Here is a 143,646-nt window from a genome sequence, read left to right on the forward strand (position 1 = left end):
GCAGAGATGGCTAGGTTATCTGACGGCTACAGGCTGGTGAGAGGAGAGGTACCAAGAATGATTCTAAGGTTTTTGTCTCAAGGGTAGAAAAGGAAGCTGCCTGTTTCCTGAACCAGAAGACCTGGGTCTGGTGTGTTCGGATCCCAAGGAAGGTATTCTTGTCCAGGTCTGGCTGGAGGATACATGGAGGCCCCTCAAGACACGGCATTTAAAGCAGGAAGCCTTTGTTGGCTATCCCTTGTGCAAGGCCTGAGAGCAGCCAAGAGCCACAAGGCTGAGCCCTATGCTTCCTTAGGAGGAGACCTGGCAGATGTCAGTCTAGACCAAGGAGGAGACTCAGCAGGGAAAGAGAAGGGGGATGCCCAGGCTAGACAATGACAGTCACTGATCCTTTTCTCCTCCAGGCTTTCCTTCCACACTCTCTTGCACCAGTTCATTCCATTTTTGTTTCGTCTTGTTTGCTTGTTTTGGGGAAGGGTCTCACTATGTACTTTGGCTGTTCTGGAACTCACTATGTAAAACAGATTGGCCTCAAATTTACAGAGATCCATCTGTCTCTGCCTCCCTAGTGCTGAGATTAAAGGCATGCACCATTAAGCCTGGCTCATTCTGTATTTTTTTCTTCTTATCTCTTCTTGCTTTTCTCCCTTGGTCTCACTCTCCATCTCTGCTTAGCCCCTAGCTGTAGATCTCAGGCTTCTGGGGTCTCAGATTTCCAGGTATCCCTGGCAGTCGCAGGCCTGTGCCAGTCTCCAGAGGTGGAGGCGTCACCACCGGCCTGCAGGTCCCCTTGCCTCGCCGCGCCTCCTGCCCGCATAATGCGCTCTAATATTTATTTACATGCCTTTCTGACTATTATTTATTAAGGTATCGCTGCCAACTGTGCGCGGGCTAATTACTTTTAATGTGCCCCCTTCTGGTTCCCACGGCGACATCTTCCTGGCTGCTGAGCTAGTGTTGCTCTAAGCGGGGAAGCCAAGGACTTTGAGGCATAGGAGTGCAGGGGTGCTCAGAGTCTGGGTGGAGAGGGTGCAGCCTATATGGTGGGGACTGGGGCAGCGCTGGGTGGGAGTCTCGAAGCTAGTGCTCATGTCTAGGGCACAGCTTGCAGTCTTGAGAGAGTGGCTTGGGGTGGGGTCTAGATCCCATAGGCGACTTGGGGATTAGGAGTGGCATGAGGAGTCAGGTTGGGGTCCAGTAAGGGCGGAGGACCTAAGGGTCAAGAAGTGGATCAAAGAATCAGATTGGTGCCCTGTAGGGCTGGGAGAGTTAGGGAGTCAGGAAGAAATGTCAGGGAACCAGGGCTGGGGACCTCAGGACTTTGGGGGTGACATTGGGAGGTCTTGTGGGGTGTGGAGTACTCCTCCTTCATCAGCACAAAGCTGGAGGGAATAAGGTTCAGACCAGCAGTATTTGGATCTTAGCAGGGTCCGATGTGGGCGGACAGAGGGATCGCAACACATCCGAAATTCCATTCCGAGGAGCAGGCAGGCGGCTGCCTCTCCCTGCTCCACCCGCGTAGGCGGCGGCCTCTGCGTTCATTTTTCCCCCGACGTCAGCAGCCACCACTGGAGCCGGAAGGAACTATTTAATTGGCAGGATTTTGGGTTAAAGACAGCTGTGGATTCTCTGGGTTCCAAAGGGAGTGTGCGCACCCGAGTGGGGACAGGAAGAGGAGGAGAGTGAGATTGAAAAAGGAAACCCTAGCTTACAGAGGCTCTAGATCAGTGGTTCTCAACCTTCCTAATGCTGCCATCCATTAATTCAGTTCCTCATATTGTAGTGACCCCCCCCCACCCCATAAAATTATTTTCGTTACTACTTCATAACTGTAATTTTGTCACTGGTAAGTATCTATGTTTTCCAATGGTATTGGGTGACTCAAGGTATGGAGACCCTCAGATTGAGAACCACTGACAGAGAGAGAGAGAGAGAGAGAGAGAGAGAGAGAGAGAGAGAGAGAGAGAGAGAGAGAGGTGACAGAGAAGTGGGTGACCAACTGAGAGAGAGAGCAGAAGATGCAGAGAGACATATCAATGGACAAATGGTCAGTGGAGCCTGGAGTGAGTGGACTGTGCAGGCTGGTTCCTGTCAAGATCTTGTTCACTCCCAGTGGAGGCCCTCACGTGTCCCAGGGCCACCTGTCTCCTGGCATTTGTGTACCTTGGTTGAAAGAGGTCCTAATTTAGGACTATCTATCCATTTAACTGTATTACTGGGTCTGTGGGTTAAGGCATCTCTTGGTTTCCAGGCCTTGTCAGTTTTACCCCAATGTCCCTCCCTGAACTGGGAACAATATATATTAATAGCACACAGAGAACCATGCCCCCATGCCACTCTATATAGATTGATTGAAGAACAGCTGCGCAGGGCTTCTGGGACACCCTCCCAGCCATCCCAGGCCAAGTTCTGGCCAAAGATGAGATTTTTAGGGCGGGCCAACTGAAGCCCTGTAAAGGACCTGTTGGGCTAGAGAGTCAGATGCTGGCTGGTGGGCTGGCCCAGAAGTCCTTGTGTTCCTCTGTCCCAGGGCCAAGCCTCTGATGGGTGGCGGTTGAATTTTATTCAGTCCTTTGCCTAGAGTGATGACCTCAAAAAACCATGGAGCTTTCTTGGATGGAACCTGCTTGGCTTCCATGACCTGGCTCCTCAGAGCTCAGTTCTTCATCCCTGGTCCAGATGCATCCAGGCTGGACTCTGGATTCTTAAAGCTGGGACTTTGGTCCACAGGGAGAGGCCTGTCTTCAGGAAAGGTGACACAACCTAGGAAAGGCTGAGGTGAGGTGGAGACTGGACTCATCACCCTTTCATTGAAAGTCCGAGAGTCTGGAATTAAGGTATTTTGAACTTAGAGCCTTGAGTTGGATGAAGGGCTCAAGTCCATCTTCTTTAAAAAAAAAATGGGGAAACTGAGGCTCAGAGAGAGGCATACAGTCTGTGTACCTGAAATGCCTCACACTTTTGTCCAATGATCATTGACATGTAAGGACGGCACTGCTCACATCTTACTGCAGTATTGTCAGTAGAATTTCAGTAGCTCCAACAGCCACAGCACACTACAAAGAAACAAGGTGAGAAGCAGAGAGATTTAATCAATGTGTATGGAGAAGAGGGACAGGTAAAAGAAGAGGTATCCAGTGCCCCCAAGTTCCCCATCAGGGCACTGATGAGAACTCTAGGTTTAAACAGAGGAAGAGTTGGGGCAGGGGTAAGAGGTATGCATAATTAAGTGGACATGGTCAAGGCATGGTCTTACCCATACTCTTTCAGTTCCAGACCTATGAGGGGGTCTGATGAGAAGTTGTTGCATGGCTGTCGTTGAGAGGCCGTGTGTTTAGTTTACAAGGTGATCTGCTCCAGGGTGCAGCCTCTCCATCACAGATGATCATTCTCATCTTAGGGGTGGGCTGTCCCCGCTTGGAAGACATTGCTATTTCTAGTGGGCCCATTGTGGGCTCCTCAATGCTTTTTACTAAACCAGTTTCTAAGTGTCTGTTACAGTACCAGGGGAAGGCTTTCCACAAAATGGTTGGGGGGGGGGGGACCTGGTGAGATATGTCTGTGTGACCCAGCCTTTCTTTCACTGATTTCCAGCTCTTGATTCCCCCTGAATCTTTTTACCTGAGCATCTAGCTCCTTGGAAACACCCCACTTCTAACCCTCATGTGTGTGTATGCATATCCTTCATGACTATCTAATAGCATCACCATAGGGTATCTTTGGTTCTTGAACTTAATGAGAACAGTTGTTTGGGGGACCCGAGTAGCTTTGGTCCAGGCCCCATGCTTCCTGGGGCTGCAGTGTCTCCAGCTTTAAATTGCAGTGGGATGGGCACCTGGAAGTTTCTACACACTATCTCCATTTCTGATAGCTTAAGGCTGTCCACAGCGGGAGCAGCTAGGTTCTGAGTTCCCCAAGCCAGGACCTATCTGCTGCTTCCTTTGCTTGGGACAGCAGTGGGAGTGAGCATTGAGCTCCAGGGAGCAGTGTGTGATGACTAGGGCAAAGAGGAAGGGAGACCTGCCACTGTCTCTCCTGTGTTCTGAACCTCCTGGTCCCCTCCCTGTGGGGGAAGAGGAAGGGATGGGTTTTGTTTGTCTTCTGGGGACAGTGTAGGGAACAGAACTCAGGCCACTTGAGACTGAGCCTGCAGTCCTGGTGGCTGACCAGGAATAGATTTCCTTTAATTAAACTTGGGAGAAAGCAAAAAGCTTAGTCAAAAGGCCTCGTTCCTAAAAAGCCAGCCACCTTGGCCCATTTAGCTGAGCATAGGAGGTGTGGAGCACATGCTTTGGAGTACATGGACCCAGTGATGGGCAGACCCAGGTTCGAATCCTTCCCACCTAGATTTCTAGTTGGATGACCCTGGACAAAATACACGACGTCTTTGAACTTCAGTGTCCTTGTGTATAAAACCAAATGATGCTTCCTGGAGTCCTGAGGAGCAAAGGCGAGGAGTGTGAGGCCACACCTGCCCTCCTGACACTTACGGCCCCTCCAATGATAGCTTGATTACTGCCTTTTTAATTTTTACTGAAGAAAAGATGACTGGGTTGCCCTTGGCTTTGGTCATCAAGCAGCTCTGCCTCATTAGCTTTCTGCCACCCTGTTGCTGTCTAATGGTGCATCACCGAGCTGCCCTCCAGCCTTTGCTCCGTGTTCTAGTTAACTTTCTGTTGCTGGGACAAGCACCATGACCAAAAGCAACTAGGGGAGGGAAGGGTTTATTTGGCTTATAGGTTACAGTCTGTCATAAGGGGAAGCCAGAGCAGGAACTCAAGGCAGAGATCTGAAGTCAAACACTGAAGCAGAGATCATGGCAGAACTCCATGGTCTTGCCTCCATGGCTTGCTTGATTTGCTTTCTTATACTATCCAAGGGCCATTTGCTTGGGGTGGCCTTTCCCACGGTGGCCTGGGTCCTTCTGCAGCTGTCAGTAATGAAAAAAGTGACCTACAGGGTTGCCTACAGGCCAGTCTGATGGGGGCATTTCCTCTTTTCAAGGACACTTGCTTGTGTCAACTTGATGAAAACAAACAAACAAACAAACAAACAAACAAATAAACACAAAAACCCAAACAGCAACAACAAAACCCAGAACCTCACCAGGACATGTCCGTATATATTTATTTGGTTTGTGTTACTCATCTGTCTCTGTTTCCTAGAACATCAGCCCCATGGAGACAGTGGCTCTCAATTCCTACACTGAAATTCTAACTTCCAGAATGAGACCTGATATGGAGATAGGATCTTGTTTTCATTCCATTTTTTTTTTTCAGCGTATGTATGTGGTATTAAAGTGATAATTTAGGGCAAGCAAGAGAACTCAGTGGGTAAAGGTTCTTGGTGTGCATGCTGGACAATCTAAATTTTATCCCTGGAACCCGTGCGATGGTATGTGCATGTTCTCTTATCATGTGTGCACACAAGCATGTGCACACACACACACTAATGTTTTATAAATAATAATCATGATAATAATAATAGTAAATTTTAGAAAAGAGGCAATGTAGCTAGTTGAGGTAATCTAGGTGGGTGTCAACTCAGTGTCTTTATAAAAAGGGAGTAGTGGAGACAGGACTATTGTGGAGAATGCAGTGTGAAGAATGGAGCTGTGACCTTGGACTTAGGGGCCTCCAGAGCTGTGGGACGGTAACTGCCTTATTAAACTCTCATGTGGGGTGCTTTGCTGTGGCAGTTCAGCATGGCAATGCAGGCAGGGATTTCCTTTTGCTTCTAGCTGTATCTCCAAGGCTACCATGGACCTTGTGCCTTAGAAGGCAATGTGGCTTGTAGATGAAGGGAATGACTCTGGTATGTCACGTAGGAAGTGGCAAAAATAAAAGTGAGACCTCCTCCCCTAGTCTATGTGAGGGATCTTGTATGTCAGACTGAGTTCCGATTTTCCCTCCAGAGGCTGTGGGAGCCATGGAGGGTGTTTGAGGTTTCCCTGGTGGCAGTGTGGAGGCTGGGTGCAAAGTCATCATCTGCAGGCAGGGAGGATAGGTGGCATAGGAGCACAGGGATGTGAGCAGAGTGTGAGGTGACAGCATGGATGGAGGAGATACGTCAGGGAAGAGTAAGGCTGGCACCGATAAGACAGCCAGGGTCTCCACTCTTAAAATTCCATCTGTTCCTGCCTTTTCTCCCGACATTGGTAATGTTTATATGTCTACATCCTTATACTCAGCATGCAAAGCTCATGGGACTTGGGTCATTTCAGATCCCTTCTTGAGTGAATGACCAAGAGACTGTCCTCAAACTGATCACTGCTTGGAGGCAGTGCTTGAACAGGTACTGTGGGAGCTACAGAAGCTCTACCTTGAAGGATGTACAGTCTGATGGAGACCTCTGTTTGAGAACCCCCCGTCTGAGGGAGGACATAAAAGCCCTGCTCTTGGAAGACCCCTAATCTGATGAGAGCAGGCTGGTACACAGCACTGAGCAGGTACACTGGTCCTGAAGGATTTCCCTGAATGTAATCAGCTGGGAGCTTCCAGTGCAGTGGAGGAGACAGACCCTCCCCATCCCAGCCTCAGTAAAATATGAAGTTGCTATTGAGAGGAGATCTGGGAAGCTTGTCTGAAAGAAAGCAGGCATTGCATGAGGTTGTGGGGAGTGGTATAAATATGGTGGAGGAGGGAAGGAAGATTAGGTCAATCAGGCAAGGACCACATGGCCACCTTGTCCTTTCTAGGCAGGGGGCTTCTGGGCTGCAGAAGTGCTTGTTTTTAGCAGGAGCAGCTTGGGTTGCAGGCCTCCACCCCTATGCTTGCTCCTCAATTACCACATCCAGGCCAGTACATAGCCCTGGTCTGGGAAGGCAGTGTACACCCACAGCGCTCTCTGCTGGATGTCAGGACTACATTGCCAACTTGAACATAGCAAGGCCTGCAAAACAGCTCCTGGTTTCCTGCTGTGGAGCCCCAGGTTCCAAGGGCACTGGTGCTCGGTACACAGGGAATGGGCCAACACCTGCACAGTTGCGTATCTGCTCTCTGGAAGCTCTGCGGTCTTCCTGGGGCCAGTTTGTCTTAGGACAGCTGAGAAAGCCACAGTAAATACTGTCCTCTGAGCTGGCTTTAAGAGTGAGGCCTGGCCAACATCGTAGGTATCTGGGAGAGGCAAGGACCCCTTTCCATCATGTGTCTCTAAGATGACTCAGGGTTCATTGTGCAATAGAGGATGCGTGGTCCTTTCTTCCAAGGACCTAGACCTGGGCCAGCTGAACTTTGGGTGTGGGTGGGCTGTGTACTCCCAGAAGAGGGTCACAGTCGGGGAGCGAGTTCATCGGGGCTTCCAGCAGAATGGTGGAGGTTGAAAACGTGGAGCTGGAGTCCACCTGGAAGACCAGGGGGAGGGTGAACTGAGAGCCCAGGGCAGCTCAGGCTGTAAAGAGACAGTACTCTGCAGGGGACAGACTGTCTCAGGAGAGGGAATACAGTAGGCCCAGAACCTGGGGTGCCATCACTTCCTGTCTTACAGAGTTCCTGGAGATAGCCCAGGAGTCCCGATTATCCATCAGCACATCTTTCCAGTGCGAGGGCCTGGGGGATCCTTACCACCATCCAGGAGGGTCAGAGGATGAAGTACCAAGTTCCTCCCAACGGCAGAGGTGGTGTCACAGGGGCCTCAAGTGGAGGTGGGACAGTGACAGGGCTTGTTGGTCGCACTGAAAGCTAGCTCTCTGCTGCAGGCCAGCAGGGTATTGGTAACTGTTTTAGCTCAGCCCGCTGGCATCCCGCACTATCTGCAGGGACGGGTAGTGCCTTATAGTGATGCTTTGGGGACTGATGGAAACTCCTATTTTAGGCAACCATTTCCCCTGTAACCGCAAAGGGCTTGTGTTAATCACGTTTCCTGTTGCTGTGACCAAAATACCTGACAAGAAGCAATGTAAGGGGGAGTGGGTAGGTTCTTTCTGGCTTACAGTTCAAGGGCATACAGTTGGTCATGGCAAATGAGGTTTTCGTCACTCTGGCTCCCAGAATTCCTGCTTAGGATGAGGGTCCACAGCCATGGTAGAAACCTGAGCAGCAACATCCCCTCTCTCAGTGACTCTTCACATTTATCTGTTCGGTGGCTGTTTCCTCTGGGTTGGATGTGGCTGGAGTCTTTGGGTGGCCCTAGGTGATCTGGTGGGTTAATACTCCCTCCAGAGGGAAGATGTGAGGCTTGGGAGCTCTTCCTAAGACCTTTCCTTCCCCGAGGTTATGTAAAAGGAAAATAATTGCCCGGGAAGCATTCAGAAGTTCAGCTTTTCTGTGAGTTTTCCTGGTGCAGGTGGCACTCTCTGGTGGCACTCTTCGGTGGCACTCTTCAGTGGCACTCCTTGGTGGCACTCTTCAGTGGCACTCCTCAGTGGCACACCTCAGTGGCACTCTGGTGGCACTCTTCAGTGGCATAGCTTCCCCTTTGTCATCCTTGCCTCTGTTAAGTAATCCCAATAAACTCATTGGCTCACTGAGCTGGACTTAGAATCTCCCCCCTACTTCTTCCCCTTTCTGAGGTGAATAGACATTTCTGTACGTCTCTCCAGAAAATATGCCATGGTATCCATTCCTCTTCTTACCTCTCCCAAGGTATTTCCTGGGATCCCCAATTAAGCCATGTATGTGCATACAATTTATCCATATCTCCGGTTCTACTTCTCAGGGATCCATTTCTATATGACCACGACTGTCCCAGTTTTAAAATATCCTGGTTACCTTTCAGTCCCAGGCAAACCTAGATGATTCACTGGTCACCATAGGAGGCATCCTTGCTAAGACAGATGCAGCTCACTAAGGAAGGTGAACAGGCCGGGTGGTGGTGGCTTACAGCTTTAATCCCAGCACTTGGGAGGCAGAGGCAGGTGGGTCTCTGTGATTTCGAGGCCAGCCTGGGCTACAAAGTGAGTTCCAGGAAAGGCGCAAAGCTACACGGAGAAACCCTGTCTTGAAAAACCAAAAAAAACCAAAAAAAAAAAAAAAACCAAAAAAACAAAAAACCAAAAACTAAAAAACAAAAACAAAAACAACCCCCCCCCCCAAAAAAAAAAACAAACAAACAAGAGGAAGGTGAACAGTCCTGTCTTGGTAGTTTGGTCTCTGAGAACAAAAGCAGCAGACACAAACATAATCTTGTCACATTGACACTTTTTATGAGACAACAGCCTGCAGGAGGACAGGAAACACCGTGGCAAAGCAGCCATTCCTTTGAAAACACACACACATCATCCCAGGGTAGGCATGGCTAAGTGTTAGTGGGATTAGACAGCTGGCATCTAGGACCTTGACAAACATCAACACAACTGGCTACCCTAGGCAAGATGGTAATGTATTTTCCAAGAAGTGGGAAGTGTCCCAGGCACTGTGGGGTCACGGGGTTGAGCAGACAAAAATACGGGGCAGCGTGTGAGAGGCACTTGAGGCTTGGACAGGGACAAACACCAGCCATGCCACTTGAGCCAAAGCCACCTGAGCAAATAGTTGAAAATTACCACATTACCACATGAATGCATGGAGACCAGCACTTTGCCTTAGAAGCGGCTGTAAGCCCAGGACAACTGGACCAAGAAGTCTGGGAGAATTGCCGCATCAACAGGAGACATCTCACACAGGCATTGTCAGGTCATGGGGGCAGGGGGGGGGGGGGGCGGTGCTGGTGTGAGGTTAGAGTCACCAGGTCAGGGCAGAGGTGGACACAGGGGTCAGAACACTTCCCCAGCAGGGAACTGGAGTATTGGCTGGGCAAGGTTACCAAGTCCACGGCCTGGGGGCAGACCTCTGTGGATCAGGTTACTCAGCTGCACAATGCCACACATGTTAATTTTGGTAGCACTGTAGAGAGAGCCACGTTACAATGGAGGGGTGTGCCTCTTTGTTTCATCTGCTGTCCTTAGTTCCTGCTATGGGAAAAAAAAAGACATCCTCAAGTGCCAAGGCAATGGATACATGCCTCATACCTTCCCTCCCCACCAGAGGCACTAAGGATGGAGAATACATTTCTGCCTGGGGTTACTCCGAGATGTTACAATGTGTCAGAAGTGAGCAGGGGGAACTCCAAATGTCGAGTGCTGGGGTGTCAGACTGATTCCAGCCAGGCAGGGGGATGGGGTATCCAGTCTCTGGGGAGGAGGCCACTGTGCCCAGGTGGAACAGACCCTTTTCTATGCTCTCTCCTTTAAGAGTCCCTGCCGAGGGAGAAGGTGGAGGCATTTGGCCCTCAAATAAAGATGTCAGTGGGGGGTACAGGCAGGATTTAGAGGAAACTTCTAGAAATCTTTATTGATGAGTGAACCAGCAAGCAGGGGGATTGGAGTGAGGGCTTGCTTTTTCACCCATCCAAAAGGCAAATGAAAATCACCAGGAGTTGGTGTTGGGAGCGGCTGCTCCACTCATCAGCCACAACCATGCCAGCTCAGGACACCTTGGACACTCGTTTTGCCTCAAGCAGGGGACAGATTGGAAACCGAGGCCATCTATTTACACATGCAGTGAGGACCAAGTTACTGAGTGTGAGGCTGAGCTTCCCCGGGCTCCAGAGTTGGACTCTCCCCTCAGCTGAGGACCCTTAGAGACACGGTCTGCCTATGGCAGGAGGTAGACCTGAAGGGCATCCTCTTTGGCCACGGCCAGCTGTCCTCACACCGTCAAGAATGTCAGAGTGCTCGGAGATGTACAGATTAGCATCAGCAGTGCTCAGACAGCGCTAGGCTGAGGCTATGCTCGTACTCGGCAAGACCATGAGTGTGGGGAGTGGTTGGTCAAGATAAACGCAGCCATGGACCAAGGAGTGCCAGAGGGGGTCGTGAGAGCGCTTCCAATACTCCTTGCCAAACTCCAAAGGACAGGGGTGGCAGCCAGTGTGCTCACAGGGCCACTTCACATACCTTACATAAAGCAAGCACTCTCTAAAGGCAGTTTGGATGTTAGGACTAACCCAGGGAAATGCCCAAAGACCAGCATTTTTTCAACTGGGTACCTTTGAAAGAGCTGCATGCTGGGTAACCTCTTTGGAAAGTAGTGGTGCCATTACCGATGATGATCTTTCTTGCCTGCATAAGTCTGTTTTCTGGGGGTTGCCCCAGTGTGTTTGACACACAGACATTTCTTGTAGGTGGGCAACAAGCTTGGAAGTGTGCATCTAATAGAATCCTACCATTCTACAGAAAATAAAACAGGGCCTTGGAGGAAGACAGCAATGTGTCAGAAGTCACATAGCGCAGTGATAGTTGGATTGGGTCCAACTCGCAGGTTCCTCAATTCTTGGCCCATGTTTTTACTACTAAAGGCAGTATAGAGGCTGGCTGGACAGTCTCAGCTGACATTTCTTTACACAGTGAGGACATCAGTGTCCCTTTGACATGACCTTGAAAGTAAAGCTGGTTCAACAGACTAAATGAGATGAATTCAAGTTCACACAGACCACAGGAACCACCGTGCACCCCTTGATCTTCAGCGTCTGTGCTCACTACCTGGGGCTCTTACCTTTTCCTTAAGGTCCAACCCATCGGCTATCTGCTCGGTGAGCCAGGCAGTGGGCTGCTGAGGCTGCAACTGGAGTAGTTTTGACAAATACCTCTTGTTCTGACATTCCCTCCCCAAGTCCTTGGGTTACTGGACACCAAGGGATCTGTTCCTTGGTACTATGGGAGGGTGAGGCCAGAGCTGCAGGGATCAGCAATTATGCATCAAACGCACTGCTGAGCTCTGGCAGCTGGTACATGGGCATATCTTTCTAGGCATCTCATAGTGCTGATTCCATGCTGGGTGAGAACTGGACTGCTCCCAGCCATGACCATTGCCCATTGCTAGAGGAAGAGACCATTTTTCCTCTCATGATGACCAGATAAGGGACACTACCCTTGCCTTCCTGGAGAAGCTAGGGCTGTTGGCTGTGTAGTGAAAGTAGTGGGGGTTTTGATGGAGCAAAGGAGTTGACAAGTCTTTCCTCATATCTCCTTGGGACCTCAGGCAAGACAATTTAAATCCCTGTCCCTCTTGGAGACACTGATATTAAGCCAGTGCCCAAGATTTCATTCTGCCCCCTCTGAGGTCAGGAGCTGTTTCTCCCCAGAGGGTGAACTGGAAGCAGAAGCATTCAGTGAAGTAGGGACTTGCCTCCTCAAAAGGGTCGTTCAGACAGCAAGGGGCCCTGTGGGAAGCTGCAGCAGCGTAACCGGAGACAAGGCAGGGGGTTTGAGGGTGGGGAGCAGAGCACCCAAATCCTGTTGGGCCTGTCTCTTGTCCCTTCCCTCAGCTGGTGTTCTGTGGAAGCATCCTTGCCTCTAGCTCTCGATATAGACTGTATATCCCTTAGACTCTTCATGGAGCTGTCACCTGGCTCAGAGCCCATAACCTGTGGGTTGGTTTAATCAAGAGTTGTCTCACCAACAGGGAAACGTTATAGGGTTTCATATTGAAGGTCTTAGGGACTATTTTTGGAGACAAACATGAGCTGTCAATATCTTAGGAAGAGGGGATTTATGGGGTCCATAGATTCTGTCTAGGGTCCCAGGCTAGTGTCCTTGGTGAGATCCAGACACCCTTCTGGGGAAGAGTGAGGGGGGAGGGGTGGTGCCTAGACAGTTGGACACCAGTCCATGGTGCTCCTGGATTGGGGGAGGCCCCACAGCTCCTGCTTGAAAGGTTCGGGAGCCTTCTATTTCTTTCCATCTCCAGACACACTGCAGTCCAACCTGTTCTGCTGCAGTGAAGTTTTCTCTCTGCCTGACAATGTGGTATGGTCACGTTGATAGAGACTCCACTATCCCAGAGTGCAATGCACACAGAGGCACTCTAGCCCCTCTGTGCAAATGGATGGAGTCACTTTGTCCAACAACGGAAAGCATGTAAATTATTTAAGTCTGGTTTCTTCACCAATTCCTGTGGGCTTGCCTATTTTAGACTAGTTCTACAGACCACAGCTACCTACAGTCTACTCTTTTGGCTGGAAGAGAACCTATCCCCCACTGGTCCTGCCCTCATATTCCTAGATAGGAAGCCAAACTTAGTGCCAATCATGCAGTGCTCAACTACTAGGAAGAATCTCTTGCAAAGTCTTGGGAGGGATGCTTCTTTGGTCGGCTTTCTAGTGGGATTTGGAGCCCCTGGACTGTTACCATGGAGACACAAACCTATCCCACAGTGCAATAAACAAGGGAAGGTTTCTTGGTGCCTGGAACAAGCTTGTGGTTCTGGTTGCTTATCTTCGATGGATTTTCTTATCTATCTTTTTACTAGAGGGGGGCATTTCTCTTCCTGGTGCATGCCAACATGGTCTTTCTCCAGGGAAAACTCAACTCTCTCTCTCTCTCTCTCTCTCTCTCTCTCTCTCTCTCTGTGTGTGTGTGTGTGTGTGTGTGTGTGTGTGTGTGTGTGTGTGTGTGTTTCTCTCACCATGAAAATGGCTGAAGATCTGAATGGAAAGGAAGATTGGGTCCATTTAAAGATCTAGTACATGGCCTTATCTCCCTCTCTTGTTTTGTAGATTGGAAACTAAGGCCCTGATGGGGCAGTGACTAGTCTAAAGTTAGCAGGTGGTAGCAAGGTTGGGATTGAATTCAAGCCCACCACTGCCAGTCCAAGGCTCTGTCTAGTAACACTATATTGTCTACAGCTTTCAAAAAGTTCCCCTACCAACCCAAATGGCCCATCCCTCTACCCCTCCCCTACATGTAATTAGGGTTGTAACAGAGCATATTGAATTCCAGGTTCTCATCCCAGTGTCTCAGGAGCACGAACAGCTGGCGAGCAGTGGCCTTGAGTACACCCAGTGTGCGCCCTTCCGGTATCTTCTGCTGCTCCAGCCATGAGCTGGCCTTAGCAGCTACCAGCTCCCACTCAATGAAGTAGGAAGCTGAGTTGTGTTCCAGCCATGCGAGGGCCACCACAGTGGCCCACAGCTTTCCTGTGTACTCCAACAGTGCACTTGGGTCCAGACCTGAGCTGCCTTCAGCTTGGGACTCCAGGGAGGTATCCTCACAGGGTGGGGATGGAGATGACGGCGCAGGGCAGTGCTGTGGACTCTGGTTCTTCTTTGAATCATGCCGGTGGGTGACGAGGGACATTCGGAGGCAGATGAAGGGTGAGGTCCACTTGAGTTTCTCCATGTGGATTTGGATGGCCTCGCAGAAGGCTTGGTTGAGCAGAAAGGCTCCCGAGGCCAGCTGCAGAGACACCTGTGGGCAGGGAAGCCATCAAACCTCTCAGGCCATGGAGCCCCAGGCCACGTGAAATCCAGATCCACATGAAATGTCTGCTTATTCATCTCCTCCTGCCCATTCTGCCTATTTTCAGGATACCCCAAGTCAACTGGGCATGCTCTTAATTAATTTACCCTTCAGTATAGTGGGCTAATCACTCTCCAAGCCAAACTCACTCTCTCTCCCGGCTCCATACCTGCCTCTTACCCTGTGCAGGCTCTGCTTGGCCACTGGGATTGTGCAGACCTGTCCTGCAGACTCTAGCCTGCTCACCCCTCTCCCTGCATGGGGACTTGTCACTCTCTTAGTCCACTGCCTGCCTCCTCACACATTCCCTGCCCCCTCTCTCTTTCCTCCTCCACATCTGTTCATCTGTCTTGCACTCAGAGGGACCTCCCTCCACAAAGCCTAGATTACACGTTCTCTGAAGGCCATGATCAATTTCCCATTTACTCAGTTTTCTGTTAGACTAAGTCCAGCGTGTGATTTATAAAGCCTTGCACCACCTGGCTCCATTTTTTCTGCACTCCCCTTCCCTCAACTTCCTTCTCCAGATGCCAAGCTGTCTCCTTTCTAGGCTTTCAGTCATGACTCCTCAAGACTCAGGTCTTAGCTCAGCCACTACCTTCTTCGGGAAGTCATACTCCATTCTGTTAGTACCCCTGACCCCTGACCTCAGGCCTCAGGGTCATACCTGTATTTCCCACCAAAGAGAACCTCCCACTGCTCTCAAGGGGTGGGATTGCCCAGTTCCTACCCTGCCTTCCACTGGATGCTTCATTCCAGGAACTACACTTATCTAACTGAAGGCCATCTCCTCAAGGTCTGCACTGAGTCTGACTCAGTTAACACTGCAGAGTGATTACATGTGCTTAGTCACCCAATGACACCATGCACACACCTGGGTGTGGAAGGATGGAGACATGAGGTGATGTACCCAAATCATGCCACTCCTTCACCCCACAAACCCCAAGCTCAGGGACACTCAGAGGGGGCAGAACACTGCTTGCCATGTTCCTTGACTCTGAGCAGCAGGCTGCAGATCCAGGCTCCTCTAGCACCATGGCACAGTGGGCCAGCTACAGAGCCACTTTTGGAGCAAGGGTGTGTCCTTAGGATGCGACTTTTACTCACCTGAGAGTCATTTCAAGACTTATTTTTATGTACCGAGAACAGACACGTGGCTGATGTTGTAGGACAGTGTCAAAGTCCCGTGAATTTTTAAGGAGAGGTAGCAGAGCGCAGAAAAGCATCCTGAGGCTGGCACTGACTAATACCAACACCCCACATGGGAATTCCTGACTGTCCCCTCTGCCTTGGTGGCTTCTTGGGTGGGGAGTTCTAGGAAGTTCAGGATTTCTTTGGATAGGGGCATTGAGACAGGAGCTCCTTCCCTTGGGAGAGGGGAAGGCATGGGCAGGGGATAAGCTGGGTGGGAGGGGTCTGAGGTCTAGCACTTACCAGTGGTATGTAGTCGAAGCTCTGTGTGTCCTGAGTTGGCTCTGGAGCCTTGGCCAATGATTTGCTGAGAAAGCCTCTGGCAGCTCGGGTTAGCAGCCTTGGCTTGCTGAGATTCAACCTGCGTAGATAGAAACAGGTTCTCTGGGTCATCCCAGCCCTCTCATGCCTGCCCAGAAGCTGCTGAAAGGCAGAGCCAGAAGGACCCAACAGATGGTGTTCCTCAATCTTCTCATTTGCCAGCCAGAGAAATGGAGGCCTGGAGGAAGGGGCAGTGTCCCTCCCTAACTCATCTGTTAGTGACAACAGGGTAATGGTCAGGTCAGTGGATACTGTCTGTGGATACTGTGTCCACCCAAGGCCAGGGATAGTTGTGACAGTTAATATTGTCAACCTGATGGGATCTAGAGCCAAGGAAGAGGCAACTCTCTGGGCTAATGGAGGAGGGAAGACCCACCCTAAATATGGATTATCCCATGGACTAGAGTCCTGGACTGAATGAGAAGGAGAAAGTGAGCTGAACACCAACATCCATCTCTCTGTATCCTTACTGCAGATACGATGTGAGCAGCCACCTCATACTCCTGCCGCCATGCCTTCCCAACCATGATGGACTGTACCCTCAAACCAAGTAAGCACAAGACAAACCAAACCCTCTGAAAATTGCTTTGCTTAGGTGATTTTTTTCACAGCAAAGAAAAAAGTAACTATTTTTGGCCTTCCCATGGGTGTTCATATTTAAAGAGACCTTGGAAATAGAGGGAATATTTAGGCAGCTTGAGACCCAGCACACTGTGGCATCCTTAGGTGGCAGGGCTTTTTAGCACCATTGAGGTAAGGTTGCCTCTGCCTTTGACAGAAAAAGGAAAGAAAGCACCATGTTCTCAGAGGAAACTCCACTTACTTCGATACAAAGAGAGTCTCGGAGGTCTTCATGGAGGACGGGGCACTGGTGGATGGGTTGTGAGGGGGACCTAGAGAGTCACAGAATGACAGACTGAGATTTGATAGGGGACCTGTCCACTGAATCACTTTCCACCTAGGGAAATAGGTTCTGAGTGGGACAGGAGCTTGCCTATGTATAGATGGTACCAGGATGTGAACTGATTGCTGAGCAGCTACACCCCAGGGGCAGTGGATAAGGGTGACATAGGTAAGGGGCAGGTGAGCCTATAGGGTTCTTGCAGGAAGACCCTGGCATCTTCTGGGAGGTGACTGAAGGAACTGTTACCGTTTCACACCAACCACACCATTTCTGGATTTGACACTGAGTTGGCATCCCTGCTAGAGGATGCCATGATGGGTGCCGTGGGACAATGGCTTCTTAGCTGGAACCAGCGGGGGCCAATACTAGGCCTAGCTCTATAACAAACTTGCTAAGTGATGCTGGGCAAATTACTTCCCCTTTCTAAGCCTCAATGTCTTCATTATTAGATTGGCGATAGTCCTCTCCATCTCTTGCTGACTGTTCTGAGACATCAGTCAAGTTCTGGGCACTCTGTTGGTGACACCTCCCTGCCCCTAGTACTTCTCACATTCCACCAACACAGTAAGAGGGCCAGCCCCAGCTGCCTCCCTACCTTCCTCAGCGGTTTGCTTCTCACAGCCTGGGGACAGGAGTTTATTGAAGGTCGAAGTAGGGCTTTCTTCTAGGGCTGCAACAGAGGAGGCCGGTGGGGCCTGAGCACCCTTCACCCTTCCTTTCTTCCTACCATGCTGGGATCAAAGACTTAACACCCCCACTCACTAAGCAGTGGGCTCTTGGTAATGTTATCAGTTTACATTGTAAGTTGGGGCTAAGGGTACCTGTCTCACAGTGTCAGTGGGAGGAGTCAGTGAGACATCATTCAGAGAATGCTTAGTGCTTTAAGAACTCAGCCATCTACTCAGTGAAATCTTGAACTGCAGAGCCCACAGGGAATCTGAGGCAAGTCTGGGAAGGCTTCAGGATGGGAGTCAGAGTCCAGATGCGGTGGTATTTCCTCCCCAGCTCTGTGCCCACTGAGATGTTCATTCTAGATTTCCAGGAGGCACCAGTACATAGCCTCGACTCAACAGAAGGTTTTGAGCCTCAGTTTCCCAGTCTGTAAAATAGACATGCTAATCATAGTCCACAAACATGCTTGTGGTGGTTTGAATGGGACATGTTCCCCATGGACTCATGGATTTGAATACCAGATCCCCAGTTAGTGGGAAAGTTTGGGGGGCAGTTATGGAACCTTTTGGAGTCAAGTCTAGCTGGAAGATATATGTCACTAGGGTAGGCCCCACTTCCTGTTCTCTCTCTCTCTCTTTTTTTTTTTTTTTGCTTCCTGTGTGTGGATGAAAACGTGATTAGCCACCTTCCTGCTCCCACCACTGTTTTCCTCTTCTCTTTTCCATGCCTTTGTCACCATGAGGGACTCTATCCCTCTGGAACTGCCAACCACGACGAGTCCTTTCTTCCCTCAGTCCCTCTGCTCAGGGTATTTTGTCACAGGAACAGAAGAGTAACCAATTCAGTGCTGAACCAAGTTGATGACTATTGGGATTGTTACTTCTGGAGCCAGAGTGATGGGACAAGCTGACATAAGGGAAGGTCTAAATTATAGAAAAGAGGTTCATGTACAAACACGTCCAGCAAAGCCTCAGTCTCCCCAAATGAGAAGGGGCTCATTGCCACAGCACTCAGCACAAGAGCGAACTAGAGATGGAGTGGCCGAATGACTGAGGCAACCAGGAGGTGAACACAGTGTCACTTAATGTCACAGTTCACTGGCAAACACTGAGTCCAAGCCTTGATTCCATCACATACTGCCACCGTGAGTGAGTTATTAACTTCTCCAAGGCCCAAATTTCTCCTCTCTTGACCAAGGAACAGAAAGTCCCTTGAGATGCTTGCGAGGGGTTCTGAGTAGTGAGGATGGAGCTAAGCACAGGCAACTTCTCAGCGCAGTGCTGATAACCTTTGGTAGGGAACGAAGAGGGGTAGTATAAGAGGTGAGGGGCTGGAGACACGGGGTTTGAACAAAGCATGACAGGAAGGAAGGGGCTTGCGATTTCCATGGAAGCCTCTGCCTGACTAGTGCTGAGATGCAGAGAAGGAACTGTTAAAACAGAAAGTTCCAGAAACTCAGTGCCTGGGCTCAGCTGGTCCCCTGGTGCTTGGGGCACAAAGAGACAAAGACATTGTCCTTAATTCTGAAAAGTGGCTCTGCAATCCAGTACTCTAGTCTTTTACTATCTCTTTCCTCTGAGGAAACATTCTTACAGTGTGGGTGGCTGACTGGGGTCAGGGTTGCCTCTGGTGTCCATCCCATGTTCAGCAGAGGGCAGGATGTCCCCACTGTGTATAGAGGGGTGCAAGGGAGGGGTTAGGAAGAGCACAGGCTATCTGTGGGGAGCCAGAAGACAGGCATAGATGAAAGATGTACAACAGCTAGACTGTCAAGGTCACACAAAGGTCACGCCACAGTTCTCTAAGCACCAGCGATCAGGTGAAGGCCGAAAAGGAGATGCTAGGCACCGAGGAAATAGCAGATGGTGTGACCCAGGCAGACTGAATAGTCTCTATGATCATCACTTGCTCCTGCTCATTAGGTTTCCCAGAACTTGGTGTCGGGAAGGACCCAGGGGCTGGAGAGGGGTAGAGGGGATGCTGTGCAGGAAAGCCTTGCAGAAAGGCCTGCCTGCTGTTTCCTGCTTCTTGCCTCTGTACAAAGCTGTGTCCTGGAGTTATACCAATCCCCTGTGCCTATGGTAGTTCTCCAGAGCCCGAGAGACCTGACCTTGCCCTCTCCTTGCTTAGAGGTCCAGGATTGCCGACTTAGAGAGGGGCCCCGAGGCCTTGGATGTAGGGATGCCTGGACTTCCGAGCACACGAGATGTCATTTACCTAGAGTCTGGAATTTGCTGTCTCCTGCAGCTGAGGCATGTTCTCTGAGCACGGTCTGGGACTTTCCAACACCAGCAGATGAGCTCTTCCACTGTCGGGTCAGGTTCCGGAAGCTGACCATTCGCTGCATGGCACCTTCGTGGAAGACAAGGAAGGAAAAGGGATCTGGCGGGTGTGAGCCTGTTGGTTTCTGCCCTTTTCCCAAGGCTGTCAGCAATGAAGGAATGGCTCTTTCGTCTTTCAATTAACCTAAGGTAGGCAAGGGTGCCATAACACAAGACTTCTGGCTTTGGGGCCAGAAAAATCTGGGTATGAACTCCAGCCCCATCCCTCACTAGCTGGAGAGGATGTGAACTCCAAGCCTCAGTTTCCCTATCTGGAGAATGGGGATAGTCGTCTTACCAGGTAAATATAACTGCTGACATACTGTGAAATGTCCCAGCCCCCTCCTCCTACACAGAGCCTTAATGCCTCAGGCATTGCCATTGGAAGGCAGAAGGGTGAAGCCAACTTCTCAAAGTGTGTTTAGGAGACCTCATTCTCAGAGAACATTAGCCTGGGAGTTGTTCCTTAAAAATAAAAGCTGTGTTTCTGGGAAGATGGCTCGGTCAGGAAAACGTGTAAGGACTTGAGTTTGAGTCCCAGGAACCCACATGAAAAAGCTTGGTGTAGTGGTCCACACTTATAATCCTGGTGCTGGGGAGGCAGAGGCAGGAGGATGCCTGGGACTCACCATCCATCCAGCTAGCCCATGCACTGAGCTTCTAGCCAATGAGGCTGTCTCAGACAAACAGCACTTGAGATTGTCCTCTGGCCTCCACATGTGGGCATGCATGTATGTGCACACACAAATGCACCCACCCATATGGTCCCACATCTACAAATACACAAATAAACACAGAGGAATAGTCTCGTGGGGAATACATTTGGAAAAGCTGTGGCTCCCGTTCCCCCGGCGTCTTGATGTAAACTAACATTTAGGGGCTCTGAGAGCTCTTGCAGCAGAGAAAGCTCCCAGCTTTATTTAACCCAGGGTCCTTGAATGCACTTCCTGACTTGATAGTTTCTATTTTTTGCATTAGACAGCTATTTACAGGCTAAAAAATAGGGGTTTTGGTTTCTTAGCACACATGTGGGGAGGGTTGGGCTAGACTGCAGGGGATTTTGAGTTTGAAGTAAAAAGTGGCCTGGGTCCTTGACCTCTCAGGCTGTACTACACATGCCGGCCACAGGATCAGAGCTGGGAGGGGGGAGAGAGAGAGAGGCTTCCCTGAGACAGGAGTGTCCCTACATCAGGACCACAGCCTCTGGTCCAGCACTGGGGGTCTGAGCTGGAAATGGGAGGCAAGAATGAGGGATGATTTTGGTAACGTGGATAAGGAAATAAAAGGGAAGGAGAGAGGAAGGACACGCTTGGTTTCTAAACATCTTCCTGGAGATCTGGTTAAGGAAAAAAAAAAGAACTGTAGCTCAGGGTTTCAGTGCTTACCCAGCAAGCCAAGGCTCTGGGTTCCTGTGGTGATATATTGTGTACCCTAGTAAAGCTTGCCTGAGGATCAAAGGACAGAGCCAGGCACTAGATTAGATATAGAGGTCAGGCAGTGGTGGCACACACCTTTAATCCTAGCACTTGAGAAGCAGAGATCCATTTGGATCTCTGTGAGTTGAAAGCCACCCTGGACTACATGAGATTGACTCAGTCTAGGAGAGAAACAGGGCCAGGCAGTGGTGACACACACCTTTAATCCCAGCGCTTGAGATCTCATGCCTTTGTTTGGGAAGCACACAGGCCTTTAATCCCAGGAAGTAATATGGCAGGGCGGAGAAAGGTATATGAGGCATGAGGAGACAGGAACTAAAGGCTCTTTTGGGCTGAGGCCTTTTGGGTGAGGACTCACAAGCTTTCAGTCTGAGGATTTGTGGAAACAGGATCGGCTGAGGAGTTGCCTAGGTGAGGTTGGCTGTGGCTTGTTCTGCTTCTCTGATCTTTCAACTTTCACCCCAATAACTGGTGGAGGGTTTTTATTGTAAGATTGTTTAGCATTCGAACAACAGGTTCCATCTCCAGTAAGACTAGCAAACAAAAACAAAACAAAACAAGCCACCAACCAACCCAGGACAAGGCCTTGCAAACGTCAAGAAAGTGGAATTCAGAAAAGAAAAACCCTAGAGTTAAAAAACAACCACCACCACCACAACAAAAAACCATGAAAATTGTCCCCTTACACCAGTGGTTCTCAACCTATGGATCAAGACACTTTCACAGGGTTCGCTTATCAGATATCTACATTACAATTCATATTAAAGTAAAATTATGGTTATGAAGTAGCAACGTAAATAATTTTATGTTTGGGGGTCAACACAATATGAGGAACTGTATTAAAGGGCATTAGGAAGGTTGAGAACCACTGATCTACACAGACATCACAGAAATACACAGACAGACATCACAGATAACACACACACACACACACACACACATGGACACAGACACCACACACACACACACACACACACACACACACACACACACACACAACTTGCCACTGGGCATGTGTGAGGGCCAGAGAACAAACAACTTTCAGGAGTCGGTTCTCTCCTTAAATCATGTGGGATCCAGGGATCACATTTCGCTCCTCAGGTTTGGCAGCAGGTACTTTTGCCCGCTGAGCCACCTCGCCAGTCCCAGGTTGCAATAAATATTAGGAGAAAGTATGGAGGCATGGGAGAACACAGACGGTACCAGGCCACCAGGCTTCAAAGCTTAGCTCTGCCTGTCCTGCTTTGTGACCCAGACCACGTTTCTAAACCTCTTCTGCCTCTGCATCCCGATAATAAGTCACTTTTGACAATAATGGAGTCACTTTGCAGAACCTGTTCTGAAAGTTAGATGATCTAAAATATGCTTTAAAACATGGATTGTGTAAAAACAAAAGAAATCAGTTCTAGAGGGACTCCCACACTAGGCAAGCACTCTGCCATAGAGTTGTATCCCTGGCTCTCTTTTTTACTTTTTATCTTGAGACAGGGTCTTGCTAAGTTGCCCAGGCTAGCCTTGGAAACTGAGTGTATAGCCCAGATAGACCTTGAACTGCAATCCTCCGTGTCAATCTTCTGAGTAGCTAGAATGACAGGCCTGTGTCACCAGGCTGGGCCTGATGGATGATGGGAGCTCCCTGCAGTGGAATATACTACATTATCAAAACAAACATTTCATATCCACGTTTTGAAAAATATAGTATGTACTGGTGTGTTCTAACTCACGTGACCTCATGTGTCACTTGCTTTCCCTCCAAGAATAACCCATCAAGAGAAATGAAGACAGGAACATCAGGGAAGGGCAAGCTTTCCTTCCTGGGTGATTGTCACTCTGACCCATCTGGACCTCGTTTGCATCAATCCAGACACTTTGGGACCCTCTATCATTCATTGTCCCTCCTGAGGAAAACAAAGTACAGTAAAGGCGCCTGCTCTTCTCCCTTTTGGTGGCCAAGCCACCTGCTGGGAGCCTTTTGGCTTTTGCATTGCCTGGCACCCCAGTCTGCAGGCTGTTCTTTCGCGGTATCTCAGCCCTTCCTCAGGCCCATGGCTGAGGTGCTCCACCCTTGCACCGTACACGCCTTACCAGAGTTGGGGTACTTCACTACCGTGGGCAGGTACCGCCTCTTGTTTATGTCCACAGGCACGAAGGCTGTGTACTTGCTGATCACATTGCAAGCCTTGCTGGTGTGCACAGCGTTCACCTGGTATCGGCGATTGGACCCTGGGGGAGGAACAGTGAGGGTCACTGTTGGGGATCAGAAAGTATTTTTGGAGACTCTGGAAGCTAAAAGGAGAGCTTGACCAGCAGTCTCCATCTTTGGGATCAAATAGGTCTGAAAACTCAAGGGTCTGTGAATGTACTAATTAAAGACATTCAGACAAAAAAATTCATCATTTCACAAAGATAAAGGATATTTTAATGTAAAAAATTAAGTCATTATCTTAAAAATAAAAGATAGTGAATTCCCTTAGATAACAGTTATTTAGAAGGTAGTCTACACTGTCCGTGTTTTATATTTGAATTTTACGGATGACTAATGGGAGCCTTGTTACAGGGCTTTGTAGATGTAACCGTCTTGTTAAATAAGAAACACAGAGCCAATTGCAGAGTTAAAAGCCAAGAGGTCAGAACAATAGCAGAGAGCTGAAAACCTTACCCTTCAGGACTTCATAGGTTCCCAGCCTGATAGGCCCTACCACCCTGATGAGAGGATTGAACAGCTGTGGCCAGGGAGATGGCTCCATGGGTAAGTGTGCTTGCCAAGAAAGCATGGAGACCCGAGTTTGTATCTCCAGCATACAACTGAAAAGCTGGGTATGACCATGGCCACCTGTAACCCAGTGCAGGGGATGCAGAGATGGGGAGACAGGAGGACCCATGGGACTTGCTGGCCAGCCAGCCTAGCCAAAAAGTCCCAAGCTCCAAGTTTGGTGAGAGACTCTTGTCTTAAGGGAATAAAGTGGGTCACACTCATCATCATCCTCTGGCCTCCACCCCCACCACTCCCATACAAACACACCGCACCCCCACACACACACAGAGAGAGAGAGAGAGAGAGAGAGAGAGAGAGAGAGAGAGAGAGAGAGAGAGACAGAGAGACAGAGACAGAGACACAGAGAGAGAGAGACAGAGACAGAGACAGAGACAGAGAGAGATTGAAAACCAAAGAATGAATCTATGTAGGGTCATATAGCAAGTTAACAAGGACCTGAGATTAGGATTTAGTATGACCTGACCAGGAAGCTCAGGCCCTTTCTACCAAGTAGTGAGTCCTCTTTGTGAGCTTGTTGCCTTCTGAGACTGTTCAAGAAGCCCAGGGAAGGCCGGGCAGTGGAGGCCCACGCCTTTAATCCCAGCACTCAGGAGGCAGAGGCAGGAGGATCTCTGTGAGTTGGAGGCCAGCCTGGTCTATAGAGCGAGATCCAGGACAGGCACCAAAACTACACAGGGAAACCCTGTCTGGAAAAACCAAAAACCAAAAAGAAGAAGGAGAAGGAGAAGGAGAAGGAGAAGCAGAAGCAGCAGCAGCAGCAGCAGCCGCCACTGCCCAGGGAGTATTCACAGGAAAAAAGAGTATCACTCATTAACCCAAAATACAAATTAAATATAAGCCACATAGTATGTAAATGAAGCATAAACTAGAACAAAGGAATCATGTAACTCATATTGGCTCTTATCTCTGTTCTCCAAGCGTGTTTCATCCAGATCTCAATAGTCATGTTCTAGGGAAAGGCTGCCCCAGTTCCTGAGCTAAATTAGCTCCCGAACCATCCCTGTTATACATGGCTTAGATTCATGTGTTTCTGAGTAGCACTTAATTAATTATCTGTGTAATTGTTTGATTAATGCTGGCCTCTGTTAGCCAGTGCCAGGTGCTCCTGGGAAAGGATGGACTGGCTTTGTTCTATGCCAGCCAAGCTCCTGAGGCATCAACAGGGCCAGACACCTAGCCTGGCCTCCAGCTGGGTCCCCAGCTGACCAGGAAGTCAGTGGGGCTGATGAGAGAGTGCAGGGTCTCAGCTAGGTCTAGGGACTCTGTAGGGAAGGTTGTCTGAGAGGAGCCGCTGTCACTGCTGGGTCTCTAGAACCGGCAAGGGACACTGCAGAAAAGTGCTGGGTATAAGGGAGCATGGGGTGAGGAAGTAAGGAAGAGGAGGAGGCAGGAAGAGAGGAGCATGGGAGCGAGAGATGGAGGAGGCCAGGGCTGGAGAAGGGAGGGCACCTCCGGTTGAGGAGCGAACCCCAGGCACCATTCAATGTGTGTGGGAGAGGTGTGGAGTGCAGAGAGCCTTGGCCACCGCAGGACGGTGGTAAGAGTTGGAGGCAGGGGAGGCAGAATTAGAAGTGGGACCTCGAGCACAATGAGGATCCCTCCTCTCCGCTTCCAAGAGTGGGCAGGGCATGGGGTGTGGCTTCCATGAAGAATGGGTGGATCTAGGAGGTGGGCAAAGCCTGTGTCCAGAGGGCAGACTTCCAGGCTGTGGGAGGGGCTTTTATGAAGGGTAGGGATGAACGTTTTTTGGGGGTATGGGTTTGGCATTGGGAGGTGCTGTGAAGAAGGGTGGGCATACGCAGGCCAATGGGCAGGGCCCTGGGAGGCTAGAGTGGACCATGTGGTAAGGGCAAGCCTTTGGTGACAGGTAGGGTGGACATTCAGGCATGGGAGGGGACACTGGGTGGAGTTGGTTAGTTAGGTGGCTAACCTAGAGAAGCGGTTGGGTTACTGGAACCCCTAGAGCAAAGGCTTTGAGGACTTTTGGGTGTGGACAGGACTTTGAAGATTGGGCAGGAGATCTTGGGCAGTAGGTGGGGCACTGTGCCGTTAAAGGTCTGGCTTCTGGTAGGGGATACCGCCCCTTCCTCAATCCTGGGCGCTCACCCAACTCAATCTCATCCTCACGCTCCGCCAGCTGCTCGAAGTCGCGGATGATGGCTCGCGCTGCCAGGTGGTGGAAGGTCTCGCTCCACATGTCAGCATCCTGCATGTCCCTCCTCTGCAAGGCTGGGGGTTCCAGCTCAAAGCTCACCTCCCACTGCAGACGCTGGTTGTCACACAGGCCTTTGACCAAGGCCTTGCCCAGCACAGGGCCTGGGGTGTCAGGCCTGCAAGGGCTGACTTGCTCCTCCAATTCAGCCATGGGCTCCCAGTCTGAGGATGTCTCCGTCTCGAAGGTGGAGGGGTGGAGTGGCTCTGTGGGTGGAGGGACAAGAGGGCTGAACCTGAGGCCAGAGACAGGCGGCCATCCATAGAGGATGCTACTCCTTCCCCGGGGGCAGTCAAAACTACCCCAACTTAGGGAATAGTGAACAATTTCCCAGTGGGGGATACCTTTCAGGAAGATTGTCCCTGAGGGGCTGGATTGATAGGGTGGGACAGTCAGGTTGAGTGGAGAAGATGGGACTAAAGAGGTTCTCAGAGCAAGAGTTTCACGAAGGCACAGGGGAAGGCTCTGGTCCTCTGTCTCTGTCATCTGAAATTGGGCCTTAGCTTTTCTGCCCCCTCAGATCTTGGACCTTGGGCGCTTACCCAGGTCCTCAGAGCTTCGGCTGTCAGGTGCAGACTTAGGGCTGGAGCCAGGATCCAGCTCCCTCTTAGGGCTCCAGGCCTGGGGCTCCTGGCCAGAGAACAGCGAGGGTTGGCAGCCTTGAGGCAGTAGGGACGGCCTGCGGGCTCCCGGGCCGTGCAGTCTGGGGCCCTGGCTCAGGTCATGGACACTGTTGAGTAAGGGCTAAGGAGGACAGCAGAGAGCAGGGGAAGGGAGGAGATGATGGAAAGGGGATGAGAAGGAAGAGAAAGAGAAGAAGATGGAGAGGAGGAGGAAGGGAAAAGAAGAGAAGTGAAGGAGGAGGTGAAGCCCATGGTGGCTGGTGGCTAGAGCCTCCTTATTCTGACCCCAATGCTTCCCCTCTCTCTCCTCTCCTCTCCTCTCCTCCTCCTCCTCCTCTTCTTCTCCCTTCTTCTTCTTCTTCTTCTTCTTCTTCTTCTTCTTCTTCTTCTTCTTCTTCTTCTTCTTCTTCTTCTTTTCTCTCTCTCTCTCTCTCTCTCTCTCTCTCTCTCTCTCTCTCTCTCTCTCTCTCCTCCACAGCTCTTCCTCTTCTCAGAGCAGGCCCCTCAGGGACCCATGAACTCATGACTTTGTCTCCACCACCCATGAGAAATAGAAACCAGAAAACTCCCAGGCCACGGGTCAACTCCAAGGCACAGAGAACTGTGTGCCACCAAGAATTCCACACCCGCTTTCCTTTTTGGCATAAGGCTTAAAACCTTTTTTGTGTGGAGTTAAAATTACCAACCCTTTCCCGTATGTCTTCCCATATGTTGCACTTAAAAGGTCTTTCCCACCCAAAAAAATCTCCTAGAAGTTTTGTTATTTTTGTTTGTGTGTTTTAAGTCTTTGACTCATATGTAATTTATTTTCCTAGGAACCAGCTTTTACTTTGATTTTCCAAATGGTGTAGATCTCAGCACTGTTTACTGAACACAGTGGGCTCTCTGTGGTTTATCAATTCGCTACACTATCCTTACAAAGCTTACGTGTGTGTTTGGTGTTGTTTACAGGCTTTTCAGTCTGTTTTGATTATTCCATCTATCTCTTCTTAGGCTAGGTATAAACAAACATCTAAAAGCCAAGGGGTAAATGGGAAATGCCCTTGCAACATGTATGATGGAGTTCTTTTTTTTAAAGAAAATGCTCTTGGTATAGCTTGGGTTTCCTGAGAATTCAGGATCCTTTGAGTCCCACCCAACCACCGACTTCTGTTAAAAACATGTGTTTGTTTAAAAATGCATTTTAATTTCCTTACCATGTGTGTTTGTGTGTAAAGCAGTGTGCCACTGAGCATGTGTGGTCAGAGGACACACACGAGAGGAGTTCTTCCACCATATGGGACGCAGGGTCATGAAGGCACTGCTGCGGCCCAGTGCCAGGTGACCTCAGCCTTGGACCAGGGCTGCCCTGATGTGCATGGCAGTGACTGACTACATGACTGCATGGCACATCTATGGTGACTCATTTGAAGATCCTAGGATTATTTACCAACCAACTGGACTGCCCTCTTCCTCATGACACAAGCTATATGCCCAGAAGCTACACACAAGGAAACATCTTCCAAGCACAGGAAGACACACCATCCCCTTGCCTCATGAAGCATTGCCCTAAGGGACAGGTGGCACTGTACCTACTGCCCAGCCTATTTGCCCTCTTCTGGTGTACCAATAAACAATTATTCTTATTCTGGTCTTAAAAAGAAAAGAAAAAATTCTCTCCCATGTAATGAGAGAAAAGACAAAATTAGAATTTTGTGGGGCATTCATCTACAAGTAACTTGCATCAAACATATCAATAAGCTAAGCAGAAATGTTCAGAGCCACTTAAAACAAGTCACGTTTTTACATACTGGAGATTGGTAAATATCTAAATGTTTGGTGATGCTAAATATGTCAGAGTCTCTTATGGATGGTAAATGGGAGTGGTACAAACTGGGACAATGGGCTGTCTATCACCAATTGGAATCCACAGGCTACCCGAGACAGTCATTTCACTTTTACAAATCCAACCCTGTGGGAGCCATAGGGTTCCAAGGTCTATGTGCAAGCCATGTGTATTTGTTGTAGTATTGACAATCTGAGTAAAGATCAGGAAACTAGCTGGGTGAGGTGGCAATGCCTTTAATCCTAGCACTTAGGAGGCAAGGGAAGCAGATCTCTGTGAGTTTGAAGCCAGCTTGGTCTATGCAGTGAGTTCGCAGGTCAGCCATGGCTACACAGTGACACCCTGACTTAAAAAAATCTGGAAACTATATCCCATCAGTAGGGGAGAGTGATTAGGTTATGATATATCTGTGTAATGGAGTATCACATAATACTGAATAGAAGGATTTCTTCATACAGCTGTGAGAAGATAGTTGAGGAAAAATTACCTCAAATATTAAATTATGACAGATTTGCATCTCAATGATGACAAAGTGTAAACTTGGTGATCATCAGCCTAGAGAACTGTTCATCAGGAAGAGTAATTTTACCATATATAAACATGAATTCAAAAGCCAGTAAGAGGGCCAGGGAGATGTCTCAGTTAGTAAAGGTACTTGCTACCAACCCTGACATCCAGAGTTTGATCCCCTGGACCCACACGGTAGAAAGAGAACTTATTTCCAGGAACAGTCCTCTAACCTCCACATGAGAGTAGAAGCATGCACACCCACTCACCCACCCAAATGTGTACACAGAGGAAACAAATGTGATGCAAATTTTTAAAAAGCATTAAGACACTATGCACAATTTACATAAGCAGCTATTAAAATATACATGTGTTCTGTATATACGTGTATGTGCATAGTATTTCTAGAAAGACCTACTTGGAGTCAAGTGTGCATTGGTGTAGGGGAGGGAGACTTTATTTGTACTTTATACCCAACTGAACTGTTTGAAAGATTTGATTCCAAATGCTGAGTAGTATGTATTACTTTTGTGATGGAAGAATATTAAGCTGAAATGAATTTCTAGTTTCTTAGACCATACACATGACCTGGTAAGTAAATAAGATGAGAAGACAAAACCACTTACCAGGTGTAATGGAATTGGGGGGGGATATTGGTAAACCTTGGGGAATCTTGTCACATTATTATGTATTAGTATGTATTGGGGTGTGCCTCCCATAGAAGGGGTGCCTTCCTGTCTCTAGGTCAAGGACCTATATCTCAAGGCATGGAAAGAAAAGGAGACTGGCCACTTTAGGGTACCTCTGGGGAGGCAGGTGCCAAGCCACGATTCTCTGACCCCTCCACTGAGATATTCTTTGCTGACCTCACTACCACCCACAATGGGTCAGAGAGCAATGGACTCTGCTACAGTTTCCATGGTAACAGAGGCATCTACAAGCGAGTTTTTCACCCAGCCAGAGTCTCTGGGGGATCTACACACACACAGTGAAGTGCTGGGGAGAGACAGATTATAGGAGACAGCCAGGCAGGAGAGGAGAAAGAGATGGAGCTAGATGGGAGGAATAAAGGAGCTAGCCTGCCTGAGGCCCTCAGTGAGTGGAGCTGCCTTTGAAGAATACCAGCTACAGCTAGACATTGGGCCAGGACTGCATCCTGTATCCACTAAAGCCTGGGAGCCTCCCCGACCTGGAGTATGCTCCCATTCCATATCTGCTAGTGAATGGTGGCTGATGGTGGCTCACCCAACTATTTACATTCTCTCCATCTTGTAGATGAGGCAGTGGGGTTCAGAGAGGTTCAGAAATATATGAGAAGAGTGCCTGGCTCCGAGTCTAGCTAACATACACCAAGAACATTGAGGGTCCCTGGAGAAGCACAAAGGAGAGTCCCCAGGGTCCAGGTGGCAAGTGGCCTATGCATATGTGTAGATTGGGAGAGGATGTGGTAGGAAAGCGGGAAGGCACACTGGAGATGGTGGGAAGCTGCTTTGGCCCAGACACTTAGAACAAATGGTTTCTGTCTAGAAGAACATGCCTAAGTCATCATGCAGTTTAGCATAGTAGTCTCAACTGGGTTGTTTTATCCCCCTGACCTCAGAGATATTCTATCATGCTTAGGACCAACTCCTATGGCAGAGCCTTGACAGCAGCAATGCTGAGGTTGTTGAGGGCTGACCTAACAGGACACTGGTGACCTTTCCTGTGGTGGCTCTGACTCCTATTCCTTTGCCTTGGGTGACTGTCCAGCCATGGAAAGACCAGCAGTGTGATGGAGGAAAAGCAAGAACCCCGAGGACCAGGGCTTCCTGGGTCAAGTCCACAGGCTGGTGGGTATTCTGGGTAAGTCCGCTTACTTCTCTGACTTTTAGTTGCCACATCTGTATCAGGACAGGATGGATGGTCTCCAAACTCCCTCCCTCTCAGGTACCATAAAACCTAATGACAAGAGTCTAAACAGGTGCCCTGTGCCGGGCAAGCTCACTGACCAGTGAGCATTATGATTAGGAAGTCATTTGGAGTTGGCAGCTAAAGGTCCAGTTAAGGATGGAGGAGTGACTTACTAAGCCAGAGATGACCAGTCTGAGGGGTCATTGATAAATGTTTCAAATAAAAAACAACATCATCAGGAGGCTTGGCATTATCTGGATCTGGACTCTGCTTTCTACCTGATACTCAATGTTCATGTGATAAACACCCCATCTTTGTGGATATATGTGAGCCACAGCCAAGCCAAGCTCCTCCCACCCCCTCCCACACCCTCCCACTCCCTCCCACCCTATGCTGCTTAGGTACCTTCAGATCAATCTGCCATCGTTGGCTCCCTGAGCTGCTATGATTGGCAAGGTCCTGCACCTTGGCTTTTCTAAGTGGGTGTCTCCTGGCAGTCCCAGTGGGGTCACTGGCTGTGGTGGCCCTTGGGCAGGCCTTCTGACTGGAGATCTGGTTGGTACTGTATGCCCTCCGTCGCCTGAAGACATCCAGACCTGGGCAAGGACAGAAAGAGAGGAGCTATCAGGGTGGAGGGCAGTGGGGGAAAGAAAGAGGCTTACATGCTGTTTTCCTGCTTTGAAATGTCTTTAGTTCCTGTTTTCTTACAGAAATATGTGCAGGGGTCTCTCTCAGCAACCAAAGCCTTGCCAGGTCTGACCCTGGTCTATCTTCTCACGACTGTCCCTTCTTCTATCCTCTCCATCACGCGTGTGTGTGTGTGTGTGTGTGTGTGTGTGTGTGTGTGTGTGTGTGTGACCCAAAGTTGATGTCAGGAATCTTCCTCAGTTGTGTTCTGCTCAACTCATTTTGGATGGGTTGTTCTGAGGGTCCAAACTCTGGCCTTCTCACTGGTGTGGTGAGCACTTGATTCACGGAGCCATTTCCCCAGCCCCAATCTTCTTAAGACTTTTACTTTTATAATGCACTTATTTCATGTTGACTTTATTCAACCCTATGGAATGCTTCATGCATTTGCCTGTCATCTTTGTGCAGGGGCCATACCAATCTCCTCCATATCGTTCTAATTTTAGTTGATGTGCTGCCGAGGTGAGCAGCCCACTGTCTTCTTTTGATAGGCTCTCTCACTGACTGGAGCTCATCGATAAGCTAGATTGACCAGCATGCCCCTGGATCCTCCTGAGTCCACCTCTCAGCACTGGCCTTTACACTGGGTCTTGCTTTCTCAACAAGCACTTTACCTACTGAGCCGTCTCCCCAGGCCCCTCCCAGCCCCTTTAGAGATGCTGTGTGCTCAGAGGAAACTAGACCTACCAGATGAGTGGCCAACGCCATGCCTCCATGGCTTTGCTTGAGGCCTTCTGCTGGCAGGCACTTCCTCTCCTTCCCATGACTAAGAGCCAGCCCTCAGCTGTCTATGATCTCTATATATGCCTTTCTTTCCCTGGGGTCCCCACAACTGCAGTCTCCCTTCCTCTACTTTATCAGAGTTAAGGTCAATTGTGCCTTTGTGTCTAAAGGGGGGATCTTGGAGGGCAGGTGCCAGATGAGAACCATTCTACTTCCCACCACACACACTTTGCTCTTTGTCAAATAATCAGTAAATACTCTTTGAAAAGGGCGTCAAACCCTACAAAGGCACACAGGTCTAGGTTGACCCCCTCTTTAGCATCCAAGAACTTATCCAGTTGCGGAGATTCTGCAGTCTCCATCTTCTTGTCTGTACAATGGGTATCACTATATCCACACCCATAGCTGCTAACTGGTCCCAGAGATGTTTTTTTTTGTTGTTGTTGTTTTATCAAATGCTTTATACATGCTAAATGCTCAATATAAGGTAGCAATCATTATGGCATCCATGGAAAAGGGAACAGAACAGAGCAGAAAGCAGAGGACCAACCGTGATGGATAGGGGCGTCTCCGTTGCATGGATGGGCATCTTGGGTCAGCTCCGAGTTAAAGATTTTGGCACAGATCCCGCTGCCTGGGTCAAGTCCCTCATCTTGAGAGTGGTAGAAAACAGAGCTGCTGGACTCCTTAGCGAGCAGCATGCCGTACTTCCGCCTTTTGTCCTGGGGACAGGAGAGGAGAGAAGGGAGGAACATGAAGCTAGATTCAGCGAGGACTTCCATGGGCAGCAAAGGGTGTGTGGTGGGGCTCGGGGAGGAGTCCACCTCTGAGGACCTAGCAGTAAAAGGAAGAGATGCTTGCTTGCTTGTTTGGAGAATTGAGATAAATTTCTGATCAAGAGATGGTGAGCATGGAGCTGGATACTGTGGCTCACATCTGTGATCCTAGAACTTGGGAACTATGGTACAAGGCAAGCCTGAGCTACACAGTGAGTTCTGGGCCAGCCTGGGCTATAAAGTACAATTTTGTCTCAACAACACAACATAAAAATAAAAATGAGAAAGAGAGAGGGGATAGAAACTCTCTCTCTCTCTCTCTCTCTCTCTCTCTCTCTCTCTCTCTCTCTCTTTGAGACAGGGTTTCTCTGTGTTGTTTTGGTGCCTGTCCTGGATCTTGCTCTGTAGACCAGGCTGGCCTCGGAACTCACAAAGATCCGCTTGGCTCTGTCTCCCGAGTGCTGTGAATAAAGGCATATGCCACCACTGCCCGGCTAGAATCTCTTCTTATATTATGGTGATATTTAATCATTGACTTCATTCATGGAAAATTAAAAAAAATATAATTCTAAATTTCATTATTGTCTCCTAATAGATGAACTATGTGTCCTTTCATTCTGTTCTTCATGACATAAACACACACACACACACACACACACACACACACACACACATACACACACACACACACACAGAGCACACTTTCGGAGGTGTGTTTTGTTTTTGTTTTTTTAATAAAAACCAGACCATACACATTTATCAGCATCTTGAATTTTGTACTTAAAACATTCTGCCTGCTAACCATTGTCCTTGGCTCTGTATATATGATATTCCACTACCTTTTGGTGTGAAGCATCTGCTTCCTGGCTGTTTGTCTTTACCATCACATGATCTGTGGTCATAAATACATTCCATGGCTGTTACATCTTTGGGGCAGCATCCTAGGAGTGACATTTCTGGATTGCAAGATTTTATGTATATCTAATTTCACAAGTTATTTCTAGATTGCCTTCCAGGAGGGTAAAGGCAAGTCACACTTAAATCAACAGCATAGGAAGGTGCTGTTTATCCAACATCTGCCAGTAACAGGAGACAACATGGCCAGTCTCATGGGTGAAGAAAACAACTTGGAAAATAGTGGGAGCATGTGTGTGCATGTTTGTATGCCTGTTCATATGCATGAGAATGCACATGTGTGGGTCTGTGTGTGGAAGTCAGAGGACAACCTTGGATGTCAGCATCACTGCCTACCTCCTTGACACTGGGTCTTTCAGTGTTCTAGAGTTTGTCATTAGGCTCAAGACCTGGCCAGAAAGTCTTAGGGGTGGATCCTCCTGTCTCCACCTCCCCAGCTCTGGGATTACAAGCAGCCACAATGCTTCCTGAATATGTGGGCTCTGGGGTGAAATTCAGTTCCTCACACTTGTGAAGCAGGTACTTTACCTTGCCTGAACTATTTCATCAGCCCAAGAGAATGAGTCAATGACTCAGTTGAGTCCCTCTGTGGGAATGTATATTGATAAGCTAGTGTCTTTCAAGGCTCCACATTTAAATAAAATTAAATAAAATGTGGACCATGAAAAAAAACAAACAAACATGGCCAGTGTTTTGTTTAGAATTTTCTCTGCATAGTTGAAGAGCCCACTTTCCATAACACATTCATACTGACCATTAAAAATCTGGACATTTCATATAGCATTCCAATTATTCTTAGAGACACATTCAATCCGTGGCCTGCGTCCCAGTATGGAAACATTTCGATACAGTGAATGGAAGCTTTCCAGTCCAGTCAAGTGAACCCCAGGCACTGGACATGTTCCTCTGCTCCTTTGTTCCTTACTAGGCGTTCAGTCGTGGTTGCTCTCCTTCATGGCTTCCCTCTTTGATTTTTATTATTATCATTTTAATACATATCTGCTTTACAAGCAAGTGAGCATCTGTGTTCCTATGTGCATGTGTGCACATGTGCACACACACATGTGACGTCCAGAAGATAAGTGCCTGGCATTTCTACACAGGGGCTTGAACTCAGGTCCTCTTGCTGGCACAGCAAGCATTCTACTGACTGAGCCACACCCCACCTCCTGTCTTTTAATGTACCAAGTTCATGTTATACTTAGCCACTTTAGGCCCTGAGTTTGTAACTCCTTAAAAACCCACCATGATGAGCAATGGGAGAGTTGCAGGGAGGCAGTTGCTTAGGCCATCTCCCACGGGTCTGGGGTACTTACGTATCTGGAATTGGAAATGTACAAGGAGGCATCGCACACGATGCCATATCCCATCAGCCGGTCCCCAGGGAAAAGGGAGCTGGTGCTGACAGGTGAGATCAAGACCTCTGTGGTCTCAGGGAAGACCCACTCCACAGTCACGTCACTCAGCATCGGGCCCATAGCCTTCTTCAAGGATTTGATCATCTGTTGGGGAGGGTCAGAACACAGAGTAGGCGGCTGTGTGAGGAGGATGCGGAGAGATGAGGAGATAAAAAAGATGGTGAGAATGTGAACTTGAGCGGCGGGAGGCACAGCAGGCTTGGGTAGCTGACCCAGACACAGTAGCAGACACACCTCTGAACAACTGAGACTCTTGGGATGGACCTTTGCCATCATCCCTGAGCTTAGCATTTTAAAAAGGAGAGGATCAGAGGATCAAAGTGTAGCTGTGATTAGTTTAACAGCCCCGCATAGAGATCAGATTTGGGATGACATCTCAACTTCACCCTCCCTGGGCTGTGGATGCTGCAGGACCGGGAGATACTGGAGGCCCCTCGGTGTACCTTTGGTTGCAGCCGCTCCCCCTCCGTCAGGAACTCCGCACTGCCCTTGGATACAGACGCCAGCCCTTTCACCAGTCTGTAGCAGACACTGGGTCCAATTCCAAAACTATAGCACCTGGAGGACAGGCACAGGGAGGAAGCTCTGTATCATTGTCCCCAGTGGGATAAGAAGACAGAGCACGGCCCAGCAGAGTCAGCGTAGAGATGGCTGTGTCTTCAGGCAAAAGCATGGGGAGGAGGAGCTACCATGAAACACACACACACACACACACACACACACACACACACACACACACACACACACACACACGCATGGGCACGTGCACACATAGACACTACAATCAACTCCCAGTCGGCACTGGCAACAGTCTCTCCTTAAGCTGTACTTGGAGTTGCATGCTGAGCCGTGGACAGCCCACCCCTCTTCATCTTATGAAAGGTTAAAAAAAAAAAAAAAAAAAGCAAACATGAAAAGCATCCTGGGAACAAAGCATTCTGGGAAATGTAGGTGCTATCCTCTCCTTTTGGCACAGTGCACACTTTGTTCTGGTTTGGGTTCCCTGGGGCAGCCTGGGGTAATCGGGCTCTAGACCTTCAGGTTGGGCTGACCTGGTAGAAGAGGCATGAATCCGCACCAGCTCCAGAACCTTTCCCGTGTTGTTCACAGCCCCATCCATGAACAGGAAGAGGAGCCTTGGGTGACCCTGGTGCACTGGCTGCCGGAAGATCCACTTGAGAGGAGAGAGGATGTTGGTGCTGCCCATGTCAGCCCGTATTCTTTGGATGCAGTTACATGCCATGGCCAAGTTCTCCTGCAGGGAAGGACCAAGGCAGGGCAGACAGGTCCTAGGTTCACCACATAGCATGGAGTGTCTAAGTGCCTCCTGAGGATGAACTCTGGCTCTGGCTCTTAGTTCAGATACATACACCACTGCCTACCCATGGGGAAATGTCACCATTTGCAAAATAATGAAAATATTGTAGTTTCTAGATTCTGCTTTAGAAATATAAGAAATTTGAGCTCTTAATTCCTCAGCACAAATGAAGCTCCCTGCCTGGTAAGGGAAGCAGATGACCTGGAGGAAAGGACACAGTACTGGGCATCTTCAGACATGAACACTGAATCCGACTCTGGCACCGACTCCCACGACACTTTAATTACTGGCATCAGGTAGATGGTATTACAGTTGGAGTTGATTCCTTCTGGATACTATCTCCTGCCCCTGGCTTAGGAAGATTCTCTTCCTATATCCATGTTTGGAGGGACTTAGGCGGAAGGGTCTACTGAGGTTAGGGATGTGGTTCAGTCGGTAGCTCACCTAGCACTCAGGCAAGCCCTGAGTCCCACTCTCAGTCTCATATAAACAAGGTGTGCTAGGGCATGCCTGTAATCTACTCTGCAGATAGAGGCAGGAGGGCCAGTACATCAAGATTATCCTTAACTACATAGTGAGTTGGAATCAGCCTAGGCTATGCAAAACCCTATCTTAAAAAAATAGTAGTAATGGTCAATATTGTCAATATCAAGTCTTATGATGAATATGTAGCTCTGAATTCATGCCAGGGGACAGGCAAGATGCATGGGAAATCTATAAGCCAAAATGACTAAGTAGAGAAACATGGGGGCCATGGAAAGGCCAGCTTCCAGGCTTCATAAATAAATGCCACGCTGTCTGTGTTCTGGGCCAAGCAGTTGTTAAAATGATGTCATAGATGGACATTTTCTGGTATGAAAATGTGTTCCTGATAGACTAGGAAGTAGGTTGTGTCGCAGTATGGAGGACCTAGTCCCTGTCTTGAAAATGTGCGTAAACTCACAGAAGGTGACCTGGAAATAGCACTTCTTTATCAGTTTTGTTTCTGTCTGACTGATGTCATCAAGGGAGATTTAAACATTTTTTTCCTTTTAATTATCTGGATATAAAAATTAACAATCAACAGGCATTCTTATTCTTGTTTGTTTGGGACAGGGTATCATGTAGCCCAGGCTAGCCTCAAACTCACTATGTAGCTGAGGCTGACCTTGAACTCCTGATCCTTCTGCTTCCACCTTCCCAGTGTTGGGATCACAGACACGAGTGGTGACCCCTGCCTCAACATGTATTTCTCTTTCATTTTTAAAAACTCATCCTTTACTTTGGTAGTAAGTAGCCAATAATGTCCTTCCCCGCTTCCTTCCTCAATTTCGCCTCTCCTTCCCCCTCTTCTCAGCTCTGGGGAGACCCCCCCAGTTCTGCTGCTGGGGCCAGAGTCCTTCTGTTCCAAATAGCAGCTAAGCCTTAGCCTTGTAAGGACCCCCACTGCCACTTCCCCAGCCACTAGGCCATTTAATTGTTCTTCTGTCTGTCACCATTCATTTCTGTAGCTCAGCCTTGGAGGAACTTCAAGAGATAGGGGCTGTGGTGGGTGGCAGGTCATGGGCATGACAGATGTGTCCTCTGTCCTGCTCTCCATGCCCATGTTCTTACAGACATTATTGTAAGGGGCAGATTTCTGAAGGCATCAGCAAGCATCATCTGCTGCCCCAGCTGTGGTCTGGGCTCTCCCTGGGTAGGAAGCATCTGAGGCTGTTCCCAGCATGACCTCTTTGCGGATCCCTTCCCCTTCCCCTGCTCACCACTGCCCATCACCCACCCAGGCCCAGACTTTCCCTCTCCTTACCTCATTGTAGATCTGACTGGAAGTAAAGACTGTCTTAAATGTGGATCCAAAACCAATGATATTGAAGAGACAGGCTGGCCTGAGGCTCTTTAGGGCCACCAACATGGCCTCCTGCTGGGCAAGGAAAAGGATTCTCAGGGTTCAGACAGGGAATACTGCCATTTCCAGAGTGGAGCCACCTCTACAGGTACCAGTCATCCTCTCTGCACCCAGTACTCCTTCTCCATGTATCACAAAATCTGCTGCTCCTGACCAGAGGCTGACCGGTCAAAGCTATCAGCATAGGCCTCCTCATCCATGCAGCAGGCCTGACTCATCAAAGCCACTCTGCAATGATCTTGGAGTTCCCCATCACTTCTTGCTGACTTTGAGAGGTGAGGAGAGCAGGGTCTGCCCATGCCCCTCTGCCAAAGCAAACTTGACATTGAGGGGAGGTCACATGGTTGATCCAATGGTGTTTGGCCCTCGTCCAAGGCCCCTGCATCAACCTCATCCTGTCATTAACCAGTGACAGATCCCCAAGGAGGTCTCTTTAGCTCTCTTTTATTAGATGCAAATGATATACTTCATTTGCTTTGCTAATCAGCCTCAGCAACAGGTCCATTGTTATCCCCATTCTACAGATGAGAAGCCTGATGCCCAGAGGGGGCAAATGTTGGTTGAGAGCATCCAGTTAGTAAACAATGCAGCAAGGATTCAATTATGCCTCTTGGCCTTCTAAGTCTGAACATTAGAGATCCCTATCTTCTGTAGCTATGCACCATCTGGAGACCATGATAAAAGTGCTAAATATAATAGTGTGAGCGTGGAGAGATGAAGAGTATTTTCTCTGCAAACATGAAGCCCAAGTTCAAATCCCTGACACCAAATAATAAGCTGAGCACGGCAGTGGGTACCTGTAACCTTAGCATTGGTGGGTGGAGACAGGAGGATCGTGAGAACCAGCTGGCCAGCCAACCTAGTTGAAAAGGTGAGCTTCAGGTTCAGGGAGAGACCCTGTATTAAAGGCACAAGGTAGAGAATCATAGAGGAAACAACGCACCCAAGTTCTACATGAACTTGCGATCTCACATACATGCAACACACACACACACACACACACACACACACACACACACACACACAAAAGAAGGAAAGAAGGAAGGAGAGAGATGGAGACAGAGAGAGAGAGAGAGAGAGAGAGAGAGAGAGAGAGAGAGAGAGAGAGAGAACATGAGAACATAGGGGGAAATCAATGAGGAACTGGGGATTTGAAGGCAGGGGAGTTACCAGCTCATGGCCTGAGCTAGGTAGGAACTTCCAGGCCAGACTGAGCTATATATCTCAACTCTAAACCAAAATATAGCAAGGAAGCAAAGCAGTGGGTGTGACAGGGAAGAGAAAGTGACAATAATGATGACCAGTGCAGTGATCAATACCTGCTGCTGTGATGGGCTACGATAGTGTTAAGCAGCTTCAATTAACAATCACATTCAATCACTATCACTTGAATTATAGCACAGTGGGGCAGTGACACCTTCCCGTTATTCGCTTGACTTTGGGTCTGCCTGGGCCTTGGCAGGTCACAGGGGAAACAGTAAGTGGAGTCATTACCAAGACAATGAGTTCCGTATTAGTCCTAATGCCCCTATTTTGTAGGAAGGGGATAGAGGCTCAGGAGAGCTGAGGCATTGTTCTGGGTCATAAGACCTGGGAGTCTGACTTTGGTTTTCATAAACCCAGCTCTGGGTCTGCCCAGATGGCACCTACTGCCAATCCCTAGGACCCATCTGGTGGAAGGAGAGAAATGAATCCCACAAGTTGTCCCCTGACATCCACACCCTCCCTAGAATGTCCACAAAATAAATAAAATATAATAAAAAGGAAAAAAATCCCCCACTCCAGCTCTGAAGTCTTCATTTGTGTTGGCTGTGCCTCAGCACAGAGGCAGAAATGAAAGGTCTCCCCTTTACTCCCATAGAGTATATTTATGCTTCCCATTCCCTAGCATCTCAGCATAGTTTCAGGGAAACAGACCATGATACACTAAAATATAGAAGCAAACATTGCCAGATGATTCTGGCAATTGCCACAACATACAGCCTTCTAAGCGTGGCGACCCTGCAGCCCTCCTCTGTCCCTCTCTGCAAACACTCACATTAAATGCTTCCATTAATGTTCCCACTGCCTCTCTGCACTGCCTGTGTCGATACAGTCTGCGTCTCTACAAAAGAAGTCAATATCTGCTTTTTTTCATTAGCCACTAATGCATATTTCTGTTGGCAGGAGACTCTGCTGAGCCGTACAGATGTCTTGACTCACACCTATTAGAATTCTAAAGCTCTGCTCTTGGCAGCAAATGGTGGCTGAAAAATGAGAGCAGCTGCCGGAAATTAAATCGCCTGAACTTTCCCCTCTGGCGTGGGCTGTTTGGATTTCTACCCCTTGCCTCCCCCCTAAGCCTTGCTTACCCTAAAAGTTCTACCCAATGGACCATAATGAGTGACTCTCACACCCCCACCCCCCACCAACCTTTTCCTTGGCAAGGCTTTCCCCGAGTAATTTCTGTGCCTTTCTCTGAAAGGGTCATGCTTAGCTGAGTGGATTGCACCAGCACAGAGCCATTTGTGAAGGGATGACCTTGAGCCCGGAGAGTGGAATTAGGAAAAAGCAAGGGGAGCCTCCACAGGGAAAGGAGACGGAAGGAGGGACCAGAGGATCCCTCACTGTCAGAGATTTCTGGAGTGGTAAAGGTGGAGAGCGCTTCAGCTAATGAAGTGGATTCCTGCTCATAAACAATTTCATTTTAACGATAATAACTTCCTGGAGAGCTTGCGTGAGGAGGACACAGAGACTCAGTCCAGGCTTAGCAGGGGTGGAGGGTGTCGGGGAAGGGTCAGAATCAATCACTGATGTCTACCTCGGCTGAGGAGAAGGAAACAGAGGGCCACATGACATACATTTGCCTCCCTGAATCAATGTTTCCTTCTCATCTCATAGAAAGGATGAATGAAGGCCACAATTGAGAATCAGTTTGTCCAAAGCCACATAGCAATTGTGACAGAATCGATTCTGGGCCCCGGGATTGCTCCTTCAACCATGCCATGCAGCAGAAATGGCATACATAAACAAGAGAGCTTTGTAAAACCAGAGGGCATGGCTCACTTCTCATAAGCAGTGTGTGAGAAACGGGCATAGATCTGGAAGGCCCAGGTCCCTCCTCCAGCCCTGTGATACTCAGAAAAGCATTTCACCCCTTAAGAATTCAGTTTCCTTACCCTAGAAATGAGGGACAGGGTATGAAATATTTTCTAAAGACTGTTTTAGGTTTATAAGGCTAGTCTTAGGTGATCTAGGGGGTGTCTCAATGTGGGTATGGAACGGGATGTAGAGAGCCACACTATTCCGTAAGTACACGTCAGCACTCCAGAACCTTGGACAGCTCCCCGAGATGCCCAGCAGGGGTAGAAGGCCCCCATCAGTTTCACATCCATGTGTCATGATGCTTCCAGAAGGCTCTTGGCTCTCATCTATGATGCTTCTGCCATTACTCAAGACTAAGAAGGACTGAGAGGACTAGGAGATTGCTGGCCTCATGGATTCCACCTAAGTGTACCTCTCCTTGCTGAGTTTGTTGCTCTGGAAACAAGAGCTTGCCTGGGGGCAAGGTAAGGAGGAAGGATGGAATCTCCAGTGGCAGGAGAGCCCACTCTCTCTGGTTCCCCTTCCTCATCTTCCTGAGCTACAATCCATCCCTCAAACCAATAAATAGAATGGGGGGGGGTGTTACGTAGAAGTGCAGAGCTAGGCCACACGGGGACAGACAAGGGTGAGACAGTTCTTTCCCTTAATGAGTTCATAACTCCAAATGGGGAGACAGACACCTGCAGAAGTCACAATAAAAGGGAACACTGGATAATTTCCTAACAAGCTTAATGATTTCCAAGCAGGGAAGAGGGGCTTCGAGGTGCGTGAGGAGGGCGCTATTATTCTTCTGTTTTTTATTTTATTTAATTTATTTTTTGAGCTTCCTAAGCAGGGAGACCAAACCAAACTCTCAGGCCTTCTAACTGCCTATCAAGTCAGCACGCCACACTTGACTGTGAGTTGGGAGGATATTGAGTATGTTAGCATCTTGGGTGTTTTTTGTTTTTTGTTTTTTCCTCTTCTTAAGATGACTTTGCCTGCCATTAGTTATTTGGGAGAAAGAATAACTAAATGTTTTTAGTTTTGTGTGTGTGCACACACGTGTGCATATATATGCCCATGGAAACCAGATGACAACCCTGGGTGCTGTTCTCAAGGCCTGCCACTGAACTGGAACTGGCTTGCTAGGCTAACTGGCCAGTGAACCACACAGGTTCACCCGTCTCTGCTTCCCGGTGCTGAGATTACAAGTGTGCACCACCACATCTGGAAACTTTTCTTTTTTTTGGTTTTTTGAGACAGGGTTTCTCCATGTAGTTTTGGAGCCTGTCCTGGATCTCTCTCTGTAGACCAGGTTGGCCTCGAACTCACTGAGATCCGCCTGGCTCTGCCTCCTGATTGCTGGGATTAAAGGCATGTGCCACTGCTGCCTGGCAAATCCAGTCTTTTCTATTGGGTTCTACAAATAGGTGGCAGGGGCCAGGTCCTGTGTTTCTGTGATGTTGGACAGGGGCAGGGTGGGGTGGTACAGTCAGGCAACCATTGGTTTGATCACAGATTATGTGAGTTGTGTGATCTTGGATAGGTGAATACAACTCTTAAGAACCATTTTCCTCATGTGGAAGTGATGACAAGAGCAGTCTCTTAAGATAACTGGATTAAACACCATGAGGCATTTTGAGGGGGTAGCCCAGTATCCCACACATTCTAGGCTCCCAGCACATGTACAATTCTCCCCCATGCCCTCTTTCTGTGCCCCTTCCCACTCAGGACCTAAGAGGGTGCTTAGCCCAGGTCAGGCTTGTAGAACAAGTTTGCAGAAAGTGAAGGACCTCGCTTGTAAACGGACAGCTTCTCTACTTCTGTTCCCATCATTTCTACAGGTTTATTTTGGGAACAAATTGAGTTTAAGTGTCTCTGCTTAAACTGATTTCGGACAAGTGGCTTTTTGGAACAGAGAGTCCCCTGGGAGCACAGCTATTGAAATTGAGCCCTGGCTCCCGGGGGCAGGGTCCCACACACAGTACCTTGACACACTGGATGCTGGGCCTGCTCACACTGCTGCTCCTGTCGACAAGGAAGATGAACTCCCCATGGGTCTTCCTTAGGTTGGGCTGCACAGACTGGAGGTCAGGACAGAAGTTGAGCATGATGACTGAGTGGTGGGGGATGTCTTTGTGGAGACGCTTCCGGATGACTTCTGTCTGGAGGAGAAGGGGACACTTTCGGATTTGGTAGGGTGTAGCTGTTTCCTCCTAGCTAGAAGATTTTCTCCCAAGGGAGGGAGGCTCCTTAAGACCCAGGAAGAAGATTAAACCTACAAGACATGGGAAGTCAACACAAGTCACAGGTCTCAGTGGGTTCCTGAAACCTATAGGACTCACAGGGCACCTGCCTGGGATTCTAGAAACAATATTAACTGCTGGGAAGAAGAGACTCTTCAATATGCCCAAGTTTTTCAGGGAGCTCCAGGGATGCAGCTTTGTGGAGTCATTACTCATGCTCAGTTGGGCTGTTTATTGAGGTAGCTTTTGAGTCAACCATGCTCCTGTAAGTAACCCCATACTCAGGCTCACTCCTTTAGTCTTGAGGTAGAGTCCTTTCTTTAGTCCATTGTTGGTGGCCTATCTTGGGTGCATAGACACTTGTTCACATTACCCCAGAAGAAGTCATACAACCCTTGAAGAATCCTGGGGATTCTTGTTGGTCCCCCATCACTCACCAAGCATCGGTGAGTTTTTACTCTATGCCGAAAGCTTCCAGGCTGGCTGCCCCTGGCTCCTGTGCTTGCTAGAAGATAACAGGTGGCAGCAGAAGGCACAGCTTTTCATGCTTCTGAGTTTGAACCCCAACTCCAACGCCATCCAACCATGTGGTATCAGGTAAGTCCTTCCTCTGGGTGTCTCCTCACATGGACAGTGGGGTGCAAACATTCACCACTTGTGGTGGTTGTGAGGATGAGTTACCTTAGCACATAGGAGGGGGGAACCCCCTCACTGAATAAAGATCTTTCATGTTCACAGTGGATGTAAGCCCCTCTCTGGCTCACCTTGGTGAAGAGCTTTGTTCCCTCAGCTTATTGGATCCCCCCCCCCCCACCCCAGTGGTAAATTGCCCTTTCTTCACATTTTTCATGTTTGGAAAGCCTTCCCCACCCTTCCCCATGGATATACTTGCTTAGTCTCCTCATGCATGAAGTGAGCACATGTGCATGCCCCGTGGAGTTGTCATGTGGATGGGATGTCACACCTGTGACGATGGCTGCTTATCAGAGTCAATGCCATTATTGTTGCTATGGCTGCTCTTGCCTGTCCTGGAAGATTCAGGCACTTTTCATTCTGAATGCAGTGTCTGCTCTGCTCTCTGCCTCCCCTCTAGCTACTGGGCCTCATCCTGGTCTCTTGTATCGTCAGGGATTCCTGTGGTGTTCAGTTAGGTAATGGATCAGTGACCGTCAGAGGGACAGAGAATTCAGTCTTTCTATTTCTATCTCCTCTCTCTCTCTCTCTCTCTCTCTCTCTCTCTCTCTCTCTCTCTCTCTCTGTATGTGTGCATGTGCATGGAGGCCAGAGGTCAGCTTTGAGTGACTTCCTCAATTGCCCTCCACCTTAGCTTTTGAGACAGGATCTCTCACTGAACTTGGACATCACCCATTCAGGTGGACTGACTGGTCAGAAAACCACAGGGATCCCCCTGTGTGTGCCTCCCCAGGGCTGGGATCACAGGCCTGTGACCTCTGTGTACATGGCTTTTATGTGGGTTCGGGTGAGGGGCTCACTTCATGCTTACATGGCAGGCATTTGACTGCCAACCTTTCAATAGCTCACTTGTAATAAATAGTTAATATTATTGCGTGTGCATGTGCATACAAGGGTGTGCATGTAGAGGTCAGAGGATAACTTGGAGAAATCAGTTTCTCCTTCTGCCATGTTGGTTCTGGGGATTACACTTAGCTTGTCAGGCATGTGTCCCTGTCCCCTGGCCTTTTGTTTTTATTCAGGTTTGGGGCCTGCCCCAGGCTACATACGGCTGCAGAACGCTTCTTCTGGCTCTCCACTCTTCTCTTTCTGAACTGGATCTGTTTCTGCCATCCCTACTCCCTCCACCCCAGGATGTCTGCATCCACCAATCTCTCTGCGTCTGTTTCTCATACCATCCTTGTCCCCCTTGACCTTAACAGTGGGCATCAGCACTCACCCTGTTCTCACAGCAGAGATCTAGCGGTTGTCCCCAGTGTCCTTCTCTTCCCACCCTTCCTAGCAGCTCACGCTCTTTACCTAATGGACTCCTGAACTTGTCCTGTTTGCTGCCTCTGTGGCATTCGGGGCACAAGTTTGGGGCAGGCTTTTCTCTTGCTTCCACAGACACTTCTTACTGTCTCATTTTTCTTTCCTGGGTCCCTGCACACACAGCAGTCAGGAACAGCTTCCCCTAACACTCTAAGGCATAGAGCCTAAGCTATGCTTTTTTGTTTTGTTTTTCTGAGACAGGGTTTCTCTGTGTAGTTTTGGTACCTGTCCTGGATCTCGCTCTGTAGACCAGGCTGGCGTCGAACTCACAGAGATCCACCTGGTGTGCGCCACCTCTGCCTGGCTAAGTATGCTTTAGGAAGGTGTCTGTCCCCTGCTGGGCTCGGAATGCTTCAGCCACACCCTGCTATTCTGTTTGCATTTCTGATACCTGTGCTCCCTGCCAGCTCCTCTCTCCTCAAGGGCCTTCTGCAAGCCAGACCTTTTTCTCAGATAGGTATTTGCTTGGCACTTGGCTAAAGAGCACCTACCATCATTATTACCTCATCCTACTTCTGCCCTGGTCTCAACCCCTCTCCCGATCTTCCTGGTCTTCCTGTTCTAGGATAGAAGCTCCTTGGGGAAAGGAATGTGTCCAGAGCTGCTTCTCTAATACTGAGAAAGAGACTGGCATCGGTTGGGCATTTAGCGCTTGCTGAATGAATAAAAGAGACAATGGATCTTTCTCTCTCTCCAGCCCCTGCCCCGCTCTCTGTGTGCCTTGTCTGTCGCTGACCTCTCTGTGGGTCATTTTGGTTAGCGCATTTCAGTTTCTTTTCTCTTTGGACCTCCATCGCCTCCATTCGGTGTCCTGCCCTTTCTTTGCTAAATCAGCTATGGACAGCTCATCACCCATCCTTCTGGGTGACGCTCGCCTTCTGGGTGCCCCTGACCTGATGACTTCTTTCCCACCTGTGTGGGTCCCTCTCTCCCTCCCACCCAGAGCCCCCTTTGCCAAAGGGCCACTGCCCAGCTTGGCTTTTTGGATGACAGAGCCCAAAGCAGAAACAGCCACCTCTGCCAGCCACAGGACCTCCTTCCAGCAACCTGATTCTGCCTTTCAGGGGGACGAATGGGTGCCTGGCTCCGATTCCCTAATGGCTCCTCAAGCTGCCATTATCCAATTACAATAAACTCATCTCTTCTGAGCAGCTGCTTCTTGATCTGTGAGAATACAGGCTATTTGCATAACTAACCCAAGGTGGTAAATTAATCCTCATTGGCCACTGAGGTCCCAGAGCTAATCGATTCAAGGTCTGGTAGCCAGGACAGCCATTTCCAGGTGTGTGTGTGTGTGTGTGTGTGTGTGAGACCCTCTCCACACCATCATTTCTTCTGGGAGCTTGGTGGCCTCTCTGGCATGCCACGCTTGCCCTCATCTTTGGGACCTAGCTCAGCTTCCCTTTCTAGCAAATTCATCTGCAAGGCAGTCTCCCCCTCTCTCTGTAAGCATGCTGGTGAAACTAAGCCCCCTACATCTCCCCAGCAGGGGTTTCCACTGGGGTCTCCCACAGTGGGGTTGGCGCAAGCAGTTAGGTGACGCACATTTTCCTGTCCATTTCCCTTCTCACTGCCCTGTACCAGCGAGGGCAGTGAGAAGGTGAGGTACAGTTCACCACCGTTGCATGTACCCCACTCCAGGAGCATTACCAGTCCTCTAGCCCCGATACCCCCAGATCTAACTCTAGAGGTAACATTGGACACTAGACCTCAGACTACTTAGCAGCAAATGAGCTGATAGAAAGAGACATGGGTGATCATTCAGGGTACACGCTCTGTGGGGGGACCGTGTGTGGAGGAGAGGTCACTGGGCTCAGCGTGTGGCTGTGGGTTCAGCACCCTCTCCCCTGCCTTCCTACAGTCAGTGCCTCTTGAACCCTTCAGTGTCGGGGCTGGGGAAGGGCAAAGGGAAAGGACCTTTGACCTGCTTTCCTGGCCCTCTTCCATCCATTTTGTAGCAGATCGTGAGGACTCCAGACAGAGGAAGAGCAGGGAGCTTATTTAGCAGACTGAGGCCCAGGAAGTGAAGAGGGAGCTGTAGGGCCAGAGTGGCCTGGAGAAATAAGGCCAAGAGGGCATCTGTAGCTGTGAGTTCTGCTAGGCTTAGGAATGCTGGAAGGTGCTAGAAGAAGCTGACCTGGCTGGAGTGATGGCTGCATTTTTGGGGTCCCTGTAGCATCTGGGACCCAGAAGGAAAGACTTCTCACTTCTTGTCCCGGTCCTACCACCAGCCTAGGAGGTGACCTCAGGGGAGTCATGCCCTCCACTCCAGGCTCAGAGGCCTCTATGGCTCTGTGAGGCCAAGTCCCCAGTGCCACCCAGCACTGCCACCTGGGGCTCACCTTCCGCTCGGCGCTGCTGTCCTTCTTGGTCCCCCTAATGAAATCGGCTTTGCCCTTCAAGTGCTGGTCAAACTCCCCCAGGGTCATGTCCCCTTTCTCCACCAGGACGTGTGGCAGGTGGGGCTCTGCACAAACCAGACGAGATAACACTCAGCATTTGCCTGGGTGTGAGACACAGCAGGGGCTGGAGTCTAGGGAGGATTGCTGCATGGGGGCTGCGGGTGGGTTCTTAATTGGAGAAGAGGGTGACATCCCTGAATGTGTGAAGCAGTAGGGGCCAGGAGAAGACTCTTCAGCAGAGGAAGCCTAGCACCACCTTCTTTCCAGGGGCCTCAGTTACGTAAAATGACGCCTATGGGGTCTTTTTAGAGCCGGGCATGTTATGAGTTTTTAAGGAGGCAAAGAATGACTTGAAGAGGTTATAGAAAGTGCCACAGCACTCTGCTCAACCAGCCTAAGGGTTCAAGGCCTCTCAGGCAGGTGATACCAGGGGCTGGGAATTGGCTGGATAGAGACAGATTTCCCTGGGGGCAAGCAGCTCATCTCTTCCCCATCTCCCACACACCCCAATTCTTGCCCTAACTAGATGTCTTCCACAAGGGAAGCAGAGCCCCTTGTGGGGTACCATACCACTGGGGTGGAGAAGGATCTCCACAGGCCGGTCAAAGGTGTGTTTGTTGGCCAAGGTGATGATGATGCTCTTGGCTGAGTGTGCAGATGGGGCAGCATCTGCACGGATTTCATGTGTGGGACTCTCCACCCCTGAGTGACACAGAAAGACAGGAAAGAGGAAGGACAGGTTTAGGAGCATGAGACAGAGAGAGATAGAGGAGCTCAGAGGGGATGTGAGACCTAGGCTGCAGATGATTGGCAGCCCAGCCCTAACACAGACTCCTGTCTTGGTGTGTGAGCGTGGATACCTTCTTCGGCTTCCCCAAAGTATAGACTATGTTGTAGATGGTGCCCAGTGGTCCTTCCTTTGCTGACCACAGGATCTAGCTTGCTCTTGGGGCACAGGGTGTTCCCCAAATGCTGCTAAGCAACTGGAAAGAGCTCAATGCTCCATGGGTAGAACACTTTTGGTGTTTGCTCTTTGAGTGTATCTTGCATTGCAATAACACTCACTGATAAGAAACCATACTTTGTACCCTTTAAAACCCCAAGCTGGCTGGGAGAAGAACCATCCAATCCAGTTCTTAGTCTTGGTTGCTTGTTGGAATTACATAGAGAATTTTACAATGGTCCATAACTAGGATGCACTCCAGAATCTCTGAGGTGGTGGCTAGGCTGTAGTGGGAGTTTGATTATTCCCTAGGAGGGAACCAGAGCTCAGCTTTACAGCCACAGCCTTCTGGAGAAGGCTGAGCTATCTCCCACTCTTTGAAAGATATTTCCCCCAGGGAAGTCACAGGGTAGGGTTGAGTTAACTTGAAAGCTGTCCTGGGAAAAGGTTTATCTCAGGACAGCTTGCCTATCCCACTCTGAGTGGTTCAGCTTGACTTCTATCTGGGTTAGGTGGTCTCCATGACTTCTACCTTGCCTCCCTCCAATCTCTCTGGAGGCTTTGGGCCTAAAGCCCTATCTCTTCTTAGTCTTCCTGTGCCTGGGTAGCTCCCTCTCACCTGCGAGCAGACATGGCCCACGGATCTCCAGTTGAAAGTTGAATTCATATTCCATTGGGTTGGTCACCTCCGTATCCAGGAGAGTAGCCAAACACAGCCCATCCAAGGAGTCCATATTCTGGATGCCAAAGCAGTGTGGGTCTTTGCTAGAAAGGTGTATGGAGGGGGAGGGAGGAGGAAGAGGGAGATGGAGGAGAGAGGAGGAAGAGGAGGAAGGAGAGAAGAGGGGGAGGCAAGCATAAGACCATGAATCTCAAATAACTCAGCCCCTCCCAGCCCAGGGCACCTGCCATCTCATTCAACCTGACTCCAGCGAGGGCCTGGATACAGAGAGAATCTATAACTACTGCTGGGGAGTACTTGGGATGGGTCAAGATCCAGGCATGGGTTCCCAGCACCTCAGCCCTCATCCTTCTCACCACAAACCCAGGAGGAGGACATCAGCTCCCAACACTTCCCACATGAGGATCTAAGGCCCAGCAAACAGGCCATTCACCCATGGGCCTGTGGTTAGGATTTGGCAGAGCTGGCATCCTGGCTCAGGTTTGCCTGGTTCTGGTATGAAGTGACTTGTCACTTGTCACACTGGCTTGTGTCTATGATCGGTCATGCATCTCAGTGACCCCCTTAATGATTTCACTCATTCTGTTCCTAAGCTCAGTCCACATGGCTGTCCCTCACAGTCACAGGGCCACCATTGCCATGCATTCATTTCTTCCCTAGACTCACAATATCACCACCAGCACTAATATCCTGGCTATGTCTCCTTTGGTCTTATAAAGAACATTTCTTTGGGTCCCCAGGTAAAGGGCATGTGCTGAGCATAGTCAAACTGTTTTCCTGGTTCATAGTCAAATTTCCCATTTTCCTGGTAGTGAATGGGAACACCCTCTTTCCCATGCCCTGCGTGGCAAACACTGTTGTCAGCTGGCTTTATAATTTTCCTTATGTCCGATTTAGGCAGCTGTGAGGTTCATGGGGGGTTGATATGGATGTCTCAAGAGTGTAACTGTCAACTCTGCCACCTGGAATGAGGGGCGAGCTCACCAGGGGTCTCTGGTCTACTTAAGTCTGGAATGCTCCAGTAAGATCCTGCCTTTCAAACCCACACTGTAGTCCCCTGGGCAGTGCTTGTAAAGTGACTCATGGGCTGATGGTACCTGCCCAGGTCAGCTTTGGTCAGCTTTGCCAGCTGCTCCTGGCGTCTTCAAGATCTACATGATCTGTTCCGCCACCCTGTGAGCTCGGCTCCTCCTTTCACTCTGCTATTTTCAGCCTGACAACAGCCAATCAAACCCGCTGCAGCCTCAGGATCTTTGTACGCTCTCTGCCCCAGCACTCCTCTGGAATGTATTTCCATAGCTTCCTGAGCACTAGAGCGTTGATATGGCAAGTGTAAGGGTCTGGGTTCCATCCCCACAGCTCAGGAGGAGTGGGGAGGCAGAGAGGGGAAGTGGGAGGAGAGGGGGAGAGAGGGAAAGGAGGAGAAAGGAGAAGGAGGAGAAAGGAGAAAGGGAGGAAGAGGAGGGAGAAGGAAAAGAGGAGGAAGATCATAGCTGCTGTTTAATCCTGGTCTCTTCTATAAGACAGCAGCCACACCATCCTGTCCTCTTTGCAAGCCTCTCCCCCCCCCCCCCCCCCCCCCCCCGTTAGCCCTTGGCTTTCATAGACAGTGGCCTCAGAGCAGGTATTCACAGACAGTGGCCTCAGAGCAGGTACCTCTCAGGCCATGGCACCCCCTCCCCTCCTACACTGTAGAAGTATGCCCTCTACAGCCCGGGCTATCCTAGTCTTGCAGCTTGTCATCTGTTCCCTGTGTCAGCTCCTGCCTAGGGCCCTGTCCTCACTGTCAGGTTGTCCATGAAGCATGGTCTGATCTCTGGACACCCAGGATCAGATCCCTTCCTCATCTTCTTAGCCCAAAGAACTTCCCTCAAACTACAGTGTTTATGAAATTAGTTATGCATTCAAGCCACGGACAGAAAGACTCCTGTAACTGTTGCATGATAGTAATGATCTCTTTCCCCTCAAATTGTTGTTGTTTAGGGACAGGATCTCACTGTGTAGTTCTGGCTGTTCTGAAACTCACAATGTAGACCAGGCTGACCTTGAACTCACAAAGATTCATCTGCTTGCCTCTGCCTCCTGCATGCTGGGATTAAAGGTACATGCCACCACACCTGGTTTCCCTCCAAGTTTGTTTGTTTATTTTGTTGGTTTGTCTTTGTTTTTCAAGACAGGATTTCTCTGTGTAGCCCTGGCTGTCCTGGAACTCACTCTGTAGACCAGGCTGGCCTCAAACCCACAGAGATACGCCTGCCTCTGTCTCCCAAGTGCTGGGATCAAAGGTGGGTGCCACCACTGCCAGGCCCCTTCATGTCTCTAAACAGCATGAATCATGTTGTTCTATCCCTTCTCTATCCCTAGCACTCAGTTCTAGGGTTTATCATATATTAGGTACTTAGAAAAATCCCATTTAAGTCCATTGAAACAACCCCTGGAAATTCTAAAGCCTTGCACTTCTGCCAGTACCAAAACGGGCATTTCCGGTAGATTGTTCGGGGGAACTCTGAAAGAAAAAGCGCCCAAAAGCCTCCCCCGCCCCTGCCTGTCTCCTTTCTGCTGCCCCTGACCAGGTTCTGGTCTGAGCAGGGCCTCCTTACCTTGGAGCCCGTTGGCTGGAGGAGCCAGGTCTGTATGAGCAGAACTGAGGCACGGTTGGGGCACAGATAGCCGGCAGAACGACGCTCACAGCCCCGCTGGGCAGCGTGGGGAGTTCTGAGGAGGTGCTGATGAAGATGGTGACATTCTCCATGGGAGCAATGGTCCCCAGGTTGACCACGAACAGAATCCGCTCCAGGTCCTCATCCAAGGCCACCTTTCCCGGTGCGCAGGAATGAGGGGCGATGGGAACCCCCTCTTGTGGAATGTTCCCTAAGTGCCAGGTTGGCGTCAGGTGCTGTGCAGACCTTGTCTCTGACCCCCCTCTAGTCTTACTGTGAGGTAGCTTTCAGCAGCCCCCTTTTGCTGATGGGGAAACTGAGGCCCACCACAGAGGATTGGCTTGTCTAAGCTGCTCAGCCAATTATTAGCTCACTGGCTGGATTCTGTGCCCTAATGGGTCTGACTGGAGGCTGTGGATTTCCATTAGAAGACTCAGAACCACAAAGGGCACCCATGGGATCACATGCCCACCCCACAAACTCCACCCAGAATCCAGCTGAAGCCCTCTGGCTTCTGCTCAGGAGCTTTGTTTTCATCTGAAAGGCTTTAAGTCCCACGGGGCTAGTCTTACCCATCCATCACCTGCACACCGCCCCCCATAAGAGCCTTCCTAGTCCCCAGCCAGGACCCCTCCCCCCTCTTCTAACACCATCTTTCCAAGCACAGCCACTTTGATGTCCCCTCATGGCCATCCTGGGAACACTCTAGCAATTTTCCCAGGTCATGAAAGATCACAACACACACACACACCAGAAGGTGCCATCATGAGTGCTAATTTAAAAATCAGTGTACATCTGGATGTTCATGTTAACACCTTCAGTTTCATCTGGATCCACGACAGCCAGTGGTCTGATTGGCTTACATTATGTACTGCTTGGCCTGGGCCAAGCCACTAATGTGCTGTGTGGCCTTGAGTCTGACATTGTCTCTTTCTAAGGCCCAGCTTCCTCACTAGCAGAACTCACTAGCTGTACTGCCAGAGCTCACTGCGGCAGAAGTTCTTAGTACGCATCACTTTAACGCTGAGTGGGTCTGATTATTCCATTTTACAGGGGTGTGCGTGTGCGTGTGCGTGTGCGTGTGCGTGTGCGTGTGTGTGTGTGTGTGTGTATCTGAGCCATCTGTACACAGGTGCATACACCCATGAGTACATCAAGACCAGTGGGGACACTGGGTGTCTTCCTCCATTTTGCTTTTCACTATTCTCTTGAGGCAGGAGGGTCTCTCACTGAACTTGGAGCTTAAAGACTTTTGTCTAAGCTGGCTCATCAGCAAGCCCCAGGGACACTGCCGTCTCTGTCTCTGTCTCCATCCGATGCTGGGGTCCTAAGTGCAGACAGACATACCCAGCTTTTTATTTGGATGCTGGGGATCTGAACTCATGTCTCCATGCCCTCTTACTATGAAGCCATGTCCCCAGCCCTCAGACAAGTCTTGTTTTTTTTGTTTTTTTAATCTAAGCTCACTGGTGAAAACAGGATAGGAGCCAGCCCCTGGTGTGACTCATCCCCCCCACCCCCAGCCTCTGAGCCCGAATGATTTGCAACCTGCCCTTTTTGGATCCTCATCACACCTTGAAAGTGAAAACAAGGACAATGGTCTGTTTTGGAGACAATGAAGCTGAGGTCCATGGGAGTTCATGATTGGCTTGAGGTCATGCAATTCCAGCTCAGGATTCCTGGCTGTAGTTCAGTACCCTCTCCCATGCTGCCTTGCCATGCACCTGAGACTCTAGCTCAGGTGGCCTCCATCCAGGCCAGCCTCACCACGGTCTGTGGGGAACTTCTTACCAGTGACAGTGGCAGATCGGATATCCAAGTGGCTTCTGTCCAGCTTGGCTTTGTCTTTGATCTGTATGGTCACAACACGATCAGCAATGACCGCCTCAAAACCAACCACCGTGGTGTACTCGTCCATCGGGTACACAAAGAGACCTGGCGGAGTGGGGCCCAGCGTCACAGAGTGCTCAACCCCAACCTACATGCCCAGCTCCCAGAAGGGGGTCAGCCTTGGGTCTGCCGGGGTTGTACTTGGATCTGTGGGTTGTACTCACTGCCCCCTGAGGGGACAGAGCAGCCCTGGGCTGAGGCCAGGCAGGTGAGGGCAACAGTGTGAAAAAGTACATCTGTGTCCAACTCCCACCAGCTTTTACTCTTGGATGTGTGAGCTTCTGGGGCCAGAAAGTCCAGTTTTCAAGGAAAAGAACCTGGGCTGTTGTGTAGGCTGTGTCTAGGCCTAACAGTACAGGCCTGGGTGGTGAATTTGGTCCACAGTCACTGACTTGCCACTGGCACCACCAGAAGGTGGGGCTATGAAAGAGCCAGAGAAGGGTTCAAATGCAGGCCTTTCTTGTTTCCTAACCCTGCTACGTTGGACAGGACACTCTAAGTCTAGTGTCTCCATCTACAGCAAGCCTCACGGTACCATTTATTAAGCTGTGCACCACACGGTAGGTGTCACACATTTTTATATCCTTATTTTTCCTAAGGTTCTAGGAATTGAACCCAGGGCCTTTTACAAGCTAAGCAAGTGATCTACCACTGAGTTACATTCCCACCTCTATTGCTACTTTTTATTTTGAGACAGGGTCTCACTAAGTGGCCCAGGCTAGCCTTGAACTTGCTACATAGCCAGCTAAATCTTGAATTTTCAATCCTTTTGTCTTAGTCTTTGGAGTAGCTGGGATTGCCAGCTAGCATCAATATGCCTGGCTACCTTTTTAGATTCTTCAATGTGAAGAATTTGTTAGTCCTGAAGGTCTTGTTGGTGTTTGGATTTGAATTCATTTGGGGTATAGCCTGAGGTTCTGCATTTCTGTTCAACTTCCAAGCGCTACTGAGCTTGAAGCATCGCTTAGAATTCATCTCCTCTCTACCATGGAAACAGCACAGTGCTGGGACCATGGTGAGACCCACACACACCCTGACTTCCTGTCCTCCAGGGCCTCAGTTTCCTTATCTATAAAATGGAACACTTGTCCCTCCCGCAAGAGGAGAGCTGAGAGGGCTGTCTCAAAGCCTTTCAGTATGGTCTCCAAGGCCCCGAGGTAGGTCATTTTCAGCCACCCATCCCAATCTCCCTTGAACAGATGAGCAAGGCCATTTGTTCGGCAGCCCAGGTCCCTGAGAAGAAAGTTCTCATGTGGGTTCCTTTCGGGTAGTGTTGGCCCTCAGGGCAGCACTGAGGAGGTGGCAGAGTGTGGGACAGGGCCTGGGAGAATGGGTTAGTCATTTGGAGGGTCCATCACCCTGAGGATCCAGGTCAGATGTGGTGGCGCATGCCTGTAATCCAGCAATGAGCAGGTGAGGCAGGAGGATGGCTGTGGGTATGTGGCCAGCTGGGACTATGTAGTCTGTACCAGGCTAGCTAGAGCTATACAGTAACACCCTGTCTAAAAAACAGAAAACCCAGCCAACCAGTCAAATAAGGAAGCAAACCAAAAAGGAGTTAGGGAGAGAATCCCGCCCACAGTTAACCCCTGGCTTGGGGGAAGGAGAGGTGTGTGGTGGCCAGCCCCTGTCCTTTACCCAGACTACTCCCCAGTGATGAGTCATATCGACATTTCCACCCACCCATTTCCTCTTCAGGTATTGTTACTTCATCTGCCCCTCCTTACAGAACCCAATCTTGGCTCAAATCTTGACTTTCCCTGCTTTCAACTCTCCTTCAATTTCAAACCTGTGGGGCAGAGCTAGAAATCCCACTTTATAGATAAGGGAGCAGACCAGAAAGGTCCCACACTTGCCCAGTGTCGACCAGCTAGTAAACCACAGGACAAGGGTTCTCTGTGGAGAAGGCCGTTCCAGGAAATCCACATGGGGCTGGTTACCTTGGAAGGGCTGAGCCTCCAGGTTGCCATAGGTGAGGGAGGCCGTCAGGCCCAGGGCATAGCCGCTGACATAGGAGGTGACATCGGATGCAGTGAGAGGCAGGGCCGCCCCCGTGATGCGGTTCAGCAAGCCGGGCATTCTGGTGGCTCCTCAGCTCAGGGCCTGCAGGAGACATGACAGGTGGGTACTGAGGAGAGGCCCACCACCCTCCAAGCCTAATCTCATTTGAGTTCCCTAAAAACTGGAGTCTCATGATCTTCATGTCCCCTGGGGACTTCAGAGTGAGTGAGTGTCCTGAGAGAAGGGGAACACTTGATCACTGGCATCTCATGTCACAGGCAGAAAAGCTATAAGACCTGCTGGTGCTCACCATTGGGGCCAGCCCTGAAATGGCTGACCAAACAATAAGGACTTACTTATTCCTAGGGTCTGTGAGTGGGTGGGAATGAGGGACTCCCTTCTCACCCCACCCCCTGGAAGTCTCCTGATCTCTGGGCATCACATTTTTCTCTGCAAAATGAAGATATTGATTGGGACAGCTCTCTGAGTGCCCTTCCTCGGGCTTCGGAAAAACCAACTCGCTACAGTCAACACTTAGGTTGTTACGGGGTCTAAGTCACCAAAGACACCAAAATCAGGACAGTTGCCATCCTTCCTGGTGGGTCTTTCTTGCTATCCCCCATACCCAACACATGGCTAGGGCTGGGACTTCTCTCAGGGAAAGCTCTTGACTCTATCCATGGTCTTCCTTCTCTGTCACCATCTCACAGGTCCTCAGATGCCACATCTACCTGGACTTTATCTCTTACATGTGTCACTCTTCCTGACTGATGCCAGTGGCCAGCAGGCCCATTCCAGCACTCAAGGTGAGCACTCCCCACCATCCCTGCCACCCTCCTTTACCAACCAATGGCTACCAAGGCCCTTTGAATGCAAACCAAACCCCTCACAGCAATCCAGGGCCCATTCCCCACCTAAGCCCTACCCCTCAGCAGTGCAGTTCAAACAGGCTAGGGTCTCTGTGGCTTCCCCTCCTCACCACACTGTTTGCCGCACTGTCTGGAAGTTTCACTCCCAACTTTTATCTAGGACCTTTCTCCTCCTCATCCTTCAGAATGGTAGAGGCCAAACTATCTGCCTAGCATCCTTCATCCCTCTCTCCATCCCATCTTCTCTCCTGTGTTGTATTTCTATCAGTCCATCAGAGCACCGTTAGTCCTGTGAGGTTATTTCATAACTGTTTTCTGTGCTTGGATGTGGGTAGGATCTAATTTGTTCTCCATTGGCCTCTGGATGCCAGCTGAGTGGAAAGAATAACAAATTGCTTCACCCTTTTAACATATAGACCTTCCGGGTGCTGAGTCTTCAGGGCCATGAATGGAGATCTGATAGGTCTCTGAGGACCTCCCACATAGCCAGATGCTTCTGAATGGGAAGCAAAGGGAGTGGGATCCATGGAGGTGGGGTTCTTTCTGGGTTTTCCTCTCTATGTCTGGGCCAGGCAAAGCTTCCACGGCTGGTGACCTTTTGCCTTCTGATGGCACTATTAGTTAAATGCTGATTTTCTGCCCCTTCTGAGGGAAGGTCATGCTTCCTGTCACAGTCCTGTTGATGTCTCCCCTGAGACTGTCAGGTGCTCCCCCATAGCCCAGCCAGCGTCATCTTTTTAATTATCTTCTCCCTTGTGGCTGGAGCCCAGACAGCTCGGCTGGGCTTATCTGCTGACAGGCTGACTGATAACTGGAGGCAGAGAGCTGGGAGCACACTGCTGGTTCCAGTGTTTTGTTGTCTGTCTTGGTGGCCAGAGCAGAGGCCGACCTCTTGCAGGAGGCAAGCAAAGATGCCAGACTTCATTTCCTGTGTGAGCCAAATCCCCCGCTCCATGTGGCCCTCCCTCCTTCTTCTCTTCCAGTTACGCTACTGTTCAGACTGTCGATGGAGGAAACCAGAGGTGCAGTGAACTTGGACTTAAGCTTTGGTACATTCTGGGTAGAGCAGGACAAGGGCATCTTGTCCAGCCCACTCCTCCCACACTGTGCCTCACACCCAGAGAGTGGGTAGCATGGGAGATTCTGCTAACCAAGACCAGACTGACTGTAAAAAGACCCACTGGATGCTGGCCCACAGTAAGGCCAATGACTGACAAATGGGACCCGTGAGATTAAAAGCTTCTGTACAGCAGAGGAAATAATTACATGAAAGGTTGGCCAACAGTGGGAGAAAAATCTCCATCCATCTGACAGAGAGGGTTAGTGTATAGACTGTACACAGGACTCAAAACTAAACAAGAAATAAAATGAGCCAATTGACAAACGACTTAAGGAAATGAACTGTTCTCAAAGAGTGAATTACAAATGGCTGAAACATTTTAAAAAATGTTCAACTTCGCTAGTCACCAGAGAAATGCAAAACCATGCTGAGAGTCCATCCCACCCATCAGAGTGGCAGTCATGTAGAAAATGTGCTACATGATATGGTGGAAAATTTGAAATTCATCAAGAAGAAGGAAGTCACATCATTTGCAGGAAAATGGATGCAGCCAGGGATAATCACATTACAGAAACTAAGCCAGGCACAGAAAGACAGATACCATGTTTTCTTTCGCTTGTGGGTTCCAGATCTTATGTTTATACACACAATCATACACACATATGTGCGTATGCTCATTCATGTATCATGAAAGTGAAGCAAAATTGTCAATGGAGGGCAAATGGCACCAAGGGAAGGAAAAGAGGAGGAACAGAAGTATGTAGGGTGTTCAACACTGTATATATGTACAAAAGCTTGAAAATAATAGATAAATTTTAAAAAGAACCTCCCGGGAGAGGTAGACTTTAAGCCTCAAGGGCCCTTGCATGTTTTCCAGGGCTGATAAGTTTCTACTGTGTTCCAGATCCTCTATAGCCTCCGAGGAGCCGAAGAAAAGACATGGCTTTATCTCAGAGAGTTTATAATCTTGTAATAGATGAAACCAGGGCGTCAAGAAGGCACAGCAAATGACACTGAGAATGTATTAAGCGGCGACAATGCACCAAGCACCCTTATTGTCTCATCTACTCTTTGAAGAACTGATAGGGTGTTCATCTTTCGCTGACAGGACACTGAGGCCTGGTGAGAGACATGCTTGGCCCTGGGTGTGAGCTGAGTGGTATTTGAAGCACATGCTGCCACAATGGACGCCATGTCTGATGTTCTTTCGGAAGGAGCCCGGGGTCATTGGAAAGCAATTATGTTGGATGTCCTTTCCCAGCCTGGGCCTCCAATGGGCAGCAGGCTCTGGGAAATCCTGAGAGACAGGGCAAACCCACCCACACGTCTCCAGGTCCATGTGTGAGAGACCCTGGTCCGGCCTGAAGATGGGATCCAGTATGGGCTGGATGTTCAGTATGTCAGGGTGTGATAGCCAATTATCTTGATTAAGTTAATTTTAGGTGGGGGAAGACTTACCTTAAAAGTGGACAGCACCATTTCCCAAGTGTGGGTCTCAGAACAAAAGAAAGGGAGAAAGCTGGCGTCACATGAGTACTCATGGCTTCTGTGAGTTCAAGGCCAGCCTGGCCTACACAAACTTCTAGGCCAGTGAGGGCTAGTGAGGCCCTGTGTGGTGGTATTGTGTTCCTCGAAATATGGTGTGTTCCCCGAAATATGGTGTGTTCCCCGAAATAAACTTATCTGGGGTCAGAGAACAGGACAGCCACAATATTAAACATGAGGATAGGCAGTGGTAGCACACGCCTTTAATCCTAGCATTTCAGAGACAGAAATCCCTCTGGATCTCTGAGTTCAAGCCCACATTAGAAACAGCCAGGCATGGTGACACACGCCTTTAATCCCAGGGAGTGACAGCAGAAAGTAGAAAGATATATAAGGCGTGAAGACCAGGCACCAGAGCTAGTTAAGCATTTAGCTAGTTAAGCTTTCAGGCTTTGGAGCAGCAGTTCAGCTGAGAGCCACTGGGATGAGGACTCAGAAGTTTGCAGTCTGAGGAAACAAGACCAGCTGAGGAACTGTCGAGGTGAGGTAGCTGTGACTTATTCTGCTTCTCTGATCTTCCAGCATTCACCCCAATAACTGGCCTCAGGTTTGATTTTATTAATAAGACATTTTAAGATTCATGCTACAGCCCTGTCTCAAAACAAAATTTTTAAGAGAGGCCGAGGAAGGCAGGATGAAGGGTTTTAGAGAAGGGATGTTCTGAGTTATCATTTGTTTGCTAGTTCATGTTCCCTGAGAGGCAGATGGAATGATGGGAATGGCATGGGGTGCTAGACCAGTTTTCTCTGGATCTTATGGTGGATGAGATCTCTGTATGAATGCTGTGTGGCTTTCTACGGCATCAAAAGTGGCCTTTGGTGGTTTAGAAATGCTGTATCTCAAAGGATGGCCTCCTACTTGGCCGGGACATTATTTGTATTTACACCTGGTTCAATAAATATTTATAAAGTTAAAATGAATGACGAGTATCAGCGGCCACAAGGACACTAAAGGACACTCAGTGCTAGGTTCCTGGGAGGACAAGGCAGGAGTGACCATAGACACTAGAGGCAGATGTAAGACTGCACAGCTAGAATCTGGCCTGTTCTAGCCACCACTCCATAGTTCCCTACCGTCTACTCTCAACGGGGAAGTCAGAACAATCCTTTGAAGGTAAGAGCCTGCTCATGTGACTGCCATGGTTCAAATCCCCTGCTGTGCTCCATGGATCTTAAGGCCCCTCGGACTGGTTTTCTGTGTCCACGGTTCCGATCACACATTCCGTGGCCTCACTCAGAGTCTCTCTTTCCAGCTCTACTGACATCCTGGCTCCGTTAGCATCTCAGGCGACAATGCATCTGCTCCTGCATTTTGTCTTGACCCAGCATCCTTTGCTCCTTTTTTGCTTTGTCTTTATCTCCATTCACATACCCTCAGCTTTAGACCCCACTGGTGACAGCTCTGTGGTACTGCTCACAACTTCCTGTGTGGAATTTCTTCCTAAGTGCACACACCTGCTCAAATGTGTATTTTGTTTATCTTGTTGAATGTGCCTCTGCACTCTTCCAGAGTATGATTCTATGAGGGTGGGATTTTGTTTTAGCTTGTTTGCTGTTGTATCTGTTACCTAGAGAACAGTGTCGGCACACAGCAGATGCTTGGTGAATGGAGGAAACCCACTCCGAGTGCCTTGAGCATATAATTTGGCAACATGTATTAGAGGCACCTACTCTTTCCATCATTCCTTAAAATCTCTTATTATGTTTCATTTACTGTGTGTGTACATGACGAAGCACGCCCGTGGAAGTCAGGGAACAACCTGAGGGAGTCGATTCTCTCCTCCCACCACGTGGGTTCCAGGAATCAAACTCAGGTGGTACGGTTTGGTTGTAAACACCTTTTCCCTCTCTGGGACACCTTGATGGCCCCTTTCTATCCCTCCTTTATAGACAAAACACCAAGGTTCAGAGAGGTAAGAGGACTTGTCCGAGCTCCCACAGCTGGGAAGTGATGGGGCTTGGAGCTGAGCCCAAGCAGCCGGACTGTGGAGTCCACATGCTTAACCGTGAGGATACACTGCTCTCTGTAGTGAGCTTTCCTCTAAGCTGTGGTGTGTCTACATGCTTAACTGTGAGGATACACTGCTCTCTGAAGTGAGCTTTCCTCTAAGCCGTGGTATGTCTACATGCTTAACCGTGAGGTTACACTGCTCTCTGTAGTGAGCTTTCCTCTAAGCTGTGGTGTGTCTACATGCTTAACTGTGAGGTTATACTTCTCTCTGCAGTGAGATTTCCTCTAAGCCATGAAGCGTCTACCTGAGTGTTCTCTTGGCTCCTCCTCTACCCAACCCTGTTGCTTTCTTGCTCTCCTCTGGACCACCTCTATAACCTCCTAAGTGGTCCCTCAACCCAGCCATTTTCTTTTGGAACTTCGTTATCACCACACACATGTGTATGTGCTTACACACACGCACACACACCTCCATTTCTCCTGAATCGGCCTCCATTGCCTTTATCTAACCTAGAACATTCTTTAAGGCCTTCCGTCTGGGGCCACCTCTCTGACCAGTGCCACCTCCAACCAAGTCCTGGTATCAGCCTTCCTTCAGACACTCTGACCTCACTGCAGCCCTAACAGGCTGGTTTTTTTGTTTTTGTTTTTTTGGGTTTTATTTTGCCACCCTGGGACAATTCTCTGCCTTTTGAAGTCCCATTCATCATGTTCATCATGCAAGGCCTATTCTCCCATACCCTCCTCCATTGGTGTGTGTGTGTGTGTGTGTGTGTGTGTGTGTGTGTGTGTGTATCTTTATGGAATGTGTGCATGTGTCTGTATATGGAGTATATATGTATTTATATGGAGTGTATGTGTTTCTGTATGAAGTGTGTGTATCTGCATGGGATGTGTGTATGTGTGTGTGAGGGAGAGGTATGTATTTGTTCGGAGTATGTGTGTATGTATTTGTGTATATCTGTATTGAATATGTGTATATGTATCTGTATGGTGTGTGTGTGTGTGTGTGTGTGTGTGTGTGTGTGTGTGTGTGTGTCTGTCTGTCTGTCTGTCTGTCTGTCTGTCTGTGTCTATGTGTAAGTATGTGTGGAGTGTATGTGTGCAGGTCCATGATCACTTGTGTAGAGGCCAGAGTCAACCTCAGGTATTGTTCCCAAGGCCACCTTCTACTTTTTTTTTTTTTTTTTTTTTTGAGACAAGGTCTCTCACTGTTAACTGGAACTTACTGATTTGACTAGATTGGCTGAACCAGCAAGCTCCAGGGACTCATCTGTCTGTACTCCCTCAGCACTGGGACTGTAAATGCTTGGACATTTTCTTACATGGGTTCCAAGAATCAAAATCAGGTCTTCCTAATCAATTGGCAAGCACTCTACTGGCTGAACTGTCTCTCCAGCCCCATGAAGGCCATTCTGGACATGCCTGTCCATCTGATATTATCCCTCCATGGCTTCCATATCCATGGCCCCTTGTCTATCACATTCCATATCAAGGCATGGCAACCATCCATCCATCATGTACAGGCTGATGAGTTCTCTGAGAGCATTGGCTGTGACCTCTTTGCCTCTTGTCCCAGTGTCCTCTGTTAAGCTTGGTTCAAAGAAAGAGCTTCAAGGGTACCTTGAAGGCCCTCTGTCCTGATGGACACTATTAGGGTTCATATCTATGCACCACTTTACAAGTTCAAACCGAGCATGTCACAGCTCTTCAGAGGCCAACCGTGATGGGCACCACCTTGCCCCTCACCCCCACCCCCTTCTACAGCCCATTGTCCCTGTCCTAAGCTGCTTCTCAGTTTGTGCTGAGGATGGGGAAAGCAACAGGGACAGGAAGGAGCAGGTAGAAGATTGCTGGAATCTGAATTTCCAGCTCTCACAGGCAGGATGGGGAGCACCTATATTAGGGTTCCTGGGGCCCAGGGGTGTCCACACTCTCTTGCTAGGGGACTTTGATACTTTAAAAAAGAGATTTAGAAAGGGCTGGGGCTATAGCACTTGTTCAGCATATGCACAGGGCCTTTTGATTCCTGGCACTGCCCAAAAAGAAAAAAGCAAGCAGGAAGGCAGGAACCTGCCTGGTGTGGCTGGGTCTGTGTTCAGAACAGTCCTGGAGCCCTACTGGGCATTAGAGCCCAGGGAGCCGCTCACAAAGTAATAGGCCCAACAGCCCTGCTATTCTGATACTGTGTGTCTTGACTATCTGACTTAACACTCTGAGTCTTTAGCTTTCTCCGTTCATGCAGAGTAGAGAAGTTCCCACAGATCTCTGCTCATCAGAGCTCTGACCGGGGTCTCATGTTGGAAATGAAATGTCTAACTGATAACAGCTCAACCCATTACTGTCTCAGATGTGGCCGTTCGGCTCTATCCTGGCATTCTGGAATCTTCACAACCCCAACCTAACCAGATCCTCCCACCCCAGATCATATACCAAAAGGGTGGAGTCCCCTGACTGAGTGGACTCGGTCGAGCTTGTACTAGACAGAGTACAAATTCATCACTTGAGTCTGGGCTTAATCCCACCCTCTTACCTCAGTTTGGGACCTTATCCTCCTCTAGAAAGCCCTTTCACTTTCTTTAGGGAACTCAGGCCCCAACCTCGGACTGGCAACCCAATCCTTCCATCAAAGTGGACCATAGTCAATGTGTTCCAAGAGTCTGAGTCAATTGTACCAGGCTTCTAGAATTTTAGGGGTCTCACATTCTGGTTTCCAGGCTCTAAGCATCCCTATTCCAGAATCACAATCCATGAGTCAGCTCGATTGCATTTATCTCATCCTGCAGCTCATCAAGACTTCCCATCATTACTCTGAGCTCCATCTTCTGGTGTTACTGGCTTAACCTGGGCCCTGAGGGAATCTTAGTTACTTTCAAAGCCCAGCACCAAGGCTTCCATCTCCATGGAGCCCTCCAAGTCCTTCCTGCAGTGAGAGCCAGCGATTCTCATGTCTTGTATTTCGTTTGGGTGTGCTGTGTTTTGTCAGCAGATGCACATGGCATGCCTACTGAATTCGAGAGTCTGTGCCAGGTCCAGCGGACAGCCAGAGTCAAGACAGACATGGTCCTTGTTCTCATACTTTGTGTCCTCTTCCTCATTCACCCAACCAGGACCCATTCTCCTAGAACTGGAGGCAGGGATTCTGTCTACAGGCACAGGCAGGGATTTTCTGGACAGGATCCCAACAGCATGAGAAATAATTGCCAGCACTGACAAACAGAATCATACAAAACAATCAACAGAGACAACCTACATGAAGGGAACACGTATTTGCCAACTACACACCAGACAGGAAAATTAATATCTAGGATATGTAAAGAACCGAAGAAATAAACGCTAAAAACCAAATGAGACAGTCAGTACACAGGCTAATGAACTGAACAGACAGTTCTCATGAGAAGAAACACAAATGGCCAATAAACAGTTGAAGACATATTCAACACTCTTAGTTACCAGGGAAATGCAAATTAAAACTGTTCTGAGACCGTCTCACTCTAGTCAGGATGGTTGTCATTGAAAGGAAAAATGACAGCCAACAGTGGTGAGGATGTGAAGAGAGAAAAACCCTCATGGCTCCTGGGAATATAAAACCACACAGCCACCATGGAAATCAATACAGAGTGCCCTCGAAAAAGAAAGAAGGGAAAAAAAGAAAAAGAAAAAAGAAAGAAAAGGAAAGGAAAAACAGAATTCTGTATCATACAACCCAGCCATGCTACTCCTGAGTATTCCCCTGAAGGACTCCAGGTTGAAACATCACAGAGACATTCGCACACCCATATTGATCGCTACACTGTTCATACAACTAGGAAATGAACCAGCCTGCACGTCCTTCCATAGATGAATGGATAAAGAAAATATGGTACATAGTCATAGCAGCTGTTATGCAGCTATAAAGAAAAGTGAAATCATGACATTTGTAGGAAAATGGGTGGAGTAGAAAATCATGATGTTAAGTGAAATAAGCCAGACTCAGAAAGACAAACAAACACCTCATTTTCTCACCCGTGCAGAACCTACATTTAAAGTTACATATAGGTGTAGGGTCTGCATGCATGTGTGGAGGTCATGAAACCAGAAAGGGGATTATGAGAGGTGGGAAGAGATCTTAATGGAGGTGGGAAATGGAGAGTAATGGAATATCCATGGAATATGAAAGGACCAAGAAGCTGGATATGGGGAGAGTGCATCAGAGGCAGTGGGAGAGGGGAACTAGTGGGGGGCTAGCCTCAAAGACCTCCTCTCAGGGTCCAAAGGAGAAACTGTAATAAGCGAGGGAAAAACTAATATCTGATGGTGAAGGAATGAATCTGCTCACACAGTGATCCTTCTCTGCATGTCTCTTTATTCTCTCTCTCTCTCTCTCTCTCTCTCTCTCTCTCTCTCTCTCTCTCTCTTCTCTCTCCATTTTATGATGACTGCATTTCTCCCTGTATAATCCTGCACCCATAACAGCTCGTGATAATGGCTCCTGACAGGGACAGTGAGGACAAAGTAATACCAACACATTTGCGTAAAGAAGCCTAGATGCAGCCCATTCCTTTGTATGTGAACCTACCAAATTAAATAGTAAAACGATCCCTGTCTTCCATCTTGGTGTGGACCAGTAGTTGATACTGAATAGTGAGTGGGCAGGATGTGGTATCACATGCCTGTAATCCCAATTCTTTGGAGACAAAGGAGGAAAAACCTTAGTTTGAGGCCAGTCTGAACCATATACCAAGACCCCATAGTGAACAAATAATAAATGGATGTCGTGTACTCTCTTTGTGGATGAGTGGATAGGATAGACTGCATTATCAAGAGGTGAGACTAAGGTGTTGGCTGTGGCTCACAGGACCCCATCACAGAGGCATCTGTATACTTCTTTGGAGAAAGGATCAAGACAGAGAATGCCCAGCCTTTCTGTCCTTGGTGTCCTCCCCCTTGCTTGGGAGCATGGAGTCTGGCCAGTGCTGATGTCTAAGACAGTCAACATCAAGGAGGCAGAGGCCCAGGCTGTCCACACTTCCTGAACTTTCTGGCTAAGAGGGAGTGACCTGCCGGAGAAGGGAGAAACGAGCAGGTGGCTTCTGAAAACTCCAGAAGAAGGAGGGTCTCCATCAACATTTTTAGCTACTTGGAGGTGTGGCTTAAGTGCAGATGTTGCTGGCTGGCAGGTGGCCTGCTCCCTGGGGCCTCAGGGAGGTGGCACTGCTGAAGTCTTCTCAAACAAGACCACATGTTGTTAGGAAAATTGGATTCCGTCTACACAAATCCAGTTTAAGCCACCCTTCTGCGGTGCCTTTAAAGGTGAACTTACCCGCCCCCGCCGAGCTGCCAGCATCCCTGGATCCCTGTGGAAAGGCACTAAATGGATTTTTATGTGGCTTCCAGCCTTGTCCCTGCCTCTAGCCCATGCCTACCTGCCTGCGGAGGAGTGAACAGGATGATGGACAGAGGAAGGGCTCGTCTAAAACTGTCCTTTAGAGGTGGCCTTTTGCACTAGAATGCTAAAGAAAAGAGAGTGATCACTGACCTGTGTCCCTCTCCAAACACCTCTGCATGATGTAAAAAAACAGACAAGAGAGCTGATTTCTGCTCCTGGAATCTTACTTTGTCTCCATGTCTACCATTCCCCAGCTGGGAGTATCTTTGAAATTCAGTATCTCTACTCCATGCAATGGTGAGGTGGCAGGGGCCATGGGGAGGATGCAGGAGAGAGGCTGTGCATAGGATGCTCACTTAGCTTTGGTCCCCAGCCATGGCTGGCTACTGCTTTATCACTTCTTTTCTTAGGATGCTGTCCCACTCATTCACCCCACAACTTAGACTCTATCTGGGCCCTTGAACTTCTGGCATTTTCTATGATGACCCTGATCACCCAAAGCTCCCCACCCCTGATCTGCATCCAGGCATCCCAGGGCTCCTGACTACATGTGTTGGCATCAGAACATGTTCATTGTCTTAGCTTCCCTCTGAGATTTTAGGTAAGTTAGTGACAAGTTGTGAGGCCTCTCTCCACCACAGGCTGCCATCTGCACAGGGAGGCCATCTAGGTGGCAGAGAACACTGGATAGACAGTAAAAGCCACCAGGCCTGAGTACCAGCTATGCCACCCATTCAGTATAGACCCCAGGCTGGGACTCCTGCTATCACACAAACTGCCTTGACCAGGCCTCTTGCGGCCACACACAGAATAGAGGGTGGGCCATGGAGATTGGAGGGTTACAGGTTTAGGGTCTTCTTTCTAATATTTCTAGAAATGTGAGACCTAGGGGTAGGAACCAGAGATGTCATTGTCTGTGTCTTTTCAGCATACAGAAGAGTGCCTGAAAGAGTTAAAAAGAAAGAAAGAAAGAAAGAAAGAAAGAAAGAAAGAAAGAAAGAAAGAAAGAAAGAAAAAGAAAGAAACAATGATACACAGGCACAATGCCAGATATAACCCTGAATACTTTCTATGAGGAGGTGTGGGTAATCCTCAGGCCAGGCCAGGAAAGCAGGCATGGCTACTATCCTACCACCCCCATTTTTCAGGCAAGAAAATTGAGACCTGGAATGGTTCCATCCCCTGCCAAAGGTGACCCATCCTCGGACGGTAGGGCTCTGGCTTGGGTGGTCACTGAACCATATCACCTTTCAATGCTTGTTTACTGAATGAGTGACCTGGACAGGATGACCCCCATCAAGCTGTGCCCAGGCCAGATGACATCTAGTAGAAGAGTGAATGCCATGCTTTCTTTCTTAGTGGGCAGTCCCGGGTCTGAGGGACTTTTTGAGACACAGCACAGGTCAGGCCAGAGGTCATGACTTGTGTTGCATCCTCACCACCCTGACCTTTTGAAGAACTGCTTGTTCACTACTTAGTCTGTCTGTCAGATTTGGGGGAATTTCGGGAGGGCCCTCCATGACCTCATTTGATTTCTATAAGGCAGATCATCTCTTTTCAAGGGAGCAAACTGATACCAGAGTGGTTAAGTAAGCCTCCAGGTCACACAGCCACATGGTGATAGAGGCAGGATTTGAACCTAAGTTTGGGAACCTACTGTTTGGACCATGGCCCCCTGCTGCTCGCTACCTTCAACCAGTTCATGTCTCATGGCTCAGTTAGTGTCCCTGAAGCCAGCTTGCTCTTACTCAGATTTCACTTGATTCTGGGTTTACCCTCAGGATTCCTCATCACCCTGGTTCCCGTCCTTGGGGTGCGGTGAAGGTTTCTAACATGCAGGTCAGCCTCATTGCTCTCCTCCTGCAGTCAGCACTAGGGACGTGACCTCTATGGGAGAGTGACTGAATGAAAGGGAGGGGGAAGTCTCAACATGGCTCTCCCCAGGCGTTGGCACCAAGTTGCAGGAGAACCAACCTGGGACATGGTCTGCTGCCCTCCATGCCACTAGGCTTATGAAAAGGTGATTTGTGGATTCAGAGCCCCTCCCCCCCCAGACTCCAAACAGACTGCTGCTATGGGGTCAGTGTGCCTGGATTATCACCTGGTTCCTTGGGAGTCTCTAAATGTGAGCATCACTTTGTTTTGATTTAGAGATGATTGGAGTAAATACAAGAGGAATTAAGAAACCCACCTGGGGCAGAGGACTAGTAGTAGGTGATGATGTAGGAACAGAACCCTGGCAGTGCCATGTCCCTGTGTTTCCTATGATGTCATAGCAATACCCAGAGATAGGGGATTCCTTAGCCACCTGAGAAAGCCTTCTCTTTCTGAGAGGCCCAGATACCAACTGGAGGTGTTAGCAATGGAGACTAAGCCAAGCAGTGTCCTAGGTGAGAGAGGAGGCAGCGGGCTCAGTCGGCCTGGAAGCCAAAAGCTCTTGCCTTAGATCCCTGAAGGATTTCAGCTTGAAGCTGGGCTCTGGTGTGTGCCATCCAATGATGTGGCACATTACTTTACTTGGCTAAGCCTTTGTTTTCTGACCTGTGGGAAAGGCGCAGTACTCAAGCCCACTGCCCGGTGCCATCAGGAGGAAGTGCAACAGGCCTGGGATGGATGCACTGCACACATGAACCAGCTCACATTTGTTTGGTTTTTTTGTATTTGCTATATAGTGCAGGCTGGCCTCGAACTCATGATCAGCCCTCCTGCCCTATCATTTTGAGTGCACCTCCATACCCAGAGTTTTGGCTGACTTTTGAAGGCATGTTGGTGGCTTCTTCCTGTGTAGAGGTCATAGGAGGACATGGCCAAGGTAGCCAAGCTCAGACCTTTAAAAGGGCTTGTGCGTGATCTCTTCAACACAGACTACCTCAGAAAAATCTCCGGTAGCTTAAAAAAAGTAGAAATGATGTAATTAAAAGTTGTCCAGGGAGCTTTTACCTTGTGACCAATTAACATTTTCAAATTCAGTAGTGAGTCAGCAGAGTACTGCTGTTCATTCATTCATACCTCATGTAATTTGTACTCAAGGCACTTCCTCATCCATAAACGTTAAAGTGCTAAGAGCCAGGAGAGAGAAAAAACGAGACAAAAGCCAGCAGCCCTGTGATCCATCTTAAGGGCCAGGGGACCTGGCCTCAGATGGGATGCAAAGGAGGGCTGAGTCTTCTGTTAAGGCTAATCTGCTGCCCTGCTAAGCTTAGACCTGCAAGGGACTGGAGCTGGACTCCCCTGGAAGTCTCATTTGCTGATTAGAGCTGAGAGCCAGTGGCTGGGGTTGCTATTGGGAGCTAAGATTCCGGAAACGGCTCTTCCAGGTTAATCTCTCCATTCTGCCCTATGTCCTGCGAGCGTTCTGACAGGCTCCCCTGTTCTTGTGGTTAAACCTACAGTGATCTGCATGCTGCTGAGCAGATCTGGGCTCTCCTTGTCATAGAGACAGGGCAGGCTGCACGCCCCTGCCCCCTTGAAAACCTGAGGTGTGTCTCGCTTCAGCCCATGAGCTAAGTGGAAGTGAACTCCTTCCCTTCTGGACTAGAGAGGCTTAGAAAGCCAGTGTGAGCTTCACGGTGTCCTGTTTCCTGCCATCGCCGCCTTGGAAGCATGTGTGAAGGAGTGATGGCATTCCATGATGACATGTGACCTGCTTTGGACATGTGCCATGAACGTGTGCCTATTCTTACTGCAGCGTAATCAAACCTGGTTAGTGAAGCCATGGATGTTCCAGTCTGCAAGCTAAGGTGATGGCCAGGGGCAGAAGCTACAATACCAGGAGGCTAAGGTGTGGTGGAAGAGGGCACTGACCACTGGGCTCACTGTGATATAAACTCCACAAAGACAGAGCTTTTGTTTGCTTTCAACAGTGTTCAGCAGAGTGGCTAGCACCCAGTGGGTGCTCAGTAGATGCTGAATAAATGAACAGAGGATATGAGGTGAGGTGTGGTAGTAGCCCATGAAAGCAATCAGCCCAATAGATGAAAGTGCCTGATTTCGGCAACAGCTCACAGTTCCCTGCTCATCCATTCACTTACTCAACTCACAAGTGCTGAAACACAGACTGCAGAAGGGCTCTGTACCTCCCCCAGCCACGGCCCCAAGTAACCAGATCAGACTTGAATCCACTTAAAACAGTGACCAGGTTTCACGGGAAATGATGAAGAAAGTTTTCAATTGGGATTTTATTTTGAAAAAAAAAAAACAAAAACAAAAACAAAAAACAAAAAAACAAAAAACAAAACTTGAAAACAGAATCCTGGGTCAAAATAAGATTATAACTGAATATTAAAACTTTCAATGAAGCCAGGCAGTGGTGTTGCATGTCTTTAATTCCAGCACTTGGGAGGCAGAGACAAGTGGATCTCTGAGGTCAAGGCCAGCCTGGTCTACAGTGCAAGTTCCAGAATAGCCAGTGCTACACAGAAAAACCCTGTCTCAAAAAAAAAAAAAAAAAAACAACCAACCAACCAAACAAACAAACAACTTTCAATGAGCAAAGAACAAATCAAGTATTGAGTTGGGTAGGCACAAGTTTTCTAGAGAATTCTCTGTTTAGCCCACTGTGACTTTTCATACTTCAATTTTCTCTTTTTCTGTCATTCATTGGCCTAGTGTCCAGGTTCTCCTTTGTCTATGGCATTAAGTGGTATAAAAGACCCAACATCCCCTCTAAATCTCCTCACTGAATCTCATGGCTTCCATGAGATTTTGGTTCCATGGTATAATCCTTTGGCTTTCTATGGCCATCATTTCTCCTACGTAACAGCCTCCAAGATACTGATGGACATAGGTGCCGACTGATGGGCAGGGATTGACCATGGGCTTTGAGCAAAGGCAGGTGCTTATGCTGATCATTTGCATATGTACACAGTTCATTAGTATTCTTCTGTGATGTGGACTTTGTATATGATGTGTGTGTGTGTGTGTGTGTGTGTGTGTGTGTGTGTGTGTGTGTGTGTATGTATGTGTGTATGTGGTGTAGTGTATGTGTTGGTTTTATGTCATGTTGGCATAAGCTACAGTCATTTGGGAAGAAGATCTCTCAATTGGGAAAATGCCTCTGTAAGATTGGCCTGTAGACAAATCTGTTGGGCATTTTCTTATTAATGACTGATGTTGGAGGGCCCAGGCCACTGTGGATGGTTCCACTCCTGAGCTAGGTGCTATAAGAAAGCAGGCTGAGCAAGCCACAAGGAGCAAGCCAGTAAGCAATACTCCTCCATGGCTACTACATCAGCTCCTGCCTCCAGGTTCCTGCTTTGGTTCCTGTCCTGACTTCCATCAGTGACAGAGTGTGACCCGAGAGTCATAAGCTGTAATACACCCTTTCCTCCCCAAATGACTTTTTCTAATGGTGTTTTATCACTGGAATAGAAACTGTAAGACTGTGTGTGTGTGTGTGTGTGTGTGTGTGTGTGTGTGTGTGTGTCTGCCTATGTGTGTGCTATGTGTGTGCATGTGTGAGTATGTATGCATATGTGTATATGTGTGTGTGTGTGTGTGTGCATATGTGTGTTTGAGTGTGAGTGTGTGTATATAGATGACTTTTTAACATCTGCAAAATGGGAATGAAATCTGACACCAGGGTAAGGGTCTGGCACAGTCAAGGAGCACACTAGCCACTGGTCTCCTTTCCAACTGTCCCCTCTTGCTTTTACAAGTTCATTCCCAGGGCCAGGAGACAGTGAGGCAAGGGACTGGAGGTGAGCATCCCTCAAGCTCTTATCTCAAGCTGTTCCCACTTACCAACTCTCTGCTCTCTCTCTAAGTGGCTCACCCTCTCCCCGCTGCAGGGAGTGAGCAGATAATCCATGTGTGCATACCACAGCTTCTGTGCCCCAGCCTGTCACGGCCCCAAGGCACTTGCTTCTTGACCAGCTCACAGAGTTCAAATTCAAGAGCCCTTCTTGTGGACATTGGTTGACATAAGCTCAGGAAATAGATTACCACCCTCTCCAACCTGAGCCCTTATTTCCTCAAGAACAGAAACCCAACACCCAGCCAACCTGGCATCAGGTGGTATCCAATGACTCAGTGGCTTTCATTCCTGTCCCCTTTCCCACCGTGCCCTGCCTGATCTTGCAGACTGACTCAACACTCTTGAAACCAAACATTTCTTCTCCTTCTGTGCCGACGCACACAGCCCAGCCCTAGAAAACACACTTCCCTGCCTCCCTTTCCATGTGGCCATGCTTCTGTTGCTTCCCTCACACCTTTGGAAAGCCTTCTTAGTCCTTCATGAGCACCCTGGACCCCAACCTTAGTCCCTCCCATGAGTACCCTTGGCCCCAATCTTAGTTCCTCATTGATCACCTTTGACCCCAAATCTGCTTTCCATAAAGAATCCAGGCATGCTGAGAGTCCCAAGTGTCAACTCTACTGCTGGGTAAGTGCCCCAGAGGCTAAGGAGAGAAGCAGGGGGAGTTAACAAGATCAAAAGACTTGTGTGCCCCGCACTATGTGCTGGAGTCATGTGTGGTCCACTGACTCAGCTGACCCATTTCTACACACACACACACACACACACACACACACACACACACACACACACACTGCTGCCAGACATTGCTGGCCTTGCCAAGTTTGGCTGAAGGAAGGGAGCCTGTGTGCCAGGAGGGTCGACAGGAGGGTTGACAGGAGTTGACTATTGGGCTCTGAAGCCAAGTCCTTGCAAGGGATCAGTAGGGAGGCCCTGTGAGAAACCACAGCACCCAGCAAAACCTGAAGCAAGTAGAAGCCCAAGACCATGGTCTTTATCCAGGACCCCCAGGTGCCCCTTCCTCTGTCCCTTTTCCTCAGGGTATCTATATAGATGGCCTCTCCAGGGCTACAGTCAACACCACCTGTCTGGCCATGAGAGAACAGCCAGTCAGAGGAGGTGCTCTCTGGGAGAACAGCTCTGAGAGGCAGAGAGCCAAAGCCCAAAGCTGGCCAGGTTAGTTCCAAAAGGTGTCTTAGTGGGCACCCCAATCCTTCCGACCAGGGTATATTGTTGCCATGCAGGTGTGTCTCTCCATAGCCTGGACAACTTGACTCATTGCCAGATGGCCAATGGCTAGGGAACATCCTGAGAGCATCATCTGGCCCAGATTTGGGGATAGTGGTTATGATAGCAGGCCACAGGCCCCTAAGCTTCCCAACTCCTGAGACTATAGTAGAAGGATGTTCCCAGACCAAGCCACTCCCATGCCAGACATCTTGTCCTGTCTCAATCAGTGGGGTCCACAGATCACCCAGGGGGACACAGTTCCCGTACTGCCTTGAGCCATGGGCTATGACCTGAGCTGAGTTAGAAACGGCCCAAGCACTGCTCATGGAGATGAATAAACATCCCAAAGCTGAAGGACATTGCATTCATATGTCAGACCTTGGGGGCCCTGCTCAGTCACCCCATGGTCAGGCTTAACCTAACAATCTTAATTCACATATATGCACGTACACACACTCTTATTCCCTTCACATCACTGGTTAAAGCATATTGCATGTGCACTCCTGAAATGTGAACATGTTTATATACGTGTATGTGACCCTCTTATCTACTCATGTGGCTTGCTTCATACATGTCACATCACTACTTCCAGGGACATATCCCTCCAGAAGTGTGCTTCTATATGTCTCCCCAGGACATAGTGCACATACATCATGTACCCCTGGGTTCAGCCCCCAGTCTGATACTAGTTAACCACAGAGTTCTGTGCCCTTGGTTGCCCCTCCTCCAAGTGAGAGAGCTGCAGGTCACCCCATGCCCTTTGGCTTCTGCCCAGTTTCCATGACTTGCTTAGTTTAGATGGGTGGACACAGAAAACAGGCTTAAGTCTCAGCAGAGAAAGTAAAGAAGAGTGCTGTCTGGAGAGAGAGAGAGAGAGAGAGAGAGAGAGAGAGAGAGAGAGAGAGAGAAGAGATGCCTGTTGCTTTTCACAGTGGAGGAGGGGCTAGAGGGTTCTGGCCCCCAACTCCCAAGCCTCCTGTGCCACTGGCTGGGACAGGAGCATCAGAATAAAATACTAGGACTTCCTAGGACCTCCGGAGCTGCAGCAGGAGATATGAAGGGACTTCCAGCAGGGGCTTGATATGTTAGCAGAAATCACCATTCACAGTGCCAAGTCTCCCGACCCCACCACCTCTCACTACCCAAGGATGACCTTTCTATTCAGAATCTTCTTACCTCCAGGTTCCCAGGACAGGACGTGAGAGCTCAGGGAAGAAGGCACACTCAGCCAGCAGCATTGGAGACAGTCACACGCCAGGCACCCAGAGGGCAGCAGGCGCGAGCCTGGAGCTTGGCAGTGAAGGTGGGCAGCCTGCAGAGCACTGACTGCTCTGGAGCCCTAGAGGACAGATTAGAAATGATGGGGACAGGGAGAGGGTGGAAAGAGGCGGCAGGGATGGGAGGCTGAGACAGAGAGATAAAGAAAGACAGAGACTGAGACATAGAGAGGAGATGATGAGAGAATTATACACAGAAAACAGACACTAAGGAAGAAAAGGGAGAAGGCGTGGAGAAGAGACCGAGGGAGGGAGAGGAGAGAGAGGGAGAGAGAGAGAGCCCGGGAGCCATGGGAGCAACATGTGGTTACATCCTTACTTCTGATGCTGGAACCTCCTGAGCCCCTCCACACAGAGTGAGCACACAGCACACAGTCACTTTCACACAGACTCCCCGTGCATATACACTCATGCACACCCTCTGCACTTAGGATGAGGTCTTTTCTCCTTGCACTGCAGAGCACTGGTTGCACCAACCCTTACCTTGTCCCAGAAGCAACATGTGTAAGGGCGAACACTTCCTCTCCACACAGTCGCTGCAGCTGCCTCCCTGTGCCCAAAGCTACTGGAGAGGGCTCCCAAGCTAGGCTCTGGTACCCAAGCCCAGTGCCTGGCTGCCCTGGCAGCTGGCTTGATCAATGCCAACATTGCGATGGCTGTTTAGGTGGCCTGCAGGAAGCCAGCCATTTGTTTTGTCAGAGCGTAACCATGACAATCACCCCAGGCTCACACGGCAGTGCAGCCTTCCCCCACCCTGCGCCCTCCCTCCCCCCTTCTCCTGAGCACCAGAGGAAGCAGGAGGCCACTGAGCAGCCTTGGCTAACCCCTGCAGGGGCTGATATAGCAAATGTCTGGCTTCCAGGGACATCAGGCTTTTGGGCAGCCCCTCCCGAGGGTGGGGGAATAAGTCACCTCACCTTGAGGCAATTCAGTGCTGGACAGAGAGCCCCCAGGGACCTGACTCTGGACCTAACCTCCCCCACATCCCAACGCTGTTCCTCTGCAAGCCCATTTGTGAGACAGCTAATACAAGCTGTCACTCCATTTCCCCCCAAGAGGCCATGATGCAGGCAAGCAGATGGCCCTGGGTACCGTGGTCCCAGGCAGTAAGCAGATCTGCCAGTGTCTTTGGTGAGTCCCAAGCCATCACTGGCTACCCAGGGCCAGGCCAGTCATGGGGGAAATTTTCTAGGCAGCTCCAGGAAGTGGGGCCTTTTGGGTGACTCAGAGAACCAAGGGCTTATTAAGATCAGACCAGGTAGATCTAGAATCCACATGGCCAGACAGGTAGAAATACCAAATCTAAAATTCAAGCCCCGAAGTAAGGATTCTGAAGATGAGGATACAAAGGGTGGCCGATAATAATAACATAAATTATCCAGGGACACAAGGTGGGGCGAATAATGGCTGTGTGCCTCAACTCATTAATCCATAAGGAAAACTCCAAGAAGGAAGTTTTTCTCCCAGTTTATTGAGAAACTGCTTATAGAGAAGAGTGACTTGCCCAAGGCACACAGCTGAGCAATGGCAGACAGAGCAGGGCTGCATGAGCTCACCCATCAGACTCTGCTGGAAACATCCCATTCTATCCTATTGGCCTTTAACAGACATCACTATGTGCCAGGCACTCTGTGCAGAGCTGGGGAGCCCTGTGTGTGGAGCTGGGGAGCACTGAGTTCTTATCAACATTGGAGGTAGCTGCTACATTTCTTTCACGAATGAATGCAGAGAGGTGAGGCTCTTAGTTGAAGGTGCCAAAAGGGTTGAGAGCCGGGCTTCACACTTAGGTCTGCCTCTCCATTTCTTTACCCTACCTTCCCCATCTGACACTTCATTGGACTTTGCTTAGAGAGGTTGGATTCTGGAAGTCTACTAGGGGTGGGCAGTATACACAGTGGGTGCTTTGGTGTAAGGGAATAGAGATTTTAGAGCTTTCTCCTTGCGGTCATAGATGATCTGGTTTTACCCAGAAGTCCTTGAGCCGGTGATTCCACAATTAGACAGCCACATTAGGATTCTGAGGGACTTTCATTAGACATGCCACTTGGAGTCTCAGGTCTCGTCCATCTTGATAAATATGGGCCAGCTGATAGTGACACCCAGCAGAACTTTGGAGAACAGTCTAGGGAGGGATTTGGAGGACTGCTGGGGAGAGGCGGGGGGGTGGGGGGGTGGGGGGGGGGGGGGGGGAGTATTGCCTGGTGTGGAACACAACCTGTTTAGAATCGGTTATTTCACCTGGATTCTCCTTAGTCCCTGGGGTGGGGTACTGACCTCCACAGAGAAGGAAGCTGCTGTCATGGGCAAGGAAAGTTGGTCTGAGGAATGCCAAGCTTCCCCTAACCTCTGAGGACAGCCTGAGGTACAAGATAAAGTTCCCTTTGGCTTCTTATACTCACCCACCACAAACCAGTCTGGGCTAGTGTTTGGATGATAAACACAGAGACCCCCAGGACCCTGGAAGAGGTAAATGAAGGCACTGACTACCCAGCAGGCTTCTGTGCTACTCTGAAGCTCCCTGTAGCCAACCTGTTGAACCCTCATCCTCATCCAGTGTAGAGCAAGCTTGAGAAAGTGAGAAGAGAAATCTCAGCCATATTCAAACTCAGTCCCCAAGAGTCCCCAAGTCCAGTGTCCTGGCAGCGATGCCATATGGCTTCCAGCAGCCTGGAATGCTCATGAAACCTTTATTAGTACAGAGGATCCTGGTTCCCTAGAACCAGGGCTTAGGGAACATAGTCATCTACAACTCTACCCCACCTCCACCCCCAAAACTCTCCAGTTCTCAGGCCCCATGAAGGTCGAGATGGCTGCTGCAGGACCCTGATTGAGTTCCTGTCCTGACTTCCTTCAATGATGAGCAATGCTGTGGAAGTGTAAGACAGATGAAGCCTTTCCTCCCCAACTTGCTTTTTGGTCATGGTGTTTCGTCACAGCCATAGAAACCCTAACCAAGACACATTGTCTTATTGCAGCATTAGAAGAGAAACCAGGACACTGTGTGAGTATAAGGATGTGAGTTTGGATCTCTAGACCCCATTGGACTCGATAGGGCACTTCTGTAGTTCTGGTGAACCCACAATGAACAAGAGGCTGAGACAGGAAGAACCCCACCAGCTTGCATGCCAGATAACTTGGTGTATGCATTGGTGAACAAGAGAACCTACTTCAAACAAGGAAGAAGAAAAGAACTAGCCCCAGAGGTTGACCTGTGACCTCCACATGTGTGCTGTGGTACTGGTGTATCTTCACTCACAGCCAAGGATGGACATACACAAAGATCGAAAAGAAAAAGAAATATCTGTTTTGCAATGGGCCCTCCATTCAGCATGCACACCCACCATCATCCCACCTAGTCAGCCACGCCAAGCCCAGAGTGCACATCTCAGGATGGTGCTAGGCTGACTGAGTGGCTACAGGTTCATGAAAATGACCTGAAATGTGGCCAGATGCGAGATCAGAGCAGCCAACTGGTGAGGACAGCAAGTGACTACCTTCAAAGTACTTTCCAGAGCCTCCTCCTCTTGAAGGCTGCATGATTTTTTTTTGCCTCTTGTATTCTCTTCCTGGGGTTCCACAGCCCAGCTCAAAACACAGACATTTGTTGTCTAGGAATTCTGGGGACTGGAGGACTGAAATCAAGACGGCAGGCGTGCTCCCTCTGAAGGTTCTAACAAAACCTTCTTCCTGGCTCCCACCCATTGTCTTGTGCTGGTTGGTAATCCAGCTCCTGGTTCAGCACTACACCGCTTCAGTGTCTGCTTGTGTTTTCATATGACCATCTCTTCTTTGTTTCAGCATGTCTGTCTCCTCTCTTTTTAAAGAAAACTTTACAGTTGTTTATTTGTGTGTGTGTGTGTGTGTTGGTGTTGTGCGTGCATTGGGTTCATGTACCATGGTACACAAGTGGAGGTCAGAGGGTACCTTGCTGGAGTCAGTTTTCTCCTTTTTGCTGTGTGGGTCCCAGGGATTGAACTTAGATCATCAGGCTTGGCAGCAAGCGCCTTTACCAACTGAACCATCTCCCCAACCCTCCTTTCTCTGAAAGAGATGCTGATCAGACCCACCCTGATGGTGCAGCTTCATCATATCCGAATGATGTGTGCACAGGAGCAAAGTCATATTTCACACCAGAGATTGGGACTTGAACATCCCTTTCTATGAGGCAGGTGACACAGTTCAACCCACAATATCCATTCAGAGGAATTAAAGAAAGACACAGAGCAGGCAGGGCACCAAGGGGTCTTGTCACTGTACTACAGAAATTCTGAGAAGATGGGAGGCAAGGTGATATCATACACAGCAGGCTAAGTATGGCCTGGTGCTGGACTGCTTGGGTTTAGCTTCTGACACTGACATTTTCTAGCTGTGTGCCTTAGGGAAATGGCCTACCCTCTCTGTACAGCAATCTCCCTGCTGATAATATTTGCAAAGCATTTAAGATAGCAGGACACTTAGTATGCACCATATGAGTGTTTATTACACCAAATGTTCCTTCCACAAATGCTACTGTTTTATAGGTGTGAAAACTGAGATGCCGAATGGAGAGGTAACTTCCCCTGGTCACCTGGGTGGACAGGGAGGGTATGGGGAACTCACACTCCCTTCTTCCCAGTCTCCTTTCCTGACAAACTAAGGTAGGAGCCTGGCAGGGCAGCAAGGGAGGAGGTAAGTGCAGAGAAGTGGTGGGGATCCCCAAGGAGAATTCCTTCTGCCTGGGAACATACACCTCTTTTCCCACCCACCCTCTCCTTTCAGGACTTGAAGCCATGCGCTTGTTTCTGCCCACACAGAGGAAAGGGAGTCTGGGAACGTGTGATCAACAGAGACTTAGTGAGAAAAACTAGTCCCTGGGGAGGCACCTTGGTGGGCCAAGGCAAGGCTGGCAGAGGATTCAGAGCAGGCTTGGCAGGGCACCAGGGTCCATGATGGTGTGTGTGTGTGTGTGTGTGTGTGTGTGTATACAGTCCAGGGTAATGATAGAGGACTCTCCCCACATACTCTGAACATGGAGCCGACAGCACAGTGTCCCTGAGAGGTTCTGTTCTGGTATGGTTACTGAGGATCCACTGAGTGTGACTGTAGGGTCTGCAAGGCTCAAACTTGCAGGCAGTTGGACAGATAAAGTCACTTTTAGGGCACAGAAAGAACTCAGCAAATACTTGATCTGCATGAGGAAATTACATAGAAGACTCTGATTCTTCATCTTTCTCTGTAGTCAGGTTCTTTATCATGTGACTTAGCAGTTCTTCATCTAAAGGTAAAAGGTGCCTCCTACTCCTTTACCTTGAACTCAGTGAAAGTGACAACCAATGGGTTGTGGGCACATATGACATAGCTAATGTGAGTTCTGGTCTTATTGCTGGTTATATGTGGGGACTGCTGACCCATAATGTCACTGCATGTCTCTGGCAAATCGCCTTTCCTCACGGGTGTGTGTCTGGCCATGTGGATGCTTTCTCAAGCTCTGCCTTAGTCACCCTCATTTTCTTTGGAAAAGTTCCTGCAGCCTGCCACCTCCTGTGTTCTCCTGGGGACCTCCAATCGCTACATAGTAGCCAGAGTGAGCCTTGCACAGCACCCCAATGAGACCCGTCCATGGCTTCCTGGGGCTCAGGAGGACACGATGCCCTTGGCCTCAACTAAATAGGGACCCATAGGCCTTACACCACCGACTTCTCCAGTTCCTTTCCCTGTCTAGCTACCTACTCTACAAACTGGGAAACAATGGATTCCCCTGTGGTCCCTGGGCTTATCCTCGACTAGAGGTGTTCCTTGTGCCTAAATGCTCCTTTCTGGATGATCTTCAGTTAGCATTTCTACTTCTTCAGGTGTCAGCTCAACCATCTATTTCCCACGGGGCCTCAAGCTCACATCTTTCATCGCAGATTCCCAGGCCTCTCATTATCCATCATTTGTAGATTTGAAAGCATTAATTGTGACTACAAGTTAACATTTTATTACGAGATCATTTGATTGAAGTCTTTCTCCCTTGCCTCAGTGCAAGCTCACTGGAAGTCAACACCTTACAGTTTGGACTGCTAGGTATCTACCCTGCTTAGCTTAAATCCTGGCAGAGGGTGAGGCACCTGCCGAACAACTGAATGAGTGAAACCAAATGAACCCATGATGAAAGAGACCTTTCTCAAAAATAAAGACAGACACTCATTTATAATTATTATTGTACCCACTTTATAGATGAGGAGAGTGAAGGTCAGAAGAGTTAAGAGACTTGCCCATTTCCTGGTTAATGGCAGAGCCAAGGCTGGAATCAGGTATAGCTCGTTGCACATCAAGGGGCCTGTTCCATACCTACTGAGTGGAACTGGGTTTACTGTTAACTCAGTACCCTATTGATTGCCTACACCTCATTCTCTCTGCAGGAGGCAGGCTGCCTGGGGTTGCAGACAGTGGCTGGCAGGGGTCAGGGCTGGCAGGAGACAGCTGTGTATCTGTCAGGTGCCTGTCCCTTATTCATGACCTGTTACCATGAGTAGTGCCTGGGTACACACAAATGAGCGGCGACAATTCCAGGCTTCAAAGCTGTCCTGGGATCAGTAACACAGCTGGCCTCGTGAGAGGTGGGAGCTGGCAGCTCACTGATGATGAAGGGATGGGGCAGAGGTGGCTGTCTCAGAACAGGTGGTTGCTGGGGAGAAATTGGGGTGAGGCAGGGAGGCTGCTCAGGGAACGAAAAGGGCCGATCTCCAAAGCTGTCACTCTCACGGCACATACCTCCAGCTTTGTGAAAATAGACATGTTGTAAAAAGGCTGAAAAGGAAAAGAGAGAGGAAGAGACTTTCAGATGTGGTGTGGGAGCACTTCCAGCTCCTTGTCTCTTATGTTTCTTCCATGGAGGGAAGGACAATGCATTCTCAGTCCCTGTAGTCTTCAGGCCATCCATGACATGCTGTGCACATGCCGATGACCTGCAGCGTACCCAGCACTGTGTCAGGTTCTGATCCACACCGACTCAGGCCATCTTCAGAACAGACCTGAGAAGCCTTTGCTGTCTGAATTTAATAAACACAGTGTTTCCTTCAGGCTAGACTCTGGGCTCCAGCAAGACACCACTGTTCTTTCCATCAGGAGTCCTGTACCATGAAGAGGTGGATACTATAAAGGAAATCATTGGAGTAAAATGTTATAGTCGCTGGGTCATAGGAAGTTGGGGGCAGCATGGGGGGCGCTGTTCAGGAGGGAATAATATGCATAATTAAATGGGAAGGCCTGGGGTCTTGTTACTTGAGGAACAGGGTAAAGAAGGAATATCAGAACCAGGAGCAGCAGGTGCAGAGGTTGAAAAGGGCTCTTCAGAGCCCAGCAGGGAAGGGAGCTGAAGCAAAATGAGATGGGTCCATAGAGGACAGTGATGGGCAAGAAGTAGCGAGGAAACGTAGCAGTCCCCAAGAGACTTGAAATGTATACTTTTGGAGATATATAGTCACTGGAAAGGTCTAAAAAGTAGAGAAACATGCTTTGGGTTCCATTTTATGAAACCCTCCTGGCTGCTATATAGCATAGGTTAGAGCATGGGAGATCCACAGGGAAGCCACTGGTAAAGAGAGAGGATGGCAGCGTGGCGTGCTGGTGATAGGGATGGTGGCTGATGAGATGAGGGTGGGGGAGGGAAAATAAAAGAATCAAGGATACTTACTAGGCTATGTGCTCTGCACTAAAGTGGTGAGATAGATGAAGAAGGGCCAAGTTGTATAATGATGGTGGGGATCTGTTCTGGACATCATGAGTTATGGCAAAGCATGTGTCCAGGTACTGCCTTGTAGTTGTGAGCTTTTTGATTTTTTACTCTTTGGGAGCCTGCCACCCAGCTCCCAAATACACAGAGACTTATTCTTACTTATGAATGCTCAGCCTTAGCTTGGCTTGTTTCTAGCCAGCTTTTCTAACTTAAATTATCCCATTTCTCTTTAACTACATTTTGCCTCTGGGCTTTTTACTTTTCTTTATTCTATATATCTTTATTTCCTTCTTACTCCATGGCTGGCTGTGTGGCTGGGTAGCTGGCCCCTGGCATCCTCCTCTCCTCCATCTGTTGTTCCTTGCTCCTCCCCTGAGCCTAGATTTCTCCTCCTACTTATTCCTTCTGCCTGGCAGCCCCACCTATTTCTCTCTGCTGCCTAGCTATTTGCTGTTCAGCTCTTTATTAGACCAATCAGGTGTTTTAGACAGGCAAAGTAACACAGCTTTACAGAGTTAAACAAATGCAACATAAAAGAATGCGACACATCTTTGCATCATTAAACACTCCACAGCATAAATGAACATAACACATCTTAAGCTAATATTCCACATCAGAGCCTAAAGTTGTACATGAATTTGGAGTGCAGAGTATACCAAATGGGTTTAGAGGCTTGGTTGAGCACTACTTGCAACCCTGTGAGGGTGGGAAGCTTGGCCTTAGCAGCTCATTGCCCAGCGCCTGCAATCCAGCCCATAACACACATCTGTTCAGTCACTGTAAAACACTAATGGAGGAAGACAAAAGCATCCCAAAGTGTGTTCCCTTCCTTCAGGGATTCCTTATTGGATGAGGCCACATGGAAGCAAAACAGTTACAGGACAAGTTTAGAGTCAGGGTGAGATGGAGATGCCATTGACCTTGACTTCACAGACCCTACCACGGCACATACTCCAAGGCTAAAGAAAAATGTAGTGAGCCCAAGAAATACTATTTTTCAAGCCCTTAGGAAGTATCTATAAATAGGCCCGGTAGTGCATGCCTGCAACCCGAGCATGTGAGAAGGCAAAAAAAAAAAAAAAAAAAAAAAAATGAGTTCAAGGCCATCCTGGACTGCATAGTGAAACCCTGTGGTATGCTGTTAATAGACCTCCTCTGATGAACTGGGGGACAATTTTTGTTTTCCTGGAGTATGCCGTACCTGGATGTTATGTTGCTTCCCCTTGGTTTGGTGATGGTTCTAACTCTCCATCTCCCTGTCCCTTGCTTATCATTATCCAAACTCCCAGCTTTGTGAGGGAGTGGGCTGTGTCCATTCTATGTTCCTGGCTCTAGAATCTAGCCAGTGCTTCACAGGCAACACATATCAGACAGCCAATGCCCATGAACAGACAATAGAGACTTGCTGGGTATATGAAATTAATGAATTATCAGCTATTTATTGAAAAGAATTCTCTCAGGATGCCTCCTAGATAATGCTTCTTGGAAGTGCCCTACATGACCAAGTGGTTCTACATTTGTGGCTTGAAAATTCACTGAATGGGAACTCTGGGACTTGGACTCAGTCTCTGGGCCTCTCAGGGCCTTGACTTCTATCCATGGCCTGGCAGTGGTCCTCCATGTCTGTGTCCTGCTCCCTGTGGCATACATGTCAAGAAGGCAGGCCTAGCCTCTGCTTGGGAAGCCATGGGGGCCAATGTCTGGGTTCAGAGGAGGCTGTAGAGTGCCTGCCCTGAGCATAGACACACGGGCCAGGTCTGCATTGTGTTGAGAAGGGCCTTGAACCAACAGGTGTGTATTATGATAATTGTTGTGTGTGTATGTATGTGTGTGACATGTGCATGCATGCATGCGTGTGTGTGTGTGTGTGTGTGTGTGTGTGTGTGTGTGTGTGTGTGTGTTTGCACATGTACATGTGAAAGCCAAAGTTTGACATGAAGTATCTTTCTCAGTTGGTTAAGGCAGAGTCTCTTGTTGAACAGGGAGTCTCCTGATTCCAAGGATTCCAGTTCACTAGCCCAGGGGCCCTGTCTCTACCTTCTGAGTACTGAGACTGCCATACCTGCGCACACCCACCCACACCCACCCACAACTGCCCAGCTTTTGATATGGGTGCTGAGGATCTGAACTCCAGTCCTCACGTTTCCATGGCAAGTATTTGTCCACTAAGGCATCTCCCTAGTACCTATTTTATAAATAATAATAATATGAAAATAATACAGCAAGTTACCCATGGTTAGTCCATAAACAAGCATGCTTGTTCACTCTCCAAACTCTCTTGGCTCCATGCTCTTCCTATCCTCCCTGCCCTCAGCTAGGCTGAACCTGGTGTCTTCACCTCTTCCCTGGGCCCCTGTGCAGAGATCCCTTGCTGTCCTTCCATTGAGCTTCTCCACACTATGCACTTCTCGCTCAGCAGCTGAGAGACATTTTAACAGCCAAAATTAAATCACTCCTCTGCTCTGTTTAAACACTTTGGGGATTAAACGACACTGAATAAAAGCCCTCTCCATGTTCTTGAAGAAATTAACCCTGTTCCCTCTCCTCTCTTCTCTTCTCCTCGCCTCCCTCCCTCCTTCTCCCTTTCTGACCTGGGGTCCAGCTACATCCTTCTTGGTCCTTCAAGTCCAATGTACAGGGTCTCCCTCTGACCCTGATCCCCTTCCTGGAATGCTCTGCTCCTCACTTTTTATATGGATGGAGGTATGTCTCCATGGTTAAGAGCTAGGAACCCAAGTTTGGTTCCTAGCACTTATACTGGGAAGCTCACAACCACCTGTAACTCCAGTTCCAAGGATCAAATACCCCCTTTTGGCCTCTGCAGGCACTATATGTATGTGGTGCATACAGGCAAGCAAGCACACAAAAATAAATAAAAATTATATATCTGTATCTATATCTTCCTCAGAAAGGCTGTCCCTGACTCAGGGTCTGGCGTGTCACAGACACTTGCAATTAGGAATCACAGGAACAAATTCTTCTACCCCATGCCACTCCAACATGGTGTCACACAGGAAGGACAGAAGGGGGAAAGAGATGATCTCAATGTCTCGAGCCTTTATCTTGGGGAGCCAAGGGCTACAGTACCCCAATGTATTTTTAAGCCTAGTTTGAGCACCCACAAAAACTATACACATCACTCTGTCAGTAGCCCAAGGGTATGCTGCTGATCAGATAGCAGGTTTGTTTGAAAGTGTTTGGGCTAACCCCCACCTACCCACCATGCACTTCCAACTGTGGGCATCAGATGTCCCTACTACCCACTTGTAGGGAGTCCAGGTGACTAGAGCATGTGTATCATGTTCATGACATCTACCAGTGACTGGCCCAGTTGACAATCAAGTTGTTCCTTCATAGTAAACACATCTGTATTCCTTCCATTCTTGCATCCTAAAAAGGGGATTTAGGCTCAGTCTACACTTCTGGAGTTGGCTTAGACAGAGACCAGAAAGCCCTAGAATTCCCTTCTGGGGACTAGTCATGAGCACAGTTAGCACTCACAGCAGCACACACACTGTGGGCTGGAAGCAGGACCATCGGCTGGCTGTAGGGGGCTGTTTCTGGCCTGTGCTGAGTCTTCTTAATCACAGTGAAGACAGGGGGTGCTTAGAGCAAGGGGTGTCTGTTTGCCCAGATGTTGTCCTGGTACATTCTGCCAGCAGCCCTTGTTTGTTCGAGGTTCCTAATCCCTGATGGCGACTTGGGGGAACCATGTGGGCCAGCGATTATAGTTATCCAGGCAAAGGTGAACAAGCCAGAAGCCGTTTAGGCCAAGGGTGACTCACAGTGGTCCTTGGTGGTGGGTAGGTGGGTGGCCAGCTTTAGTGACGCCTTCATGGTTGATTTGGTGAGAATGTCTGACTTCATGGCCTGACAGCCAAGGAAGATATTTGAGCTCTCTGGCCCTCACTATCTTGCTCTGGAAAGTGGTTGTTAGGAAGATCCCCCCCCCCCCCCCCCCCCCCGCCCTCCCCAAGCCTGCCCAAGTCTTAAGAGATTGACTTGGATAGAGTCCCCTCTGCTAGGCCACGTGAGCCACATTCATCAGCATCCAGGACAGCAATGTTTGTAAGCACCAGGCAGCCCACTCTTAGGATGTTGCTGACTCATTGGGAGACTCCACAGAAGATGTCCATCTTCACAGTGTTCTGCTCACCAGCAGCACTCAGGCAGTGAAGACAGTCGAGGGCTCGTGCCTTCCGCGTTCCAGGGTGCTCACCTAAGTAACAGGTCCGGGCCTCACAATGGCTCCCCGAGGGTCTTGCTTTTGATCTTCCCTGTGTAAATGAGGACCCTGGACACAGGCAGGTGGAAGGACACACCCACCTGTCTCCATGACCCCACCTAATCTGTGTGGAGGAGGGGAGCCTTTTTTGACCTACTCTAGGGTGTGGCTCCCTATCTCTGCCTGAGAAACCTCAGGGCCCTGAAGGAATGTCTCTGTGGACAGGTCTCTGGGTCGGGCCGAAACTCCAGTGGCTCCCCTGGGTTCTCCCAGGCAATCAATCAGTGGCAATGATGTTTTCTCAGCAATTTAAAGGTGTATTCACTCCCTCAAAGACTTTCATCATTCTAAACTTGGACCCTCGGCCAATTTCCAGAGAGCAGAGAAATCTGATTGGATATCTCTAGGAGCTGTTCTGGGCCTCTAAGGAGCTGACTGTTGCCATGGTGTCTGCCTTAGCTCCTCTGCAACTGGGCCCAGCCGGTATGTTTCAGATAAGCATCAGGTCATGCCTGGCTGCTGTTGATGTTGCCAGGGGATGCCAGTCCCCAAGAGGCTCTGGAGCTGCTAATGGTGGGGTCCATCATGACATCTTTGTTCTCAAGGCTGATCTCTGGTTCTGAAAGAGTCCCCGCCTGTGTCCTCCACAGTGTTGGACACAGCACCTGGCTTCAGTGCATCCCCATACCTGGTGCTTAGTGTCCAGCACTGTGGCTGTAATGTAAGAGACATCCCAGGGCCAGGTGGTGGTGGCACATGCCTTTAATCCCAGCACTTGGGAGGCAGAGGCAGGTGGAACTCTGTGAATCTGAGGCCAGCCTGGTCTATAGGGTGAGTTCCAGGATAGGATCCAAAACTACACAAAGAAACCCTGTCTAAAAAAAAAAAAAAACAACCCAAAACAAACAAACAAAAAACATCCCAGGGCCCACCATCATGGGGCTTCCATTTTAGTGAAAGAGAGCACTGCTAATTATTGCCTGGAGAGTTACATGGTGCTGGCTGGCCACAGAAGTTGTCCTAACGGAGAAATCTATTGAGTTGAGGTCCCGATGGGTGTGTGTTAACCAGAGGAGGAAGAGCAGCAGCCTCCTAGCAGTGAGGAAAGCGTATGCAAAGGCTCTGTGATGGCATGCATGGATGGACAGTGTGGTTGGAGCAGAGAGAACAAGAAACAGCATGGAACAGGTTGAGGAATTTGACTTTAATCTTAAGGGTCATCAGAAAGCTTTTAAGTAGTCTTTTTAAAAATGGTCACGTGGCCACCAAGGGAAGAGTTGGAGTGATAGAAGGCAGGTGACACCCTGCATCTAAAACCCACCCGCATATCCCTTCACTCGGGCCTCTACATATCGTTCACACAGCTCTGACCAGCCCCCCACTGGACTTGTGACATCCGATCTTGCCTGATTATCTTCTGCTGGGCCTGGGGTGGCAGCATTCCAGTGAGAAGCTTGGCTTTGATCGAACCCTACGAACCCCACGGAGTACAGGCTGTGACCACCTGCTTGCAGCACCATGTACAGACTAAGCAGCCAGAGTTCCCTCTCTGTCTCCCTTCCCTCCAGCTTCCGGAACACATAGTGACTTAACTCCCAAGGCTGCTTTCTGTCTGAAGCCTGTGCCTCATCCTGTAAGATTCACCTGAGAGGACAGTCCTCTCCGGCTGCCCAGCCCTCCCCTGAGGTCTCTCTGCACCTTGGCCCAAATCAGGATTCACTTTCTGTTGCCTCTTTAGGGCAAAGGGCATATTAGCCAGAGCATCTACCCAGACCAGGGTCTTGATTTAATCTTGATGTGATCATTAATACTGATTGCCAACTTGCCAGGATCTTGAATCACTTAGAAGACAAGCCTACGGCATGTCTGTGAATCTCCTAAATTTGGCTAATTGGGTGAATGGACCCACCATAAATGTGGACAGCACCATCATACAGGAGAAAGCGAGCCTAGCACAAGCGTCCATCTCTCTCTGCTTCCTGACTACAGATGTGATGTGACCGGTTGTCTTAAGCATCTGCTCCCTCGCCTTCCCTGCCATGATGGACCGTGCACCCTTGAACTGTGACCCAGAATAGATCCTTCCTTCCTGAAGTTGTACCTGTCAAGTGTTTTGTAGTTGACTCACCTGGTATATTAGTTGAGGTTTTCTGAGTGGGCATGTGGGAGAGACACAGAATCAATAGAATTAACATACATGAAAAGAGGATTTATTAAATTGATTTACACAATACAGAGAGAGAGTAGTCCAACAATGGCTGTCTCACATCTGAGAGCCTGAGGACCTGATGGTTGCTCCGTCTGTGAAGTTGGATGCCTCACCATCCCAATATGGTATCAAAGACCTGAAATGTTGCTGGTCTTCAGTCCATGTTGAAAGCTCTGAGAGGCTGGTTCTGAAATCAGCGAAGGCATCACAATGGCAGCAACGGGGTAGATGCACTCTGCAGCCAGAGTGAAGGCCAAGAGAGCAAAAGGAGAAGCTTTCCTTCTTCGGGGTCCATTTGTCTGGGTGGGACCTGAAGGTGCCATCCACATTCACGGTGGGTCCTCCCACATCAGTTAAAGCAATCAAGACAACCCCACCTCCATGCCTGCCTGATGGAGGCAATCCCTCACTGAGACTGTCCCTAAATAATTCTACAATTGCTGGTTTTTTTTTTTTTTTTTAAAGTCATATACAGGGCACAATGTCATTTCCATTTTATAGATGGGGAAACTGAGGTGTAAGCTGACCCAGCAGGTATGCAGCTGAGCTGGGGTCTCTACCATGCTTTTTACAATATGACCACTGTGTCTTCCCAAGATAGGTGGAATGAGGGTGCTATTTGGTCTCCTGGGGTTCTCAGGGATCATGAAGGGAGGGCATCAGGACACAATGCAAAGAAATAAAGGCAAATGTCTTGTTCTTTCTAGAAGGTTCTCTGCTCCAGATAATGATATTAATAGTAGGTATTTGTGCACTACAAGATGTTTGTATTATAAATGAAAGGGTGTTTTGATTGAGGACGAGTACCCATCAGATTATGCAGACTGCTTTATCTGAAAAATATTCTAAGACCCTACAAGGAGGTGCCGTATCTATACCCTCATTGTGGGAAAGAAACAGAGAGGTTCAAACCCTCACTTACAATGAATCAGATGAGGCTGGGCTGGCCTGCAGTCCCAACCTCTATAATATATGTCTTACATATGTCTGAGCAATGGCTTGATCTGGGTCTAAAGATTATTAGGGGTCCACCCATGTCAAGAGTCCTTATAGGTTTTCCCAGATCCCACATTTCACTGTGCCCTAAGGCCAGGATCTTATGTGCTTTTGGAATTCTTTAGCAGGAAAGAAACAATTTTCACTTATTTCTCAATACTCTGATCATTCATCTGTCCACCTACCCACCTATACATCTACCCATCCACCTACACAACTACCATTCACCTACCCATCCGTTTATCCATCCATCTAGCCATCCATCAACTCACCCTCACATCAACCTACTCTCCATCCATCCACCCATCCATCCATTTACTCATCCTAACACCCACCCACTCAACCATCCATCCATCCATCCATCCATCCATCCATCCATCCATCCACTCACCCTCACACCCAGCCACCCATCAACCTACTCATCCATCTACCCATCCATCATCCATCCATCCATCCATCCATCCATCCATCCATCCATCCATCCACCTATCTACCTACCCATCCATTTATCCATCTATTCAGGCATCCATCCATCCATCAACCTACCCATTCACTCATCCTCTATTCAGGCATCCATCCATCTAGTGCTTATGAATGCTCACTATGTGCCACGCCCTACTATATAGCAATGAAACACAGAACAAAGGGTAGGAACCTTACAGAGCCCGAAGACCAGTGCTGCTCTCTACAAATCCCTCCCCCAAACCAATCAATTAACCAACCAAACAAAAGACACCAAGACCTCTTGGTGCATTGGCAGGAAGCTGTTATTGAATCTGACTTGTAAGAGGCCCCATTAACTTGTCAAGGGTTGGCAGTCTAAAGGCATGCCCCCCGCCAGTGTCCTTACTCTTTCAGTGTCGGTAAGGACTGGGGCAGATGCTGCAAAATGATGGGAAGAAGGGTGAGCTCAGCTGTTGCATGTTCTCAAGAACATCAACAATCAGGAAACATCTTGCAGAGTCTGGGCAGATTGTCAGGCTGGATTTCCCCTGGGCCAGGCAGCTTGCTGAGAGTTTTTTTTTCTAGAGGCAGATGGTTATAGCTCCTGTCAGCATCAGCTCAGCTCAGGAGGCATCTCTCAACACTTCGTTCTTTCTAATGACACTTCAGCCAGCAGGGTGACTGAAAGGCAAGCTCTACCTCCCTCCAGAAGCTACTGGAACAGCTGGCATTTGTTCTGTGTCTTCTGTGGACCGATATCCTTTTATGTGATGGCCCAGTTCCCCACAATGATCCAGGAATGTAGCTAATACCCATTTTACAGATCGAAATACTGAGGCTGATGGAGTGAGCTCTCACACCCAGACAATGGCAGTGCTGGGGTGGGGGTGCCTAGTTAGCACAATACAAGACTGCATCTCGAAGTGCCATAGTTTCACAGTCAGTCTGCCTGGCTTGGGAGTCAATGCTGTATCAAACATCTGAGTCTCCAATCCTTTGACTTCTAGAGTGTAAGACGGACTTAGAGAGAGGCAACAGGAGACCTCCAAGAATAGCTCACAATGTCCAGTGCTTGGATCTGGATTCCACTGGACTTCTGTAAGATGGTGCCTGGATTTTCAGACTGGTCACCAATACTTCTGACTACTAAATACTTGGGGGCCCTAGTAGGGCGTCACCCTCATTCAGTGCCACTTGTGACCCTGCAGCTGCAAGAACTGTATATGGGGGCTTGCTCATGACACCAATGTCCCCAAAACAAAAGTTGCACTTCAGAGCTTCCTCCAGGAGGCAAGAGTAGGAGATGAATTCTTTTCCCTTAGGAACTATGCCCTGTGGTCAACTGAGTTTACCCTCCGAACACCGGTTACCACTCCACATCTACAGCAGATTTTTAATAGATGCTGGCAGAAAGAGAAGGGGCAGGGGAGGAAGGTGGTAAGGTGTGTGGAAGTCCAGGAAGCAGAAGAAATATAAAACTGGAAAGAACAGCTTTGTTCACTGTTCAGGTAACTTGAGGGTAAAGGGAAGCTTTCACCCGAAGCCAAGGCACCAGAGACCCCATGTCTGTCTGTGTACTATATGAGGGTTCCACCAATGTAACTTTGCCTTTTCTTTGTAATTTTGTTTTTTGCAGGCTGATCTGTCCCTAGGATGAGTTCTTCTGGGTCAGAGGAGGTGGTCCTGGCTGCCCCTGGGAGCACAGGTTACGTCAGCAGCAGCTCCCTGGGTCCCAGCTGCAGTGTAGCAGACCTGACGCTCATGCCTTGTACGTGGCTCTTCTCCATCCTCTGAGTCCCTTTGCCCTTTGCCGATGGCAGAGACACCGTCTGGCAGACAGGCATCGCTGGGTGTTGCCATGGTGATGGCTATGATGTCATACAGGAGTAAATCAAATTTCAGATCTCAACGTTGAGCAGCTCTTTTGAGAAATGCCAAGAGTCGATTCAGGTTCTGCCTGGCGCCAGCATCCCCTATCCTCTTTGCTTCATCTAGATGAGACTCATTCGTTCATTCATTCATTCATTCATTCACACTCATTTCAATGATTTTTGGGGAACTCCTACTATGTGCTGCATGCTATGCGAGGTAAACAGATATATGATTCCAGAGCAGCTGTGTAGACATTTTAGTCTTACAGGAGAGACAGGAACACACAATTGCACAGCCCCTGTGATCTGGGCTCTGACAGAAACTACAAGAAATGTGTTAGACTGATAGGGTTGCTGCCCCAAAATGTCACAGACTGGAAGGGGTTAACAGAAATCTATGTTCTTACGATTCTAGAGGCTGGAAGTCTGAGATCAAGGAGTAGCAGGGCTGGCTTCTCCTGCTTGGCTTGCAGATGGCCTCCTTCTCCTCATGTCTTCATTTGGTGCTCACTGCTCACTCTCCTCTTCCCCCCTTCTCCTCCTCTTTCCCCCCACCCCGCCCCATGTATATCCTAATCACCAGTCTTCCTGGATCTGAACTCTCCCTCATGACCTCATTTAAACTGAATACTTCTTTAAGACCCTTTCCTCCACATAGAGTTCATTGCGAGACCCTGAGAATTTGTGGGCAGCATAGTCTGGCCCACAACGGAGAAGAGGGATGCAAGGTTGTGGGTGAGAAAGGGCTGGGCAGTCCTCCCTGAAGGAATGGCGCCCTGGTGGAGTCTTGAAGGACTAGAAGAGGTTTCCAGGGAGGAAGGGGCAGGGATGGAGACAGACACGAATGGAGAGAAACGGGAATGCAAGGGTCCAGAGCAAGGCAGCCCGCTGAGCTCAGGTTATCACAAGGGGATGCCATGACTCCAGTAAGCAGTGCACATGCTCAGACTATGCAGAACCCTGAAGGTGCCACTGGGAATCTGGACTGTCCCCAAACAGTTTAAGCAGAAGACCAACTTGATCAAAACTCTCCTTTGAAACATAGCTATTCTAGTACTCCTGGGAAGGATGTCCTTTGCCCAATGGGCTACTATGGCAGCCCAGGTGTTGGGAGTGGTATTTTTAACCTTAGGTTCTCCCCTCTTCCTGGCCCTTGCTATGGCTTCCTTTACATAAAATACATTTTCCAGACTTGCTTTACTGCTGCAATGTCAGCAGATGTGATACAAGAGGAGACTTCAGAAGCACTGTGGATGGGGGAGAAGGCTCTGTGGTTAGTTTTGCTGGGTGGGAGTTCAGATGCCCAGAACCCACATAAATGCTGGATAGGCATGGTGGTTTGCCTGCTACTCCAGCCTCCAAAGGTAGAGTTAGGGGAATCCCTGAGCAAGCTGGCCAGTGAGACCAACAGACTTGGTGAGCTCTGAGTTTGACTGAGAGGTCAGGTCCCACCTTAAAGGACAAGGTGAAGGAGTTGTTCAGGAAGACTCCTGAGATCAAGGTTAAGTCTCCATTTGTGCACACACATTCACCCGTGCACCCCAGAACAAAAATGTTTGCATAGTCTGGTTGACATTTAAAGTGATCAGAACTCTCTCTGCAGCCTGAAGTTCTGACCCAGACAAATCACAAACCCATCAGCAAGAAAAACACATGCTTATTATGGCAACTCAGCTGGATTGAGCTGAAGCATTGCTTGTTATGTAGCATTATCATAGCCATAGCTGACTCATACAGTAAGCAGGAGTTGGGAATGGCTTTAATTAAGGTGATGGTGAGACTGGGCAGACTCAAGGTAGATAGACCCAGCTGTCAACATCTGGGTGCTATTTAAGAACTGGAGCAGTTCCACCAGTAACAGAGCATAGTGTGATGGGGGAAAGAGGGTAGCCCATCAACTAAGGGATTTATCATCAGATGAGAGACCCCATCAAAGATGGGGTTGTGTATGTGACTGTTGGAGCTCTCTCAAAGACTCTACCATAGCCCTGGTTGTTCAAGTAGCAGAAATTTATCTCTCCACAGTTTGGGGCTGGATGTCCAAGATCAAGGAGCTATCAAAGTTAGCTTCTAGCAGGACTGGTCTTCTGGCCCTCTCTTGGTCTCTGGCCCTGTGTACACTCTCCCTGCACCTTCCTTCTTTTTGTTAGGACAGTCCTATGGGATTAGGACCTGAACTTCAGTGTGACTCCACTGTCTTCCCACACTGTCCCACTAGGAGTTTGTGGGGACACAGTCTGTAGCTGGTGGCACCTCCTAGGTGCCAGGTGCTGAATGTCAGAACAAACACTGCAAGGTTTCTTAGGACAGAGAAAAAGGAAGTCACATGTCATTCATGACCTTCATCAGTCAAAGCAAGTGGGGGGAGGGCAATTTCATCTCTTGATAGTAGAGGGTTATGGAGGATGGGAGGGACTGAGTACCCACCTTTGGAAGCAACCACCACAGGAACTCTGAGCACCTTCCAAATTCTTTCTGTCCTCTATCACCACCAAGAAATGTGGCAATTATTTGGGGGACAGAACCCCTTACAGACCAAGGCATCCTTGGAGAGCTTCCTCTCGCTTGTATTCCTGTTGTCTGGAAAGAACAGCTTTGTTCACTGTTCAGGTAACTTGAGGGTAAAGGGAAGCGTTCACCCGAAGCCAAGGCTGTCTATGTACTATATGAGGGTTCCACCAACGTAACTTTGCCTTTTCTTTGTAATTTTGTTTTTTGCAGGCTGATCTGTCCCTAGGATGAGTTCTTCTGAGTCAGAGGAGGTGGTCCTGGCTTCCTTGTCATCTGGATATTAAAATTGTCATTGTCCTTCAAGAGAAAATGAAGGACTTCATGGCATATCTTTTTGTCTTCTAAGGCTGATGAGGTTGGTGACTTAAGAATCTTACGTTCTGTCTCCCCATTCTGTCCTCTCCTAGTGATGATAACACAGTCCCAGTGTGTCTTATTGGACCCTCCTTCTGTGCTGGGGGCAGTTGTTGGTTTAGAACTGTCAATCAAGGCATCCTGGTCATGTGCAGGCAATGGGTGGGCACAGTACCTGAGATGTGCCTGGAGTGACTGGACAGCACCTGTCTTAGTTTGGGTTTCCATTGCTGTGAAGAGACAGTGTGACCATGGCAACTCTTATAAAGAAAACATTTCATTGGAGTGGCTTGCTTACAGTTTCAGGGGTTCAGTCCATAATCATCATGGCGGGGTGCATGGTGGTGTGCAGGCAGACATGGTGCTGGCTACATCTTGACTTGTAGGAAACAGGAAGTCAAGTGAGACACTGGGCAGTATCCTGAGCATAGGAAACCTCAAACCCCACAGTGACACACTTCCTCCAACAAGGTCACACCCACTCCAACAAAGCCCCACCTTCTAATAGTGCCACTCCCTATGAGGTTATGGGGGCCAATTACATTCAAACTAATATAGTCCCTGGAATGTACCTAAAGTTTAAAGGGAAGTCCCAGGAAGGCAGCGACTGGGTGAGCATTATTCATCCACAGGCCTGGATGCTTCCTGTCTGTTCTACTTCCTGGATTCTTGATTCTTGTTTTTTTTCTAAAGTCTGGTTGGTTCGTTCCACTTTTTCCTTTGCCCTGAAAGTTTCCTCACACCCTCCCAGTAAATTCCTTTCCTTTTGTTCTTTCCTTATGTCACAAGCTCTAATTTGTATGACTAGCATATACCCACTGCACAGAGTGATAGGTTACACTGTGACATATCCATACAGGGAAGCCGCATACACTGGTCACGCTCACCATCCCCACCCCTTGTCATCTTTATTGTCCCCTTGGTCTTTCTCTTCATCTTCTTCCTCTATCTAAATGGTCCAACTTTGACTTCCATGCCATATGTAAAGACCAGAGTCCACGTGGGAAAGAAAACATTTGCCTTTCTGAGCCCGGCTTATTTAACATGATAGTCACCAGTCCTGTCTGTTTTCCACAGATGACATAATCTCCCTATGGCTGACTCAGGTCCCTTTGGATATATATTCAGGAACTGTACAGCTGGACCATGTGATGGTCCCATTTTTGCTGTTTCTCATATTCATGCTGATTTCCGCAGTGGCCGGAATGAGCCACCTTCCTGCATCAGTGTATCAGGATTCCTCCCCATGACCCTGGCACCTTCACCAGCATCTGTCATTTGTCTCCTGGATACTAGCCCATCTGACTGGGCTCAGGTGGAATCTCACTGTGGTTTTGGTTTGCGTTTCCATCACGGCTGAGGATGTGACCTTTTAGTCTGTAGGTACTGGCCACAAGTATCTATTTTTTTTTTATATTGCTGTTTGTTTAAAAGACCCAGTGTGGATTCTGCTCTGTGCAACTGATGGTCTCTACCACTGTCTTAGCTGCAGGGATTTGATGCAGCATGTTTATGTAGAGCCAAGAAGAGAGGCTCTGTCTTGGGAAAAACCTCTCCACACAACGTCCTTTCTGGGAAGCATTCAGAATGTTCGGAGAGGGTGTCTGAGTAAATGGGTAGTGTGCCAGGTGAGCACGAGGACCTGAGTCACAAAAGGCCAGGTGTGGTGGTGTCTGCAGTCCCAGTGCTGGGGATGGGGGTGAAGACAACTGTAGCTCACTGGCCCCAGGTGTCAGAGAGAGAACGTGTTTCAGCTGAACAGGGTGGATGGTTCCTGAGGAAGAACATGGGAGGTTGACCTCTGGCTTTCACATGTTTGCATACACATACACACACACCACATGCATGCATGCAAACACACACACACACACACACACACACACACACACACACACACAAAGGAGAAGTCATGCTCCTTGGAGACATGTGACAAGCACCACATGGCTTTCTCCCCTGTAGCATCTTGACTATCTAGACAGAAGACAGATTGTCCTGTCTTCTCCCAGGTGAGCTGGAGAAGGAGGCACAGGGTCAGTCTTAGGGGTCTTATGTCTCCACTTTCCTCTTACCTGCTTTTACAAAGAGCAGAGACATCCATGTTGAATCCTGGCTGCCAGTAGCTAGCCTGGCTGGCTCACACAGGCACGTTGATCTCTGTGGATCTTGGTTTCCTTATCTACCAAGTGCAACTAAAAATACTGACTCTTTTGAGCCAGGTATGGCAGCTAGCCTGGGCTACATAAGGAAGAGTCTCAAAACAAAATGCACACCTCCCCCAGCAAAGAATGAATGAAAACAAAACGAAAGCAAACACCAAGCACCCTCAACAATAAACTCCGCAAACTATGGCTTCTTTTCTTTCCTTTTTATTATTATTTTTTCTTATTGTAAATAGTATTTTTCTTATAATGTATCTTAATTACGGATTCTCCTCCCTACTCCTCCCCACATGTCCTCCCATCCTAATTGGCCCCCTTTCTGTCTCTCTTTAGAAAATGAACAGGCTTCTAAGGGATAATAATAAAACAAGTTAAAACAAAAAGCAACACATCAGAATTGGACAAAAAACAAACAAACAAACAAACCCACAACCAACCAAACAAAAAAATCTCAAAAAACATCAACAAAAACTGAAGGAAAAGAGCCCGTGAGAAGACACACGAAACAGAAACCCACTCTTTCACACCCTCAGGAATCCCCTAAAAAAAAAAACGCTAAACCAGAAGTCATAATACATATGCAAATGACCTAGAGGATAAATAAATAAATGTGTGTGTGTGTGTGTGTGTGTGTGTGTGTGTGTGTGTGTGTGTGTAATAAAATAATCCTTAGAGGATGGATGGGGTTTTGATAGAGAAGGAAAGGAAAGGGTGCCCCAGGTTAAGGGACCCATGAGCAAGAACACAGAAGTAGCAAGGAATGAGGTATTTGTCAGACAGTATAATTGCAAGACAGTGCAAGCATGGCCTGGATTGTGTTCCCCACATTCACAAATTGAAGCCCTGCTCCTAGTACCTCAGAGTGTGGCCTTGTTTAGAAAGTGTCCTTGCAGATGTAATTAGAACTGAGACCCCACTGGGGTTGGGGAGCCCCTAGGCCAACACGACAGGTTTCCTATGGAAAGGAGGAATTAGGGTGCAGAAGCACTCGAGTGGGGAGATGGTCGGTCAGTGGTGCTTCTCTGTGACCGCCCTGGTGAGCCCAGGCAGGGACTCTGTGAGTCTGTACTGGCAGGTGGCCCCAGAGAGAAGTGTTGCTGTGTGCCTAGGGACAGATTAGTCATTTTAGCCACAAGTCACAAAAGGGTGTGAGTAAGAGGTGACCACCTGGATCCAGAGGAATGGGTTGCCATGGAGACCTAGCACCAGGTTAAAGCACTCTTTGCCAGGTGTGGTGGTACACACCTGCACTCTTGTACTGAGGAGGCTGAGGCAGGAGGGTCAGAAGATTTAAGGCCCAACAGGGTTAGATAGCAAAACCCTGTCTCAAAGAAAGAAAGAAAAGAAAAATGTGACTGGGGTAAGAGGCTTCCATTTGCTTAGAACAACACCCACATGAAGCTAAGGCGTAAACTGAGCACTTCTGAGTACTAATGTTGGCACTGCGAGCGTCCCTCCCCGACTGAGGAGATGTGGGAGGGAAAGTAGGCCACGAACTACAGGTGCTGAGTCCTGCAGTGCAGGACTGTTCCAGGCCCTCGGGTTTATTCTGGACCCTCTGCACTCTTAGGAGGAAAGTGGGGGTCAGAGAGTTTAGTGCACTTGGCCAAGGACCCCCAGAGGGGAGCTGACACAGCACACAATGGGACGCAGTGATCTGACTTCTGTCCCTCCACCCACGGAGTATGTATGGAGATGGGACAAGTGACCCGGGGCTGGGCCAGGAGTCTAGCATGGGCACGAGCCCAGGATGAGAAGGCTGGAGAACAAATCCACCCACAGAATTCTTACCACTTGAGCTAACAGCCCCCTTATTGTTCCAGCTACTTTTAGATTGGCCTTCTGTTGTTTGTGAGCGAGAACAACTTAGTTGGATCACAGTTTAAATTGAGCCGGGCCTTTGGGCGTGAGCTCTACCTCTACGCTGTATGCCACCACCCCAGGCACATTGTGAACCAGTTGAGAAGCAAGGCCAGGAAGAAAGCAGATGGAGCCCTGAATATCACCTCCACTAAGACAAAGCTGCTGGTGGACAGAGCGGCTCTCTGTGCAGGGAAGTGGGCTGCCTTCTGTTGGACTCAGAATAGACAGACTCGCCCACCGTGTGTGGGCAGCGTTGGGCCATGGCAGGGACCGGAGGAGCCAAACAGAACTCGGTTCCCCGTGGGCAGCTCATTCCCGAGAGAGACTGGAGAGCAAGGGCTACGGAGGCCCACTTCCTTATCGCAGGCTTCCCCAGGATGGGAGAAAGGTGTTCTGTGGGGAGGACATGGAAAAGGGAGTGGAGACTTTGGCAGCAGAGTGGTCATGGTCACGGTAAGGGGTGGGGGGAGGGGAAGGCTCACAGGGGCAGAGGAAAAATGCTAGAAAGATGAAAATAAAAAGAATCAAGGGAAAAATAAAGGAAGGGGAGAGAGAAAATAGGGAGAGGAGGGAGGAAGGAGAGTGGATGAGAAAGCTAGTATGAAGTCCTTTATGCATAATAATGAGGAAACGCTAACACCAGGCATGAGGGAGCCCATGCCAAGGCTGTCGGAGGGTTGATCATAGAGGAGAGGGCGGTGGCTGAAGGCCCTTGGCCACTGCCAGCTGCTTGTCCAGAGGGAAGCTCTGCCCACTTCAGGATCACTCTTGGGACCTGATTCCAGCCACAGGTCTGGGTGAGATGGATCTGGATGGTAAAGACTGTAGGGGGTGGCTACTTAAAGAGCCCAGTGGGGTTCACAGAGGAGGCAGTGCAGGTTGAGGGGCTGAGGATGCAGACTGAGACTCCCAGAGTGGTTGCCAGGCAGTCGTTTCCTTGCCCCTTGGAAACACTAGAAGCATGGAACCGGCACTGAGCCCCACTTCATCAGAAGGCATATCTGGAGAGTTAGGCCCACCTGGCTCGGTCGGGTTCTATATGTCTGTGGGCAATTCAGGTAAACTTCTGTGAACCTCAGGTTCCTTGCAGGAGAGATGGGAGGGTTCCATCGGCAACACAGTTCAGAGTTGAAAAGGCATGAGCTGGGGCCTGAAACAGTCCATGAGTTCTAGTTAGAGCCACTGTGAGTCATGGGCCTGATTATTATGCTTGGGATATTAGCCCACTTTGTGAGCACCCCATGAGGCAAAGCCAGAGATCCTTCCAGCTCTGCCCCTCTCCCATGGCTGGGATTACAAGTGCATACCCCCTCACACAGCTTTTTATGTGAGTTCTGGTGTCCAAACTCAGGTCCTCGGGCTAAGCACTTTAGCAACTGAGCCATCTTGCCACCCCCTCTGCCTTAGTGCTTCATGTGACCTAAGCTACTTTGCCCTCCATGTGTACAGGAACCACCTGCAGTGTTCTTGGGTGTGCGCTGATTGCCCTTGGCCAAGGAACTCCAGTCAGGCCTGATTCCCTGATGAGGAAATCCGAGCAATAATCCCACAGAAGGACAAACAGTATATGTCTTCCATTACTGTGCTGTAGATTCCGAAACCACTTCTTGTGGGACTTTATTTCTGCCCTTTGAATGCTGGATCCATTTCTAAGCCATCTGTCTCTCCAGGCCCAGGCACAGGAGCTGGTAGGCCAAGCGCCATCAGCTCCCCGGGACTGACTGATTGGCTGATATTTGTGGCTGAATGATTCGATGTTTTCAAAGCAGCAGGACTGATTGATGTGATGGATTTTCTGGTCCTCCGAGAGAAGGTTGCAGAGAATGATTCTCTTCTTAATGACTTCTAGACTAGAATTTGAAGAGAAAAACAAAACAACAAAAACCCATACAACTTAGATTACTACCTGGCTTGACACAACACTGTGTGACCTTGGGTGAATTATTTAACCTCTCTGTGCTTCAGAATTAGAATAAGGTAACAATTACGATTCCCTCTAACAGCTCCCTGGAAATTCTGGGTGATGCTGGGCAGTGCAGAAGCAAGGCCTCTGCTGATCCATCCTTTCTCCTAAGAACAAAGCATTCCTTCCCCCCTTGTTTCCATTTTTCATGTGTATAGTGTGTATGCTAGTGTGTGTGTGCGTGTGTGTGTGTGTGTGTGTGTGTGTGTGTGTGTGTGTGTAGAGAGTCAGGTGCACTTGTGTGTATGTGTAGGGTGTGTGTGTGTATGTGTAGGGAGTCAGGTGCACTTGTGTGTGTAGATATGTAGATGTGTGTGTGTGTGTGTGTGTGTGTGTAGGGAGTCAGGTGCACTTGTGTGTGTAGGTGTGTAGATGGTGATGATGATGATGATGATGATGATGATGTGTGTGTGTGTGTGTGTGTAGGGAGTCAAGTGCACTTGTGTGTGTAGGTGTGTAGATGTGTGTGTGTGTGTGTGTGTGTGTGTGTAGGGAGTCAAGTGCACTTGTGTGTGTAGGTGTGTAGATGGTGATGATGATGATGATGATGATGATGATGATGATGTGTGTGTGTGTGTGTGTGTGTGTGTGTGTGTAGGGAGTCAGGTGCACTTGTGTGTGTAGGTGTGTAGATGGTGATGATGATGATGATGATGATGTGTGTGTGTGTGTGTGTGTGTGTGTGTGTGTGTGTGTAGGGAGTCAGGTGCACTTATGCACATGTGCATGTGGAAGTCAAGGCTGATGTTAGGAATTGTCTTCTTCCACCTTATTCACTAAGGCAGGGTCTCTCAATCAAACCCAGAGCTCATCAACCCAGATAATCTTGCTAGTCAGCTTGCCCTGGTGACCCTGTGCTTCCCTTCTGAAGCTGGAATTACAGGGAGCTACAATGCCCAGCCAGCATGGGTTTTCATGCTTTAGAGACACTTTAACCACCTAGCCATCTCCACAGCCCTGAACCACATTTTTCAAAAAATTATTTTTATTTTGTGTTTGCTTGAATGTGTGTGTGTGTATGTGTGTGTGTGTGAGAGACAGAGAGAGACAGAGACAGAGACAGAGAGAGACAGAGAGACAGAGAGAGACAGAGAGAGAGACAGAGAGAGAGAGAGACAGAGAGAGAGAGAGAGAGAGAGAGAGAGAGAGAGAGACAGAGAGAGAGAGAGAGACAGAGAGAGAGAGAGAGAGAGAGAGAGAGAGAGAGAGAGAGAGAGAGAGAGAGAGAGAGAGAGAGAGAGAGATGTGCATGCAGTACCCATAGAGGCCAGAAGAGGGCGATTGGCTCCCTGGACCCATTCAGTTACAAAGGGCTGTGTGAACTGCCACCGCGAGTGCTGGAAACCGAAACTTGGATCCTATGCAAGTACAGCCAGTGCTCTTAACCATTCAGCCATCTCCCCAGCCCCCTGGAACATTCTTCACCAGTACACGACTGCCTCCCTGGACACACAGAATGTGGGGTTCAGTTTGTCCCTTTTCTGTTGCTATGGCTGGTGGGACAGGATGGCCATGCTGGGGAGAAGTGAAAGACCATGGGTTGAAAGAGAGTCCTTCTTCCTCCTCCCCAACTCCCAGCTCCTCCTGCTTCGTCTTTGAGATCCCAATAAGAGAGAGCGTGAACAAGGATGGCCCTCATGACTTGGTGACAGTTACCACACAGCCCTTTACAGAGAAGACTCCTTTACCACTCCTAACACCTTAAGGAGGGTCACCCTATTCTTAGACTGCCTCTACTGGTAAAGAATTGGACACAGAGAGGGTGTGCTGTTTCTCTGAGGTCACATGGAGGCTCACGGTTTGGAAGGATGGATAGGGCTTCCTCCACGGCTGCACGTGGAATCCCCAGGGGAGCTGAAATGCTGCTGCCTGAGTCTCGATCTCCTTATTCAGATCACATTGGTTGGGGTGCAGCAACAGAATATTTGGGAGTTTTATTCTGACATTCAGCAAAGTTTAAGGACCATAAATTTTAGTCTATGTATTTTACAAATGAAGGCATTGAGGGTCAAAGATAAAAATGGGTTTATCTAGATTTTTCTGCCTTGTGTGGGTCTGCCCTATGGCCATCCTCATGGGAGGTTTTAAGAGGGGCATGCTAAGTTTGGGGACAGTGTCCTGCTCTTTATGACCCCTCCCAGTCCTACACCTCTAGTCTCCCAGGGACCTACCTCATACCCCTGCCCCATCCTTTATCCTCAGTTAGCTCCAGTATAGCCTGAGGTAACTGGAGGTGGCGTGGGAAGGCACACTCCAGGAAAAATGCCAAGACAGAAGAGATGGGTACCTGGCTGGGGTCAGCCCTGGGGACTTAATTATCCTTTGACTTGAGGGAAGGCTTTGCTGGCATCCTGCCCAGCACAGATTTCCTGAGCAGATCTACACAGGTTTGAACCAGCAGAGATCAGCAGTGATGTCCCTCTCTTCTCAATGAGGCACCCAGAAGGATGTCAACTAGCAGGTGATAAATCAGAACTTTGAACCCAGGCCACTTGCAGATGTCACCCTACCTGCCACCCTCTTCTGGAAGCTTCCATGCTCTGTGGGGATCCTCTGTCTCGGTAGCTGAGCATTGCACAGAGCATTTGTGTGATGAACTGGGTCTCACATTATACCACAGCTTCTCCAGGGTCAACCCTTGTTCTCCCAGCACAGTGACCACAGCAGGCAGACTGGCAGCTCTGTGAGAAAGTGTGGGAAGAAAGGAAGTCAATGCCTGTACCCACAGCTTCACAGATTTCCCCCCAAACTGCATGAGTGGATTAGGAATGCACTCTATGTCTCTTCCAAGAAAGGAGGGTACCCCAGGATGGGAAAGCCCTGAATCTTTATGTATTAAATGCAGGGGGAGATGGATTAGAGAGAGGGCTCTGGAGGTAAATATTTGCTGTGCAGGCATGAGGACCTGAGTGAGGATCCCAAATATCCACATACAAGCCAAGGATGGTCGAGTGTACATGTGATGCCCCCCAGCACAGGGATGGGGACAGAAAGGTCCTAGGAGCTCATTGGCCAGTCCTTGAGCTGAAATAGTGAACTTCAGCTTCAATGAGAGACCCTGTCTCAAAAAATAAAGCAGATGGGCTGAAGGTGTGGCTTGGTGATTAAGAGCACCTGATGCTTTTCCAGAGGACCCAAGTTCAGTTCCTAGCACCCATGTTAGGTAGCTCACAACTGCCTGTAATTCCAGCTCCAGGGCATCTGATGTCTTTGGCCTCCTTGAGAACCTGCACCACATACACATAGCCACATGCAGATGCACATGTACACATAACTAAAAATAATAAAGACAAATCAATAAATAAAGTTGAGAGAGGTGGAGGAAGATGCCCAAAGTTGCATGCACAGATAAGCACAACCTGCACACACATGTACATATACATGTGTACAACACACACACACACACACACACACACACACACACACACACACACACACACACATTCTGGGGGGGGAGGGAGAGAGAGAGAGAGAGAGAGAGAGAGAGAGAGAGAGAGAGAGAGAATATTTGGCCCAAGAACAAGAAACCCAAGGAGTGCATTCAAGCTTGTCTTTGCTAGCTCACTAGAGGCCACAGTATCCAAGCTGAGCAGACAGGAGATCTGGACATTGAACTGGGTCATCACCATTCCCTAAGTGCCACTTCTGCTAGGTCACAGCATTAAGGAGTACATTTAGCTACACAGAGCAGAAGCCCAGGTGCTGGGTCATCTCAACTGGGGGTTGTTTTACATTTAAAAGCCAGTCTAAGGGAAGGAAATAGAAAGCTGTTGTACGCCACACACTCAAGGTCCTTCTGAGTGTTTGCTCAGCTGTGAGCCCTTCATCTTCAAGGACATGGGATGATGGCCGCAACTGAGTCCATGCAGCTCAACATTGGAGGCAGAGACCAGTAAAGGTGGAAGGGGTGAAGTACCCTAAGACTTGACCCTTTACTAGGAAAACCATAGTTCTAGTGAAAGCCCACACTGTAAATTCAACTTGAACTCATTTTGCAAAATTGCATGGCATGGCTGAGCTTCTGGACCATGTGACTATTTTTAGTTAAGCTTGATAGCACATTGGGATTCTATTAGATAGGAAGATGGGAGGAATGGATGCTGGGGAGGCCACTGGCAACAGGTGGTGTGTAGACTCCATGCTGGTCATGAAGAATAGAAAGATGAGCAATGTGGCCTCTTTCCTGTCATGGAGCACATTGCCCTATGGAAGAAGCAAGTTCAAAAGAACCTTCATTAAAAACAATATGCCTTTATCAAGAGAGTGGTGAGGGTCCAGGAACTGAGGTGGGACAGAGAACATGGACTGATGGAGAGTGGTAGCCTGGACATCCCAAAGAAGGTAGTGTTTGGGTTCATTGTTACTTAAGTTGGCGTTTCCATGTCAACAGAACAAGGGCCAGGCTTTCACAATCTGAACTCCAACACGCTGTATTCCCAGTATCTTGAGGGATATCTGACTCTGAACACTTGGTACCCACTGATAACAAGCTCTATTTTTCCTTCATTGTGACTGGTCTTGAAGGATGAGCAGGTGTGTGCTGGGAGATGAACAGGGAGAGCCTAGCCTGCAGTGTAACTCTAAGCCCCAGTTCTTGGGTTGCTGCACCCCAAGTGCCCAGCCACCCTGCCAGTCCCACATGCTGGGTGCCCCCACTACATCTCTACAGCCTCCCCCGTGCTCCTTCATGCTCCTTCCCTTTTCCTTTCTAAGATATGACTCTTCTGGGGAAGTGACTCATCCTTGGCCAGCTGTTTAGAGGGCGAGAAAGGACATCATCCGAGCAGGCAGGAAGATAGATGTCAGTCTCAGCAGCCACAGAGCCTGGCCTTGTTGGATTCAGAAACAAGGAGGGGTACAGTACTTTGTGAGTCCTGACGATATGGGAAAACAGTCAGTTCACCAGGGACCCCCCTGCCAAGACAGCCTTTGTGATAGGTGGATTTTTTTCTAATGCCCTTCTTACAGCTTGGGAGTTTGGAAACTCTGTAAGGTTAGTGATATGCCCACACTGGCATAGCAACGAGTGAGCCCAGATCTGAGCCTTGTAGTGGGTAGCCATCCCAGCATTGGCCTGGAAGTTCCAACCCCCACTGAGGCTTCGGTAATGGTCACGCCCACAAGGCAGGGCGGAGGAGGAAGCAGAAGACCCAGGATCGAGAGGAGGTCTCTCTCTTGGTTCTGGGACCCTGGACGCTGGAGGTAGACCGAACAGAGTTCTCCAGAAAACACCGCCAGACTGCGCTATACCTTTGCCAGACCCTGCAACCTACCCCTTCATTTGTAAGTTACCCCACAAAATAAATCTCCCTTTTAACTACGTGGAGTGGCCTTAGTAATTTCACCAATAGAGCCTTGCCAAGCTAGTGCTGAAGATCACGGTCTTTGCACCAAAGTACCAGGTCTTTGGGTGGCTTTCCTCATCCTGGGCTCTTCCTTCTTCCTGAGGCTGGGGCTGCCATGTGGAGGTGGCACTTTTGTCTGTTTGAGGTGAAGGGCTTCTGTCCTGGGTCTCCCCCCAGCTTTTCACCCTTACTCAGAGCTGGCGTCTGTGGCCCTCAGTCAGAATAGAGATGAGAAGTAAGTGGGAAGGGCAGGATCTGGGAAGGGTGGAGATGTTGGGGTTGCTACATCAGAGCAGGTAGACTGTTGCTAACACTACAGCATCCTGCCATGCCCTTGACGCCTCTCCACAGAGTTATCATCCAAGGGACCAGTGCCAGCAGTGAGGAGGCAAGAAACTCAAGTTAGGACCATTCTCCTACATCCCCCTGAGCACTGAGAAAGCGTTCTTTTCTGGAAGGTTCCAGGAGCAGTTTTTGCCACCTTCCCTCATCATGTAGTGCAAAGCACACCTGTGATGCTTGCATTTCCCACACTCGGCGTGGAGGAGTGTCTTCCTTCTCGCTCCATCTCTGACATTCTTACTCAACTTAATTCTGTTCCTAGGTTGTTCTGCTTCTGGTGGAAGGCCTGGGCTCCAGACTCAGGATGTCTAGGGTTTGAACTCTGAACCTATGGCTTGCCTGGGACACTCATTTAACTCTTCTCAGTCTCAAAGCCTTTGTTTATATTTATACTTTATTTTATTTTACTTTTTTGAACCTGGGATGGAACCCAGGGTCTCATGCACACTAGACAAGCACTCTTCCAACACCAGGCTACAGCTTCAGTCTAGTCTTTGTCTCTCAAATCTAGCCCAAAGCTAGCATGGGCTGGAGAGATAGCTCAGTGGTTAAGAGCACTTGCTGTGTAAGCTCGAGGACCTGAGTTCAAATCCCCAGCACCTGAATAAAAAGACTGACATGGCTGTTCATGTATGTAATCCTAGTCCCAGGAAGCAGAGACAAGTGAGTAATTAGCCAGCCTAGGCTAAACCTCTGATTCAATGAGAAGGTCAGTCTCAAGACAATTAAGACAGAAAGTGACAGAGGACAGAGGAAGACACTTGATGTCTTTTTCTGGCCTTTGCATGTACATCGTGCATGATTGTATTCATGTGTATAACACACCTGTGTGCGCACCCCCCCCCCACATGCACACACACACACACACACACACACACACACACACACACACACACACCTCACAGGAATACAGGCTGGGTGTAAGTCAATAGAAGCAGGCTTGTCTGGTTGTTAGTGTTTTGGGTTCCATCCCCAGCACTGGCAGAAGGGAATGAAATGGAGATAGCAATGTGGCTTCTTATTAAGACCTAATGGGCCCATATCTACTGATGTGCTGGGCAGGGGATACTCAACATGTGTCTGGCAGAATTGTCACTCTGAGCTCCTTGCCACACCTGTTATCTTTGGGGGGGGTTGCTTTTTTTGTATTTTGGTTTGGACTGTTTAAGGTGAAGGGCTTCTGTCTTGGGTCTCTCCCTAGCTTTTCACCCTTACTCAGAGCTGGTGGCTGTGCCTCTCAGTCAGAATAGAGATGGGAAGTAGGTGGGAAGGGTGATGCTGTACACCCCTGGCAGCATCTGGGGAGTCTCATTCCATAATCCATGTTGGCCCGGGGATTACCATGTTGCCCTCAGACTTGAAGCAACCCTCCTGCCTACCCTCACAGTTGCTGGGATTATGGGCTCAAGTCACCACATCCTGTGAAGCCTTTCATGGTTTTTTGACAAGCTTCTGGAATGGTGGACAGGATGAAGACACAGAACAGGCTGCCTGGAGTTCTGATTCTTGTCTGCCCACCTGCTGGCTGGCTGACCTTCCTCACGTGAATTCCCCAGACTCTGTTCCTCGTCTGCAAAGCTGGTGTTCTGGTTTGACTATGATATGCCACCTACAGGATCATGTTCTGAATGCTGTTACCCAGCTGAGTAGTTAACTGGTGTGTGTGTGTGTGTGTGTGTGTGTGTGTGTGTGTGTGTGTGTCTGTCTGTCTGTCTGTCTGTGTGTCTGTGTGGTATGAGTGTGTCTGTGTGTGACATGTCTCACTTTGCTTTCTGGTCTGCTGTGACGTGACCGTCTGGTCTTCCATCATGGTCTTCCCACCATGACAGAATGAAGCCATGAGTCTTAATACACCTATCTTCCTTTGTTTGGCTTGGTTTTCTTGAAGCAAAGCCTCATGGATACTTCACACTCATCATGTAGCAGAGGGATGACCCTGAACTTCTCATCCTCTTGTCTTCCTCTCCTGATTATTGGAATCACAGGTGTGGGCTACCATAGCTGGTTTCTGCAGTGCTGGGGATGAAACCCAAGGCTTTATGCTTGTCAGGTCAACACTCTGCCTACTGAGCTACAGCCTCTCTGGGCCAGCACTCTGCCTACTGAGCTACAGCCTTGCAGGGCCAGCACTCAACCTATTGAACTACAGTCTTGCTGGGCCAGCACTCTGAAGTCAGGCATTGGACAGAGCAGAAGAGCTGGGAAGGCAACATTACTTGTTATGCATACGTGGATTGGGCTAGTTAACCACCAGGTGCTCAGCAGATACTCAGCGCATGCTAGCTACCCATTCTGTCCATTTATGAATCCTCGGCTTTGGTAAGTAAGCTTCTTTAAAGCATCTCTCATAGAACTTGCTAGAGACCCATGAGGGAGGGCCGTCTCTGCACTCCAGATGTTGTCAAGGCTAGACCACTGTGCTGCTATGACACAAACACCATCAAGAAAGCACTGGGAAAGCTGGGCGCCTGTGAAAGGCCAGTGCTGACAGGACATTATGAAACCATGTTCTACGGGAGGTTAGGACCAAAGTGGGTTAACTACACAGGGACTCTGGGAGTCCTGCTGATCGTAAGCCCTGAGGGAGGGAGACTTGGAGTGGGCTCTTACTTCCCTGGCCCCTCCTTGCAGCAGCTTCCTATCAGGCTGATGGCTCTCTGAAGACCCAGAGCTGTTATTCTGGGATGGCTCTCTCCACAAGAAATTGTCTCTCTTCAGCTTCCCGCTAAATGCTTCCTTCTCTCTCGCTGGCAGCCCAGGGCATTATGATCCCCCACTGTGGCTACACCAGAACACTGCATATCTTTACCTTGCCCCACACTGTCCAAGTCACACATCCCCATTATACCCCCTCAGATTATCCTCGGTGAGGATAATCATTCTTGGATTAGAGCTAAAAAAAAAAAAAAAAAAAAAAAAAATCTGTCACAAAGGGAAGCCCTGGTAAAAATCCTTTCTCTCCCTTCTCCTCCTGGCCCCCCTTCTCTTGTCCCTCATAAAACCCCAACACAAGGCCCAGAGACTACATTTCTCTTCCCCAAGGCGGGTCAAGAGAACTGGAGCCTTTTCCCTAGTACCAGCCATAAAACTTAAGATGTCATTCTAAAGTTCCCCACCCTACTGCGTGTGACTTGGCCATAAAGAAATCCCCTTCTCTGCCTCATTTGCTTATATAAGTCATAAGACCTTATCCCAGAGGAGGTCCCGCCCAACACCAGGGAAGGAGAAATGCCACATGGATGGAAGAATCTGGACAGGCCCTGTTGGTCCCCCTTGGTCTGTCATCATTAGCTCATACCTCCCTCAGCCAGTCACATTCCTACCTGGGTGCCCGTGTTACATCACTAAACCTAAGCATTCAAATAGACAGTGGGGACTTCTGGTCTCCAATCAGAATGCTCCCATGCCATATAAAGTCACAATCAAATGAATGTATTCAGTTTTCCTCATGTTCACCTGGTTTAGTTACAGAGTGTTGACATGCTCCTTTACAATGGGCACGGGCAGGAAGGGATCCCTTTTCTCTGCCCTTACATTTGCCAGCCCTTTAACTGACAAAGGTCATGGACACTCCCTCTGGAATTTTCACGAAAGTTCTGGGTGCTCTCTGAGTGGTGTCTATGAGTTTGACAGAGCTGTTCAAACAAAGTACCCAAGACCTAGGGACTCAAATGACACAAATTTAGTTTCTCCACCCTTGGGGAGGCTGGGAGTTCAAAGTCAAGGTGTTAGCCGATAGCAGAGTTGGTCCTTCCAAAGCACAGATGTGGAAAGATTCACTCCAGGCCTGCCTGTCTCCTTGCTTAAAGATGGATGGCTTCTCCTTGCATCCTCCCTGCTCCCATCACCACTGGTCCATGTCCCAATTTCCTCTTCTTGTCATATTGAATGAGGGCCCACTCTAATGACTTCATGTTAATTTAATGACCTCTTTAAGGATGCTATCGCCAAGTGCTGGCATCTTCTGAAGAACTGGGAGTTAGAACTCCAATGTATGATCGGAGGTGCACAGACCAGCATTTCATGTGCCTGAGAAACAGGAACAAGATTATTGGGGATGAAGAAGACCCCCAAGAAGACTTCAAGGACCCAGCAGCACTCCAGAGGAAGTAGCCACAGCTTCCCAGGGTTTTACATTCTACTGTGATGTGACGGAACACAAAGAAACTGACGAAGAGTATTGCCCAGTGGTGGGCATCAGTGGCCAGACTACAGGAAAGCCTGGGTGGGATGGACTTGCCCTAGCTGGCCGGGCTGGCCTCTCTGAGAAGGAGGGTTAAAGGCCAACACCTGGAGAGATGGCTTAGCTTCTAAGAGAGCACCGTGAGGTTCAGACTTCAGATCCTGCTCCTATACCCACATAACAAGCCAGGGATGTTATTCAATTCCACCCACACCTGCAGTCCCACCCCTGAGGAGTGCAGAGACAGAGGGATTGCTGGGACTTGCCAGCTGACAGCCTCCAGGAAAAATGAGAGCTCTAGGTTCCAGGGAGAGACCCTGCCTCAAAGAAAAAGGTGGAGAGTGGGAGAAAGACCCTAATGCCCTTCTCTGACCTCCTCACATCTTCATAGTGGAATGCACCCATGCACACGTGCATGTGCATACACCACACAGACACAAAGTGACAATATTTGAGTATTCCATTGGGGGTCACAGAGATATTCCTGGTGAACAATCAGATGTTTTCATCTGCAGAGCAACTTCTCATGTAGCTGAAGAGGTTGGAGGAAGAGGATACCCATTTTCATTGGAAGTTTGATGAAACTAGCCACACCAGGGACCTGTTCTGGAACGTTCTGCACCAAGTTCAGGCACACCTGGACTTGGTCTTTTTTGCTTCCTTCATGGCCCTCTCTGCCTAACAGATAGACACCCAGAAAAACTGGGGGCAGAGGATGAAAAGCAAAGCAGATCCGGCTCCATCCTGTTTCAACCCCATCAAGCTTGCACGTAGCCGTGTGCCTGGGTGTGGGAGCTGACTGGTGATTCCTCCACCACCCCTACCCTTGACTGCCCCACCTTCCCTCCCACCTCACCCCGCCCCATTCCCACACTACCCCTGCCCCCGCTGCCTCTCCCACTCAGATTGGCTTCGAGGACCAGAGGATTACTGCGCTAGAGCCTGGCTCATATTAAAGGATTAATCTGCATTTTAAATGTTGCTTCTGAGCCTGTAGGGATCTCGGTTCCATATGTTTGCAAGCACTCTGGGGCTGGCAGTGGTTGACTTTGTGTACTTTCTAATGCAGGCTAAAGGTGACTCATAAGGAAACAGAGTAAGCAGAGGTGCAGAGGGAACCGCCTTGGTAAATATTGACTTATCTGGGCTCCCTTAGTCAGGAACGGCAGCAGAAACTGTTGGCTTGTGCCGACCCCAGTGGCTATCTTCTCCAATGGGGTCTCTCCCTGTCTTAAGATGTCCCTTGTCCTCTCTCTTCTCCATCCCCCCCCCCCAAAAAATGTGTTGAGCTGACCACCCATATCTGTTTCCTGTTGCTGCTGTAACAAATGAACACATACTTGTTCAAAATGGGTCTCCTGTTGGCTGTCGATGAGATATCCCTGGGGCTGCGTGGCAGCTGGATGGAGACTTTGTCCAGCTCATTTCCATCTCATGCTTCTACTATTCTTATATGTACATGTGTGCATGCATGCATGTTCATGTGCATGCAATTAGAGGTCACAGAACAGCCCACGGAACATTCTTTAGGGACCAATTAACATTTTTGGGAGAGAGAATTGGTGGGGGCAGGGTCTCTCATTGCCCTAGAGCTAGTCAAGTAGTCTAGACTGGCTGGCCAACAAGTCCCAGGGACTCACACGCCTCTGCTTCTCCAACCACCATGCCCAGATGTTTTTAAAATGTGGGTTCCAGAGATGGAACTCATGTCTTCACAGTTACAAGGCAAGTTCTTTTTTGACTGAACCATCTCCTCAGATCTTCTCTTATTTCTAGATGCTTCCTATCATCCTCAGGTATTAGCCCTTTTCATCACTTTCAAAGCCACAATGGCCATCTAGGTCTTGCTTATGTTCTGTTGTACTGACTGGAATTCTCCTGCCTCCCTTCTCCACTCACAAGACCCTGTGATGATGTCAAAGGACTCCAGGAACATCTCATCCCCACCTCACTGTTCAAAGCTTAGTCACGTCCATACAGTCCCTCTGCTGCATGAATGACACCATCACAGGCCCTAAGACTAATGCGTGCCGATCTTTGAGGCCATGACTGTGTTCGCCACACCCTCCATGCACTTTAATTTCTCAGGGTTATTATTTTTTTATAACACTCACACACCTTACTCAGAGATGGAAAACTTGATTCAATGTCTGTCCGCTTTCAGTGCCACAAGTTCTCTGAAGGAAAAGCCTAGAGATGTGCTGACCAGCTCGTGCATTTTCTCAGAGCTTTCTCACAGTCAGGACAGGAAACGAAGCATTGGGGGAAAGGAGGAAGGAAAGAATGTTAACATTGAATGAGCCCTTGTGCCAAGAACGTTCTAAACGCTTTACAATGTTTGAAAGCTACTGAGCCCACACACTCTGTGGGAGAACAGCTATCATCTGACCCAAGTATTGGCGGAGCTGGCCTTTGAATACCGTGGCTTTACCTCAACGTCATAGAAGCAGATACTTCAAGTAGGACCCTGGGCAGTACTAGAGGTCTGAGAAGAAGACATGAAGGGAGTTAGAGAGCATCCGGTACGAGCAAAGCCCAGGCAGGAAGTGGGTTGGTGTTTTCTAGAAATTGAAGGAAAATGGCCCCCAGAGGGAGTGGCACTATTAGGAGGTGTGGCCTTGTTGGAGTAGGTGTGGTCTTGTTGAAGGAAGTGTGTCACTGTGGAGGTGGGATTTGGGGGGTCTCATATATGCTCAAGCCACACCCAGTGGGACAGACCACTTCCTGTTGCCTGCACAAGATGTAGAACACTCAGATAACTCTCCAGCACAGTGTCTGCCTGCACACAGTCATGTCCCACCATGACGATAATGGACTGAACCTCTGAACTGTAAGCTACTCAACTAAATGTTTTCCTTTATAGGAGTTGCCATGGTCACGGTGTCTCTTCACAGCAATAGAAACTCTAACAACCCTCTAAGTGTGTCTCATAGGGGACTTCCAGAGAGGACTGGCTGGGAGAGAATACCTGCCCTCAGAGTGGGTGGCATCTTCTGACTGGCAGCACAGATGTGAAGTCTGAGGAAGAGGGGGTGTGTTTCTGCCTGTCTTCCCCTCTTGCTGAGCAACCATCTGCTGCTGCGTCCTCCACCCCACTGACCTCCAGCTTCTTTGGATTTCCAATGTGGATCCCACACCAGAAACTCTCCAGGAAACTCTAGGTCCTCATCACTGCCCTGGGACTACTGAGGCAGGCCAACTTCATAGGCTGAGAAGCTGCCAGACTCAGCCTCTCCAGTGCGCCGGAGGCCACTGATGAACTGCCCGGCAATGCCATGCAAGCCACCTTAGGACACCTCTTTAATTATCGAAAGCCCTCAGGTGCCTGCCCTGAGGAGACCCCTCCCAGGGTCCTGGGCAAGATGCAGCAAGTGGCGGGGGTAGTAATCTGAGGGATGTCACATGAGTCTACTTGCACAAAACTCTTCCGTCCACTCACTCCATTCCTCTAAGACACAGTTCTGTCTCCACGGCTTCAGTTCCTCTCGTCCTTAGCTCCTCTCTGTCCCTCTCCTCCTGTCCTCTGGAAGTTCTAAGCTCTCTCCATCTCATTCTGACCTTCAGCTTCGTTCCTTCCTTGCCTCTCCCCATGACCCCTCCTCAGTACTCTGGCCCTGGCTTTCTGGTTGGGCCAGGTAAGTGCTTGGAGCTAGGAAACCTGTGTCATAGCTTGAAAGCCCCTGATATGAAAAAAGCCCTTTTGTTCTGAGCTGATTGTTGGAGGAGAAGTCTGAGGTGCCATTTGGGCTGAGGAAGAAAGGAGCGTCTGAGCTTAATTTGTACAAGAAACAAAGCTATATATCTAATGTCCACCTGGCCTAGGCAGTGTCTCCTCCATATGGATATTTACCTTAATTCAGGAGAGGAGCAGGTGGTCTGGAGTGTTTATTCTGCCTGCCGTTTGTCCTTGGGTATTTGAGAGGTATCTCAGATAGAATACACTGCTAGAAGTTCTTAGTAGAAGAATTAATTGGGAAAGCTACTATAGTTCACAAGAAAATCATTGCAGGAACCAGATAATATATATATTCAAAAGCTAGTATCACCAAGACTCCTTGAGGCTTGACTTTTTCTTCTGGAAGAGCCCTGCTTCTTCCAGGTATTAGCTTTTGCTATAGTCAGCTGAATTCCTGCTTCATATTTCTGTGATCCACAGCATTTTGTTTGTTTGTTTTGTTTTTTGATACAGAGTTTCTCTGTAGCTTTGGAGCCTGTTCTGGACTAGCTCTGTAGACCAGGCTGGCCTCGAACTCGCAGTGCTGGGATTACAGGCATGTGCCACCGCCGCCCGGCCACAGCATTTAATAACATGTACATATTATACTGGGTCTAGTCCTCTGGAGGACCCTGCCCAGTGCAGATGGTGAGAGACAGAGCGCAGGAGACCAGATGGACCTGAAGAGGGAAATGGAGGTGCTGCCTCTGGGATACTGAGGATGCTGTTGTCCATGTCCGGACTCTAAACAAGATCCCGAGAAACTCTGGAGGCCATTGAAGGACTGTGGAAGGTTTGTATGAAAATAAGTTTTCTCCCAGGAAGAGGAAGTACTGCAGGTTCTGGCTGCTGAAGGCAAAGTTGATAAGGGAGAGTGTGTGATTGGGAAACCCAGGGACCTCAGGACTCTGGTCCAGGGCACTCTGAACTCGGCACCTGGAAACTTCCAAAGGTCTCCCCATGACCTACAAAGGGGGTCTGAGTGCGGTTTCAAGCCTTCTGCTGTCTAGAGTGGAGAACAGGCTCTGTTTCAGTAGGAGGGAGAAGCGAACCAGATAAGACCCCTCCTCCAGGAAGCTTGCCTTGCCTAACTCACTCAGGAATTATTGGCCCTCCTGGGAAAGCCACTAATAATGGCTATGGCACTCACATTCATTCAATCAGCAAGTGTTTATTGAGGACCTGCCATGTGCTCAGCACTATTAGGCTCCTCATTGGAAAAGAGTGATCTTGGACTTGTTCTTTATCCTGTGGGGTTTATTACATAGTGGAAGAATAGAATGCAATGCAAATGAATGGGTGTATCTAAAACGGCTTTAAGTGTGGTGAGCCCCATGTAGAAGATTAGGGTCATCACAGATAGTGGGACTAGAAACCTGCTGGTGGTAAATTACATCATTGGAGGCCGGGTGGTGGTGGAGATCACTTTTAATCTCAGTACTTGTGAGGCAGAGGCAGGTGGATCTCCGTGAGTTTGGGTCAACTTGGTCTACAGAGTTCCATGACTACACAGAGAAACAATGTTTCAAAAAAATTTTTTGTATCACTGGCTCCAGTTCTGTTCCTTCTCTTTGCACAATCTTGTCATGTGACTGTGAAGGACCTTTTATGTACAACAAAGTACATTTCCACAGCCTCTTGGCTTTATTTAGGCTTGGGCCAATTAAGAACCAACTCTAAGCCTAAGCCAAGGAGGTCTTTGTCTCCGTGGGCCTCTGATATCACCGTCAGAACGCCCCTCAGCCACTCTAGTTAAGTGTGGCTGGCTAAACTCAGTCCTTGAAGATGGATGGAAGTGCTCAGGTTAGGTCAGCAGAGGGACCGGACTGATTTCAACCCTGGTCAGCGGACGTCTACCCCCTGCCTGTGCAGAAGTGCTACATCAACTGGAGAAATGGCCCCCCTGGTAAAATGCCTTCTGCAGAGGCATGAGGGTCTGAGTTCAGATCCCCAGTATCCATGTTAAAAAGCCCGGCACAGTAATGCACCCCTGTAATCTCAGTGCTTGTGGAAGTAAAGACAAGAGGATCCCTGGGGCTCGCTAGCCAGCCAGTCCAGCTGAATCACAGGTTCCAGGTTCAAGAAGATATCCTGTCTCAAAAAATACAGTGGAGAGTGGTAGAGAAAGACACCTGATGTCACCCTCTGGCCTCTACCCAGACACATGTGCATGTACATACATAGACACACTGCTGGGATATGGTGGGTCTCTCTTAGGCAAGGCTGTCATTTACTGTCATCTAGTTGCCCGACTTGCTATGAGCAGGCTGTGGCAGGGTTCCCCAGAGGACTAGCATCCCCAGGAAGGCTAAGTCAAGCTGGCAAAGGAAGCAACGGGCAGCATTCCAAGCTGAGAGAACACAATGAACAAAGATCTGGAGGGAAGAAGGACGTGAACATTTGAGAATATGAAATAAATAAGGAGCCTCGGGAGTGACCACAGGGGGATGGGAGGGTGAGAAGATGTGGGAGAGCTCTAGCACGGAGATGGACCCCAGCGTTCCTCTTGAGCTCATGTGGGTGCAAAGCCAAGCAAATGTGCTTGTGTTTTTATGTTCCCATCTGCATCTGTCCCGGTGTGTTGCTGTGGCCTGTGGATTTTACGTTCCTGTCTGCATCTGTCCCTCTGTGTGGCGGTGACCGGATGCCTGACAAAAGCGGCCTGAGGGAAGAGGGGCTTATCTTGCCTCACAGTTGGAGGCTACAGTCCACCGTGGTAGGGAAGGCGAAGGCATGGTGTCGGGAGCTTGAGGTGGCTGGTCCCGTTCATTGCAGCTGTGTGACACCAGGAAGCAGAGAGGTGGACACTGGTACTCAGCTCACTTTCTCCTTGCTTCTTGTTCAGTCCAGAACCCCAGCCTATGGCATGGTGATGCCCATATTCACATGTGGCTTCTCACCTCAGTCAGTCTAATTCAGAAATGTAGATGTAACCAGCCTGTTAAATAAGAAACACAGAACCGATTGCAGAGTTAAAAACCACGAGGTCAGAACAAAAGCGGAAAACCTTACCTTTCACTGCTTCTGCGGTTCCTCCTCTCCGCAAGAGACCTACTGTAGTTAGAGTTTTCCTGCCTGGCCCACAGTCAGGACAAATCTCTCTTACCCACCAGTCCCACAGTCGCTCAGACCCAACCTTAAAAGCACACAGAAACTTACATTGCTTACAAACTGTATGGCTGTGGCAGGCTGCTTGTTATCTACCTTTTCTATCTTAAATTAACCCATTTCTGTTAGTCTATACTTTGCCACATGGCTTGTGGCTTACCAGTGTCTTTACATGTTGCTTTTCATGGCGGCGGCTGGCAGTGTCTCTCTCCAGTCTTCTACTTCCCAGAATTCTCTACTCTCTTGTCCCGCCTATACTTCCTGCCTGGCCACTGGCCAATCAGAACTTTATTTACACAGAGCGATATCCACAGCACAGAAACTCCAGCCCAGGGACTAACCTGCTCTAGATCATTTCTCACAGCTAGGCCCACAGGCTTGTCTCTAGGTGATTCTAGACCCTGTCAAGTTGACTAACTTCATACCATTATACAGTCATCTCTTTGAGAAGTGGCAAGGGCTTTTTCTACCTTCTCTCTTCTCACATGGCCAGGATGACACAGTGTCTCCCCAGGGCTCTGCAGGTGAAGGAACTCAGCCCGTGAGTGGTTCTGAAAGGACAGCTCCCTCCCAAAGATGCCATAGCCACAGGCTTCCCAATTAGATCATTGGCAAAACAGTTATTTGAAATGGGAAGCCTGCTTCTTTCACCCCATTACCCTAGTTTTCGTGTTCAGACTGTTTATTCATTGTTCTTTGGCCACTTGAGCTTGTATTTATACAGCTATATGTTTTGTTGAATGCAAACAGTCTCAGAAATCAAAGTAAGGGTTTGTTTGTTTGTTTGTTTGTTTTGTTCTCTGACCTTTTTTGTACAAAGCAAGAAAATACAAGGAGAGCCTTTCCTCCTTCCCTCCCTCCCTCCCTCTGATTTTTTTCCCCAACTGGCAGTTTTGAATTGTAATCAAAAGATCTGTTATGGAGGTTTCTCTGATCAACCTCAGACAGAGACTCAGACACAAAAGCAATGCATCTGGAACGAGCCTAGAACTTGCCTGAAGAACAGAGGTGCAAAGCTTGGGTTCCCACCTAGGCAAGAATAGGCAGGACTCTTGCGCAGGCACAGTGCCGTAGTTAGGGCCAGAGGCAGAGTCCTCGAGCGCATGCCTAGAGCATCCTGAGAGCCCAGCTGTCTGACACTTTTGCAGGGCTTTCTAGGCTGACCTGAGATGACAGTTGGTCTGAGGAGGGTCTGCAGAGGACAGAGTGGGGCTGAGAGAGGGCTGAGAAGTCGCTAGAGAGAATGGCAGGCAAACCGAGCTTTGAGGGAGTCAGCCCAAGCACACACATCTCAGTTAGGTAAACTGAGCCACAGCCTTTTCCAGAGCCCTGGAGTGAGGTTAGATTTCTTTCTCTGAGGCAGGCTTTTACACAGTTGAAGTGAGATCACAAGTACTCCTGGGACTTGGATCGTCCAGTCAACATATTGATTGCACTCTCAACAGGTCTGTGCTGGGTGTTCCTTATTCTCAAGATTATCACGGAGCGAATCAAACGACAGGACGAGCTAGCAGGCCCTGGGCATGCTTTTAAACATGTTATAAATTCAAGCTTTTATGAAAGTGGAACAAAGTGGAATTTAGGTTTTGTTTTGTTTTTATCAAAAAAGAGGTCAAGCTTTGCAGATTTCCAGCCTCCGATCACACCCATTCTCCAGGGCCAGATTTCTTGCAGATGGGTCCTACTAGTCCCTGGAAGAATTGAGAACAGGATTGGCTCAGTGCAGAAGGATGGCCATGGTATTGCTCTCGCTATGCAGTGTGTCTTTATGAGTCCTTCAGCGGGAGTGGGCTGAGCCTGTAATTTGTAGCTGCTCTCCAATCTCTGGCAGGTTCAGGTTGTATTTCAATTTACTAATTAATTTGGAAAATTGGAAATTGTTAATGTAGAAAATGGAACACTTGGCATAGCTTCCCTCCCAGCACCTCTCAGTGGTTGATAAAAACCCAGTAAGGGTGGGGAAGGATTTCGACATCCACATTGCTTCCTCTCTTCCTTCACATTGCTTTGATTTGGGCAAATGTTACAATATAATGTTTCTTTTCTAGGAGCATAAAACAAAACCCATGAGATAATTAACATGGGTGAGACACTGTGCCAAGCCTCTGAGTCAGGAGAAATGACTGTGGGGTCCTTTGATAGATGCTGCATCAGGGAGACCCCGTGTGGGTCCATCTCTTCTCAAGAATCCCCACAGAACTGAGGGAAGAAGAACATGGTGGGTGACGTGATACTGGTAGTTATATCAGGAGTAAATGGGGTTGCAGATGATCTCCATCATCATATTAAAGCCAGTGGGAATCTTATTTACTCATGACCCATGCCATGAGTAATATTTCAGTGAATACCAAGTAACATGCTTTACCAGACCACTTGGTGGTCACAGAGAAGACCTGAAGAGTCTTGCCTGTTTCTGATGCAACGTCCATTGTCCCAGACAAGCCATGTGATGTTAGGAGCACACTCTCTGAGACCCATGTGACACACAAAAGAATTTCTGAGGTTCAATTTACTTACGTTTGATATTCTGACTTTGGGGTTACTGCTCTGCCCCCACAAGCATGCATTCTAAACTCTTTTTTTTTAATTTCAGGGTCCCACTAATCTTTCCTGCCTCCTGACTACCTGATCATTTTGATTGTTCATTTTTTGCCACATTCACAGCAGCTTTTTTGAACATTGAATTATGAGACACCCCGAACTTATCAGGTGCATTGTAAAATGTTGTGTTCTTGAGGCTGGCTGGAAGATGTCTGCATTAGGCATGAAATTCAGATCGGTAAGATACACTCACTTGAGTCTGAATTCTTGCCCTACTGCTCACTGCCTGCACAACTGAAGTTGTGAGGGCCTCAGTTTCTCCAGATGTGAAATGTCCCTCGTGGGGTTTTCATTCAGAGTCATGTGAAAATAATTTAATAAACAAGACGGGAAGCAGTTTCCTGCCCTTCCCTTCAGACTTTAATAATCTCCCAGCCTTAAGTATTGTTTGTGCTGACACCTTCAATGTACTACTAGTTGAATGAGTGAGGGTGGATCTGTCATAGCCAGTTAAATTATGAGCTGAAACTAAAAGTTGCCTTTTTCATCCAAAACCATAACATTTTAGAATCTATGCAATGGCCATGTTGGGCTGTAATTCATAAATATTTGTTACCTGCTATGTTTAAAGTATTGTGTTATTATTTATTTATTTATTTGATTTTTCAAGACAGAGTTTCTCTGTGTCACCTTGGATGTCCTGGAACTCACTCTGTAGACCAGGCTGGCCTTGAACTCACAGAGATATGCCTGCCTCTGCCTCCCAAGTGCTGGGATTAAAGGTGTGCACCACCACTTCCTGGCATACTGTGTTTTTAAAGAAATGGACGAGGCATGCTTTCTCTTCTTGGGAAGCTGCAATTTCCACTTTCTTTCTGCCAACTTGATCTTAACAAGTCGACCTCTTAAATTGGAATTCTTGAAGGTTGGTTGAGTTCGTCTTTCTGATTTACAGTCTCTTTGGTTAGACATCTCCCCCTTTCACTTTAAATATTCTCTATGTGCCAGAGACTCCAAATTTTATAACTAAAGTTTAGACTTCTAAACTTTCAGCCCATGTATCTGTCTTTTGATAAATGCATTTCCTCTACATCTTTAACCCATCTGCAGAAAGCCTCCTCAAACCTGCTCTGCCACCTAGAGTGCCCACATGAAGGTGTGCCTGAAGTCCGAGACCCAGGACTCTTTCTTGTTCCCTGTTTTTCATTATCTGGATGTGCTGCTTACATACAGAAAGTCACCAGGGCATATGGTTGCAGCAACTCCTGGATCACATCCTTCAATGCTGTGGATATCGCTTTGTGTAAATAAAGTTCTGATTGGCCAGTGGCCAGGCAGGAAGTATAGGCGGGACAAGAGAGAAGAGAATTCTGGGAAGTAGAAGGCTGGAGAGACACCGCCAGCCGCCGCCATGAGAAGCAACATGTAAAGACACTGGTAAGCCACAAGCCATGTGGCAAAGTATAGATTAACAGAAATGGGTTAATTTAAGATAGAAAAGGTAGATAACAAGCAGCCTGCCACGGCCATACAGTTTATAAGCAATATAAGTTTCTATGTGCTTTCTTGGTTGGGTCTGAGCGACTGTGGGACTGGTGGGTAAGAGAGATTTGTCCTGACTGGGCCAGGCAGGAAAACTCTAACTACACTTCAAGGCTATGGCCTAGGGACAATGCCATCATTAGCTTTCCCAGCTGCTCCAGTGACAATCCTGGCATTAAATCAGAGTAGATGGCACTGGCTTCGTTCATGCACACTCCTGTTACCAGGAGGACGCAGTAGGCCAAGTGATTAGGGCCAAGTTTAAATTCAGCAGCCACCCTTCTAGCTCATCATAGAGTCAGTGCCAATCACTGAGGATGAGGGACAGTGGGGAGCCACTTTCCAAATGACAGGACTGTTGCTGGAAGCAGAGGAGCTGGAGGCTGAGCTCCAGAAACAGATGCCCATTGCAGAAAGGAGCCTGGCAGTGGGCAGAATAGGCAGGAGCCGAGGGAGGGCACTGTGCTGGGGGCTGCCTGAGTCCTGTAGTATTCTGGGAGGATCAGACTCTGCCACACAATCCCTTGTTACTACCAAGGACGCTCTCAGAGTCTCTGGCTGCCACAGGGCCTTGTCAACCCACTAAGTCAGCACTTGGGACATACACGAGAAAGATGGAGAAGACTGGGACCAAGAAGGATCATAGTTCTGGGATGCTCAGTTCTAGGTCACATTTTGTCATCCAAGAAGAACCCTCACCACTTCGTCTCTCAGCACAGTAAACCTGGGAACAGAGAGGCTGCCAACCTGCCCATCTAGTTGGCAGTGACCTGGTCGCTTTTTTGAGTTTGTGATGGAAAAATTAGTTTTAAAAAAGACCTGATTCTGTTTCAGCTTTCTGGTTTTGTTTATTGAACAAATTATATCACAAGAACAATGGAAGAGGGGGGGGGAAGGAGGAGGAGGAAAATGGTAGGATACTGTAACTGTCTTATTAAAGAGACAAGTGACCCCTGAAAGATGTGTAAATATTGTCTTCAATTCCTCTTGTATCCTTTAAGTGTGTTCTTGTTTTTAAAAAAAAATGCATCCTTCTGAAACAGCATAGACAGGTGTGCTAACACAAGGGCTATGATATAGTTTCACTGAGGTTTAAGTAAGTGTTGGCTTCTATGTCTAGCCCCTACTCTTTAAATCATGATGCAGGAACTTTACAGATGGTGAGGGTGAAAGAACAGAATCTGTATGTGATTTATTTTCTTCTTACCTGTATCATTTCCTCTATTGTGGCCTTTGGTGCACATGTATGTGTGTGTGTGTGTGCGCGTGTGCACGTCCAAGTGCATGTACATACACAGATACACAGTGTGTAGAGGCCCAGGAGTCAACATCAGGTATTGCTCCTCAGGAACCTTCTGTCTTGTTTTTTTGAGGCAGGGTCTCTCAGGGCAAAAGCAATGCATCTGGAATGAGCCCAGACCCCCTAGCCTGGAGCTCACCAATTTAGCTAGACAGGCTAGTCAATGAGCCATGAGTCTACTGGATTAGTTGTTTTGTCAGCTGACTGGGTCATCTCAGAAGAGGGAACTGTGAAAATACCTCCAGCAGATTAGCCTGCAATTAAGTCTGTAAGTGCATTTTCTTCATTAATGATTGATAGGGGAGGACCCAGCCCACCGTGGGCAGTGTCACCCTAGACAGGTGGTCCTGGGTTCTATAAGAAAGCAGCCTGAGCAAGCCACAGAGAGCATGACAGTAAGCAGCACCCTTCCGTGGTCTTTGCTTCAGCTCCTGCCTCCCAGGTTCCTGCCTTGAGTTCCTGCCCTGACTTCCCTTCAAGACTGTAAGCTATAAGGTGAAATAACCCTTTTCTTCCCCAGGTTGCTTTATAGAAAGCAAACTAGGACTCCAGGCATCTGCCTGTCTCTGCCTCAATCACACTAAGATTATAAGAATGGGCCTCTGCACCTGGCCTTTTTTTCAACAAGGATTTGGGGAGACTTGAATTCAGGTCTTCATGCTTGCAAGGCTTTACTTACTGAGCTGTCTCCTCAGCTCTGGTCTTCCACAAATGTAAAGTAAGTGCAGCTTCTAAGCCATTCTCCTAGCCCAGACTGTACAGTTCTCAAGGACTGGCTGGGTTGCTGAGCATCTGAAACCCCCCTAGAGACGCAGAAGGTACTAGATGAACGCTTTTCAGCAAGGGTGACAAATCGCTTTGTTGTGGCCTTGGCTGAGGGGGACTGGCTGTTGAGGCACTGTTATTGCGGTAAGATTATCATCTGATCGACTGACCTACTTTGATAGACCATTTCTTTTCTTTCTTTCTTCTTTAACCTCCAGTGTTTTCAAGTCTTTTGAAGAATTCATGGCCCATCTATTAGTTTAATATGATCGAGGCAGATGTTGAATGCTACCATCTTAAGACTGTAATTGAAAGAGCGGAGCTTCTCTTGGTCCGTAGGGAAGACTAGTACTCAGAGCCTCTGGCCATCAGTAGCATATGATGGATACGTGGGTGGTAAATTGAATGAGCAGGCTCCATCACGCTCCTGTAAATAGGAAATTAATGTGGCCCCCAGTGAGTCAGATCTGAGATAATGGTGGTTCAACACTGTCGACTCCCACACAGGTATTTAAGGATGAAGTCAGCCATTCTTAACCCCCTTTTGAAATGTGAGGCACTAGAATATGACAGGTGCTGACCCTGCAGCATTATCTGTCCCCTTTGGGTTCATTTGCATAATACACACAGCAGCCAGGACAATCAACATTTATCAGCTCCTGTCCTTGAAAATGAAAGGGTGGTTTGTGAACACTTATGCTGCAATGGTCTCTTTTTCTGTTTCTCTGACACAGAGCCTCCCACCCAGTGTATTTCTCTTTCTTCTGCTCCAGTGAAGATGAGGCCCTGCCTAGGACTGCAGGGGGAGCCTAAGGGCTTCCCTTCCACATCCTCCTCAATGATCTGTGCACACTACCCGGTGCCTCCCAAGCAAACCACATTTCCCCACTTATAGAAGGCAGAAAAGTCAACCAGCACATAGAAGTTTAACACATTCCCTTTACGATTTGGAAAGTGTCGTGTTGTGCTATGCTGGTTAAATTTCTGTCAATGCAACACCAGCCAGGGGCATCCGGGAAGAAGGAACTTCAATTAAGAAAATGCCTCCATCATATTGGCCTTTAGGCACCATTGGGCATTTTCTTGATTAGTAATTTTTGAGAGAGGCCCAGCACGCTGTTGGTGGTGCCCTCCCTGGACAAGAGATCCTGGGTTGTATAAGAGAGCAGGCTGAGCCAGCCATGAAGGGCAAGCCAGTGAGCAGCTCCCCTCCGTGGCCTCTGCTTCAGTTCCTGCCTCCAGGCTCCTGCCTTGAGTTCCTGCCCTGACTTTTCTCAGTGATAGACCGCAAGCTGTAAGATGAAAGAACCCTTGCCTTCCTGAGCTGCTCTTGGTCAAGGTGTTTGGCGCAGCAACAGAAAGCCCAGTAAGGCTAGTGCTGCTGTAACTGGACAGTTCAAGCTCTTGAAGTGTGGGACCAGAGGCCACACCTTATTTTCATCTGAGTTAAGGAACCTGCTACTTCTGTGGCCTGGGTGTGGATACTGAGCTCCCCTCCCCACCCTCTTCAGATACCCCTCTCTGAGCTTGTCATTGTTCTTCTGGGGCAGATGGCTCTCACACCTGGCCTTGGCTGTGCTTCCCAGCCTCCTCCCTCCTTGGCTCTGAGGCCTGTGCTCGGCTGGTTGGTCCCTATGCTGGGTCAGAGTGAGCAGTGCTTCCTGTCATTTTCACTAGCCAATCCCCAGGGGAACACACATGCCAGTGGTGTTGCAAGTACCAAGAGCTGGGTGTTTGCTGGCTTCACTCCTGGCAGCAACTGCTCCCATCACCACCACCACCACCACCACCACCACCACCACCACCACCACCACCACCATCATCACCATCACCACCACCACCACCCCCACACCACCACCACCACCATCATCACCATCACCACCACCACCCCCCCACCACCACCACCATCATCACCACCACCACCACCATCATCACCATCACCACCACCACCACCCCCCCACCACACCACCACCACCATCATCACCACCACCACCACCACCACCACCATCACCACCACCACCACCACCACCACCACCATCATCACCACCACCACGACCATCATCACCATCACCACCACCACCACCCCCCCACCACACCACCACCACCACCATCACCATCACCACCACCACCACCACCACCATCATCACCATCACCATCACCACCACCACCACCCCCACACCACCACCACCACCATCATCACCACCACCACCATCACCCCCCACACACCATCACTTCCACCATCGCCACTATCACCACCACCATCACCACAATCATCACCACCACCACCATCACCACATCACCACCACCATCGCCACCCCACCACCACCAACATCGCTGCCGCCGCCACACCATGTAGCCCTTGACCCCACTTTGAGAAGACAGCATTCCTTGGTGTCCCTACCTGGAAGTCCTAAACCAACTGGGGAACAACCACCTAAGTGCCTACTGTGTGGGCAGCATGTCCTCTCTGATCTGTCTTTTAGGGTGCCTGTCAACTCAGAGGTGAGTTTGGGTCTGAAAGACCCATACTGGAGGAAGTAGCCATGTGACCAAGGCCACATGGATAACGGGTGAGTAAAGGAGTCAATATTTGAACTGGAGTCCTTGGGGGCTGCAAAAGCTCTGTGGGTACCCACCTGAGGTGTGCACAGGCCTGGGAGTCAGAGAATTGAACCCCAAATGTGAGTTTGTGGGAGCATATCAGGTTAAGGAGATGTGAGACCTGAGTGAGCTGGAACTGCCCTGACTCACACATGTGCAAGGCAAGAGCCACAGGAACACAGCTGTTCCGGCATGGGTGCCTCTGAGAACAAGCCCTTCCCTGGTTTTGGTAGCTAATGTGACCTCCGAATTTCAGTACCCAACTATGTAATGCTGATGACCACCCCGCCCATCCACAGGGTGTGAGATGCAAGCCTACCAGCTGATATAAAAGCCCTCAACACTGAGCCTTACATGTGGGTGTTTAATATTGGTAGCTATGACCATAGAGTGTGAACTTGGTAGTTAGCCTGACAAGGGTCCTGCCCCTTCTGCCTTGTACCCATTAGCCGATCATGTCAGATTTAGAAGTTGAGCTCCCATTAATGGGATAAGATGGAGTCACTACTGAGATAAAAGGCCAAGGGCCTTTTGGCTTCTCATGCTTGCCAGGCTGGTTTGGGTTCTGGTGCTCCCTTTTTGCAAAGAGCAACCGCAATGCTGCAGAGAGAACAAGCCTTTGTTTGAAAACCCAGTGGCTCTGTTAAATGACTTAGCACCTCAGCATCCTAATCCAAGACATATGATGGCGCCTAGCAACACAATACTCATGAGATGACATTCTCCCCCCAACCCCTCCTCAACTAGGCTGCACCACTTGCCTTAAATCCTCCCTTCTTCAAGCAGCCCTGTGCCTAACACCAACATCATCCTTCAGAGGACATGGAGACCAGTATGTATGTGAGCTTGTGGGAAGCATATATGTGTTCTGCCCCATTCCTGCCTGTCCAAACCCCGCCCTCTCAGAAAAACCACCCAAAAGCCCAGTTCCACATTCTTGGCAGATGGTGGCTCATCCCCTGAAGTTGCCAGTGGCCGGATCCCCACCTAAAGCATTATAATTGGGCCAAACCCAGCTTGTAGAGGACACACCATCACCCCGAGCCTACAGGGTACATAAATGCCCTGCCTTAGATTGGCCATGTGGGGTTTTTTTTCCTGCCCTTTCTCCTGCCTTGGTCTCTGGGGGCTGGAGGAGTCACCTGGGACCTGCTTTGCCCAGAATAAACCTGGTCTTTTGCTTTTTAATTCAGCTAGATCTGGCCTACTGTGTTGTTGTACAAACCTGTTATTGGGGTACAGAAAACCTACTAAGATTTTGTACATATTGGGGTCAAGATCTTTATTCCTCCCACTGAGTGTTGGTGACTGATGGCTATCAGTGTGTCCCCCCAATGACCTTTTGTCTCTGCAGTGTAACTTCCAGACCATCCCATCTCCAGGCTGTTAGTAGGGTTAGATGAGGTGTTTGTCATGATGTACCACAGTGAAGTTTCTCTTGTGCATTTCTGTGGTTCCTCTCTCTTACAAGTATGATCAAGGGCACGCTGTTAATGAACTCTGTACAAATCAGTCTCGGGGAATCCAACCTTGGAGGAAGTCCCATATGTACTATGACATCCCAACACTGGATGCATGAGTATGAGCCTTACTCACAGGAGATGGCAAAGAATGGTCCAAAAGCCACGTGGCTTAGATCAGAATCCAAACTGTGTCATTTACAGTGGTGTGGTGTTTCGGAGTCATCTTGGACTCTCAGCTTCCTTATTTGGAATATAATTGTAATACTATAGACTGTGTGGACTGGGGTGACTTTCATCACATACTCACTAGACTCTGGCACATTGTAACAGGTAGTAGTGCTTGTGGGTCAGGAGTAGCAGCTGTTGAATACTTCTCCCTTTCCCAATTTTCCTGGACTCTGTGAAATCACACTCTCTCTTGATTCACCCACTTTTCTCAACACTTATTCTCTTCTTGCTGGCTCCTCTTTCCTCTCCTTCCCCTAAATTTAGACCTTCTCCAGACTGATCTCTTCTCTTTTCACGGCCCCCCTAACATCCTTCCCAGTCTCCTCCACACCACCAGCCAGCGGCCAGCCTGCCCGCCCCCCCCCCCACCCGGCCAGTGGGTAGCCTGGCATGTGTGTGTGTGTGTGTGTGTGTGTGTGTGTGTGTGTGTGTGTGTGTGTGTGAAGCGGTACAGCTCTCAAGGCGGGTGAGCTGATTTTGTCATTTGCGTAAGCACCCATAGCATTTCCCTTTTGGGCTGCTGCAAACGCCAACCTGTCAAAGCTTTGAGATTGCATTAGCAATCTTGTTTGCAATCCTTGCCCTTGAGTAAGGGCTCCGCCAGCCCCTGATCAGTGCTGTTGTCAAGGCTGATAATGCAGGGAAGATAAGAACAGGCAGAGGGATGGCAACTACTGTTGAGGTTCTGTGACAAGAGGTAGGGGACGGAGTTCTGTGAACATCCGGAACAATGAGCAGAGAGTGTCATTGTTCTCGGGGCTTTGAGTTGGCTCTGCTAAAGACCTTAAATGTCAGGTGTTGACATCCATACTCTAAGACTTCCAGAAGTGCATAGGGTCTGTGGAAATGACAGGTAGGCTTTTTAGTCAGTGGCTTTTACTGTAACAAACACCTGAGATAATCAATAAGGGAAGGTTTCAGAGGAGTCAGCCTGTGGTCGTATGACCCCATTTCTTCAGGCCTGTTGTGGAACAGCACATCACAATGGGACTGCTTCTCCTTATGGAAGCTGGGAAGCAAAATGAGGAGAGGCTGGAAGTCCCAATATCCCTTTACCGGCATGCCATCGGTGACCTATGACCTAGCTTCCTCCTAGGAGGAAGGAAGAATCTACCCAAGGTTCCACAACTTCCTGATATTGCCACAGGCTGGGCCAAGGACCAAGCCTTTTTTGAGGGGGAGGTGCATCTTATGTACCCAGGTTGGCCTCCAATTTGCTATCAGCAGAGAATGACCTTGAACTTCTGAACCTCATCGCCTCTCCCACTTGAGTGCTGGGGTTACCGGTGTGCGCCACCACGCCTGGTTTATGCTGTGTTGGGGATCCAGCCCAGCACTTCCTGTACCCTAGACAAGCACCTTACCTGCTAAGCCACATCCCCAGCTCAGGACCAAGCTTTCAAAAGAAAGACTTTTGGGTGGTGTTGAGAATCTAAGGCATAGATGAAGAATTCTAATGGGTTCACAATTGCAGCTAAATAAGGTGAGCTGTGTTGCTCTGCAGCACAGTGCGGTGGGGTGTCTACAAGGAATGGTAAGTTACTGTAGTTCTCAAAGTAGTTAGAAGAGAGGATTTGACTGTTTACGGCACGAAGAAATGATGTATGTTTGAGGTGAGAGATATGCTGACTAGCCCCATTTGATCACTACACACTATATAACTATATGGGACACCACAGTGTACCTCATAAATAGGTACATGTAGTAGATATTCTTTTGAAAATTAAATTCTACTGATAGCCTGTGCTTTGGATTGAGTTGATCTACAAGGAAACCAATGGGGAAAATAGGTTTTGTTCTCACGGGTTAACGTTAAAAACACGGTGGAAGGTGAAAAAGGAAGGGGGGGGGATGCTTCAGGAAATGGAGAGCAGTGAAGATGGGAGGGGAAGGGGTGGGAGAGGAGGAGCGGGCAGAGAAGAGAGGAGAGGGGGGGAGACAGGAGTGGAGGAAAGGAGAGGAGGGGACTAACATCTGTTAGTCCTTACCAGTGTATTAGTATTTAACAAACATTTCCTCTATAATAGTCACAAGACCTCCGTGAGGACACTTCCCCCGGCTTTACAGATAAGAGAATGGAGGTTTTCTTTCCCCTAAATCTTACTCGAGAAGGTCAGCTCCAAAGCTTGTGGTCTTCACCCTGCCCCATCCCACTAGAGGAGCTGATGGTAGAGGGGTAGGACACTCTGGTGCCATAAATGTTTTTAAATTATCTTTTGGGGGTGGGATGTGCATGGTCATGGTGCCCATGTGGAAGTCAGAGGGCAACTTTGGGAGTCAGTTCTCTCCTTCCATCATGTAGACCTCAGGAATAGAACTCCAGTCATCTGGCTTGGAGGCTGATACCTTCCCGTACTGAGTCATCTCGCCAACCCTGGTGTCATAACTTTTAGGATGATCTATAACCAACTTAGATTTCTATTCTCACAAAATGCAACCGACAAGATGTGCCAAATAGTAGTGTTGATTTGTTTATAGCAGAAACTGATGAAAGATTTTATAATGAATTCACACCCTACCCCATCTTTCTAATTCTTTCCTCCAAAACACACACACACACACACACACACACACACACACACACACACACACACACACACACACGCACACGGGGGTGGGGCACACACACATGGGTGGTGTTCATTCAGAGAACCTCATTTTTTTATTTTTATATCTTTTATTTTTATTTTTTTATTTTTTACACATCAGCCATGGGTTCCCCTGTCCTCCCCCCTCCCGCCCCCCCCCCCATCTTCCCCCATCCCCTCCCCTCCATTCCCATCTCCTCCAGGGCCAAGACTCCCCTGGGGATTCATTTAAACCTGGTGTATTCAGAACAGGCAGGTCCAGTCTCCTCCTTCCAGGCTGAGCAAAGTGTCCCTGTGTAAGCCCAAGGTTCCAAACAGCCAGCTCATGCACTAAGGACAGGTCCTGGTCCCACTGCCTGGGTGCCTCCCAAGCAGTTCAAGCTATTCAATTGTCTCACTTATCCAGAGGGCCTGATCCATCTGGGGGCTCCACAGCCTTTGGTTCATAATTCATGTGCTTCCATTCATTTGGCTATTTGTCCCTGTGCTTTTTCCAATCTTGGGCTCAACAATTCACACTCTTACGGTCCCTCTTCTTTCTGAACTATTGGACACCTGGAGCTCCACCTGGGACCTGGCTGAGGATCTCTGCATCCACTTCCATCAGTTATTGGATGAGAATTCCAGCTCGACTGTCCGGGTGTTTGGCCATCTGATCACCAGACTAGGTCAGATCAGGCTTTCTCTCGACCATTGCCAGCAGCCTACAGAGGATGTATCACTGTGGATTTCAGGGGACCTCTCCAGCACTCTGCCTATTCCTGTTCTCATGTAGTCTTCATTTATCATGGTCTGTTATTCCTTGTTCTCCCTTTCTGTTCTTGATCTAGCTTGATCTCCTGCTCCCCTAAGCTTTCTTTCCCTCAAACCTTGCCCTTCATTACTCCCACTGTCATCCAGGTTGTTCATGTAGATCTCATCAATTTCTCTGTCATTGGGTGATCCCTGTGTCTTTCCTAGGGTCCCATTTTCTAGGTAGCTTCCCTGGAGTTGTGTAGCAGTCTAGTCATCTTTGTTTTACATCTAGTATCCTCCTATGAGTGAGTACATACCATGTTTGTCCTTCTGAGTCTGGGTTACCTCACTCAGGATGATTTTTTCTAGATCCATCCATTTGCCTGCAAACCTCATGATGTCATTGTTTTTCTCTGCTGAGTACTACTTCATTGTGTATATGTACCATATTTTCTTTATCCATTCTTCAGTTGAAGGGCATCTAGGTTGTTTCCAGGTTCTGGCTATTACAAACAATGCTGATATGAATATAGCTGAGCAAATGCCCTTGTGGTATGATTGAGCATTCCTTGGGTATATGCCCAAGAGTGCTACAGCTGGGTCTTGGGGGAGATGGATTCCCAATTTTCTAAGTGCCATATGGATTTCCAAAGTGGCTGTACAAGCTTGCATTCCCACCAGCAGTGGAGGAGAGTTCCCCTTGTTCCACATGCAATCCAGCATAAGCTGTCTTCTGTGTTTTTGATGTTAGCCATTCTGACAGGTGTAAGGTGATAGCTCAGAGTCTTTTTGATTTGCATTTTCTGGATAATTACAGATGTTGAGCAATTCCTTAAATGTCTTTCAGCCATTTGAATTTCCTCTGTTGAGAATTCTCTGTTTAGTTCTATAGCCCATTTCTTAATTGGACTGTTGGGCATTTTGATGTCTAATTTCTTGAGTTCTTTATACATTCTGGATATCAGCCCTCTGTCAGATGTGGGGTTGGTGAAGATCTTTTCCCATTCTGTAGGCTGTCGCTTTGTCTTGTTGACCGTGTCCTTTGCTCTACAAAAGCTTCTCAGTTTCAACAGGTCCCATTGATTGATTGATTCTCTCAGTGTCTGTGCTACTGGTGTTATATTTAGAAAGTGATCTCCGGTGCCAATGCGTTCAAGAGTACTTCCTACTTTCTCTTCTATCAGGTTCAGAGTAACTGGATTTATGTTGGGGGTCTTTGATCCACTTGGACTTAAGTTTTGTGCATGGTGACAGATATGGATCTGACATCCAGTTATGCCAGCACCATTTGTTGAAGATGCTTTCTTTTTTCCATTGTACATTTTTGGCTTCTTTATATGTTCATAGGTGTGCGGGTTAATGTCAGGGTCTTCAGTTTGATTCCATTGGTCCACATGTCGGTTTTTATGCCAGTACCAACCTCATTTTTTTTTATTTTTTTAAGATTTATTTATTTAGTATACAGAAGAGGGTGCCAGATCTCATTATAGATGGTTGTGAGCCACCATGTGGTTGCTGGGAATTGAACTCACGACCTCTGGAAGAATAGTCAGTGCTCTTAACCTCTGAGCCATCTCTCCAGCCCAAGAACCTCATTTTTAACAACTATTTTTCATCTTTGTCTGTGGCTCAATCCATTATGGACAAATGGATCTCTCTGACTTTCAGTTTATTGGGGGAGGAGTTAGAAAATTCTGGAGGTGGGGTGAGGTTATAATATTAGGAAGCTAAGGTAAGGCCTTTGCATTTCACCAGCATTAACAATCTGGCCTATATACAAAGCCATACCATGTATCTCCTTATTTGATACACTCTTGTGACTGCTGCAAAGAAAGGAGACAGGGGAAAACTTTCAAACGATTGCATTTATTTGATTGTATGTGTATACAGATGTATGTGTACATGCATACGCCATGGTGCGTAAGTGGAGTCCAGAGGACAGTTGAGTGGTGGGTAGAGAGTCAGGCCCCATTCCACCTGAGTTCCAGAGTTTGAACTCAGATTATCAAGCTTGGCATCAAGCGCCTTTTCCTGCAGAGCCATCCCTCAAAAGCCCAGGAGAAGCGGCTTTTGAAGGAGTGTTTAGGCTTTCATCTCCTCCCTGTTTGGCTTCAAATAGTCAGCAACTGAAGCTGCATGCCTGTGGTCAGGAAGGAGAAAATTCCCAAGGCTTTGTGTGGATCCCCAATCTGGCTGCCAGGCCTGAGTACGCCAGCTGAGTATGGTCATGAGGCTTCCTATGTAGCTGAGGAACCACCAGCATAACAACCTACCCCAAAGTGAGGCACTTTGGAAGCAGAGTATGGGGTGACCTCAGCACTCACCTCCCTCTGGTCTGCAAGGAATGCTTCCAGGACCATTCCATGAACCTTCCAGGATTCCTCCTGGTTGCCTGGAATCCAAGGGTTTGTGAAGCCAGAGAACATCCCCCTCTGAGAGCAGTTGGAGCCCAAAACATCCCTTGGCTTTCTCCCTTTGTTCTTGTCTGCTAACTATGTTCCAGTTATTTTCCTGGGTGTTCTTTGCCCGTCCCTGCCCAGGCTTTCTGAGTAAGAGGTTGAAGCATTTGCTTCAGAGACAACCAGTTTGAAAGACTCCTCTCTGTGGAAATCCACTAGCAAGAAAAACATCTGAATCCTGCCCACAGCTAAGAAAGGTATTTAAATGTCTTGCAAGGAGACCTCAGACCTTCCCACCCCACTGGCACCTTCTCTTCCAGGTTCACACCCTTCTCAGGTTCTGATGGTAAAACACTTAATTAGGGTGTTAATTAGAACCCAATTGGGATGCTAATGCAGCAGTTGACAGCTAGATCAATTAAAAGAGAGGAAAAAGCCTCCATGGCCTTTTGTTTGTGCCTTGGACAGGAGATGACATTTCCTTTTAATTGCTTTGAAATGGGCTTTGCTGAACAAATTGGAGCCTGTCAGTCACCCTCCAGTCACGTTGCCTGCACCTAGCTGCTCTGTAGCAGAGGGATGCTTTTAGACATCATCGGAAAGCAAGGTGCTCCCCCCCCCCCCCCCCAATGCTTGGTGTTTCTTAAGGGGGATTGCACAACCCACTGAACCCACTTTGTGAGCATCAGGCAGGATGATAACTGCTTATAAATGCTGCTTGAGATGAATTATTTAACTGGCAGATTTCCGTGTGTGTGTATGTGTGTGTATGTGTGTGTGTGTGTGTGTGTGTGTGTCTGTGTGTGTGTGTGTGTGTGTGTGTGTGTGTCTGTGTCTGTGTGTGTGTGTGTGTCTCTGTGTGTGTGTCTGTGTGTGTGTGTCATGTCTGTGTGTGTGTGTGTCTGTGTGTGTGTGTCTGTGTGTGTGTGTCATGTCTGTGTGTGTGTATGTGTAAGGTGATAATGACCATTGAATCCAGATGCCTATTTGAAATGATGTCCCTTCCTTTTTTTTCTGTTCACCTGGATTCTGGACACTAGACAGAACTCTAGAGTTGAAATTCTTATTTTTGTATTGATGACAGTAGCGGGGAATTTTCCTCCACAGTAGAAATCATTCACTAGAACATGAAGTTGCTTCCCATAGTGTGAGGGTCCTGGTGGCATCAGGCTGCTTGCAGGCAGAAGAGAAGAGCCTTCTAGGAACTAACTGGTAAAATAAGGGAAGGGTAAGGGGCTGGATCTGAAGGCAGTGAATGCCTGTCAGGGCCAGGAAGTGGTTCAAGCACAGATAGATGCGTAGCCTAATGAGCACTTAACAGCATGTGTCAAGCCACATTGTGTGCTGGGCGCTGGGTTGCACATGGGTTATAGGCAAGAAAGGAAACACAATTGGTTCAAAGATAGACAATAAACAAATGGCTACAAAATTTTTTTAATATGCATGGAGTCACAGCAGATTAATCCTGAGCTCTGCAGCACATCCTAAAGGACACTGCAGACTCCCCCTCCCTCTCCAAGGGATGAAGTCAAAGCTAAGAACTGAAGAACTGAAGGTCAAGTTAGGTATGGCTGGGACAACTAGGGCTGTAGCTCAGTGCTAGAGGACTTGCCTAGCATGCATGAGGCCCTAGGCTATGTCTAGTACTGGTGGCAGGGCAGAGAGGAACTATTGACTTGAGGTTACTTCAAGTACAGATCAGTGGTAGAGTAATTGCCCAGTGTGTGTTCAACCTCCAGGTCTGGAGTGGCTTAGCCGAGGGGACAGAGGGGACCTAGCACATGGGACATGGTGGGAGGAAGAGAGTGGGTGTGCTGTGAGGAGCTGAAGCCCATGAGATAGAGCAGAGAAGAGAGAAGGGTGGCCTGGGTTGCGGCTGGAAAGGTGCCTAGTCTTTCATATAGCCTTTCAAGGCACTCAAGGGACTTGAAGTTGTAAGTTGTAATGGGCCCCTCTAAAAGGCTGTGAGTGAGGGCTTTCTCACTGTCGTGTTCATGCTCCTGAGCTGCCCCAGCAATGGCACGGAGAACCGAGAATTAGGAACGCAGGCGGGAGGCAGGGATCACTTGGAGGTATTCACTGGCCTGAACTAAGATTCTGGTGGTGGCGATGCAGAGAGGGGATGGATTCCAGAGAGCTGTGGAAGACAGGGAGGATAGATGGTTAATGGCATGCTACAAGAGAGGAGGGGAGAGGGAGGAGGGAGGCGGGAAGAGGGAGGAGCTGTTCCTAAAACTGTGGCTGAGTTTACAGCGGCCTGATTTCTGGAGTGGAGGTGATGGAGAGAAGAGGGGCTGGGGCAGCAATCACCAGTCAAAGTTCTCTTATTTCATTTGAAGTGTCAAATGGTGATGAGCACAGGGCTGGGTAGAGACCAACAGGTGGGCTGTAAATCTAAGACTCCTCAAACTAGTCTAAGAGGAGGCTTGGACTCAGCAGAGCCCAGAGGAATCCCAACCTTAATGATGACTTAGAAGAGGTGGAACCAGCCAGGCGGTGGTGCACGCCTTTAATCCCAGCATGGGAGGCAGAAGCAGGTGGATCTCTATGAGTTCGAGGCCAGCCTGGGCTACCAAGTGAGTTCCAGGACAGGCACAAAGCTACACAGAGAAACCCTGTCTCGAAAAACAAAACAAAACAAAACAAAACCAAAAAAAAAAAAAAAAAAGAGGTGGAACCAGGGATCAACCCAGGAAACCGAGAAACTGTTGTCAGCAACAAGAGAAAACTCCTGGAGGGACCGTTTCTTTGATGACTTATGTCCCTGACTATCAGTGAGGAAATTGCTATGAATGTCCCAACTACTTCAGGATTAAGCATATTGGTTTCCACAAACATTTAAGCAACAACCCTCCTTGGATGTCACTAAGAAACTGGGGAGGTTAGAGATGAAACTCTGTCTTCCCTAGCCTTCCTTTCTCTGCCTGGTCCAAATCCCGCTCCCACTTCTGACTCCCAAGACTCCAAGGAAGGGCACAGAAACAGGCCTGCCCTAGGAGAAGCCCACTTGAACTACTGACTTTAGAATAACTCATGAGTAGAAGGATCCTGGAGTCTCTTCGAAGGCTACAGCCCGCACTGCCCATGAATGAAGGAACCCAGTCCTTGCTTCCAGGGAGTGGACTGAAATCTGGCGTCTAGATGGTTCTAGGTTGGCAAGTGTCAGGGTAACGTCAACACTGCTCCCTTTGCTCCTTCCATCCCTAGCTTTGACATTTGCACGCCTACCTGGGAACACCTGCACCACATCAGAGGTGCTAGTCACACTGAGACTGCTCAGGCGATCTGTTCCCATGCCCTTATCCCCAGCTCTTCAGCTCTCAATGCCAGAATCATGCCTGGCCCAGTGTACATGTTAGATAAACTTTTGCTGAACTGACCTGAACGCATGGATGCGGACTGGGAAGGGATCTCAGCACATCTCTGGCCCTTCCTTTTTATGCACAAAGGTGAGCATACACCCTAGCTTATGATTGGTAGAGCTGGTTCGGGGATCCATGGTCCTGATTTCCAGCCCACTTTCTTTAGGATGTCAGCTTCAGTCCTCAAACGCTCCCCAAAAGGGCTTGCAGCATTGGATAACTATGCAAATGCTGCAGAAGGCTCCCTCCCCTGCAAGCCGGAGGTGGCTCTCGCTGGTTTAAATGGCACTATCTCAGTATCACCCACCAGGCCCACAGCATCAAATGACTTTCTTTGGAGCCATTTCTCATAAGTAGCAGTGTGACAGCCTCTCCCACATCATCACCACCTGTCACGGTTCAGGCCCCTTCACAGATTTCTCCTTACTTCGAATTTTTAGCTTCTCACCTTTCTGAGTGCAAATGTTTTGTTTGTTTTTAAATCTCTTACAAGCTTTTGGCTCAAGGATAGCTCCAATCTAAAGGTTCTGGAGGTTTAGCTCCAATCTGAAGGTTCTGGAGGTTTCCCCCGAGCAGAGGATTAGGAAACTCTTTTATGGAGGAGTGGTAAAATTGGCCTCTTTTCCTTGGAGACAGAAAAATATAATGTCTAGTTGAAGAGAGATTCAGAAACAAAAATCAAAAGACTTCTCTGCCACCATTAACGATAGTGCCTTGGCCCTCAATATACTTACAGGGAACTGGCAGAATTCAAAGTGTGTCTGTTCATTCCTGCCTTGTACTTAACAGTTAGCTATGTCAATCACCTTCTTTAGCCTTTCTCTTAAATGGCAGCATTACCTACCTTGGGACCAAGGATTACTGCTAGCTTACCAGTTTAGTTGAGGCCGTGGAGAAGGTGGTAGAAAGGACAAGAGGCCCAAACTTGATCCAGTGCTTAAACTCTGGCTCTATGTGCAATCTCTCCTAGCTACCATGTGCCTCAGTTTCCTTTTCTGTAAAATGGTGCTAATGATGCCTCCTTTCAGGGCAGTCACGAAGGTTGATAAAAATGTCTTTGAAGCCCAGCAGAAGACGGCACCTATGTCATCACGCTGTGAGAGTTCATTATTAACAAACCAGTTTTTTTTTTTAATTTAATTTAATTTTGTTTTAGAAGAGTTCATTGCTGTCTTGTGTGCTTTGGTCCTGATTAAACACCCGAAACCATATGATTGATCTATGCAGCCACTGTTTTCACGCCAGAAGTGTCTGGCACACTAAGCGCTTTGCTACTCTAATTACTGCGGCTGTCAACATTGCTCTTGTGGTATTTATTGATGGGATGGTCTCTTCGGAAGATAGAATCCTGGGTGATAAGTAGTTATGGGTAGCCAGCTGCATCTAAAGAATGCAAGTTAGATGGTTTTGTGTGTTCATCTGTTTTTGTGTTTGAAAAATATGTATTCGTCTGTCAAAATAGAAAGCAAAAATGTTTAACCAATGAGGGCCCTTGGACTAATGGAGCCCAGGTTTTATCGCTACTCAGAGTCTCCTTGGCAACTGTTTGGATGAGAGCCGAGCTCCTGAGAGCTTTGCGTGCAGCTAGAGGACGTAGAAAGGTTAGCCTTTCAAAGCCCTCTGTGTCTCCCAGCTAGTGTCTGTAGGCACTGTGTGCTTTTCAGAGAGCCTTTTAAATCACGGGGAAGGTGTGGGTGGACAGATACCTTCCTTGAATAGCATATTACACTTTGTAAACTAGCGCCTGGTCTTGATGAAACCACGCTCTGGTTAAGTGGTGGCAAAGAATGGTGTGTGTGTGTGTCTTAACCCTAGCTTGAGAACAGGCAGTCTCAAGAGTCTCTTCTTGCACTATTCACTTCTCTGCTCCCAGAGCTCACCCAGGGAGGCTGTCAGTCACACCGGCAGCAATGATACAAGGACTGGATCCTTTTTACCTTTTATGCAGACCCGAGCATCTCACAAGCTGACTGTTGCTTTTAGTCTGAACTAGTTGCATATGAGATTCAGCCTTAGGAAATAATTACGTGCCCCACACAAGCTAAAACTGCCCAGCAGTAAGGATGCAGTTAGGACCAGAGCACTTTATAAAGTGGGAGTTCCATACAGCCATGAAAAAGGATGCTTATAAGGTTGGGGCGGAGGTGGCTAAGTAGGTGAAGCTCTTGCCGGGCAAGCTTGAGGACCTGAGTTTGAATCCCCAGTACTCACCTAAAAGAAGAATACAATAGCATGCAGCTATATTCCCTGTGTTCTATAGTGAGATAGGAGTCGGAGGCAGGAGACGTCCTGAAATCTCACAGACAGCCTAGTGATGAATAAGACTCTGCCTCAAACATGGCTGAAGGCAAGGACAGACACCAGAGGTTGTCCTCTGACCTCTTTACGTGCACACGCGCGTGCGCGCGCACATACACACACACACACACACACACACACACACACACACACACCACATACAATTATATCTGTGAGCATATTTCCATGGATGACATAGGAAAATGTTTGTGATATGATGCTAAAGTAGGGCATAGAATTGTGAGCTGAGCCTGATTTTGATGTAAATTTTTAAAAAAATTACGGTAAAAGGTGAAAGGAAAATTATCATGCTGATAATTTTATCAAAGTTGTCACTGGGGCGTGGGATAAGGAGTTTTATTTTATTCTTTATATTTCTCTGTTTTCTAATTTTCCACAGTACACATAAATTACTTCAATTTAGGCACAAGTGTTATTTAGCAAAAAGCAAAGACGGAAATCTCGTCGGTTTGGAAGGGACACAGGTAAGAGCACTAAATTAGAAACCTGAAGTTGAGTGGCAGCTGCTGGATATTAGCGTTTGGGCTTATGTAACGTGTTGTGGGAGGCTTCTGAAGCATTTTATAGCACCTGAACTCATTTTCATCCCTTCCCTGTGTGGCAGGCAGCAGAACTGTAATGATTTTATGTATTAAAGGGGGGAGGGGACCCAGAGTGCAGACGGCATCTTGCCTCAGGGATGCTTTCAGGCTGTGAGGTGGGACCCACATGAGGATGTTAGGGCAGCATCCACACTCATCCGAGCACAGACTTGAGGGTTTGGGGAACTGTGGTACCCAGTGCTCACAGAGACAATCACGCTTGAGCCTGCTGTGTGAGTCTTCTGCCCAGCCCTGTTGCTAAGACGGAGGGCATTTTGGAGGAGACTTTTGGCTCACTTCATTCTTACTGTGAGGACCTTCAAGAAAGGGAATAGAGACCCTACATCATTACACATGGGAGCACAGTAAGACTGATGGCAGCCAGAGAGGTGACCTGTGTGCGTTCTTTGTCCCTATTGTCTGTGTTTCCAGTTCTCTTTTTTCATTGCTGTAACAGACTGTTGCAGCCCCCTCCCGTGAAGCTGCCAGCCCCAGTTCCTTGCGGTCTCTGTCATACCAGGCTATCTTGTATCTTTCTGGTTTTGTTGTCAGGTTTGTGGCCTTCTTGGTGATGTAATCTGCAATATTATTTCAATCTCAGTTTTCTGGTGTGTGTGTGTGTGTGTGTGTGTGTGTGTGTGTGTGTGTGTGTGTTTCCCAAGGAAGCCACAGTCCAGCCAGAGGCTAGAGGTAAATACACGAATGCCCCAAGTTACCATCATTGACATTCTAAAAGGTGAAGGCTTTATATGCCATGAAGAGAAAACAAATATGTATCATCTCAGTATTTTAATCAGTACCCAACATAAGTTGAATTTCTTTTTTCATATCACCTGAGGGATGGCCGGGATTCAAGCAAAATATTCATGGATAATGCTGCAGGCATTACTAAACTGATAGTTGGGACATTCTTGCTGTAGCTGCCTGAACCTCATGTCTTCAAGTATCAACAGAAATTAAGAATGATATTATATATAGCTATGGTAGTCAAGGTAGTGTATGCTTTGCTGGAGTTAACAAGTATATCTGGAGCTCATCATAGCTTTGTATAGCAATAATAATTTGGATCATGTAAAGTGCTTTGTGCAGGAGCTGGGGAGATGGTTGAGGTTAAAACTGAGGTTAACCAAACCAGGTAAGGTTATTTGCCAGCATCTCACAACTCATCCATAATGGTCCGGGAAAGAAGCCATATAGTTTTGCCTGATTCTCAACCTCTGTACCTATTGTCTCCATAATGATTTGCTCCTGGAGGAATTTCTGTAAAATTATAGGCAATGTAAGTGTCACACCCGACAGGCGGTGTCTGACACACACTACTTACTCATGAAGAGCAGCTATTTCTATTCTTCTTGTTGTTGGCTACCTCAAACCCTTTCTGAGTCAAGGCAGAGTATAAATAGTTGATGATGTGATAAAGATTTATTAAAAGGGAACTCTTTTGTCCTGGCATCTGGGGTTGCATGGAATGCTTCAATAGAACCTTGCTGAGAAGTATCAAGTAATTACCCTCCTACCAAAGTATTGCAGCAAGTCATGCCCATTCTTACCCTGGAATGGCATGAAAGCAAAGTCTACATGCTAATTACCAGCCTGCCGTGTCTCATTACTGGTATCTGTAAGGCTGCTGTGAGCAAAGGCTAAGGACCCAACAGTGTTTATTTTGTGTTTGTTTTAATTAAACATTAGCGTTGGTCTTGACTGGTTCAGTAGGGTAGTTGAAAAAGAACTACCGTGCTGCAAAATGGTTTGTGGACTTTGCATGTATAGCTGAAGCCGTTTTGGGCCTCAGTGACTCACCTGTCCCTCTGCCGTCATGAGGTGAGGCATCGTTCTGCTTCTGAGAGCGCTCAGCGCCTGAGGAGTGGGCCAGTGGGAGTTGGCGCTGGCTGATCCAAGAGCAGGAGCTGTCTTGGAACCCCTCCAAGGGCACAGATCAGTGAAGGGTGTCATTGAGCTCAGAGAGGGTTTGGGATGGTTGATGGTGTGCATAGACCTGTGTAATTATAGAGGGCAGCCATTTCTTCTTGCTGTGTAGGAGATGGGAGACAACATCTTGGCACTTGGGAAATATTTATCTCTTCTTTAAAGTTGGGAACTGGGGGGAGGGTCTTTATTTTTAAAAAAAGATTTAGTGTGTGTGTGTGTGTGTGTGTGTGCGCGCGCGCACGCGCGCGCGCGCGCGGGTACATGTGGGTGACAAGGAGGCAGAAGAGGACATCAGATACCCCAAAGCTGGAGTTGCAGGTGACTGTGAGCTGCTCACTGTGGATGCTGGAAAACCAGCAAGGGGCCCTTAACCACTGAGCCATCTCTCCAGCCCCCCTTTTTAGTCCCCTTTCAATTTTTTACCTGCTTTCAAGGAGATGAATCCTTCCTTCCCTTCCTCCCTCCCTCACCACCGTCACCCCTCCCCCACCATGGGGCATGGAATCCAGGACCTCACACATGCCAGGCAAGCATTCTACCACTGAATTATACCACCAGGACCAAGAGCTCAAATGACAGCCCACTGTCTCCGACCCAGAGGATTCAGCCTTAGAAGAGTCTCCTTCACTAAACTGCCCAGCATAGGTGCTGTGTTCAGCAAAGTGCCTGGATAGGAAGGCAAAGAGACACTGCCCCCACCACACAGACAGTGAACAAGGAGCTGTGAGAGACGGACAGTTGGA

The 143,646-nt window shown here is 48.7% G+C and overlaps 1 protein-coding gene and 1 non-coding gene across 4 annotated transcripts; both read right to left on the reverse strand.

The window, feature by feature from the left end:
• Window positions 1-13,360: 13,360 nt before the first annotated feature.
• On the reverse strand, window positions 13,361-76,242 carry Vwa5b1 (von Willebrand factor A domain containing 5B1). 3 transcript variants are annotated; one of them, XM_036180081.1, is made up of 22 exons: window positions 76,047-76,242; window positions 56,449-56,611; window positions 54,410-54,553; window positions 52,559-52,829; window positions 49,896-50,041; window positions 48,904-49,035; window positions 48,274-48,398; window positions 43,670-43,846; window positions 38,517-38,627; window positions 36,465-36,667; window positions 35,856-35,970; window positions 35,311-35,496; window positions 32,854-33,025; window positions 31,299-31,489; window positions 26,591-26,792; window positions 25,943-26,254; window positions 23,146-23,283; window positions 19,521-19,655; window positions 17,227-17,301; window positions 16,551-16,620; window positions 15,650-15,767; window positions 13,361-14,164 (listed from the first exon to the last, which is right to left on the reverse strand). In XM_036180081.1, exons 2-22 carry the CDS (start codon window positions 56,585-56,587, stop codon window positions 13,655-13,657), a joined length of 3,672 nt encoding a protein of 1,223 aa, XP_036035974.1. In that variant the 5' UTR covers window positions 56,588-56,611; window positions 76,047-76,242; the 3' UTR covers window positions 13,361-13,654. The 3 variants fall into 3 exon arrangements, with proteins under 3 accessions (XP_036035974.1, XP_036035975.1, XP_036035976.1); XM_036180082.1 differs by lacking the exon at window positions 76,047-76,242 and adding an exon at window positions 75,463-75,650; XM_036180083.1 differs by lacking the exon at window positions 48,904-49,035.
• Window positions 31,944-32,050, reverse strand: LOC118578968. Its single transcript, XR_004944348.1, has one exon. It is a non-coding gene; the product is annotated as a U6 spliceosomal RNA (small nuclear RNA).
• Window positions 76,243-143,646: the final 67,404 nt, after the last annotated feature.

The sequence above is a fragment of the Onychomys torridus genome, chromosome 2 (genome assembly GCF_903995425.1).
Source record: "Onychomys torridus chromosome 2, mOncTor1.1, whole genome shotgun sequence".
NCBI classification, from domain to species: Eukaryota; Metazoa; Chordata; class Mammalia; order Rodentia; family Cricetidae; genus Onychomys; species Onychomys torridus.

Excerpts from the sequence above, each read along its gene's own strand:
- Vwa5b1 (XM_036180081.1), bottom strand. The coding sequence starts at position 56,587 with ATGCCCGGCTTGCTGAACCGCATCACGGGGGCGGCCCTGCCTCTCACT. Across the intron at positions 26,793-31,298 it reads GATGGCAGATTGATCTGAAG|CCCTTACTCAACAGTGTCCA; the intron begins GTACCTAAGCAG and ends TGTCCTCCTTAG. Across the intron at positions 26,255-26,590 it reads CCGAAGCTCTGAGGACCTGG|AGCCACTCCACCCCTCCACC; the intron begins GTAAGCGCCCAA and ends CTCCACCCACAG.